General features: G+C 44.7%; 4 protein-coding genes across 7 annotated transcripts; 3 read left to right on the top strand and 1 right to left on the bottom strand.

Moving 5' to 3' along the window:
* The first annotated feature begins 22,467 nt into the window (after positions 1 to 22,467).
* On the top strand, positions 22,468 to 91,118 carry LOC131265099 (uncharacterized). The gene is made up of 2 exons (XM_058267361.1): positions 22,468 to 27,679; positions 91,048 to 91,118. Exons 1-2 carry the CDS (start codon positions 22,468 to 22,470, stop codon positions 91,116 to 91,118), a joined length of 5,283 nt encoding a protein of 1,760 aa, XP_058123344.1.
* Positions 91,119 to 95,756: 4,638 nt separating this feature from the next.
* Positions 95,757 to 97,408, top strand: LOC131265100 (ras-like GTP-binding protein RhoL). Its single transcript, XM_058267362.1, has 4 exons — positions 95,757 to 95,869; positions 96,013 to 96,127; positions 96,952 to 97,066; positions 97,182 to 97,408. Exons 1-4 carry the CDS (start codon positions 95,757 to 95,759, stop codon positions 97,406 to 97,408), a joined length of 570 nt encoding a protein of 189 aa, XP_058123345.1.
* A 353-nt stretch (positions 97,409 to 97,761) lies between these two features.
* LOC131266176 (nuclear pore membrane glycoprotein 210) lies at positions 97,762 to 111,609 on the bottom strand. The gene is made up of 8 exons (XM_058268550.1): positions 111,362 to 111,609; positions 110,019 to 111,135; positions 107,770 to 109,957; positions 105,725 to 107,694; positions 104,918 to 105,056; positions 104,702 to 104,755; positions 104,306 to 104,461; positions 97,762 to 98,726 (listed from the first exon to the last, which is right to left on the bottom strand). The coding sequence occupies exons 1-8, from the start codon at positions 111,529 to 111,531 to the stop codon at positions 98,617 to 98,619; spliced, it is 5,904 nt and encodes a 1,967-aa protein (XP_058124533.1). The 5' UTR covers positions 111,532 to 111,609; the 3' UTR covers positions 97,762 to 98,616.
* Positions 111,610 to 112,309: 700 nt separating this feature from the next.
* On the top strand, positions 112,310 to 114,928 carry LOC131266177 (angiogenic factor with G patch and FHA domains 1). 4 transcript variants are annotated; one of them, XM_058268552.1, is made up of 7 exons: positions 112,382 to 112,410; positions 112,534 to 112,698; positions 112,772 to 112,993; positions 113,058 to 113,189; positions 113,458 to 113,809; positions 113,913 to 114,419; positions 114,486 to 114,928. In XM_058268552.1, exons 2-7 carry the CDS (start codon positions 112,543 to 112,545, stop codon positions 114,884 to 114,886), a joined length of 1,770 nt encoding a protein of 589 aa, XP_058124535.1. In that variant the 5' UTR covers positions 112,382 to 112,410; positions 112,534 to 112,542; the 3' UTR covers positions 114,887 to 114,928. The 4 variants fall into 4 exon arrangements, with proteins under 4 accessions (XP_058124538.1, XP_058124534.1, XP_058124537.1 ...); XM_058268555.1 differs by lacking the exon at positions 113,458 to 113,809 and adding an exon at positions 113,261 to 113,354 and having other exon boundaries at positions 112,310 to 112,698; XM_058268551.1 differs by having other exon boundaries at positions 112,310 to 112,698.
* The last annotated feature ends 29,251 nt before the right edge of the window (positions 114,929 to 144,179 follow it).

Below are 144,179 nucleotides of genomic sequence, written 5' to 3' on the forward strand. Positions count from 1 at the left end.
ACTTTCGGTATCGTTCTCTCTCTCTCTCTCTTACTCTGTTCCTGTCACTACGTTCGTTTCTTCATTTACTTCATGCCTAGCCCATCCTTATCGTGTCTCCACATCCGCAGACACGCTGCAGCATTAGGAAAGAGTTTCAAAATCCAATTTAGTATCAACAAACATTCTCCAAATTGATCCCAAAAGTATTTCTGTTCGGTTACGCTATCGCAAGCGCCCCGGACTTCTTGGCTTCCGCCACGAGACCGGAAAGAGTTTTATCAACTTCCCAGTGGGTCCGATTCGTTACGTTTGTGTCCGTTCACAAACCGGCGCCCAAGAGTGTGGGATGTCTTTCTCGGAACCTCCAAAAAGGATGGTTTGTGCGAGAAAAAAAAACACAACCAACATTGCTCCGTGAGTCGATAAGCCTTGACCTCACGGAACGTTGTAGCAAGCGAAGAAAAAGTCGTATTACACGAGTAGTTCCGCAGGCAGTACAAGGTAGCCAGTTATTCAATTGGGTGTAATTTAAAAAAAAACCCTTTTTAATTGACTGTGATTAACTTACAAAATATAAGACTGAATTTAAAGTATGAAAATATTGCCTCATTGAAAAGTCTTTATAGAGCGTTATTCATATTGAACTTTCTTGTCTGGAAAAAAAGTTATTAAATTTACGAATGTTTACTATTATTCACTAAACTTAAGCTGTTGTCAGTTATATTTGCAAAAAATAAAACAGTTCATCAGAATCCTTGACAACTTAGTGACCACAACGACAAATAAACATGTGAATGTCAACATCTAAAGCAGTGATGTCAAACTCGGTAGACCTCGCGTGCCGCATTTCATAAAAAAAAAGTTTGCGGGCCAAAACGTAGAATTGGTTGGATTGATGAAAATATGTTCTTATCAGTGTGTTTTTATCCAAACACTCAATCATGTTTTACATTTTCACATTTTTTTACATTATATTACTTCTTATAAAGTTTACAATTTCGAATCAAAGAGTAGGTCCTTTTATCAATCGTTTACCAAATTTTAACGCATTCAAATCAAGTTTATTCAAATTTTTTATTGCAGTTCATTACTATTGTGCATTTTGGTAAATATTTTAGAAAAGTTAAGTTGGATTTTTTCTATAGCTTACTTATTGCTCCACATTTGTTATTTTATTTAGAACTAGCTTGACGCCCCGGCGTTGCTCGGTGAAGAAAAGGTTGAGAAAAGAATTATGGTTTTACTCTTTACTTAAAAATTTGAATTAATTTATTAGTTAAAATAACGGCATATTTAAATGTATGAAATATCATGAATTTCCCCGTGATGTATAAACCTTAGGGTAGCTATGTCGAATACACCTTGACATTTGTTTACATGCTTGTTTTGTTTGTGTTAGTAAAACTGAGTTTAAATTGTAAAATATAGATAATTTAATCAAAAAACATTTTGACTGCGCACTAGCGTGGTTGGCTAGCAGTGCTTCTGGCCGCATGGTGGCAGTCAAAAGGCGACGCCTACAGAAAATCGAAAACCACAGAAAACCAGGACATATGGCCTTTAGTTGCCAGTCCTAAACCAATAGAGGTCTATGTCTCCAGGTTAGCTTGCGAAGGCCCAGGAAGCTGGATTCAATAGCCGTACTGGAGTAAATCCTCGCCGAATTGAAGAAGAAGAAGAATCAAAAAACAGTGATCAAACAAACCTTCAACAACATCTGCAGTACTTAAACTTAATGTGTGAAATGTTTCAGAAGTGACGGTTCAGTATTGGTCGAGTTTTTAGTGTACACCGAACTCCATACATAAAAAAAAGCTAAAATATGTAGTAGATGCTCTTGAAGTTCATCACGTTTGTTTTCTATGAACGATAAATAGCTTGTCTAGAAAAATCTGTGCAAAAGCTTTGCTCGTGTCAACCGCCATATATCGCCGTGATGTTGATCAATGTTGAATATCACTTTCATATAGAAATTGTTTAAATTGATGTTCGTTCATTTCTCTTGCAATTCGCAGTGAAAACATTCACATTCGTGAAAACATTCACAAAAAACATTTTGCTATTCAAACGAAAGTTAATACTCAATGATCCAAACTTTCGATGCATTGTTTCAAAGGGGTCGCGGGCCCCATCTAATGTTCTTGCGGGCCGCATGTTTGACATCCATGATCTAAAGTCAATAAACATAATGTACCATTTTACACGCACAAAACACAGCAAATAGGAAAACAAAGACACCTACCAACAACATCGTTTGTAAAATCACCTTCAACGAAACATGCAAAGTATGCCCAACAAACACAATGTTGCAAACATCCAAGACCAAACAGCTTGCTCCCTTCCCTCGGGCAAACCGATGAACACCTGCTCCCCTTCCAGTTTCCATCTCTCAATCCAACAATCGCTAATGAAAACTAGGGCTCCGCACGCAATCAGCAGCCGCAACAATGCTCATCATCTGTTCCACTTCGCAACTCATCGTAAATTATAATCACCTCAGGTTTTTTACACCCCCCACCCCATCCCCGGTACGGTTGCCGTTGGCAAAGCATGCCCGTTCCGTTACAAAACTTCTCGGCAGCATCGGTTCGGGCGATAAAATCTGTACATTAGTAATTAATTTACTCAAATAACTCCCCGTCGGAGGGAGGGAAAGTCGTAGCCAAGGGGGAGAATTTCGAGCTCCATGCCGACGGACGCGTAACGGGAGGGAAACCCGCCCGGAAGGAAGGAATCAGGCCGATCCACAAAAGCCGAAATCATCAGCCGGGATTCCACAAATCCCACATCTTATTAACTTCAAATAATTCATCGAGTTGGAAATAATTCATTTAGCATCTTCCTCTGCTGTCACCGACCGCCCCCGGGGGGTTGCCCCTTCGACCAGCGTGGAAAACTAGGCAGCACACCTAGACTCTCCTCGGTTGGCCATCACGCGTTCGCTGCGTTCCGTTGCGCAGGGAAATCTTTAAACTTGAAGCGCTCAGCAGCTGCTCCACCCTAGTTCACCCGTCATCGTCAGCGGTGTGGTAGCGGTAAGCCGATTTGTGCGCTTATTTATTCATTAATTTATTTATTTCCCTACGTAATCTCCAGACGGCTTCGGTGGACAACCGCGGCCGTAGTTTAGCGTGCGTGAGTAGTTTTCCTAACGGCCCACGAGAGGCAAATTCCGGATGAATAAGTGAGCGTATGGCAGCGTAAAGATGATGCCCTCATTTCCATCAGACTTACACGGGTGACTTAGTTTGCTAATCGTTTATGCTTGATACTGTCACATCGGACACCTAAGTAGATTCAAATCGATGATATGAGTCTTTAATAAAAATAGAAGCTAATAGAAACAGCAGAGTGGAAGAAATTGAGTACAATTCTTATACGAGAAGCACTAAAATACTCGATATATTACTTTTCGTCGGTGGTAACGCTCATCTCTCTTCAATTATAAGGAAGCAGCTTCAGCGGAAGCGTATGTATAAATAACACTCAGTGCATTCTTCCTTTCAAGTGACTTCTTGATTACCCAGACAATAATATCCTGATCATGTAACAACCAATTGGCCCGCCATTGTTCGTGCCACTCGCCCACCCACCGCTATTCCAATGTCCAAGGAGCATTGCATTTCCCGTTAGAAAGGAATGATCAATTTATGAGACGTAAACATGATCGCCTTCACTTAGCTTCGTCACGAAGATACCTTTGGTTGGGAAACTGCAGGAAATAACTGTTCCACCGACCGTACGCTCTTCAAGATGCTGCACTTCAACGTTATGCTGGCGTTGCCATTTCCCAAACCATCCACCCAGGCCGCCTCATGCGAACTCCCTACAACCTCTACACTTTCACAGTGCACCCTGCCGGTTGGGGGGAGTGAGTGAATGACTTTTCAATGGACTTCAACCCGCCTGCGCATTACACACACCAAGGGATGGTGGCGTCTAGCTGGAGGGAGGGGAGCCAGAAGAGCCCTTACAAGCACGGCCGGAAGTGGCAGAAACGGATGAATTGGCAGTAAAACTAACACTTGACAGAATCTGTCCAGGTTCCGCGTCACCCCACCACTTTCCTCCATCGTCCTCCAGCACTCTGTAATCGTGCGATATTTATGAAGCTGGGACAGGTTAAGACCCATCCCGTTCGTTCGTCTGGTAAGACGGTGGAAAATTACATTTGCTGTGTAGCCGAGCAAAGGCCGAATCGATCTCACAACCTGAATCCAACGGCCATCGCATCGCACCGTTGTTGTGGCTTGACATGGTACAACATTTGCGATAGCGCACGGTGGAAAAGCAGACACCGAAATGTTACTCTTTTACAATTCATAAACTGTAAAATTCATATCTTCTGTCCAAACATTAACCAAACCGGAAACATGTTCATGAAAATGGATGGATAGCTATGAACACAAAAACTACTACGAGAATGATTATGTACCAATTTCTCTAAATAAATATGTAATCGAATAACAACAGAAAATCAAAGGTAATGTAAATTTAAGCAAATCAAAACGAAAAATTAGCTGGAACAAAACAAAAGTTTTCAACTGTTACGCTTCAGTCAAAGCTAATTTGATTTCCAGCACGAAATTGAAAATGTTATAGTGTATTCCAGGTTATCTGTTAATTGGGTATACCATTTTTTGCTGATATAAAAACACACAATAATGAAAATGGTTTATTTTTACATGTTTCGTTCGACAAATAAACAAAAACAATGTTATTGAAGCCCAAGCGAATAGCATTTTCGCTGATTGCAGCCCTAATAGGTAAACTGGTATGAAAAACAATGAGCTGAAAACAGTTCAACAGAGCGCTAAAAACCAATCCAGAGTCCTATCTATTGGCTACGAGAATAAACGCTGAATCAAATGGGCAAAGAGACCATGACGAAGAAGAAAGCAAATATTACCGTCCATGGTGCAGAAAGAAAATGATTCTGTATCCTATCAACAGTTCAACCCAAACAAAACGAGCGAACCAAACCCACCCGACGAGGTAGGGTTGGAAGGGTCGCTTGAAAAACATGATTGATATTGCCATCTGCAGGCACACATGCTGCCATCAACACGCCATCATCATAGGCCGCCACGAAGCGGTGGACCTAAAATGGGCATCAAATCTGAATCGCACCGCTTGGTACTTCGCCGCAGGGAATCATTTCAAAGGCATCTATGTCGACCGGCCCAGGGCATGGAAGAGAAACTTTAATGTCCTTCCCCTTTGGCTGCGCACACTTTGTCTATCCTCTCAGTGTAGCACATGTTTGACCAATTTTCAAAAAAAAAAAAAAAGAATACTTTATCCAACAACGAGTGTCCTTTTCTACCAACAGGCTGTGGCAAATAAAAAACTCCAATGATTTAATTTCCATCAATCTAGGTTTTATGGTATATTGCCGATGTATTGACTTAGTCTAACTGAAAAAGTTTTAACGTAAACCACTTACATTAAAGAAAAATAAAATAAGCATGTCAATTTTCTAAAAGTGTTGGAAAACCAAAACAACATTATTATAAAATATAATCATTATATCAAAAAAACCCCGCCGTTTATGTGAAGCCTAAATTTAATGTTTCTTGTTTTGTTGTGCAAATTCGTGCACAAGCGTTAGCTGTAACGCTGATGTCGATCAGCGCCCGGGAACTTCCGGCGAGTGTTTCATCGCTAAGTAGCTAATCCAAAAAATATGAGAGATTTGCATCGTCATACGTCACCCAAATCCTCACTACTCGGAAACCGTAACGGGCGAGTCAGAGGGGAAGGTAAGCGAGAAAACACTTTGTTCTTTTCGGCCCATACAATGTAAATTTGCGACCGAACGGAGGGCGTGTGAGTGTGTGTGTGTGACCGGTGTCGGTATGCGACGGGATGGTAAAAAGTTTCCAATCACATGAGGCATGCCTATAGCAAGCGCAGAAGCCCGAGCAGACAGAGGGTCGCAAAAAAGGAAGCGAACGCGGGGAAGGATATGCGACCAGCTTATTGGATGAGCCACATATCTGATGGCAGCGGCAGCGGCAGCTGTGACAGCAGGGATGGACACGGCTGGCGCATCCATTTTCAGTGACTTTCCGTTGGCTTCCGTCGTGCAGTGGAGAGATTTTTCCCGGGCCTGAGCCACCGGGCTTGGGATGGTGAGCCGGTGGGAAATATTGTCGAAATCACGACAACGTAGGCGAAAAGATATTGCTCCTCGGCCCGCCGTTGACACTGGTACGCCGGAAAACGGTTGCGCTTCAGGATGGCCGCTTTTTGCCCCACTCGGTACCGTCGGTGCCGACGCTATTTATAGCAATGATGGAAAAAGAAAATCTGCTGATAGGCCACCTGACCGGGCCGTTACGGAAAACCCAGCCGTACGATGCACCACGTGGGTTAACTAAAACGTGAAACCATTCGCCAAAACGCTGAATATATCGTTTTACGGTGAAGTCGGCGGTTCAAACGGTGCAACCCAAAAAACCGCACAGCATAACCCAGATGGAAATGCCCGCAGCCAGCTTAAAGATAAGCATCGTTGTCGATATATGTAAACGAAGCGCTTACCGGTTGGAAGCTTTTGGCACGCGGCAGCTTAAGCATGGGCGGTTGTGATTTCCAGTTTCGCGAGGGTAACGAGTATTTTATGACCCGTTTAAAGCGAACCACAGATGCAATTATATTTTTTTTAAGTTTACACTTTCAAAAATTATATTTCAGTGCGAGTAAGTCACAATCCTTCACGCAAACATGGTTACGAATTTCAAACAACTTAATTAAACATTTGTCCTACTCACATGACCTTTAATTAATTATTTCACAGTAAAACAAATACATTAAGATGAATTCAAAGACATTAAACGGTAAACCAAAGTAATGCATTCAACGGAAAACGAAGCCATATATAAAAATCATTAAAACCACGCCAGCCGAAGCACCGTTTCTAAGGGAAGGACACGACAAACAACCAGTCGATAGAAAATATCACAACACCAATCGCGCGCACGGAAGCCGAAGACTATCATGAGCTACAATACAACTGACGAGAAAGAAACGAAACAATGAATAGGTCCTTCTATTATACCGAAAGGCATTGTAAGCAACATCCCCAAAGTGAAGCATAAATATTTACCCAATCCCTAGATAAACAAAATATAAACAGGTCTCCGGTAAGGTGCTTTCGAGCAATCGTCATTGTCGTTTTTCACTGCCTGTGTCCTGCTAAGGATAAGAGAAAATAAAAAAATCGTTGATCACGCTCGACAGAGTTTTCTTCGCTGCTTGATCTCTTGTTTGGCAGTTTGTTTCTTATGTTTTTTTGCCTCATTCGTAGAATGCACTAACACGAGTTTTTCGATGTCGGACTATTTTTTTCGAACTTTCTTTTGCTCTTAGTAGCAGCTCAGATTTTTGTGCGACGGTTTAAAACAACCACCTTTAGGCACGTGAAACGATACACAAAGTGAGTAAGCATGGGTCCGACAAGAAAAACGATACAGAATGAGTGTAAGCTACTTCCGGTTGGGTGTTTTCTTTAAATTAAGCATACAAATTACCATTTAAAATGCACGCAAAGTGTTTTTACCGGTCAAAATTTCCTACATTGTTTACACAAAGAGCTGTTTATAAGTTTTAACTACTTGTTTTTATTTACCTGTCTTAACAGAACGACCCGACTCCATCCAGAAATGTTAAATGACCTTTCGTTTATGCGCATGCAGGCTTTGTTTTACCAGGGCACATCAACCAGATTATAAAATACCGATGCTTTGCTTTGGAATGATAGTTTCAATTTATTTTGCGACACAAAACTTCTTATGCCAATTTTCTTATGAGCCACTCTGCTTGAGCTTCCGACAGCCGGAGCCAAGTGATAAAGAAAAAAAAATCTCCGATGAAACCAACTTTGATTTCCCTCGATAAAACAGCGCTATATGTACACTGCCCCCCGCGAACAATGTCAAACAAGGAAATAATTTTCCGAAACTCTCGGCTTTTTGTGTGTACCCGGTTTAGATTGTAATTCGGGTGAATATTTAATATTACATTTCAAGCAGCAAGACCAAATTCTTGGGGCGCTAGCAAACACAAACAGAAATCCTTCGTAGGAATGTTTTTTTGCGCATTTTAATTTTTCTTTTCCACAGTCTGCATTGCATCGGTTTGGTCCGCACATTGTGGGCAGTAAGAACAAGCAAAACTCAGATCAAAAATTTAGAAACCATCTCGAAGGTAAACACAAGACTGATCGGAAATTTTTTTTTCCGGGGCTTTCCATTTAAATCCGTCTCACGTTTCCTTTTCTCTCGGTATCCCCCGCGCACAAACTCCGTCCCAGCGTCGCGCGGTGGGTCATAATTTTTAAAAACATTTCTTATCAGATAATCTACATCTTCGGCTACGTTGGACGGACGGACGACAACCAGCAACGCCGAACGAATTCCTCGCATTTCAAAATTTCTGAAGGCAAAACAACAGCAACAAAAAAACACCCCGTCAAAGAAAGTGCGAATTGAAATCCGTTTGTATAGTGATGGTATCATCAAGCGTCCTATTTTTGTTTGGTACGCTCTTTCTCTTTGACCGTAAGATAAACGTAAACCTTTTTTTAACGGTTTGATCCATCCCATTCCGTCCCACCGTTGACCACCACGGGGGGTGGTTGGTTACTTAACACGAAGGAGCAGGGCAGAAGGGTGGTTTGGAACACTTTTTTGATGATTCTCGTTTTTTTTTAGCTGTAACTTTGAGCTGTTTGTATTATTCTTTCTATTCAATCAACGACTTCGATTATCCATGCCAACCGCTCGGATCGGCTGCTCTGTGCGCCAATCGGCGGACCGTGGCGATTTTGCTCGCCCACCCGGGGCCGGTAGGGGGAAGGCAGTGGGTTGGGACGAGAAATACTAAGTCAACAAAATGCCATCTGCAGACGCTCACCCGTGACGAAATGCGAAGCCTTCGCAGGACGAGGGAGGAATTTTTATGATTCATTTTTATGCGCATTCGAGAACCCGGGTCGTATAACTACGGGTCAAGCACGGGGTGAGGGTTTGTTTCGTATGTGTGTGTGTGTGTGTGACAGTATGTGCCAACCTCCCTTGGATTCGAACTGATCCGAGGTTCTCCTTTCACTGTCTTTTTCCCCAGCACAATTTGAAAAGAATAGCTTTTATGTTCAATCGCGTTGGCAGTGTCCTTTAGGAGGAAGCTAGCAGCCCCAAGTAAAGGGAGGCAGTTTTACCTTTCTCTTCTCGTGAGTAGATAAAACATCGATCGATTGGATCGATTAACATGCCACTGTCGATGGTGTTCTGTATTCAAATCATCCCTTTCGCTACGGGGAACGCTATCCATTTCACCTCAGTGTGGAGCGGATAGTTCGTTTGCGATCGCTCTTCATCGCACGATCCCGCGACTCCCGGTTATTTGTTACCGGGTTGTTGACGGTTCCACCGGGACAGGCGAAGGCGAGTCAGCAATCAAAGTGGCATCGTCAGCCATTTTTGCACCGCTCCAAAACGGACCGCCCTCCCCCGGTGGAAACAAAAATTATCTCGTTGTTGTGGTACGGTTTTATTGCGAAATTTCCAAACCCCAAAAGGGCGGGGGAGGGTGGAGGGGAGGACTCAATCGGCCCGACCGGATCGGTGGTGGATGGAACGATGATTCAGTTTTACGATTACGACCACAATCTCTCCCGGCTCACGTACCCGACACTCTAACGTTTCTTACTCCAGTTTGTGGTCCACTTGCGGTTGCGGACCAGTGAAACCGTTCGAACCATCTTCGAGGGCCATCTACTGTTTTATTAATTTCACGATTTCACATCCCACGGACGGAGAGTTGAAGCACCAGAGGTGGGGAGGGAGGAAGGGGCACTTTTCGTCTACTGCTATTAAACTGTCATTTTCATCCTTTTCTTTGGCTACTCAACGCGTCGCTTTTTGGAGTCGTTAAAACGCAATGGAGTTCTTATCAATGGACGCTTGTCAATGGTTTGCTGGAAAGTTCTAAATGTATATCTATATTTATAATTTGACAAATCAAATTGCTGGAAACAGTTCGGACACATAAGTTCGCAACCAACGAGAATAAAGAGTAAATATTTGGCTTTTCTTTGCCACATTAGAAATTCCAAAGAATTCGTTTAATTTCCGCGACGTAGAAAGTGTTTGCAACACAGATCAATGGAGATTTTTTAAACCTATCAGTTACCAAGTTTTACATTTTCTGATACACAGAAGAAAAACAAAAATAAGAAAGCAAATGGAAAATCGTGATAAAACAAGCGTTGATTACTCCAACTAACTCGATAAAAGTAGCTTCGAGCATCCTCTTCGTTAACGCCCTGCAATACCAATTAATTACTGCGATTGATTAAAAGTTCGCTGATGCGGACATTTGCCACTTATTGCCATCTTCACTAACACTTCTGTCGGGTTTCTGCAAAGCGGTAAACTAGTTTTGAGTAACGCTCGGGGAAGGGGTGAGAAGCGCGCATCGAGGTCGAGCACCGATGGAACAGAGTGTGGCATAAATCATAAAAGTAATTTATTGCACCACTTTAGCGTTCACCTCCCACCCACGAACGGACCGGTTAGGGGGAGATCGTCACAACCGGACGCCGCCGGTCAGGAGGGTGGAGAGAGTCATTAGGGAACGCCCTGATGCTCGCCAACAAAGCGTGACAGCAAGTCAGATGTCACCAAGGGCAGACAACCGGGCAGTTCCTGCCGGTGCGTCGGGACAATAATCCACCCATCGGAGCTTAATAACCGACGTGGAGTCGGCAGCGAGGTGAAAAATGAGTCTTCCGGCGAACCGGCCGATCGTTTTCCCTTCGCTCCCTAGCGACAGGTCAATGCCGGTGACGCAAGAATGTTGCTGGTTGCTGCTCCCCCCTCCTTACCATCCCTGTCACTGTCAAGGACACGTTCGGGCATGGTAAAAAGCAGACGCAATGCTTGCATACCCCTACTCACGACTCCACGGCTTGGCAAGTAAGATTCCCCCTTCCTCCCTTCAAACAACACCTTCGCTCTCGGAAACACTCTTTGCCGAAAAATAATGGATGAGAAATCAATTAACCGGTTGCAAGCAAGGGCTTTCCCGTAGGGGTGAACAGGACGGAACACAAACTCAGCCGGTCTCCATCAATAACCAGGATTTGCAGCATGCTTCACTTGAAGGACGAGCCATTATTTAGCATGCTCAAGGGGCTGGATCATGGCACGACGCACCAAGAACGCGCGCAGGTGTGGTCTAGAGCCAATAATGATAAGCAGCTAATAATGACACCCTCGAACGCAGCTGGCGAGTTTGGCTAAAGGTTGAGTAATGGCCAACCGGTTACCACCCTTTGGAAACATGGTTCCACTGCCTCTCAACTCGGTGGGGACACATCTTGCTGCGTTCTAAATCTTACACTGTTAATGGGCTTTTAGTTTAGTATATCCTAATCTTTCAATTGATTCATTTTCTCAAAGCAAAACTGTTCATCTTCTGCGAAACTGGGTTTAACCGGTGCTTGAGATGTTAGCATCTTAAAAAAAAGAAAATTCTAATGTTCAACAAAATGTTTGAAAAGTGTAATTTTATAAGAAAAATGTAAACTTCAATCGAATATTAAGATCCATTTTCTTGAAATGAAACAATTAGAAAGGCACCAAAAAAACAAAATAATATTTTACAAGATTTATTATTTCAAGAAAACGCAAGAGCATCAGAACTTCAGTTCGATTCCTCAGAAATAAAAGTAAGTCTAGAAAATCGTCCTTATTTGATTGTACAGTAGTCTTTTCAGCAGACAAGCATAAGATTTTATTACTCTTTTCATTCCTTTTCATGATAACGATGAATCTCTCCGAGCAGCGTGTAGGTTTGAAAAAACAAACGAAAACATTTTGACAAATTAAAGGTTTTTTTTCCATTTTTATCAATCTGAACGTAAATATTTGCATACTTTTTATAATGATTTACGAGAAAGCAACAACTGGGAAAATCATTCCCTGTTGCTTGTGACAGATAGGAAGCACTTGAAACTTGATCCTATTCCGAGAACGGACCAGAGCGATGTTGTCCAAAAACCAGACACTCCATAGGCTATCTTTTCCACCTCGCATCTTTTCTCGCGCTTGATTAAACCCGAACTTTCCCATATCGATTGTTTGCGAGTGATTTTTGAAAGTTTCCTAGAAAGGTTGCAATAGGCTCGTGGTACATTACCTCCGAAAACCCAACGCTCTGAAAGACCGGACAGGCGTGGACATTTGGTTGATTGGTAGTATTCAGGGAATTCGCTGCCCTTGGTAGCATCATCTCGGACTGAAACGAACCAAAGGTCACACAGCATCACCATCCCCGATGAAGAAAGGGCCCGAGTGAAGGGCAGAAAAATAAAACCCACCAAAAACTTTACCACTTGGAAGCAAACTCGGCAAAAACGAGATTATTTTTCCTCCCACTGGGGGGAAAAAGGCTTTCTCCGATTTATTTGACTTTAATTTAGAAGGGTTACAAGGGGGTCGAAATGAATAATGATGAGTGGCGTGCCGAAGCGATTGCGAGGGCGAGCGAGGATCCGATCCGGGGGGATGTTATTCGACGCGAAAGCTTCTCCCAAAAACACCCGGTTCAAATGATTTTGATTTAAAATTCAATTAAATATGCTGCAAACTAACCCTCAGTATCCTACACCGACGGTTGCTCGGGGGCGAAGAAAAACAATTATTTTGATCGTCATGAATATTTTATTTCCCGATCGGTTGGCTCTTCGGGCTGTGTAAAACTTTCACTCTCTTTAAGTGATCGAAAAACAAAAGGCCCTCGCGGCCCTCATCTTGGCTGTTTCCAGGGCTCTTTCCCTTGCCAGTGGCTTTCGTCCCCTATCTGTCTCCGTGGTGCGTTTCTGCGTAAATCCCAAACTTGCCGCTCACCCACGGAGACCATGGTTCTTCACGCGAATCGCCAACCAGATTAAAACCGGATTTTCACCAGATTGCCCCACGACCCATTCGGTGGATGCGTGCGGTATTCAATTATGCATTGTCGGATTTGCAGCGGCGATACATACTCGCCCCGGTTCCGTTGGTGTGGAGACTGCGTTTAATCAAATTTATTCACTTAATCACGATTACCCGCGGAAGTGCCGACCGTGGGTGGCCCGGACCGGACGAGAAATGTAAGGGCAGCACGGGTGCTGCACACATATATATATATATATATATATATATATATTTGCCCCGGAGAAACGATGGAAGCGGTGTAAAAGGGATCGGCAGCATACAGCAGCATGCATAAAATATGCATCAGACCAGATGACGCAGTATTGCCACAGAAGCTGGTGGTGAATACGATGATTGACCTTATTCTGGCACACTGCCAGCGCCACTCGTTGGCTCAATTGCCGGCCCCAGCTGGATGTGAAAACTACAATGGCGCTTTCACTGGGGCTTACCAGAGAAACGGAGCAAAAATAACACGCGAAAGCGGTAAAAATTGAGTCCGATTACTGTACGGATCCGTTTCATGCTAGTTTGATTGTACCGTCTAAAACGGCAACCAATACTTTTCCGGAAAAACTATATTGGTTCAGTTGAAATATGTTAAACTAGTTCCGCAGAATTGTTAAAAAACATGGATAACATTTTGCAACTGATTGATTGATTGATAGATTATGGTGTGCATTACGTTTTTAACAATATTGTTTCCAAAGTAAAACAATTCGTTAGAAATTGACGGTTGTACTACGTAATACTGTAAACTTGCCCGAGCATATATCGAATCTAGGATAGATTGCAATAGTTAATTAGAATACATTATTACGTTGACTGCCATGTCACCCATAAGTGGGTAAACGCAGAAATCAGTTCTAAAAAGGTTTTAACCCATAAATAAACTAAAATGCAACATAATAGTTATAGTAATATGTTATATCAATTCTTCGGGAAGCTAAGTTTTTGCTAAGTCTTCAAAAATCGTTCGTTTAATACATGCTATAAACAAATTATATTAAAAAAGATTGTCCTAAAAAAGTTTCGCTTGGCAGTCAACGTGTTAAAAGTAATGAAAACATCGAAAGCGAACAGAAGAACAACAGAAAATTCTGATTTGCTCACAAAACTAGTGTAGTAGTGAATTAATCTATTAGTAGGCAAAAATTTGCTCAAATTTGGTCAGTTTTTTATGTTTCTATACTCAAGCTTTAGTATTTGTCTTCTTCTTCTTCTTGGCGTAACGACCTTGTTGGTCATGCCTGCCCTTTAAGGGCTTACGAGACTTTTTTACCCTATTGCACGTGGATACTCAGGCCTCTCGTACAGGGGAGGGTCCGGTCTCGGTTGGGATTCGAACCCACGCCGTCGAGGTGGTGAGCCCCGGCGCTCATGGGCCGATTTTCTAACCGGCGCTACCGCTCGGCTGTCGCGGACCCCCATTTAGTATTTGTATTATAAACAAATTGTAGAAAAATGATTGTTCTAAAGCAACGTACTAAAATCAGCTTGTCAGTCAAAGTGTCACCAAAGTGTTGAACAGAAAAAAAGGCTTCATTTCCTTCCCCATTTCCCCACCAGACAGCCACAGTCGGACTACTTTTACTCGGTCAACACGACAACCTCGAAACGAATCTGTATGTCACATCCTCCGACATAACCCGTCCCGACGATTAACTTTGACAGCAGTCCCTTCATCCGCACGGACGAGAGTCCAATACACTGCACAACGGGGCCAGTTGTTGCGCCCGGTAAGCTGGACTCTCGAGCCACCAGGCAATCCCCGGAAGGCAGTCGACCGCAACCTCGATATTGTGTGGTTTTCTTCTTTTGGATTTCTCCTGTTGCGAGGCCAGGCTGTACCGAATGCGCAGCATAATTTGAGGCGACAGTTATTTATTATACAGCGTTCAATGTTCATTAGTGCAGCAGAAATGAACAACTAACGGATGGCGAAGGTTTCGCCCAGGCAAAACAAAAAAAAAGTGACCGTTTCGATCAGTAAATCAGCAAAAAAAACAAGTGATTGGATGTTTTTAATTCACGGAGAGTAATAAACATATGATTGACTAGTCGAAAATTAAAAAAAAAACGTACGCATTCCAACGTACCAATCGGTCATCTATTTTATCGGTTTTTACAAGTTTTTTAACAAATGGAAATGTTTCAACTCTGTACCAAACTCGTTATCGATATCTATGGGTCGTCCATTAAAAGCAGAATGTGAAATTGCACTGGTCACCCCGCAGAGACACTCCTGCGGTTTAACTCCTGGGTCTCAATTGTACTTTGCAACATTCTCCAAAATGCAATCCCCCACCGATCGGCTGCCATTGCAGTGAATTCCATTTTTCTCCGTCGATCAAATTTGTCTCGACCGCATTTCGTTGCTTCAATGCAGGCGTACGGACATAAGGTTCAAAAATCGAAACACCCAGCGTTCTCTCCGGGAGCGCTGAAACTTACGTTTTGGTTATAAATTCATGAGCTTTCGGTTTCACGACTCAATACACGAAAGCTCGAACGCATAAATGGGTGCTGATGGCATCGCCAGTTGGGTTGGGGTGATTTTTACCGAGACACCCCCGATGGGTTTCAGGAGAGATGAGGCAAATCCCCGCAAAGGACCTTACCGGGACGTGCTAGAACATACTTAATAATCCTCCGATTGTCCATCGGTACCTTCAGAGTTTCTGTCTCGGTATATGTATGTTGCTTGCCAGCACAAGATGTCTCCTGCCAATCACTTGCCTGCTGGCCCAATGAAGGGAATTAAGAACCGATACTGGGGGGCGGGGGGGATGGGACGAATCGTGCAACGCAAAGTTATGCCTTTCTTCGGTTTCGAGAACAAGTAATGGATTAAGGTTATGTGCCTTTACGCTTCCCTTCCCCACCTCCGCCGTACATTCCCTTCGATTTGGTCAATGTGTTGCGCACTGCAGCTGCATCATACAAAACTGTCCGGTTGAACCGTCGTCGGAAAAAGTCTTGCCAGTGTTCGGACACCCAGCATCATCCCGTTGGTGATAACCCAACCTCGGTCCAGTGGAAACGTGCACCGGAATCTGCACCGCATAAAATAACAACAACAAACGAACCTGTGTCCTTTGAAATTGTGGAAAGCGCCTTTCCCTGAAGTAGGTGGTTTGCGGGCGGGTGGAAAGCAAGAGAAGAAAACACACGACAGGACAAAGTTCTAATCAAGGCACAAATTCAGCAACATACAGCTCGGTTTTCCGAGAGACAAAGCAGACAACAGAATGGCAAAGCTGTATAACCACGAGGGAACCGAAATGATGGAAAGTATTTGCAGCCACAGGACGATCAGTTTCCATGGATCGCAAAGAAAAGAGAGAGCGAGATAGGTGGAGAGAGAGCAAAATGGGCAAAATACAAGAATAGGAATAAGTATAGAAGAAAGGGACAAAAAGGTACCGTTTCACATTTCATCAACATTTTGTTTATCTTTCCCTTTTCAATATCACCCCATATCGCTGTCTTCCTCGAACATCGATGATAGTGATGCTTAGGAGGAAATAACAAAAAAAAAGCGAAATGAATCGAATCGAATTTCATTGAGAAAATCACTGGATATTATTTAAATCATCGTCTCCCCTCCGGGGGAATCCGTTTCAATTGCACCGAGAGAAAAGGGTCGGCATTTCCAACCGTGGGAGGGGGTGGGAGGGGGGGGGGGGTGTGTCCGGCCGGGGTCATTCGGGTCACCAAAAGAAGGGTTTTTGTAGCTCCCGTACACTTGTGTTTCACCTACTGTGTCCTGAGTCCTCCCCAATCACCCCTCCCTGCCCAGCAGTGGAAGGGACAACGCGCATACCACATTGTCATCGACACAATGCCGACCGAAAGGCAGCATGATCAATGGCAACATTCCGACTCGAAGCATATCGATATTCAGTCGTGGCATCATGATGCTTCATGCCGACCGTAGAACACATCTCTACTTTGCCCTCCCCTCACCACGTGCCGCAACCGATTTTCTCGTCACCGAAATGGTCCGAACGGGTTGGGTCCGTTTTTCTGCTCCGCTTTTTCGGTGATGCTTTTGAGCTGAAACCCCACCGACCTCGTGGCGAGATCGACAGCCGGATGGGCCGGCCTAATAGGTGCATGATACATGAAGACCGTAGATGTAGTTTTTTTTTGGGGGACAGTGCAGAACACGATGCCACGTTTGCGTCCCCAAAGGGGTAGTTTTGGTTTGCTCTCGTTTTCGTTATAGAAAATGGAAAATTTGTTCCAACGTTCGGAAAGAAAACATGCACGCGGACACATACACACACGGGGGGCATATCATCACGTTATTGCCGTTGCAGAATTGATCATTGGATCAAGTAAAAACAAAAAAAAGGGGGGGAAAGCTCGTTTTGTAAGTGCCCTTTTGTTTCGCTCAACAAATGAACGCTGGTCGCAGTAAACGAGATCGGTTTAGCAATGGAATAGCCGGTCGGAATCAAACCGGAGGGGATGGGCTCGATTCGTATGATAATGTCAACGTAAATACAAAATGGAATAATTTCTTCATAAATGAAACCAATTCTGAATTGAGTTCATCATACAATTACCGTATTTTTCCGTGTATAACAACCCACCGTGTGTAACGAACCCCTTACAATTTTACTTCTTCTTTGTTTATGATATCAAAAATGTTTTCTAATTTTCGCTTTTGCGTATTCAACCACTTGTAACTAGTGTTGCGCTTAATGACGCTTTAGCGAGATTCGTTCATGCGACCAAAAAAAGGGGTCCCTCTACCCATTTTTGGCTGGTCATTTTCCATTCCATTTTCATGAATTCCTCAAACGGCATAGATTCATTCAGATTCATGAATCAGAATCAGATTTACACAACTCTGCTTTTAACTTGAAACTGGATATATACGAACGTCTTTGTTGGAGGCATGTCGCTTAAATTGCGCGATTTTGAAGACAAATACCCAAAATCTATAAAAAAAATTAACCAGTTGTCAACAAATCTGTCATTCAAAAAGGAGCCAAAAAAAGTCTCGAAACATGTAAATTAAAATCGACAGGTAATCCTTATGGATTGGAGCGATAATTTAAAAGTTACCTCCCATGTATAACGGCCCCCTTAAGCTGACTTAAGTAATTTTTTAACTAAAAGGGGGTCACTATACACGAAAAAACAAGGTATATTGAAAGTATTCTTTACATCGAACCTGAATGATTTCGAGACAAAGTTAAACAGGTTTCATAGGATTCAGATTCTAATCAAGCTGTTCATCTGATGCTCATAAAGTACGTGGTTTGTTTTATCTGTTCTTTTTTCACTTTTTCATTTCTTCTTGAAATGAGTTATACCGTATTATTCTTGAAACCTTATATTTCCTACTAAAAATATGAAAAGGCATGGAAGAAAATTAATAGTCACTCTCCCCACAGCTACAGCAGGAGCTTTGTACACTTCGTGACATCGAGTGTCAGATAAAATACGCACCGAAGTGTCATGCTCATCGCAACGCAATAAAACGCCAATAAGTCAACCGGCACCGGGTGCCGCCAATCGTGCGCCCCACCAAATGAGCCAACGAGGATGTCAGAAAAGGAAATGAGGTTCTTTCACTAACCGAGTGCTGCGAAATTGCGCAGCTTATTGCACTGCGGGAGCCACCAATGCCGGGTTTTCCCGTTCGCAGGGACTTTTCCCAACCCCCACACAAAACACTGTTTCAATAGTGCACTTCAACACTAGCGCCATCACCACCACCACCACCATCACCGCAAAACCGGATACCGATGATGGTTTTCTCGTCGCCTCCAGCGTATCCACACGCCGCGCCGTCTCGAGGGCTCATGATTATGTCAGGATCCTGTGATGTTTCATCACGACGCTTGATTGCACCGGAAATGGAACTGTATTCTCCTCCTCCCCCCCCCCCCCCCCCCTCTTTCCCCCCTTTTTTGCCACAATCCCAGCGACAGGGGTAGCGAATTGAGTCCAGTGTGTTGACCCCACCTCGAATCGCTCGATATTACTGCGCGTCTGATGGTTTCTATAAATTTTAATTAACTCCCAATCCTCCCGGGGTTCGCGTCCCGGTGCCGAACCTTGGGAAGCATGTCTTTGCCGATGCCCTTTCGAAGACCCCCTCCTTTTTTGGACGTCCCCGGTGCGGGAAGATTTAGTGCTCAAACTCTCGAAATCATGGCGAATCATTCCGTTTTTCGCTCGTTAAGCAGTTCTCGCAGTGTGAGGAACGGAGCGGGAAGTGGTGCCCGATTAGTGGAGTCACTTTTAGCTTTCCGGGAGGGACGCGGAACAAACGGCGCTCACGAACGGAACCCCCAGCCATTTCGGGTGCCCGATTCGATCGGATCGAATCGATCGTTTGAAAACAATTTGTCAAAAGCTCATTAGCTGATGACACTTTTACGGCGGCATTTTATCGATGGCCCTTCGGGGGGATTCTTTACGCCGACTTTTCGCGGCACAAGTTTAACGGTAAACATCGCTCAAATACAGCCCGTTTTGGGAAGTGTCCGATGATCCAGATGCGAGCGAAAAAATCCTTCAAAAGAGAGAGAGGAAAGCCTATTGCTTAGGATACGCAATAAAAGAAACTCCCTACACGATCTCCTTTTCCAGCGTGTCTGGTTTTTCTCTGCAGTCAACCCAAAAACCGAGAGGACGGGGAGGACGAAACAAAGGATACATACTTCGCTTACGGAGCTGACCGGCGATTCGACGTGACACATGGGCATAATCACTGTATATATTTTCCGCCCAACCAAAAACCCTCGCTCCGTAACCGAAAACCCATCGGTTTCGGTCAAACTGATCGAATAAATTAGATTATGCAAAGAAAAACACAAAAAACAAACAGTTGGCAAATCGACCGTTCGACTGCTGCTTTCCGGGTTGTTTCCGGTCAGGTCGGGCTGTTCCGCCCGAGACAGCTGGATTTTCGATTCGATTTAGTTGGCTTTTTGATGAATATTCATCCGCAACGACGACATCCCAGAGCCAGACGGCAGAAATCAGCACGGCCGGCGATCGATTCCCACCGACCCGGGTCCGGGAAAGCGAAAATTAGCGACCCATCGCGATAATAATGCCAACTGTGGCCGCAGGTGCTGGCGAGCGTCCCATTACGCGTGCAAATCATGGCTGGAACCATTCTGTTCGGTGTGTCATCTGGTTTCATCCTGGTTGACCAGCGGACTCCTTCGGTGTACCTATGGTGGTTCTCGGATGAACGAACCACCGGTCATTATCATCATAAACATTATGTAACGACCCGATTCGGGTGGTTGAGGGCTGATGGGCAAAAGGTAACCCGAGAGTTTCGATCGGGAAAAGTTGGTTACGACGTCGTCCCGGCATTCCGGTTACGGTCAATGGGCTAATTGGTCATGTAAGCCGAACTGGGTTATCTGCGGGAAATTTGAAATGGCGGTCGGGTTGTCGGGCCGATAAATCATGCCCGCGTCCGTTGACGAGATTAGTCAGCAATCGGGTCACGGCGGGCGGGCGCTGCCAGATTAAATGACCGATAACCCGAAATCCGTGGAAGCAAACAACAGGCGCGTGATTCTTTTCACCACACCACGGGCAGATTAAAAGAACGCATGATGGGAGCGTAAAGTGGGAAAATAACACGCATGACAAATTTTCCGATAACTGCTAATCCGTTAACTTTAGCCGCGACAAATCGCGTCAATCAATTTTAATAAATATTTGGACTTCAGCTTATGGCAGCATAGTTATATAAAAGATATTTTACCAATTGATCAGAGGATAAAACATGGATCAAGTGCGTTTATGTTTCGTAAGTAGGGAAGATAATGATATTCATCATCCTTATAAAAATATCCTTAAAAAAGAACTAAATCATACATGAAGTCTTTACCACCTTCAGGAAGTTATGCTACAGCCATCCCGGAAGCCACAGAAAATCCCGAAAGTATCGCATTTGTTTTATACAACTTTTTCCAAGCTTCTTACCCTCAACCAGTCAGCCAACGCTAGGAACGCTGGATCAAAAACCTCGGAAAGCGGTCGATCCGAATGGGAAAAGAACTCGATGGGGGGAAAAGTTACGCAAAGGTTATCTTAATTGAAAGAAAGGTTAACGTTAAAATCCATTCTCCGTTGCCAGGAATGACGTCTTAAGTAAAGCGGAAGCTTTCTCTCACCTCACCGAATGTGGTTAAGGAGAGGGGGGGAACAAAAATTGTAAGATAAAGAAAAGAACGAACCGAACGAACGAACAAACCGACCTCGTGACTTTGCGGAATTCCTTGCCCTCTTGTTTCGGATTGAGCGTCGGTTTGCGAAGACGACGTCAGAACTAAGGGATTAAAAGGAGATACGGAACCGAAAAAGGACCTGTGTTTGCCTGCTAATTCGATGAGAGATTTTAATGCTACCGCAAAACTTTGTCCCGTCCATTAAACCCTTCACCTGTGTGCTGGAAGAACTAGATCAAGAAAAGCTAAGCTTTAATGGAAAGGGGTGAAGTTTTGAAGTGAAATACCACTTTCATCTTTTCTTTATTTTCTCCTTTCAATGTTTCAGTAAAAAAACTGTGTACGATATTGCGACGCCTAAAGGTAGGCCACAGAACTCTACAAGGTTCTGAACAGTTAGGAATTTTGAATTTAACGAAACCCCACAAGTACCAGTTTATGATAACCTGCTGTTCAAAAATAACGGTTAATTGATAACAGTGTCACCGGTCTTAGACATCGCTAGCACAACATTTGTGACGTAACTAAAGGCGTTCAGAAAACCAAATAAACCCAACTTGAGAAAAAACCACTGGTGTTTGTTAGGCTCTGTCCCCAACATACTTAGCATTATAATCCACAGAAAGTCCCTGGCGGGTAGCGATCTGTGGACACTATATTGCGTTCTCTGGTACCGTTGGACAAACTCAGATTTTTGAAACCATTTTCTTCTTTTCTCTATCCACCTGTTGAGTAACAAGTTCCGGAGTAGGCCGTACCCTACATTTTGGTCCTTCGAACCGGATCGGCGCAACGAACCTATCGTGCGCAGATTATTTCATACATTCGTCGTCGGAAGAGGAACTTTCGTCAACCGGACGGGTTGATTGAACATCGGTGGCAGACCACGGACACCACACGAGGCCGATCCAGTGCGCATCGGTGCCTCAAGGGGAGAGAACCCAAGTCGGGAGTTCTCTTCAGTGGATCAGTCCAGCGCTTCGTGCCCAGCGTTTGTTCAACCCAGCGTCTACAGGAATCGTGTATCAACCGGACGGGTTGATTTTCCATCGGTGACAGACCACGGACACCACACGAGGCCGATCCAGTGCGCATCGGGGCCTCACGGGAAGATAACTCAAGGTGTGAGTTTCCTTCGGTGGTACCGTCCAGCGTCTCATCGCCACGAGAAGTTTATTCAACGTGATTGTGAGTACCAGTCCAGAGTGTCGTAGCAGTCGACGCTGACAAAACAGTGAAGTGAAAAAGTGAAAAGTGCAACAGACTAACTAATAGTCACAATGAACACTCGCAGTAAAGTGATGCATACCCCGCCACCAGGGAGTGACAATTCAGACGAAGCGGCTACGGAAGCCACGGTGGAACAGTGCGCGAGTGACCACGTGACGGAAACAACCCCACAGCACGTGTCACCAAAACCGTCGACGTCATCGCCAGGTAAACGTGAGTTGGCCGTGTTGCGGGCAAAAATGAAGCTGGCATATCGTCAACTTATGCAGCTTCAGCCGGACATCACCAACAAAAAACTCCCTCCGGCCACTGCGCGGGTGCACTTACGCACATTACGGGAACTTCAAGGCACCCACGGCAGGATTATGCAGCACATCATAGATCTCCTGCCAGATGACCTCGAAGTCGACATGGACGCCGACGATGCCTTCCGGAAGATCCACACCACCTGCACAGCCATTCTGGAGGCACAGCTGGACGAAACGCCAACAACGTCAGCAGCTCCGGCAACTTCGGCAGCGCATCACCTCAGTGTCCCGATGCCAACCTTTGACGGACGCTACGAAGAGTGGCCCAAATTCAAGGCCATGTTCCTCGACATCATGGGAAGGACACCTGTTTCGGATGCAGCAAAGTTACACCACCTGAACAAGGCACTCACCGGAAAGGCAGCAGGGATAATTAACGCAGCAATGGTGAGCAGCAACAACTACAAGAGTGCCTGGGAGGTGCTAGAAAGGCGGTTCGCGAACCCGAGAGCAATCGTCGACAAGCACATTGCTGGGTTACTGCAACTTAAACCCGTGCAACGCGAATCAGCCAGCGAACTTCGATCACTAGTAGAAACGTGTAAGGGTCACGTTGATGGGTTGCAGTTCTTAGAGAAGAACATCGATGAAACCAGCAACCTCATCATCACCCACATCCTCGCGTCGTGTATGGACTCCAGCACTCGTAAGGCATGGGAGCTTACATTGCAGCACGGCGAGTTTCCGGATTTGTTCCGTACGTTCGACTACATCACGCGACAATGTGAAGTGTTGGAGAGCTGCGCAGCAGGCAATACGGACAAACCATCTCGTCCAAAGCCGGCTCCTACTAAAGCGTTCACGTCGACCGTTACTCCATCACCGACCGCAACGTGTGTGATGTGCCTGGGTCACCATATGCTCAGCAAGTGCGCGGATTTCATAGCACTATCGCTACCAGACAAACGGGACAAGCTCCGAAGTTGGAAACGTTGTTTCAACTGTTTCGGAGCTGGTCATCTCAACAAAGGGTGCCCATCGAAGTGGACGTGTCGTCGGTGCCAGCAGAAACATCACACCTTGCTCCACGACGAAGGGACTAGTGCCGCCAGCAAGATCCGTCACGAACAGCCAACATCTGCAGCAGAACACCGTACAGCTACAATATCGCTTCACACGGCGATACCATCGACAGTGTTGCTGTCAACCGTCATGTTGTACATCACTGACAGCGCAGGGAAGAACCATGCTGCAAGGGCTCTCTTGGACAGTGGAGCACAGTCCAACTTCATTACGGGAAGGTTGGCGCAATTCTTAAACCTACCTCGGAAGTCGGTGAGCATTCCGCTGTCGGGGATTGGTGGCAGCCAAGCGACGAACGTAAAGTCATCAGTACGAGCCACCATCCAGTCACGCTGTTCATCATTTTCGACGTCGCTGGAGATGCTGGTACTGCCCAAGCTGTCAGCAGATGTGCCGGCCCATCGTATAAACCACAGCCAGTGGACGATTCCAGCAACCTGCGTCTTGGCTGACCCAACATTCCACAAGCCTGGTGGAATCGATATCATCCTGGGTGCGGCGTGCTTCTACGACCTTTTAAAAACCGGACGCATCTCACTTGGAGAAGGTATGCCGTCACTCCAAGAAACAGCAGTTGGGTGGGTTGTAAGTGGCACAGCCCAGATAGCAGAGCAGTCGCTGCCAGTGGTGTGTTCAGTCGCCGTACACACCAACGAGCTGACTACGATGATGCGGAAATTCTTCGCAATAGAAGACGTAGGCAGTCTCCCTAGTTGGAGTATCGAGGAGAGAGCCTGTGAGGACCACTACGCGGCCACTACAAGCAGAGACGAAGCCGGCCGATATGTCGTCCGACTTCCGAGAAAGTCTGACATGATCGGGAAACTAGGTGACTCGCGGACGATCGCCCTCCATCGGTTTCTGGCTATCGAGAGACGTATGCAGCGAGAACCCGAAACAAAAAAGGCATACGTGGAGTTCATGGCCGAATACCTCCGCTTAGGCCACATGACAAAGGTGGCAGCAGCAGTTGATAGTCGGGAAACATTCTACCTCCCACACCATCCTGTTTTTAAGGCCGACAGCACCACCACGAAGTGTCGGGTTGTGTTCGACGCATCCAGCAAGTCATCGACAGGAGTGTCGTTGAATGATACGCTGATGATCGGACCAACAATTCAACAAGATGCTACATCGATTCTGATGCGATTCAGAACTCATCAAATTGCACTGACAGGAGATGTGGCAAAAATGTACCGCCAAGTATGGGTACATCCCAGCGATCGCGCCCTACAGCGCATTCTGTGGCGAGCTTCGCCCCATGATCCCATCGAAGAATATGAGCTGAATACTGTAACTTATGGCACCGCATCTGCACCATTCCTTGCGGTGAGATCTCTGCAACAAACAGTATTGGATCATGGAAGGGACTTTCCAATAGCAGCAGCTCGGTTCGCTGACTTTTACGTGGATGACTTTGTGTCTGGAGCTGATTCACCCGAGGCTGCTCAAACCTTGCAACAGCAAACCGAACAACTGTTTGCCAAAGGTGGATTTGAGCTGCGGAAATGGGCATCAAACGAGGAAGCGGTGTTGCATCATGTGGACCAACAAAGCCGAGCATCCAGCCCATATCCCACCGACGATGACGACGGATCGTTGGCAACACTTGGAATCATATGGGATACGTCAGCGGACACTCTGCGCTTCAAAGTCCAAGCCCCGGAGGTCATCGAAGATGCGACCAAACGCAAGGTATTGTCCACCATTGGGAAGATCTACGATCCGGTGGGGTTTGTTGACCCAGTGAAGGCGGTTGCCAAGCAACTTCTTCAACGTGTATGGACTCTGAAACACGTCAACCAACAACCCTGGGGATGGGATGCTGAACTTCCGCTGCAGCTACGAACAGAATGGCTCAACTTTCTTGAGCAAATGCATTACCTTCACAACATCAGCATTCCGCGAGTCGCCATTAGATCTTCAGTGACCACCATCCAATACCATGTCTTCTGCGACGCTTCGGAGAAAGGATATGGAGCATGCTGCTACATCCGTAGTTGCGATGCCCAGGGCCATGGCACAATGGAGCTCTTCGCCTCAAAAACCAAAGTGACGCCCCTCAATAGCAAGCACTCTATCGCTCGGCTTGAACTGTGCGCAGCACAGTTGGCCAGCTTGCTATTCGACCGAGTAAGGACTGCGGTCAACCCAGGATCTCTGGCAGTCTTCTGGACAGACTCCATGACTGTGGTACATTGGCTGCGAGCATCACCAAACTCCTGGAAGCCATATGTTGCAAACCGGGTATCGCAGGTGCAACAATTAACAGAAGGTTGCACGTGGCGTCACATCGCAGGAGTCGACAACCCGGCTGACCTTGCTTCGAGAGGATGTTTGGGCAAAGATCTCCTCTCCAGTACCCTATGGTGGCAGGGTCCTTCCTGGATGAGCCTGCCAGAAGATCAATGGCCTCCACCATTGCTTGCGACACCAGATCCTTCAGTGCAAGCAGAGCAGCGAGTAGCAGTTGTGGCATGCGCTGCCATTGAGCTGCCAGCTCATCGCATCTTTACGCTTTTCTCATCGTACTCGAAGCTGAGACGGATGACGGCGTACTGGGTTCAGTATTGGAACCGATGCACCAAACGCCGGGCGTACGAGAACCCCGGCCTGACGACGAAGGACTTGACGGATGCAGAAGAAGTGCTGTGCCGCTTGGCTCAACGAGACCACCTGCAGCAAGAAATCAAGGCCTTGCAGCAAAACAAACCCGTTCCTGCGTCGTCCCCGCTCAAATGGTTACATCCGCAACTGGGAGCTGACGGAATCATCCGAGTTGGAGGACGTTTATCCAACTCATCGCTAGCGGAGGATGTGAAGCATCCACTAGTTGTTCCGGCCAGCCATCCATTCGCTCGTCTGCTGATGGAACATTTTCATAAACAGTTACTTCACGCGGGACCGACTCTGATGCTAAACACGTGCAGACAACGCTTCTGGATTACAAGTGGCCGAAATCTCGCCCGGAAGGTATTTCACCAGTGCCACACCTGCTTCCGCGCCCGACCATCATCGTCAGCAACTATCATGGCTGACCTGCCGGCTGTCCGAGTAACACCGGCCCCTCCTTTTTCGATCACCGGTGTTGACTACTGTGGTCCAGTGTTCCTGAAAGGTGGCCACCGACGGGCGGCGCCCGTGAAGGCATACGTCGCCATATTTGTATGCTTCACCACCCGTGCCGTACACATCGAGCTGGTGTCAAACCTGACAACGGAAGCATTTATAGCAGCATTACGACGGTTTGTGTCTCGTCGTGGTTTGCCATTGGAGTTACACTCGGACAACGCGACGAACTTCAAGGGAGCAGCAAACAAGCTGAACGAGTTGTACAAGCTGTTGCGTACAACTGAACACCAGCAGAGCGTTCAAGCTTGGACACTAGAACGCAAAATTTCATGGAAGTTCATCCCACCAAGAGCTCCTCACTTCGGTGGACTGTGGGAAGCCGCCGTCAAAACCATGAAGTACCACCTAGTGCGCGTTTTAGGAACGACATCACTTTCGTATGAGGACATGTCTACGCTGCTGGACGAGATAGAATGCTGTGTCAACTCCCGACCTATAACATCGATGTCAGATGACCCACACGATATGACAGCCCTCACTCCTGGACATTTCCTGGTTGGAACGAACCTACAGCTTGTTCCGGACCACTGCTTGCTGTACGAAGCCGAAAACCGGTTGAACCACTGGCGTCATGTTCAACAACTTCGCCAGCACTTTTGGAACCGTTGGCAGAAGGAGTATTTACAACAACTGCAGGCGCGTTCTAAATGGACAAAGGAAGGTACAACCACAGTAACGCCAGGAACGTTAGTTATAATTAAGGAAGATAATGTGCCTTCGGCGTGTTGGCCATTAGCACGCGTAACCGAGGAGCATCCTGGAAAGGATGGCAAAGCGCGTGTCTTTACATTGCGTACAAGTAAGGGAAGTACAGTGACTAGGCCATTGGTAAAGCTGTGTGTATTACCAAAAGCAAACAGTTAAAATTATTCAATTTTAAGGTGGCAGAATGTACGATATTGCGACGCCTAAAGGTAGGCCACAGAACTCTACAAGGTTCTGAACAGTTAGGAATTTTGAATTTAACGAAACCCTACAAGTACCAGTTTATGATAACCTGCTGTTCAAAAATAACGGTTAATTGATAACAGTGTCACCGGTCTTAGACATCGCTAGCACAACATTTGTGACGTAACTAAAGGCGTTCAGAAAACCAAATAAACCCAACTTGAGAAAAAACCACTGGTGTTTGTTAGGCTCTGTCCCCAACATACTTAGCATTATAATCCACAGAAAGTCCCTGGCGGGTAGCGATCTGTGGACACTATATTGCGTTCTCTGGTACCGTTGGACAAACTCAGATTTTTGAAACCATTTTCTTCTTTTCTCTATCCACCTGTTGAGTAACAAGTTCCGGAGTAGGCCGTACCCTACAAACTGAATTGACTAAAGCATTATTGAAAGATGTAGATGCTCACTGTTCTTAATTTATTGCAAATTTCGAAGATGATGAAAGCTTTTTTCTTTATCTTTCATTGTCAATGATGGGCCAATGCTGTACATAACATCCATGCAATCTGGAGTTTTTTTTAAACCTTATTATTTACACCCACCGCCAGTTGAAAGCTAACGAAACTTTAACTGGAGTGAAAAATTGTGTTGTAGAAATGATGAAAAACAGCGTAAAATAAGGCGAGAAAAAACTTTAAGACTCCAGGTTGAACTGCTTTTTGCAGCTGATTGCATGTGCAACGTTGTGCTACTCAACCCTCTAGTCCAACTGCTCTAGTCAAAAAAAGGTGTCAGAGTTGAATAATAAAAAAAAACCCAGCACCAGCCGAGAAAACCGAATAATGAGCAAACGAGTTGCAATAACGAAGTAGAATGAGAAAAAATGAAACCATATCATAAATCATGCTGTAATTTGACAATCACTTTAGAAAGCTGAGAGAAACATTCCAAAACGGTACCAGCAAAACGAAGAAATGGCGAGCTACAAAAAAAAGGGAGAGAAGAGCTGAAGAAAACTGCAACTATTCAAAGTGGTTTTGGAGAAAGCAAAAAAAAAGATAACCACAGGAAATAAAACGTTCGTGCCATTCAAAAACCTGAAGTTTATATGCATGATAGTGCCACTGGCATCAACGTACGTTTTGGTTTTTGATTTGAAGCAGAGACCTTTTTTTTCTTCGACTTTCCGACCCGGGCCAGCCTTTCCACGGTCCGGCTCGTGTTGGGCAAAAGGACATCATACTCGAAAGAAAGCAAAAAAAAAAACCTAACCGGTTCTTCAACTATTTTCCCATTCATTATCATACCGCTTTTGAATGTTAATTTAAATTCTTTCCAAACGGAGCCGGAAGCTCCGCATGGAAGAGCGCGTGGGCCACTTTTCCGGCATTTCAATTAATTCAATCAACTTTTAATCACGAGTTCGGTTGCCTGAAGATAAAACGAACGATCGGTCGTGGCGGTCAGCGATGATATCGCTACGCAGTTTGCTAGTCGACTGAAAACCTAATTGTGATTCCTCTCTCGCCGTACTCCCGGGCGATAAAGACGAATTTGAATTCACTGAAGGCGCACCGTAATCAGTTCGCTTCGTGCAGGATAACCGCACGTCATAAATAATGGACTACCCGCTGCATAAACGCTTCCTTTTAGCGATTGCCTTTTTTACGATTATTTCAATCGATAAAAAATGACGATAAAAGTGTACCGCGTATTCGAAGTTACGTCCCAGTCGTGAGGAACGGTGGTCAAGGAAATTTGAGTTCCTACCCGGAAAGGCATCAGCGCGATCAACCAAAAGGCACGATAGCGCTGCCGGGTTTTGTTTTACGCCGTGTTCACTGCGAAAGCATTTTTTAAAACACCATAAAGATTAGGATGTGACAAAAATGTCACGTTTAGAGTAATTGTGCGCGAAACTCGGCGTATCGCAACTGGGGTCGGGAATAATCGGTGGTGATTGAATAAAACTGTTTTGGGAAACTAATAAGGTCGAAAAATATTCCCCTCAGAACACTCAAAATAAATCATTTAAGCACACCAATCGGCAAACACTAGAATACATTGCTTTGGAAACTTACCCGAATGTTTTTTAGGGGTCATTTTGACCCCTATTTGGAAAACGCTAAAACTTCACTATTTTTGAAGATTTTTCAAATCCGTAAAGTGTTACGTTTTGATATATTAATTGACTATCTTTTGACGTTTTTTTATGTACCTCTTCAAAATTCCGCTAGCTCGGTGTATAGCAAAAAAGATCGATATGAGTCGAATTTTCATCCTTTTCAACTTTTATTCTTTCAAAAAGTATCATGTAAATTCAGGGAAAAAGTGTGCGCTATGATGTTGATATATTAGGCCACATTTGAAAAATAGTTTCATATTTTTAAATTAACTTTGTTCCGTTATTCTGGACGTAAGCGTTTCGAAGCGTTATGCGCGATGCGTTACAATGGCAATTGGCGTTATTTTTAATCTTTGAGGCCAACTTATGGAGTCATTTGTAATGGCAAAAATATGATTTTAGTTTTTAAATGTTGCTCAACATACTAACTATCTAGCGCACACATCTTTTTTTTCTAGATTTACATTATAGATTTTGAATGAATAAAAGCTGAAAAAACGCAATTTCGACAGTTTTTGCTATAAACCGACCTAGTGGAATTATGAAGGAATGCATCGAAAAACCAAAAACGTCAAAAGATAGTCAACAAATATACAAAAAAGTAACAGTTTACGGATTTGAACATTTTTCAAAAATAGTGAAGTTATAGCGTTTTACAAGTAGGGGTCAAAATGACCCCCAAAAAGCATTTTGGGTATAGTCAAGTTGTTTCTCGGAAGTGTTCGAACAGAAAAATCTGAAATTTTTGTTTTAGATATAGATTTGGATTTTAAGAAAAACCTGATTTTATTTTCTGTAAAAATATTCAGCCGTTTTCGAGATACCAAATCGAAAACTACGTTAGGGTCAAAATGACCCCAATTTGGATTCTAGGGTTAAAAAAAATCCTTGCACAACTTTATTATTCCTTCACTAAATCGGTGTTCCTTCCTTCTGCCAAACTCTTCTTTGTTGTGTTCCTCGGGGAGCATTCCCAAGAACAAGTTTTATCAACCACTTTCACACAACTCCACGAATCCCGGCGAACCCGATCCCGTGCGCTTCGAACTCATAAAGAAACGTGTTCACTTCAACGGAAACAATTTGAGGGCAAGTAAAACGCATCCGTAACCTCTCCCGGGCACACCTTTGCATCCTCTTTCGGGTGAGTTGCTGCTCAAATTGGAATTTATTTCAACGTCTAATGAACGAAACAAACCATCGTTAGGCTGCAGGAATCGATACCAAGTAAAGAAGGCACGAAAGGAAGGGGGAGAGAAAAAATGACCACAGCGTAAGAAATATTCCATAAAATTTCGATTGCAACAGTGTCGCACCGGAACGGAGCGCACAGACACTGGCGGGTTTTTCGAAACGGCTTCTGCCGAACAGGGTAAGAAGAACGTCGACCACAATCATTTACCCAGGGCGGAAATAACGATTGCCGTGTCTTGTGAACCGGAAGCACCCACCCTGGCGTAAGGGAAAAGTTCTCCCCCGAACCCAAACGCGCTGCAACTGTGCCACGCAAAGCACGGACCCGGGGAGAAACTTCATCTTCCGAAAGTTCCGAACGCCACGATTTCCACCCGGTTCCGTAACGAGCAGACAAGTTCCAGGTAGGTGCCGGGTTTTTCGGTCGGATTCGACAACAATCGTTGGTTTGAGGTAGGAGACTTGCTTGGAGGCTTGGGCGGAGTTAGTTTCGGCTGGGGGGAACCAAAACACCAGCTGGAAGGTCGAAGCAGGCGACCAAAAACGACCTCACGACAACCGGACCATCACGACCCTCCCCATTGCTCACTTCTTTACCAATAAATGTATTCATTTGATTTATTTGCTAAACTTTTTCCAATACTCGCTTGAGCGTCCCGCTCAACCGAAACGGTCACACCAAACAAACCTGGAGGGGTCGATTTGGTTGGTTCCTTTCACGTACCGGTCCTTTTGGCCGGACCGCTTTTTCCATTTCCCTAGCACTCACACAAACGAGGGAAAAACAACCAGAAATGTCCATGTAACGATAGATGTTGATCCGTTTCCTTTTTTTGGTTTTTGTCTACCAGAGTCCCACACTTTGTTCGTGGTCGTGTTCATGTGCCCATGAAAAATGTACACTTCACCTCCGTACCTTCATTCTATTCTATTCCCTTCCCCACTTCCGGTTTTTTATCCCTCAACACCCCCAGCGATCCAAGGCTCTCGGATGTGGAACAATTTGCACCGCTTGAACCGGCTAAAAGAAAAGTAAAATGTACTCCCCAAACCAAAGGCTTCGATGCTTTGAGGTCCTCCGAAAGCAGGTAAGGGGTAAAAACAAACCCGATCAAACACCAACAACGAATCCTTCAGAACTTTTTTTTATCGTTCCCCCCCCTCCCAAAACGAATACCAAATGGATTCATTTCCCATCAACCCCTCCGTTACAGAAGTTTATTTGCAGCCGGGTGAAAAATCACACAGGGAAAAACGGTACATGCATAAGCATATCTCCTACATTCTGCCGAAGAAACTTACGAGTGTTCGATTTCCCGGTAATAAGTTTTTTTTTCATTCACCGCGCAAAAATAACGAGGGCAGAAGATCCCGAAGCGTGAACACGTGATTTATGGGCGGGAATAGTGTATTGAAATGTTGATTTCTCCGATTCTTCAGTCATCGTCAATCGAAAGATACGTACAATATTTTTTCAACTTCAACACATATTTTGACCTACTGCTTGGTGAGAAGTTCTCTAAAAGAAGGAGCCCCCGATAAAATAGAAAGTAAAACAATAATATGTTGATAATAATTAGATGGGAAACTGCGAATATCTGTAATATGTAATAACTAGTTCAAATAAATTCATCGATTGTGCACGAATCTGAGTTCAAAAGTTGTTCATAAACTTTTTTAAATCAGACATCACTGCTGAAAGACAGAAACCTTTCAACAACAATGTTCGTTCAGCGTTACCTTTCCAACGAGAAATCTGTAGTTAATAATTACACAGACATTAAATTGTAGCTTTACAATTATTTTACATTTCCGGCTGCTGGCTCCACGCTGTTGCTATCGCCCGGAAGCTTCCAGCTTTCCAGTTCTTTGTTCAAGCTGGTGCAGGATTATTTACTCGGGTTATTCCGTAGCATCCGGAACAAGGCAGCTTATGGGCAGACCGGACGAGGTAATACCGAGTGTTCCGGTCACCGGGCAATTCATGTTAATCGATCTCCAGTGCGCTCTTTCCCATCTTGTAACAGTTTTTCAACCATCATGACCATAGACTCGGAAGCGAAGGAAATGTACATTTGATGAAAATTTTCCAAGAACGTACGAATGTATTCCAGCTGATGGCGTGCAAAAGGGCAAAATTTGGGCCCGTAGTGAGTGGCAGAGGCACATTCGTCAAAAGCGAGTTCTTCCGAGCCAGGCAAATCTTCCCGTATGTTTAATTATTCCTAGTGTTTTATTTGATATCCCAGAGGGAGCAGATCTGCGTACCGTTTGAGCTGTTGCAGCAAGGAAAACGGCCGGAAGGGATGAAAAATGTGGTATCAAATAAAAAACCTGGTGAATTAATTAATCTGCGAGCCCTTTTAAACACTACTTACACTCTGCTGATTATTTTCGGAGAAACAGCACGAACGTAATAACTATTCAGTACGGGAATTGCACGGGAAAACCTATTTCATATCTAGAATAATAGCCATATTTTTTGAAAGTTTTTGTAAAATAACAAAAACGGCAAAAAAGGCTGTCCAAACCAAAAATAGAAGCAAAAACGACCATCAAAAGAGTAAGTTGCAACTCGTAAATGCATTGAATAAAGTAAGTTCAGATCAAATACGTTCATTGCAGTGCACAGTTTACAATAAATCGTTCCCAGTTGAAATTTCTTTAGTATCATGGTGAAACGAATAAAAAGACTCGATCGAAACCGTGCCCAAAAGCAACATAACTCGCGTTCCCGAAAAAGGGGTAACGGAATTTACCTTCCAGCAACCCACTCCCCCTTTGAAACAAACACTATCAGTCGGATCTTTGCCAATCGCTGGTACGCCATAATCGGGCTATTTGATCTTCCGTGCGCGGGGAGATCACGGTAAAAACGTGGCCTCTGTTTGCCGGCGCTTGCTGGGTTGCATTCGTGCGATGAATACTAAATATGCAAACCGATTTGCCGGCGCAAACCCGGTCGGAAGGACGGGAGTGCATGGCCGATGCGGTGCAAAAGCAAAACACAAAAAAAGAGGAAACCCAAATAAGTATACACCACAAGCGTGCAGGCTCGGGCTATCATGGTCCGACTTCATTTAGCTGCGGCCCCACCAGAGGCCAATTCGTTTTCGAAACCGGACCTCCCGGCACGGGCCGGGACAAGTGGACCGAACCAACGACCACGCGGCGGGAGCACGCGGCAAAGCCGACCGTGGGTTCAGCCCAAACGCTGGACCGGGCGCACGTTTTGGGATAGAGTGCGAAATTAAAACACGAAATGTAAACAAGCGTACTCAATTTATTTTATTCCCAATTGATTTTATTTGTCCAAACGTGACATAATTTATTCCGCCCGATATGACCAATTTGCGTGCCGGAGGGAGAGGGGGAACCGGGGGAGAACGGGGTGAATGTTGGGATGAGCAGTTTGTGAGGGGGGAAATGGATTACAATGGTTACCAGAAGCGAACAACTGGCCGGTCAACGTGCAATATGTAAATTGCAGTGTTGATGTTGATCCGAAACAGATTTTTATTATTTAAATTATTGTATTAATATTCGTGCTTTGTAGTTGAACATTTCAAACGAAACCCCGGAATGATCAAAACATAAATTGGAAATTTGTTGTGTACCAAATGATTTTTGATTTTTTAAGTGAATAAATATTTGAATACAACAAATGATAGAAACAATGAAAAACTATACACAACTAGTCTTATCCATTGATTTTCAACATCAAATCACAAGCTTCAATACCAATTAAAATCGAAAAACAAACTTGTAAATGAATCATGACCATGGTGTGAAGTGCGTAAATAAACATTTCTACAGAAACTCGTTGACTCATGTGGGAACCCGGTTCCAACTCTCCCGCAAAAAAGGGGTTTTCCCTCGATACTAACGACCGTAATGGTGCCTCAAATTACCTTTAATTCGACATTAATGCTTCCCGCAAGCATCAAGTGATAATTGCCGGGAGCACACAACACAACCGAAAGCCATTCGGGTGGGAGGGAAGAAAGACGAATTCAAATGTCACACATAATTTTAATCCTTCATAAATCGCCCGTGACGCTCCCATCGGAGTCGTATTAGTAAACGTATACTCGTACTTTTTTTCTGCCGTTCGTGTAAGCAATCTTTTCCACCGGCCGGTGATAAGGGTGTCATTTTATGCATACTTATTTGGACCCACCTCCATCCCCCGGTATGAGCTGACCCCCTCCGTTTCTACCCTTCGGGCAAATGGATAAAGCTTTGCTAAACGTTGCTCATAGCAGGGTAAAAGGGACGGTACCGGAACCTACCATCGGAGGTTCTTTTCATGACCCGCCTAACGGAAACTAAGCCCCCCCCCCCCTCCCCCTCCTCCCGTTCGTCGCCTCGTTGGGTGCATTGCTTAGCCGGAACAGATGAAATTAATTTTGTGTATGTTTATTTTATCACGATTACCGGGTGCGTTCCGGGGTTCAGGTTGGCGCTTATCGCGTATAGAATCGTTTCCGGGAGGCACTGATTTAACACACTGACCGTTACACGCGTTGCAGGTTGGTGTGGAAAACTCACAGACCGGGGTTTACTTCTTGGATGGCCTTTTTGGTTTTCTGTACCCTTGTCCCGTCAACCATCCGAAAGGGTGTTAGTCAACGATTTATCATCCTCCAGTACAGCTTGTGAGAGTGGAGAGGGGCGGGAGAGGGATGTGGGTAAGGGGGAGGGGGGGGGGTGCTGAATGAAAAGAGGATACGTTACACATCTTTCTCTAACGATTTTGGTGAGAAGTCAGAACTCTAGAAACACAGACTCACACGCACACATTTTTCCTTTCAGGTACCATTTGAAGTTCTTTCTTTCTACTCTAACTTCCCCTTGATATTTCTTCTTCCTCGTTTCGCGCTTTTAAGTTCTTCCGCTGGGCCGTTACTGCCCGCCACCATTTCCGAGCCTGACGTGATTAATTTGCATACCTTTTAGCGGACCGCAATTAATTTATTTTAATTATTTTTATGCAAGGCAATAAATTCCCGGCAAGTCTTACAACTTTGCTTTACGGCGAAACTGGGAATAAGGGAGAGGTAAATTTTATTTTTTCTTCATTTTTTGACACCATCTAATAAAACCACGGATGACCCAAACACACACACACACACACACACAGACCGCGCTTCGTGTAGTGAGAAAAATTAACTTACTTCCTCAGCGCATTGTCGCGCTTGATAAAGGGTAGATTAAGAGAAGAAACAAAAAACACGGCACCCCTGTCTTCACGCTTATAAGCGCTAACAGACACGGGATCGCTGCTGGCTAGTAAGGGGAATTTGTTAATTAGTCCCGGGAGAAAAGGATTTCGCTGAATTAGCGCTTTTGTAGCGCACGTGTCATGCACTAGCGCCTTATCGACGGTCGGACAGCCCGGGATGGAAAATGGAATGGAAATTCTTCGATCTGCGACAAGTAAATGGTGCGCATCTCATAAGTGCGGCCTTGAGGTGACATGGTTTCCCCCCTCCGACTTTTCTTTACGTTGTATTAAAAAAAAACAATTAAAAACCGGATTTGTTTTGTGACAAAAATCTACAGCAAAATCGCGTTTAAAATATTTAATTCATCCTTCTAGTTCCGTACGCAATCGCCTATCAAACAACTTCAAGGCCGAACATATTTTCTTCCTGCCTAATAGTGAATTTATCTCATGTTCTACCTCGCTACTGTTTGATGATTCCGTTTTCCACTTTGCTTACGGAATGCGGAAGTCACTCCCGAAAGGAACAGCCGGACGAAAGGCTAAACGAAGTCTTCGAATTCCACCCACACCCGAGGGGTGGCGAACCTTCGCTCCCGGTTGGCGTTTCCCTTATCTTATCCCTTTTGGAAGCTGTTTGTACGCCCACCACCGGAACACAATGGAATGTAATGCCGGTGCGACGCGTAAAGCGAAAGATGAAACCATCAAAAGGGACGGTATGCCTGGGTTGTGTGATAAGGGATGGTGATGGGGGAGGGGGAGGGTAGTGCACATGGTTATCCTTTACGTCTTACGAGCACCCGCGCGGCACGCTGGCAATACCTTTCCAGGGCGGAAGGAATTTTCCGGAATTGGCGTTGGCAGAAACCTAATCTATTTTCACTTCTTTACAAGCTCGTTATCGAGGGGCTGGGAAGCGTATAAACACACCCACATACAGAGATACATTCACATGCTAAGCTGAAGGGACCTCTACAAAGGCAGGCCACGGTGGCGTACGGTGGGTTTTCCCTTCTCCCAGCCACGTAATATCGCACACTGGTAAACCAGAACCGCCGGAAAGCTAAAAATGGAAATAGCATCTTGAAGAACGCCGAACGGTTTGGTATGGGGTCGAGCCACTATCGGTTCACTCGCTACACGCTCCGAGAAAATGGCAGCGCATAAAAGTCCGATCGTACCGAGCATGTGATTGACCAAATAGCCGGGACTAGCGATCGCCCGTGTGTGTTCGTTTCTGAAAGGAAAAGCCAAAATTGTTCTCAAAGACCGCACGCCGGCTATCCGAGCCCTAACGGCACTTGCAAAGTATCAACCTGAAATCTACCGTCAATCGAGAACGATGTGTCCTTTACCAAAATCCATACACTAGGTACGAGTGCATCTTGCGCGTCACCCCACCCAAAATGGTGAAATGGACCGTAATTGGCTGCATCAATGAAGGTGAGTGTGAGACTTTGGTAGACGACTTAAGGCGAAAGGATTTCCCATGCGGTTCTGTTTACTCTGCAAGCGATGGTAATTTTATCTCTACGCTGGTGATAGTATGTGACAAAAATGTTAAGTATTCGACTGATCATCTGCAATGGAATGCTTTGGTTAAAGGGGATGCGATTTAGGGAGTATCCACAAAAGACGTTTCAAATCCACGCACATAGATGACAAGCCATATTAACACGTTGACTGCCATGTCACCCAAAAGTGGGTGACAGCAGAAATCACCCCCAAAAAGTTTTGGACCCATAAATAAATAAAAATCCAACATACAAATTATAGTAATATTTAATATCAATTCTTTGGGAAGCTAAGTTTTTGCTTAACCTTCAAAAATTGTTGGTTTATTAAATGTTAGAAACATATTTTATTGAAAAAGATTGAACTAAAAAGGTGTGCTAAAAACGTTTGGCAGTCAACGTGTTAAATCATTTTTTAATACATCCTTACAAAAAGTCAAAAATGATCAATGTTTATCTCTACATTGAGAAAGTGTATAGCAAAATTCTGATTTCAATTGATCGAGTGCAATGTACCAATCGACGAGTAAAAATGAAAGTAAACAACAATAAACTGTATGAAATTATGATTTCAACATTACAAAAATATCCTTTTTTGTATGTGTCCATTTCATGATCACTTTTTATTTTTTATTATGTTTTTTACCAGTGATTAACAGTGACAAAAGTAATCCGGTAGTACGTTAAAATCAAGCTATGTCATTACAAGTGATAAACAAAAAAAACTAACAGGTAGCATTTGAGATTTTTTGTTCCAATAATAGTAGCCGAACATCTGATATGTCAAAATCAGCCCCCAATCAAAAGCCAATCAGATTCGATAGCTATTTTCCGAAATATTTGATCATGCATTTCCAGGTCATATTAATTTTTCCAATTCACTGGAATAAGTGGCCTAAAGCCAACTACAAAGGGCATAGGAAACGCAATCCGTCCTTATCGAGACACGATTCCGGTAATGCTATTACCAGCTCCAATGTGCTCCAAACATTACCATGTCAACCGAAAATGTTTCCACGAAAACCAACTCAAAACTGTCATTCAACCGCACAGAGTAGATATTTTTCGCCACTACCCCCTTCCCAGCCTCGGCACAAACAGCCCCAAACTAAGCCTCTCTGTCTCCCTCTCTCGACATCTATAATCAAATATTCATTAGCCGAACGTTGCGCGTGCGAAAGGGGGGATTCCCAGGGATGGACTCGAACGGTTCCAGCATCCACCAGCACCTTTCCGGGCGATTTTGCAATATGTGCCGCCACCCGCAAAAGCGCAACAAAAGCCCTAAAAACCTAATAGCCACAGCACACTGAATGAAATATGGATATGTTCCCGGTAACGCAAACGAGTTCCGTGGAAGGGTTTAAAACGTTAGTTTTAGGGACACATCGATGTCGAATATTCATATTGCAAAAAAGTGGCATTTGATTGACCGTTTGATGGTTTTATCAAAAGAAGCGAATTGGAAAAAAAAGCTTTGGAAATATCAGCACTCAAATGACTAAACGGGGAAGCATTGAAGTGATAAGCCGAAAATTGAGCTTTATTTACAGATAGTGATGATGAATGTACATGAATTCGTAATGGAGTGCATTCGTAGAAAATTGAAGCTTATTAATTACTGTTCATATTATTATCCCTATTTTTATAGAAATCTAACCGTTAAAGTGTTGACATGCAGGTATAAAACCACTACCAATGCAACCATTGCACACGACAAACATCACACTCATCCTGAGTTCATATGTCCGTCGTTTGGTCAATTTTTAATTTTCATATTTCACCTACTGTCGATGCGTTTCGGCCGTTTGTTTCCACTCGCGCAGCGTTTCCGGTGGCTCGAATCTTGACCCCTCCAGGTTAAAACCGATTGAACCCAGGTCGGGGCCGTCCTCGGTCACTTGGTGGCGGGGACATGGGTTTAAATAAATAAATGATCAACCGTGCTGCTGCATCCGAAATGAATCCGAAATGGTTGACTTTCCCGGCCAGTTCAACTCTCTCTCTCTCGCTCTCTTTCGCCACACTCGTGCGTTGTGACCGTGCATCGATGTACCTCACCCGAGGCCCCGAGCCCCCCGGGGAAGAAACGAGTTGGACGAGGTCACAGCCCACAACAATGCAGCCTGCATTGAATTAGATGACGTCTGCTGTGAACGTGGTGCGGCACCATATTTTCTGCATCGCAAATGCACCCACTGCTTCACCGAAAAGCGAACACCGGCTGGGGAGGGGGAAGGGGGGTAGCGAATTCGAATGCATTCCGGATGCCGTGCCGAATAAATGCTGCGTTGGGTGCGAGCCGCTGCGCTGAGTGGGGCAGTTTTAATTGCTTTCATCAAATTATTGATCAACGATAACTACTGACATTCAGGGAACACGGAAGGCTATCGGTGCGGCGCGACATGCCATTGAAATTATCATATATATGCGGGGACAACAGAAGGGATGATGTTGGGGATCGGTTACATTTCCATTTATTCGTTGGCAGAATGACTTTAATCCATCCCGGAGATTCACCTGTTAATTATGAGCAAACGAGCAAACGGGGTTTGAAAACAATTTTGGAAATTTTGTAGGTCGCTCATTTGAGGCAAACAATTATTTTGAGCCTCTAAACCAATAATGGAAAATGTACGATTCATTTGTGATGGCAAAAAGGTTCATATAGGAAAATTTAAAATAGTTTAGTTTAAACTTTTGCCAGTTCTAAACTACTTCTTGCTAAAGTTTGTTCGAAGGGAATGAACAGAGTGGGTTGCATGGCCAAGGCGCACACGGCACAATAAAGCTAAAGTACCCAATCAAACTGGATTAGATGGGTGATTTAAGCATCCGCAGCGTACGACGCACAACGAAACTGGGCCAAAAGCGGGACCGAAAGCCGAAAACGACGATGCCAGGCCATTTATTAGACTGCTGCGAGTGAGAGCTCGATTAAATCCCCAACGATTACAACGTCCCGGGAAAGCATTCTCCTCCCACTCCAACTCCGGGACTAACGATGTAACCGGTAATGTATCCTTCAAGGATTCCTGTAGTCGTCTTAAGCGCACCAGAACCACCCTTTCCACCCTGCGTAACGCATCCTCCTCATCCTCCTTGCTATCCCGCCGCACTGCAAACGATCAGCGTTAGTGTTGGGAAAACTTTCTCCAACACCACTTCCCTTTTTGGCCCGGAACGGTTGATGGAGAGCGTGTGAAACCGAAAGACGAAGGTGGTTAGAATCTGGGTCGAGGTCTTTGCTAGCGGGTACATTCCTGTGGGAATGGAACTGATTTTTTCTTCTTCTCTTTCTCTCTCGCTCTATGTTTGTATCCCAAACAACCTTCACTACAGCGCTCCTGTACTCCCGGTGCGGAGTAGATTGGCCCACCCACCACCCTGTCGGGTGACAGCCGGGTGTCAACGCCGGCTTCGGCACAGGAAAACTTTAACCCCTTTGGACCATCTTTGCACATAAAACCTAACTTGATGTTCATCCTTGCGGGGAGGGTGGTTAGTGTCGATTCCGTACCATCGATGACACCCGGGGATCCGGCCCCCTCTCTCCCCTCCCGGTGTGGTAGAGGCAGAAGGCTAGAGGCTGGCTGAAAATGTACTAAACCCTCCCAATACCTAAAACCGGCGTGGTTGTTGTACCGAAAGTTGCAAAGAAGTGGCGTTAATTACTCTATCTCGTCACCGCAAAATTGCTTCGGTTTGCAGCAATGTGTCGCACTTCCGGCACTCGAATCTTGGGGCTCAGCAAACACACTCGATACGTAAAATTTACGGGCAGCGGCTGAGGTTTAGCTCACTACATGGAAGACCGATTGCAGCCATTCTTTACCAAGGTAGTGGGGAAAAACTACTTATTCAAAGACACGAAACAATTGCGTTTGTTTGAATAGTTTATACAAAGGATAAACTTTTTTTTTCTATTTTCATGAACTCGATATGTTTGAAACATGTTCTTTAACACATAGACACATAGAATCTTTTAGTTTATGAAAAGTAACTTTGAAAACATATACTTTGAACTAAGTTTGATACTAAAACAGAAGGGGTAAAGATTATTTTAAAATATTCAAAAATAAACTAAACATCATAAGAAACGGTAGCTAAACTAAATGTCTCATAGACTAACTGATGAGTTCTTATGTTATAACAATATGATACTTTTGGTTTAAAATACTCAAGAGTAGTTTTAGACATCTAATAAGCCCCATAATGAAGGTAATATTGCTTTTACTACTGCTTCCTCTATCAACTCACGAAGAAGATCGATTGTAAGCCAAGATTGTAAGACGTCGGCAGGCATCGAGATCCTCATTGTGATGCGCAAGCTGCTAATTAGTTGAAACGCTTTCATGCTCTCGAAAAATGTTCTCGAACCGAGGAGGAACGCCTTCCTGGTAAGGCTATCGGCTTCCGAGCATTATTTGTAAGACCCTATTAGTGATGCAGTTAATACTCTTCCCATTATGCTCACGGAAAAACGCGTCCGAGCAGTTCAGGTACACGAACCTCCGACTAATGCGCTTTCGTTTAATTAAAGGCACGTCAAACTTACACCTTCGGTATCGCCAACCAGAATTGAGTTTCTTACTTGAAACCAACCGAAGAATACTGGTGGAGGAAACCAATAGCATGCCAGATTCTCACTTCGCTCGAGCCAACAACACTGCAACTTGACGGTTGTTTGAGAGCCGATCGAAAAGGGTCCCTACACCAAGTCACTCCCGGGAATGGGTTTCGTACACGATTCCGGGAACCGTGCGACAAGTGTGCGCAATGTTGAGCGAAAATTGAACACCACCTACTTGAATATTGTTCGGCCGGAATCGTGGCTGTACGTTGCCAAAAACATGGTGCACGGCAACACTTGCAACGGTACTTACCCTTGTTTCCCATTGTCGTCCTGTGGTAGAGTATTATTCTTTGGGTCGCGCTGCCAAAACCGTGAACCTGGCCCCAAAAATTCAACACAGAAAAAGGAAACACAGTCCCCCGTCGCATCGGTCTGACAGCTTTGCGGTTAATTTGGTCAATGCTTTCTAATACCCAGCTGCAGCAGCCGTGTTAGTTGGATGTATTTGCCGCCGGTTCGGGTTCCCGTTTTCACTATCGCGAGGAACAATGTGCAGGTTGTTCATAGCGAACACTGAAACCAAAGTCGGAAGAAACCAATTTTGAAAAGTCAGTTCGAGGCCAGATGAAGGGTTTTCACGACACATTTTCTTCCATGTGACACATACTATCGTGAAATTTGGTTTGGCATTTTCCTTAAAACGTTGTAATTTTTCAGGTGAGATTTCTACTAAATTGTATTGTACATAGCATAATTTACATCACTGCCCATTTCAAAGAAGAGAGCAGCAATTAGCTTTAACACGTTGACTGCCACGGCTATCATTTTTGATAGCCAGCTGTCATTAGTTCTAAAAAGTTTTTACCCCATAAATAAATGAAAATGCAACATAAAAATTCTAGTAATATTTAATATCTATTCTTTAGGAAGCTAATTTTTTGCTTAGCCTACAAAAATCGCTAGTTTAATAAATGTTATAAGAGAATTTTATTTAAAAAGATTGTACTAAAAAGGTGTGCAAAAAACGCTTGGCAGTCAACGTGTTAAACAAGTTTTTTTACATTTTCACGGATATTTTTATAAACTGCATTGAATATGATTCGACTTGACATTGCCAAAATCGCTTTCTGTGAAAATTGTTGATACATTAACACGTTCCGTACCGCGTCACCCAAATATGGGTGACAGCAGTTCTAGTTCTAAAAAGTTTTTGACCCATAAATAAATGAAAATGCAACATAAACATTATTGTAATATTTTATATAAATTTTTGAGAAGCTGAGTTTTGCTTGGCCTTCGAAAACAATCGGTTTAACAAATATTATAAACAAATTGTGATTTGAAAAATTGTACTAAAAATTGTGCTAAAACGCTTGGTACGCAACGTGTTAAATATTAAAGTACAATAAAACATGTTCTACATATACTCTGAAATAAAACAGTTCAAAAACACATTTCAGCCACAAGGAAGCTTTACATTCCAACTGGCAAGACGTTTCAGTCGAGACTGTTTGCTGGAAGACTGTGAAAATCGGAAACAAACCCGTACCGGAAGCAAAAGGACACGAAACATCGAGCAGCGAGCGACTAGCGTACGACTTTATTGCAGTGCTTAAATTAGCACAATTCCTGAACTTCAACTGTCCTACGCTCCCGATCCAACGGGCATTAGTTAGTTCGTGCAGGCCGAGAGGAGGGCCAAAGCAGAACCGGTGCGACGACTCCGGGGCCACTTCAGCACTTCTTCAGCAGGCACTTCCTTCCGGAAGCCGGTGCCGTCGGAACGTCGGTACTATCATAACAAAATCTTGTTATGTACGGTATCGAGATTTGTTAACGAGATACGTTTTGGAGCTAATTTAGGGAAATCGGGTCAAGCCGAGGCGCAGGCACAAGGCAGGGTTGCGGAAGGCTCGGCCGGGGATTCGGATGCGATCCGGAAGGCCGGAAACGTTTGCTGCACGAACACTAAGCGCCCGGGGGTATTATGTGCGAAGTGTGAGAACATTTAGCCGTCGGAGCTTTTCCTATTATCGGTCCCCGGAAGTTCCGGACGAACGGGGTTGGAAGGCCGGAGGATCGGCAGCTTAGCCTGCAGGCTGCCCGGAAAGCTCCCAGTGGGTAGGTGCCAGCGTCGAGAAGAAGGGGTTTATGTGGAGATGTTGCCTTCCAGCGAAGGTGTCTTCGAAATGGCATGCACCGGTCGGCTGCTTCGAATGTGCAATCGATGATGCTTGATGGTTGCTGACGAGACATAAGTAGCATTATGTGTGATTTTGCAATCGCTGCATAATGAACGGCATTCGGAACGGATTCGAAAGGCAGCCGACTACACAATTTACGGTGATTTGATATTTGAAGTATCACAGTGAAGATCGGGAGACGAGTTTGATTCATGCATTTTGTGACGCATTGAACTGACGGCCCCAATGTGCATTCATTATAAATCGCATTCAAAGAAGATTAATAGAGCAATTTTCATTGATTTGAAAGACAAAAGATTGTTGAAAAGGTATGAAAACAGCATCACTTCATATTTATATCATATTATTCATATTGAAGTAACTTACAATAAGCATTTTATTTCGTTTGAACGAGCTTCACTTAACATTTATCCCTGTTGGTATTTAATTAAACGTTGCTCTTTCCACTCCAATGCGATGCAAACTAGTTCAACCGTCTGTCGGCCCATAAAACGCACCATAAAACAGCGTCTGGCTGCACATATGGTTCAAGCATCTGCTGCTGTTCCGCGTAAACCAAAGTTAGAAGCTCTTCGGTGCAGAATCTCAAGTACGGTTACTGTTTTGCCATCCTGACCACTCAGCACTGGACGTGGGGTTCGTCTTCCAACGCCAGGGTGTCAATCAATTAACAGTTTACTATCACTCGTTTGCAGGATTTGACCCATTACTGAACCCCCGACGCCACTGCTGCTCGTGGTCAGCAAGCATAACGCTGGCAGGCAGGAAGGGAATCTTGCCCAACGACTTGCTGCGTGCGCTGCATTCTCGTACTAAAATGGCGGTCGAGATGTGGTAAGGTGAAACGGAAACCCAGCCCCTTCCACTGCACGGGGAGTATGCATAAATGGAGAATAATGGGCAGCGCAGGAAATTACAAACCCAGCTTTCTCGTGCCGTGAATGCCCTGCCCCAAGACACATACGGTACGTCCGAGAGCAACAGAGTGGCTCATCATTTCTCGCCATTTCAAGTGAAGCAAGTAACCCTAGCATTCGCAATTAATGTTTGCGAGTGCCAACATCGAGGGACAGGGATGAGGAACGAGAGATACAGCACGATACAAAGCACTACACATAGCACAAGGGTGATTAAAACCGAAAACCGAAACGGAACTACATCCCACCGTCACTGTCTAGCATTGTCATCATAATTAATATTATCACCGTCGCTCGTTCACCGACCGCGGTGGCTAATTATACCATTTCGGGCCATGCTGGCCAGTGTTACACTCATGATTGCTCACAACACGCTACGTGCCGTATGCACTTCGCCTGATGAACGCCAGAAAACGAGCTTCCATGTGCAAACATTGTGATTTGTTTGGATTTGCCTTGGGCACACACACGCGAACTCGCGATCGGGACGAACGCTGGCAAGCGGACATGCGATGTACCAACAAACGGGCCAATGCACCGCACAAGTGAAACTTGGTGCGCCTCGAAACGCTACAAATTAACTACAAATATATGACAATAGATGCGCCTTAAACGTTTAATTAGTTTTCAATGTTGCTCTAGTGCTGCGGGCTGTTTGATAATAAATCAACACATTTTATCATCCAACGACTTGAATTTAAACCACTGTACCACATCTTAATATTGGAATTCCAAAAAAGTCTCATAAGGAGGCACCGTCAGCCATTCAAAATTTTTAACCTTAAAGCAATCCTTGTTAAAGAGATAAATATTAAATGACGGTATTGCGGGGACGAAATACTTTTAAAAATATTTCTTATTTTTCCATGCGCATGGTTGTATCTCTTATTTATTTATTGTCGTCTACCAGAAACTTCTTCATCTGGTGATCTTGTAGTCTTGGTTCTGAGAAAGAGTTGTCGAGTAAATAGACATTTTCCTCTCATTTTTCCACCATTTCAAACTTTTTTCTTTCATCATAATTAGTTCAATACGTAAATAATAGTTTTTTTTTTAAAACCAGGTTCAAATTTCCGAATGAGAAATTGATTCCACAAGTTCGCCAAACGACAGATCAAAGGGTTGAATTCATTCCTTAGAGTTGAGTCCACGATGGAGACGCCTAATACTTCAAGTGCTTAATGTTTTGGACAAAAACTAATAGCTCATGTTCAAAAAAACTTCATCTGTTCGTGTTTATGTTCAAAAATACATTTTTTGCGGGGACGAAATACTTTTAAATATATTTCTAGATTTCCCTCAAATCCTCATGTTCATGTGCATGCTTATATCTCACATTCATTTATTGTCCTCCACCAGACATTTTTTCTTCTGGTGATCTCGTAGTCTTGGTTCTGAGAAAGAGTTGTCGAGTATATCTTCTCCAGATTTTCCCAGCATTTCAAACTTCTTTCATCATGTAATAATTAAATCTGCATAGAGCTAATAGTTTCCATTCAAAACAGGTTCAAATTTCTGAGTGAGAAATTAATTCCACTAGTTCGCCAAACGACAGGTCAAAGGATTGAATTCAGTCCCTAGAGGTGAATCCACGATGGAGACGCCTAGTACTTCAAGCACTTAATATTTCGGTCAAAAACTAATAGCTCCTGTTCAAAAAAACTTTATCTGTTCGTGTTCAAAACAATATTTTTTAAACATATAAGACATTCTGATTCTTTGCAATTGGCAAAAACAATTTTTTTTTATTGTTTCATTTGCTCCGTGCTATAGAAGTAGTCTAGATAGATCCATATAAAAGAAGCACACCCCGAATACGTTAGTTAGTTGTTGAGCAACCAGTCAACCCGAAACATTTATAATAAACCTGATTCCTTAATTACAAGACTCCTTAAGTAATATTTTTCATCTAACTCAAACAGAAACATTAACAACATGTAGCACTACTGCCGCTGGAAGCTGTTAGCTAAAATGCAATCCTTTATTTATCACTTCTTACCTCATTTAATATGCCGTTCTGTCTGCTGCAAATGAAAAGTGACAGCGAATCTTCCCTGGGTACTTCATATTGAGAGTGATTTAATTAAATCTACCTTTCCAGCTGCCACCGACAAAATGTTTGGCTCGGCATGTTCACATGGATGCGTGTATGTGTATGAGAACCCCGCATAAGGAAAATGAGAGTGGTGTGTGTCAAATAAAAATAGCTTTTATAACGCCAGTGGAGTCCTATGGGAGTTACTTACGCTCGTCACAGGCTCGGCTAAAAATAAGATTACCGCCGGCAAGTAATGAGAAGCCGGGCCTGATGTGCATGTGGCAACGTTTACATTCCTTTGATCGTCTTACATTCCACCCCGTCGGGACCCGTGGAGCTGTAAGCCGTTGACTGCTGCGTCGGTGCGACGCAACCCACAGCAAACAACCTTACGTCACTTGCTGTCAAGTGTCGCTGCGTGCAAAGAACTCGCCGAGGATGCGGGGAAAGGTCGCGGAATGATGAGTTTCTAGCCATGCGAAAGCAGCGGAATTTCACCGAGATTAAAGAGACAACATTTTCGATGGAAAAGCATCTGTCAAGCTATTCCACGTGGTTCCATTGATGTTCCACTGATCAGTGGCATCAACAAAGGGTTCACCTGACGCCATAAATTCATGCTCCAACTTGTCTACATGCTCTCTCTCTCTTTGTCTCTCTTTTTCTTTCTCTCTTTCATACACTATCATTTTCACTCTTTGACTTTCTTTTCGCCTAGCGTCGTCCTCTTTTCACAACCTTTCACCATTCCTCCCGGGATGGTAAGAAACCGTACACGGGCGCTGGTTAATGCACCCGACGCTTCTGGTGCTTCGCTCGTCCCTTTGCCGGAAAAATGTATGCCCGCTCACCGAGCGCAGCCAAGCACAACCCGGCACCCCGGGAAGCGGAATGAATAATTAATCCCGAAAGGAAAATGTTAATTAATTCATAGCTTGAAGAACATGCGCTAATTAAATTTATATCACAATTATCATCTCATTAGATGTGAAATTTATTTAATTTCCCTCCCACCCAATCAAGACAAGAGAGGGGCGTAAGAAAGGAGGGGAAAACAAGAAAACGAACGAAGAGTCACGAAACCACGGTGGTTTCTTCGCGTACATGTTGGGTTTCCATCATTTCGCGGCAAGCGAAACCACACTCGAGCCACACGAGAAACACGCACCAGCTGGTTCGATGATGCCACCGAAAGGAACTTTCAGACACCCGGTAAGGACACTCCCGAAGGGTGGGTTTCCACGACACGGTGCCGCATCAGGCGACTCTTCGTAATTCTTTACGATTGCCGTGAGTTTCCCTTTTGCAGTAACTTCCCTATCAACACTGACGAACTTATTTTTGACTGAAATCTATTTATATCTTTATGCCTTATGAACCATCTATTTGTCACATGCAAAAAAGAAACAAATTAAAACAAATTAGCACAAAACAAGGTAAAAATTAAACCAGTAAAAGCAAATGGATCAACGCAGTAAAATATGGGCTGTTTCCGAAGATGCAAAAGTGTTTGCAACGGGGACAAAGTTACTGCCTGGTACGCCCGCGGTAAATTCGGTCGGGATCTTTATGGCAACGGAAGTGTTCGCACAAGAGTCACTTTGTGGTAAACTTTTCACACCCAACGAAAGCGATAAGCACTCGAATTAGGTGGATGCACCGCATCAGATACGCATACCCGTCGGGGAAAACTCTCGCGGAGGTTACGCTGGACCGGTTGGTGGGGTTGGGTGGGGTGTGGGGGGGAGGGGGGGGAGGTCCTGGTGGAGGGCAGGCAAAACAACGCCTACAACAAACACGACAACAGCACGGAACGTCCTTTCGGATGTGAGTGTTTGGAGTTTATGTGCTGCTTTGGAAGCCGGCTCCGGGTTTGGTGCGAAAAAGTTCCCACAGAAAGCTTCGCAAAAGATGACAAATGGAGCTAAGTTTGGGCGAGGGGGGGAAAAAGTTAAAGTAACAAACTTTTACCTGCCTTTTTAGCAGCACTACCGGAATGCAAGTTTTCCCCTCTTGTTGCTCCCTCGTTCAAAAATAGCGCAGAAAAGTGTTCGGCTTGCGAACTTTTGCAGGATGGTAATTGCAACCGAACCGAACGTGGCACCTTTTCCCATTCACTGGGCAGGTGCTTAGTGTGTGGGTGCTAAACTTTTGCATTTGTTTCGAAAAAGATTACCCTCATTACCTGCCCCCCTCGGCAGGCAGTACCTACTCCGGGCACCCGTTTCTTGCTCATTTATGTGCAAAGTGGTCGGCAACCTTTCAGGACCGATAACTATGGCGGAACTATTCGCGGGCTAAGATGAACGCCCGGAGCTTTTTTTCTTGGTAATAATGTATTTAAAGATAAATTCTGTTTCGTAAGATCGCAGCTCAGGCACCGTGTAACTGTGAGCGAAAAAAAAAGAAACAATGTCAACGCAATCCAACAAGGATGCTTTACGATCGCGTTTGCATCGAAAAGTAAAAAAAAATCAGCTAAAAGCAGCGAAACTTTTCCGAGTGCATTCTGAAGAGCCCTAGAAAACCGCTCTCAAAAAGTAAATCTTCGAAAGGAGGAAAATTGTAGCAGAATGAAAAACAAAATTCGCAAAGTTAGAAGTAATAAAAGAAACGCCATGATTGGAAACACCAAAACCACATTAGCCAGAAAAATAACCTTAAATCACATTTCTACCATCCCCGCGCAAGAGGGAGAGAGAGAGCGCGACGGTAAAAGCCAAACCACTACCGAAGCGGGGATAGTTAGAAAAATTTATCGATTGCATTGCACCAAAACGACAAACCGGTCGGTTCGGTTCAACTTGAAAGAAACTATCGTCGAAAATGAACCCTCAACGATCGCAGAAAGTTTTCTGCAATTTTTGCCCGATGCTGCAGAGCTTCGCTGCACACTTTTACCTCCCTTCCTTCCACTCCCTTCTTCCCCGGCAAGTTTGCAGAAAGGAAAGCAATTCGTTTTTACTGCACCGAGCGAAACATTTGCCCGTTACGTTCGATTCATTGAATTTTCTAATTTAGAAATCAAAAACGGATTCTCGTCTGTGCGAAATGTGGAGTGGGTGTTTCCACCCCCCTCCTTCACAATCTCAAGGACTTTTTTTCAGGCGTAAGGGAAAATGTCTTGCTTGCAGCCTTACACCATTCTCCGAACACACAGTCATTGCGGTCATTATTGTAGCAACAACGTTATGCAATCATAATCGTGAAACTTGGAACGTGATGTAATTAAAGCTATTTCGTGCAGCGAACCATTTGGGAGGGTATTCCCATTCCAAACCTGTGTGTGTGTATGTCGTATGCCGACGTGTTTTAAGTGTGTCGCGAAAGTGGCACCGAAAGGCACTTTACATGAAAACTTGCCTTTGTTTCGGTTGGTTTGTGCAATTGCTTCATCCAACTTTGTTGGTTTTTTTCGTTTTGTCTTCACTTCTTAGCAAAGCCGTTAGTGAAGGAAATTAAACAATTAGTTCCTGTAAGGAAAAGATAACCGCATCATACCGAAAATGCCCCGACGAATGAAAGAAAAATCCCATGCACAATGCTTCCATTTCGGTGCCCGAAACACCTTTCGACAGGCATTTCTCCGTTGACATGCGACCCATTTTCCGATACTTTCACCGGCGCGGAACGGTACTACAAGCACTCTTTCTTAAACGTGCATCTAAGATGTTTTCGCCCGATGTAGCGGCAGTAGTTTTACACGCCAACAGACAACACTTTCCACTTACCGAAAGCATCTGCATCCGAACCAGCAAGCTCGGGGACTGGAATAAATGGAAGGAAAATGGTAGCTCGCCCTTTTGCGACAATAAAATGTGGACGGGCGAGGGTAAGAAATTGCACACCATTGAGCTAGTCCAAGTCCGAGTTTGGAAAAAAGGCTACTAGAAGTAGAGCTACAGGTTTTTTTCCCTCCTCCTTATCTCCAGCCTTCATTAGCAAAAAATAAACACACAAGAGAAAAGCACACGACTCGCAAACCCAAAAGTAACGACGTCGTTTTTCTTCAACTCGCCAACTGTCTTCTCGGCGCTGTAGGTCGATTCTGCTGCACTTCACGGGACACTTACAATGCACAAGCCCCTTAAGACGGTGGACGAGTCGGCCGTGAAAGCGGCAAAAAGCGTAAATCTGATAGGAAATGTTTCTCGCCACTCTTCGACGTAGTTTGTTCCCGGTTTTTTTTTGTCTCCTCCCAGTTCGTGCTAGTTGTTCGTTCGTCGGTAGTTTGCGAGTCCCGGAAGCAAGCAAACAAAAACTCCACCACACTGTAACTCCCGGGGGATTGTCGACATCCAGGCACCAGCAAGCCACGGGTGGACTGAAATGATCCGTCCCTCACGCGGACGAATTCTTTGTCTCTTGTTTGCCGAAGGAGTGTCCTGTAAAGAATCACACACACACACTCAGTAAACGGCACCGCGTTCACCCACGCCAAAGACCGAAAAGTTTCGCTTCCGATTTTTAAGGTTTCCTTCCCTTTTCTTGGCGCGTGTGGTGTTTGGATGTTTTGCCAACACCCTGTGGGAGTTTGCTGGAGCGCGAGTTGTCATGCGAGTGTCGCACACATCGAGCACAAGGTCGCCCGGTTCCGTTCGGCAATGTCAATGCCGGCGCTCGAAATGAAAGTAGATTCAATTTGTGTGCCAACCCGTTCACAACGACGCTGTGGCAAACGATGAAATGCACGGACTTGAAAGCCAACTTCAACTCCAACCTATCCCGGCTCGGTTTCGGTGAGTGGAAAGAATAAAATCCAGACGGGTTCGCATTATCTTTTTCCCGAGCTATGTCTTTGTAGTTTGTCGTTGGCAGAGTCGCATGCTGCACTCGTTTGTCCCGTGCTTTCCGCCTCGCTGCTCAAGTGCTACCGGCGTGTATGTTACATCCTTTTGAAGATAATGCAACAAAATTGCATGAAATATTTATTGACTCACGAAGCGTCTTCCACGTTTGCCGGATGCGCACAATGGTTGCAAATGGTGCCATGTTTGCAAGTGATATTAAAATTGACATCGTTGTGAGAAAAACAGAGCATGAAGTAATATCATTTTTATTGCATTCAAACCATGTTAAAATCTACAACAAATATCACTACAAAAGTCTGTTAAACTTCATTCAGAGACATAAAGCTAATTCAATGATGAAAATTGACGAAACTATATCTTTACATGAAATTTAATATGTTGCCGACTAAAGATGAAAAAAAAAATAAATGAAATAATTCCTGTTCATGTTTTCATCCTAAACAAATCACAAAAATATCGTAAATGAAAAGTTTGTAAAAAAAACGGACAAAATTCTAAACTCCAGATCATATTCCTCGATCGACAAGCAACTGCAGTTTTCAAAAAAAAAAACACGCTACCATAACAACCAGTTGAAACCAGAGACACACTCTTCTGCCTCTGTTCATTGGCCCCCGGAGGCAGCGGTGGATCCTTGCAAGGAAAACCAGCAGCTTCAAGTGTCGGGTAATGTTTTTCTTTGATTTACCCCCGGGCCGGTTTGGATAAATCATTGACCAATCGTTTTCGCAACGTGGTCGAACGAGTCGAGCTCCTCGCAGGGAAAGCGACGGGTTTCCGTTCCACCATCGATTCCGCCCCACCAGCGGTCGTCCCGGTCCCGGATAAACAGACAGTGAAGCTGGGCTCTTGCAGGTCTTGTCCACAGCACCGCCGAACCTGGATGCACTTACACTGGGGTGGATGAAAATATCTTATTTATTTTGAAGGAGGACGAAAAAAGAGACAGTACACTCAGGGTACGATTCTGGTACCAGGCTCCCCCTGGCAGAAGTATTTTCAGCTGCCGCCCGAGGCACATTTTCTCGCAATCCTATCGTTGGGATTCCCCCCCCCCCCCCACTCCCTTTGAATCCCCCTTTTTTCCGATTCGATTTCCACCACATCCACACAGGATTGTTGCTGTTCCGGTTCCAAATCATCGATTACGGAAAGGGCTGGGCCTTTGGTTTTCTTTTATCTTTTTCCCTCACAAGATCCAACCCGATTCGAACCGACGCCAATCATTGGGCGCGCTGGGTGGAAAAGAATAAAGTAGTATAAAAATGAAAAGCAAAGCAAAGGAGGGAACTTTGAACGCCAGAGTCCTAGGAAAACGCTCCTCCGGATTCGATAACGTTGCGCGTGGAGGCAGCTCATTGAATCTGTTCCGGCGTTCGGAGTAATCCGGGTCCCGGGTGGGAACATGTTGCTCATAATGTAAGTGTATAATAGAAAAATAAGTACTCCCCGTTGGCTGCAGCCCGTCGGCGCACGCTGCACCTTACATAAGTCGGCACTCGGTGCTTCCATTCTCGGGGAGAAAATGTGGCATTCGGGGTTGCTTCGCTTCGATAGGACTATCTTTCTGTAACGACTCTCCTCCCGCACTCCCGAGAAGAACAACACAAAACGTGAATCGAATGACGCTCGGCGCTGCGCTTTGGAATTGTCGCTGTTGGACGAGGGAAAACAGATAACGGAATCAGAAAGAACTACCAGAACTTGCCGCTACATGCTGCGGGGAAAGGCGATCCAATGCCAACGCCACGGGCGGGTCAAAAAGTAAGAACGTCGGACCCTACGGGGGGTTGCAGCTGTACTCAGCATGCGAACCACCAGGAAGTCACCCACAAAAGGCCAGCCGTGGTGAGGAACAACAACAAAAAAATGCGAGTCCTCTCCTAGGAAGCTTATTACCGAGACCAATGTCCCGCTCCAAGTCGTGTGTATCGGGCATTGTTTGCCAGGCTTTTCCTTTTTTTTTTTACATAAAAGCCGTCATTTAAGGGTGCACTTCATGAACTCGAGAAAAAATACGGACACATTCTCCATTGTCAGTGCGAGGGATTGTGATACCAAAATCACCACTGGTTAGTGTTACCTCCCCCTAACCCCAGGAGACTCAGCAAGTTTTCCCTGCGACGCACAAGAGCTCCTGCTCAACACACATCCTGTCTATTGCTGTGCTTCTAAACAAATACGCTTGACATGCGAGATGACGCAGACGTCGTTCGCAACTGGACTGGCAAATCGTTGCGGTTTTGTAGCTGCAGCCCTACGACGCTAGTGGCAAGTGGTGTGTGTCCTTCTCAACCGATGGCCCGGACAATAAGCCAGACGGTACGCTCGGATAAGGCTTGTTAGGTTCGCATGAAGGAGGTGCCTTTATCCGGTTTCTTTTCTTTATTGGTCCTTGTCGAGTCACTTCCCAAACGGGGGGTAGACACATGAAATGTTGAAGGTGAATAAACAATGCCCCGGTCGGGGCGGTGAGAAATAGTGGAACTCTGCTGCGGAGTCGGGCACGGGATCCCGTATGCACCATAGCTGGTATTTGCACAGATAACACCACAGTGAAACATGTTGACTTTATCGTAGGCATCCAATGGATCAAAAACTGCTGCTGGGAATCGGAAAACTTTTTCTGCCCTCGTTTTGGGGCAAGGGTTGGGTTTTGTGGTTGCAGTATAAAATTTGCTAGAACTGTTGACCGCTTTGCTCCAGCGTGAGGTTTCCCTCCCCGGAGTCGAGTTCCGCAGAAAAAAGCCACTGAAACCCTCATCATACGGGGCACGCATACCGCCGGGCTCGCCGATGCACAGGGCTTTTAATTAACAATATTCTCTAACGTGTGTCGATAAAATCTCTACCCGACACTTTCCCAACCCGTGCGCGGAGGGGCGTACGTAGAGGCTCGTAAAATCCGACAACCGAACGTCAATCTACCGAGCCCGATCGACTAATGAATGTAATGCTGGGCAGCCGAACCCGCCGGCAGTAACGAGCTCGTAAAACCGCAACCACCATCGCATCGCCACGGATGCAACAGTTCGCCCGCCGGCGGAACGCACTATCGGCAAAAATGTGCGCCGGGTCCTTCCAGATGACCGTGTGTGTGTGTGTCGAGGGAAACTCCAGGGAAACGCCACACTCCAGTGAAGTACCGGGGCGAATTATTCCGTTCGATGGTCGTGCGATGCGATGCGGATCAGGAGTGTTTTCCCCCCACCCCAACACGACCATCGGGGGAGCGCGTCCTGCTCGAGTGTCCTAAACCAACATCGTTTCGGTACTGCACTTGATGGGCCGATAATGATTATAGTTGTTTGGATAGTCCGGTCCATAAGGAGGATATTATTTTGCCCCGGGACAAAAAAAAACGGCGGGGAAACACAAAAATCACGACCATGTTTTATTGAAATCATGTGAACATTACCCTGATCGCTATCGAGTAATTAGTTTGCTCGAGCTATCGGGTTGAGGTATCACACATTAGATGGAAATAAACGTCCGAATAGCTTCCGAGTAATGCGTTTAATTCCATCAGTTTATGGGAGGCAAACTATTCCCAGTTTTGTGATAGTGGGAAATGCCAAAAGGGTATTTATTACATATCAATTCGATAACGACATAAAAACTGGACAGTCATTATCAACTATCAATCAATATTTCACAAATAGGGTTTCTTTTTCAATGAACAAAGGTGTTCGTATTACTTACGAAAAACTACTTGTTGTGAAAACGTAACTCGATACTCTTATTAATAGTTTATGTCAGGGGTCGGCAAAGTCCAGCCCGTGGGCCAAATAGTCCGGCCCACAAGAAAATATTAGTGCTTTATTAAAAAAACCCATCTCAATTTTTATCTGACTTGTTCACGATGTCAGGTTTGTGTTTTTACCCAAAAAGAAGATTAAAACTGTTGAACGAAGTATTCAATAACAGGTGACTTTTCCTCGTATACTTGTTGTTAAATTTTTTCTGACATACTTGCATTAATGATCGTTCTAAAATCTTCTAGTCTCGATACTCGCGAGGCCAAATCCGGCAGCAATCACTCATTTATTTTGTATCTAAAATACCAAAATTTTAGGAAAAACATGTCCTTGCGAAATAAAATAATGCTCGAAATATTGTAAACTTCTCAAAGCTGATTTATTTTAATCACTGAGAGTGCGTCAGTAAAAGATATTTAAAAATAATTTAAGAACGTGATACATCTCATGTTTTCAATTGAAGAAATTTTATAACAGTACAAGAAACTAACCAATTCATAAGTTGAAAAAGATCAAAATTCAACAAAAACAAGTCTGAAAATGTTTGAAACTTTGTACAACAGTACCTTTAATACTACTTTGAAAACAATCAAAAATCGTTTAACACATTGACTACCATGGCTTGCTTAGCCCTCAAAAATCGTAGGTATAATAAATGTTATAAACTAATTTTATTTAAAAAGATTGTACTAAAAAAGTGTACTAAAAACGCTTGGCAGTCAACGTGTTCAGGCATTCGGCTCGCGCTTTTAGTTTCTTTTTAATCATCTGGCCCATTTAAGAAAATGTATGCCGACATCTATTGATCATCTCATGTAATTTGCTAGGGAATTTTTGTATTACATTAGTTTTGCATTGAAAAGATAAAATATTCACATCTATTTCATGTGGATACCATCAAAATTGAATCTCTTAGATGAGCTTTTCGGTAGAATTCACCGACCATAAGTAGAGAGTCGCATGTTGACTGCAGTTCTATCAACACTCATGCGGTAAAGTAACCTCCCCAGAGAACATCACCTGATAAGAACATAAAACCAAAATAGGAATGACCGGATTGATTTGCATCACATGCCAAACGCTTTGAAGCAAAGGACGATGATGCCATGCCGGTTCCGTACCGATGGCCGGATGTGGTTAAACAATTTGAGCAAATTCGCTATTTGTTTAAAATTTTATCAAATTTAGATACGACCGGGACACGTTAGGGGAACTTTGGTAAAGTTCATTAGCATGCCGGGGGGTTGGGGCGTTCGACTTGGGTGCGGGGAACCCAATTGGAGTTCGAACCCGTGCAATGAGTGAGCCCGTAACGCACGCTTGCGTTTCCTTGTGCCAGAATGGCTGGCCGATCGACCGGTCCGATGCACCGGACGTTACACAAATGGGGAGCGGAGTTACTGGAGCGGTTGAGTTTTAAATTATGATCTTCTCTCTGTTGAATAATTCATCTGCTGGAAAAGTTGGTCCCTGCAGTGCCGTATTCTCATGTCACGCAGCTCCACACGAAGCAGTTCGTAAGGAAAGCATCGCCTTCTTCGGGGAAGACGTTCTCAACAATCCGACGTCGATAGCGACTCTGTAGGGTTCGGGTGTGCAAAAGGCGTCCGAAAAAAGAGATACGTACGTTGAGGTAAGGGGACACAAGACTCCAGGTCGGTCCAGGTATGACAGACTTCTTAATTGCCTTTTCTTGCACCGATCCGTTCCCGAAGAGCCGGGTACTCGGTCCATACCTGGATTGAGTTCGGGTTCGGGCGGGTTCGAATGTGTGCAAAAAGCGCGCCCTCGCATTTCCAGGGGGAGAAATTAAATTATATGTTTATTTCTCCCCAAGAATATGCACTCGTTCTATCTCCACACATACACGCGCATACCTGACCTGAGGTCCTCGGTATGTCGTGTTTCTTGGCCATGGTTTACACAGCATCCGACGTTGGTGTGTCAGCTGCCAGCCTTCCACACCCGATTCGAACCGAGTGAAACGACGACAAAATTCATTAATTCCGAACCAGAATTCATTGCACATAAGCGGTTCCACACCAGCGACCATTATCGATTCGTTAATTTCAGACAGAAAACGAGCTCCAACGAGCAGACCATTTCAAATCAGTGACCAGAATCGGTAAAATCTTTCCCATCCACCGTTTGTATCGGGACCGAGTGGACACGGTGGGGGTGCGGTAATTGACGACAAAGTTTTCCACCGTCTTCTTGGAAAAAGGACAAGAAATTCCGTTCACAGCCACCATACCATGCATGCGAGTTTCATTGCAAGTCTTTTCCAACTTATCCACTTATGGAGCAAACCGTTCAACCTGCCAGAGCGTGGTATGAGTTCAGGGAGACGAAGGATACACATCAGGTTGGGTGGTCAAGGAGACCGAGTCAGCTGTTAGTAAAACCGAAATCGTTTGTTTACGAAGAGCCGGTTCCATTGATGTACCCCCTGGGGGGTGGATTGTGGTAAGCAAAGATTTGACACCTTTGTTCTCCGCATGGTTGTTTGCTGGAATGCGAACGACGATTGACGGTGGGAAAACACCGGTGAGCGGTGAAACGGTAAAACAAGCTGGCAAAGTGGTTTACAAACACCTAGAAGGAATCACACTTCAAACGGAGCTAAACAAATGACGTCTGGAACGACCATGCAGGTAAATTGTTTAATTGGATTTGAACTTTTTGAAAAGCGTGAGAAATATTGTCTAAGCTTATCGCAAAATTGCTTAATTACTTAATGATGATCATTATCCACGAAAAAAACATGTTTGAGAATAAAAATGGAATAAACTTGTAATATGTAACTGAGCAATAGCGAGAAAATGAGAAACATAAACCAAATTGTGTGGAATTCAAGGCAGAACGTTGAAAAGATAATGAATGTTTAATATAATTAAGCATATCTTTGAACGCATCAGATTACGAACATTCTTTAAGGAGTGGATTCTATCTCGACGCTGGTCGTAAATATTAGAACGCAGGATTAATTAAATGGAAAATATTGCTTCCCATCGTGCCTTTTATCGCCGCTCGTTTCGGACGTAATGCCTCCGAGTAAATATGAAAATACTTTCTCCACTGCATTTTCTACGCCGTTAGCATAGGCCGAATCCTTGTCCGAAGGAAGCTGCAGAGAACCTCATCAACGCACCTCGTGAACGCACGTTACTACATGGCCATAAAACATTATCGCAGCAGTGCGATCGGGCGAGGTGATTTCCTCCCCACCCCTCCCCTCGCTCACCTGAGCCGGGGCGTCCCGTTTCCACAAACCCTCGGTAGAAACAATTCTTCGACTCAATTGTCGATCCTCGCCCGGGCCGACAACATCAATACAAATTGCGGGTTGTTACAGGCATACGGCAAACCGAGAACGACAGCAACGATTTCACCCGCACCGACACATATACCGGGGCTCACACCCGGTCGCCAACTGACCCCCGGACGTGAAGTAATTGAACATTAATGCTGCTTGAATATTTACGATTACAAAATCTGACGCGTTTATTTTACTCCACGGTGCGATTACTTGGATTTATATTCATTTGAAGCGGGGCGCGCGGAACGGAAATCGAGATGGGGGATGGCGGAACGATGATGTTACGATGATGTTCTTCCAGCCCGAGGTCCGGGCCCAAGACCAACAACACCAGAGCCAACGATGTAAAGAGACGAACTGCGGGTGAGAAAATCGGAAATTCTGCCGAAAGCTAACTTGCAGTGACGTCTTTGCAGGCAGGATAAATTCTTCGCCCAAAATTGTTCAAACGGATAAATACGGCAGCCGCACACGAAAGACACACTGTTGCGGACGGACCATATGTTCGTTCGTAACCAAGACAAAAAGATACAATATTTAAAGTTGAACTTGAAAACGAAAAGAAAGAACTGGCGACAATGTAGGGAGAGGCCAGATAAAAAAAAATCAATCTAAACAACGGAAGCAAGTTAGGAGGCAAACCATAAAATATCACGTTCAATCGCGAGCAGGCGCGACGTAACAATGTATTCACGAATACCGAAATCCAGAAAACCAAATTAACGCACAACATTGTAGAACGAACAATCGAACGAAGTGAGAGCGCGTTGACGGACGTTGCGCTGCGACCGACCTCGTAAACAATCTTCAATTGTTTACGCGATCGACATAAGGGTTCAAGTGCACGGCCAGCATAAGATCCGAATACGTGACATTGAATCAAGGGCTAAACGCAACATTGAAGCCTATACCGAAATAACTAAATTCAGATTAGAACATAGTAACGCATGTATCGGAAACAGGCCGAAACAGAAAGACACAACAATGTAACCAAGCATAGAACAGTTCCACATTAAGTTTAACGGAACTTGCAAAAAACCGCGAACATGAATGTAATTAGCGAACGCGGATGTTGGAACGAGATCCTCTATCTCGCCCACGCTTCTTAGTTGATAGGAACAACCTAGCTATATAAGCCGAAGAAATTTTTGAATAAAGCATCATCTTAACCTCGACGTTTTAGAGGAAAGGAAGTCCGGTCTAATTATTTTCTTACCCTTTCAGCAACCTTACCCTAAGAACTTAGGAAATCTTGAGAGCGTCCCCTCCGGCGTCGGCATAGTCACGGCACGGACCAAACTCCCAGGAAATCCACAAGTTCAATTCCCTCCTTACCCAAGGGCTTAGGAAATTTCGAGAGCGTCCCCTCCGGCGTCGGCGTAGTCACGGCACGGACCAAACTCCCGAAAAATCCGCGAGTCCCATCCCAATCCGGTTACGATTTCTCCGTTGTCGGCGTAGTCACGGCGCGGACCGATCGTACCGAAAGCCAACTTCCTAACCCTATCCGAAAGACTTAACGATAATTGGCTCTCTCCGTTGGCGGCGTAGTCACGTCGCGGACCGAATTCTCGGTTATCGTCAAGTCAAGGTTTTAGTATCACACGTTGTTTTCTCCGGTGTCGGCATAGTCACGGCCCGGACCGAACACGTTGATACTAAAGCCGAAGGAGTCGAGCGCATTAAAAGGTGTTCGCGTTGGAGACGACCAACGCACACGGTCAAGCTACCTTCGCGCTTGATCGGACAATTCCACGTCGTTACACACACAGTCCGGGGACCCTGCGGCTTGCCCCACCCATCCCTCTGTCCGCACCGTCCGACCGGAGACGTTGGTAACTCAATTGAAACAAGAGTAACCCAAAGCTCTCGCTAGATAAAACATATTTACCCTGCAGCACAAAACCACGACCCATACGCCGCCACCGGTTCGTGTCCGTGCCAGGACTAACCCCGGGCAGCGCTTCACGCGTGGCCACAGTCTCGAGAGTCCTGGCACTCGCTCGCGTTGCAGCCAGGCCCCATTAGAAGGATGGAGATTACCGCTCGTATAAATTCCGTTCACAATCTAGCAGCAAATCTGATTTCTTATCGGAACCCAACCCTCAACCGTCCCGGTTTGGAGCGCACATCCACCGGGAAAATGGTCGGCACCTCCAGCTTTCTTTCCCACCAACCCCTTTCCTTTGCCTTTCCTTTCCGGCATTCAGCACCAGCCGAAACACTAAAAAGGCAGGCTGTATTTATGCTCACATTCGAATTCGGTGTGCTGATACTTCCACAGCGTAGTCATTGTTCAAAAGACGTCTTTATGTAAAAGCAAGTGCATGTGTGCGTGCGTGGGTGCTAGTGTAGTTCTTGTACGTGTGCGCAAAAGAATTTTGGGGTGGATGTTGTAGGCGGGGGAAAATTCGTGCTCACCGAAAGTGGTTGGCGTATGCAGCTCGCGTTCGGAATCGCTTGCGAACGGCAAGATCCAGTCTGATTAACGACATGGTTGAGGTAGCGAATTTTTGGTTGCTGCAATTGAAATCAACCGTGAGCTTAACTTCAGTTTGAATAAGTTTGTATCAGAAAGTTTAACGAGGGTGAATTTTTTTTTTTTTAATTTTCAAGGACATCAACTCACAATTTATGCCTTTATAAAAGGTTAATCTATTTTTGTTTCTAATTTCATCGTTTGAAACTCTAGTTGGTCTGTATGACGAACTTAATATTCTAAATGATACATAGATTAAACAAATATATAAAAGCATATGTTCATCGATTTCTCCACTTTGTTTTGGGACTCTATTTCACCATGTTACTTTTACATAATTTAAAAAAAAGTAACCTTATGCTCGCTTCGTTCCACATTGTTTCAGTAGCCCATAAAGCTTGACACAAGCGTGCGGCTGGCAACGAGCGAGCTTTTATCTTCCACATGCCACGGAAGCCACGGCACGAAGAGTGCAGCATTACTGGCGCACATTATGCAAAAGACAGATTAATGTATAATGCATGTGCCACCGACAGTAACCGCCGTTCCTGCTACACCCGTATGGCCCGGAAGGTGGATCGTCGTGATCCGAGGCCTGTTACGGCCAGGCGGCTACTTCATAATATTAATATATAAGCCTTTCCTGCGCACACTTGATTTCCGCCGGGAGGCAAGCACGAGACGAGAGTGTGCTGTGAGAGCATTTAATGGCGACAATAATGGTTCGGTCTTGTGCCGTCCGGCGACGTCATACACTTGACGAGGTGGAGTCGAAACCGAACATCGGAAGGCATCGCTTCGTGTGCTGCAATCTGTGCCAAGAAGGAATAAAATACAAACACAACCGGGCAAACTTTGTCGAATGTTACAAATTAGTAAAATGGATTAGCTTTTGGCCTTTGGGGGAGGGGGAGGAAAGGCACGTGGGATAGGGTTCGATCGGCCGCTTCGGTTGGATCGAAAATAAAGTCACGGAGACGAAATGGAAAGACTTTCCATCCCCTGCTCAAGCGACGTGGGCGTTAGAAACAAGACAATCGGACACGGGGTGTACCGGTCAGCATATGGGAAAAGCAAAAGGAAACTTTCTGACCCGCAGTGCGACCTGCCCCCACCACTTCCCCACCCTTCCGAGCAAACGTTTACTTTGCTAGACGGTGCTTGATCGAGTTTGAGTTTCGATATGTTGTTTGTTCGTCGTACGTTCTTTCTAGCATTTTCTCCATTTGCCGCTCTCGGTCGTAGGTTTTCGGGCAACGATTCTCAATCGGGAGTGATTCCGCCTTCCCTCGTCAGGTCAACATACATAATTGAGGCAAAGGAGGAAACAAATCGCGACCCTGTAGAGGCACGAGCACACGGTCTGCGTCGCTTCTTGTATCACAGTTTAATTGGATGGGTTTGGACCGTTCGAAGCGATAATCGAATTGAGTACTATCTTGGATGAACGTTTGATAGAATCTTGCTGGATGAAATGAATTGGACACACAAGTTCTACCTCGGGTGTAAAAAAAAGATAGATTTGAATCACAAAAAAGCAAAAGACAGTACGAAAACTTTGATTATGAATTATGTAAAATACTTTCGATATGGAAAATTGAATCATCATGACAAAAAATTACAATAAAATATAAGCAGATCAGGGTGATGCATTTTTCCATTGACGTCTTAAGTGGTTTTCTCGTTGATGGATCAATTTTTTCTCAAAATTATCCTTATTTTATATCTGTGTCCGACAATATTTTTGCCTTCTATTTTTTTGTAGTTCACGTAATTTTACCTTTTCATTCACTGTAGAAAGTATTTTAACGGTCACCGGAGATGAATTAATCTGTAAAAACATTCAATCAATCAATCGAAATAACAGCATGTTGATTAACATATTTTATTTTACTGATAACCAAAACTTATTAATTTACTTTGGTCCGTAATAACCTTGCCGTATTGTTGATGACTAGAATTACAAGCAGTAATAAATTTGCCTCCCTTTTTAAATCCTGATTGCTCATTTACATGTACACTCATTGCATGTTATTCAAGTAAAGAGGACTGAAAATATTCCAATGTCTGAAGCACTCCGGTTCAATTTCAAACAACTCGCATCCCAAAAAAAAAGTTGTCTCCAAATTCCGTTCATCTGATCGCATGGGTCCCTAATGAAATTTGATAGTTTTTCCAATAACGGTGGTACCCCATCGACAGAGAAAAACAATAACGAGAGCTTCACCTCCTGCTGTCGATCGACCCCCTGCGTCAGGACCGTTCGAAAAAGGATCCCCCGTCGTACAGGAGGGCTTTTTATTACAAATGTGTTTCCGTTCCCAGGGACATCCAAGCTTCCGTCGCAACGTGGCACATGAATTAAAAACAAACGAAAAAGAAACAATAGGAACAACAGTGAGCGCTGGTGGATTCGAACTGTATTCTTTTTTTTCTCTCCCTCTCTCTTCCGCGCTTTATCCAATATTGGTTCTCTCAACTGACCAGCGCGGTTCGGAGACGCCATCTCGAGGCCCGCGAACAATGATAAATATTTTCCCGGTAAACTTTTCGATTATGTACCCGGTCATGCCGCATGGATTTCCACGGAGGCCATGTTTGCTTTGGCTCGGCAGCAACGTCGAAACAATGGCCATCTTCCACACCGCACCACTTCACCACCGGCGCCCGAAAGCCCCGGGAAATTTACTGTGCATTTTCGGGCGACCACACGAGAACGCGTTTCGGTCAACTTTACTTTCGGTTCCAGCCGCCAGCTTTCCATCGCCACGTGGGGTGGCGGCAAAGAGAAAAACAAGACCAGACCTCTCCACCGTTTGATTAAAAGCAAACACATATCAGCAATAAATAATTCCTACTGCTCTCGCCGGTTGCTGATGCTTTTGGTGCTTGCTGTTTTGAACCCCCAACTCTCCCCACCCCTCCGTGCCTATGCTAAGTGGTGGGAGAGGGGGGTGGAGAGGAGTTGTAACAAATTTGAGCACTAAATGGTGCTCAAACGAGAGCGCTTTGCTCCAACCGCCGGAGGCCTTCAATTGCTTTTCTATTTGCTTTCGCGCACCTGCAAGTGCTGTCCATTCGCGAGCGAAATCAATTGACCTGATGTAGTTTTTGATGTAATTACACCATCTGTTTTGTTTAGCACGTTTTAAACATAATAGAACTATCCACCCATTTTATTTTTATTTAACTTTGTCTTTTTTTGGTGTCGCTTCATTTTCATTGCCCAAAAATTATTACAAGCAGCTTTGATGGCTTAAACACGATAAAACATCGATACATGTTTATCAAAACAGAAACGTATAACTTATTAAAAACAAGTTTAACAAAAAAAGTAACTGATGAATACAAATGATGTTGTATGATGCTACATTTTGACTCTAAAAACACAACGGAAAAGATGGAAAGCTCAAGCATGGATAAATTTGTAGGCATGAAGCGAATTTGGCCGAGAATTTGAATTTTCGAATGAGAAGATTCTTTCAACGTGCCGCCGGGCGCATCAGGCCAGCATCATCATCTGCTTTTTCCTCCGAAACGATGCGATTCAATAATCAGCCGAAAATAGATTATTCAGATCGCTTAGCACCGAGTTCCGCCTCCCTCCCCCGAGACGCTGAGCACGATTAGCATTGGAAATGTAGGCGGAAGTGTTTGTGAACCGCACCGAAGAAGCGTGCATGACAAAGTATAAGCATATCATCAGATTCGGGGAAGGATATGTTTGCGAATGGATTTCTTCACGCTTGGAAGCTAGCTCGAGTCAACGCGCTCGGCCTAGCGCCCGACGGCTGCTGGGCAAATCGCGCCAAAGGTTTTCCCGGGAAACGGCAGAACGACGGCACTTAACTTCTCACGCTTTCTAGGGCGCACGTACGAAATGAATCCACGGAAAGTCCGAACCTGCAGATACCGATACTGGCCAATAGAGAAGGAGACTCGCCGCCTCCCGGCAACTCTGACAGTTCCGGTGAATGGTTTTCGCTTTTCCGGCTTTCCCCGGATCTTGACGATCGCAGTGAAATTGGCCGCAAACGAACCGAACCGGAAACGATACACGAATGTCACATTTGACGTTTCGATGCACCGATAAGCCGTCGGCCAGCGTGTGGGTTGCAATTTTCCGCTGCCCGGAAAAGGTACGGGCAGCTCCGGCGACGACGGTGAAAGATGATACTGAGTTGTGCTGTGCCTAGAATGCTGTTGGGTGGAGCGGCCAAGTCGGGAATTATCGGGAAAACGGATATGCCAACGGCCACCGGCGTCGTGCTCTTGAGAGTGGATTCAACGGATGCAATCGATTAACATTAAATTGACACATTTAGACAGATAAAGCTCTTATCTCGCAGCAATGGACGTACTTAAAATCGTTGAAGATTGCTTTCTGCTTTGAAGAAATATTCTTGTCTTTGAAGTGTCGATAAATAGTCACATCTGACTATTCAATATAAATCTTGAGAGCATTTGTATTCGAATTTCTACCTTTAAAGTAGGGTAACGGTACCAATAGTGGTGCCCTTAGTAATGTAACTAACAATATGATTTAATTCATAAGTGTTAAGAACACAATATTATACATATTTGTACCAATTATGATCGAAACACGACTTTTCTTCTGGAAAACATGTATTTTTACCGTCAAACATTAAAAATAGACGAAAAAAAGTCTATATTTCTTCCGAGTTGGTTGCTCCTGTAATGGTGGTATGGTTCCTATAGTTTTGGTATCGTGTTCCTATAGTGGTGGTAGTGCTTGGAAATAACTCAATACAATTTGGCTGTGATATATTTTTGAGGCAAATTTAAAACAGAATGGCCAAAATACTCAAAGGCCAATGCATTGGCTTGGTCATAGACCAATGCATTGGCCTCATAGCCCTCTTACAAACCAATGTATTTTACAGCGATTTATAGCCTTAAGAAGATCATGGCATACCTTAAAAATTCTTCAGAAATCCAGCATATTAGTATAACCTGTTCGGAAATATTAACGTTTGAGCCTTAATTTGTTACGCAATGAGAAGGTTTATCGTTTGAACACTTTGCAGAAGATCAAAGAACATTTAACAGAAGAACAAATATTTCCATTGTATTTATTTCGTCGTAGATCTGGAATTTTCTTCCACTACAACCACTATTGGTACTAGCACCACTATAGGTTCACTTACCCCATTGACGCAATAACAATCATACATGTAAACCCACACCAGTTAAACATTTAACTTTTAATTAACTTGAGTGGCGTATAATCACTAATGGAAACTAACATGTGTGGTAAAAAATATCCTTACACAAATGTAGTCAACTGAACTGTGGATAAATCGCACACAAACTAAACTCGGCCTTTTGCTATGGTTTATGCTTCCCGCCATTCCCTGGCCGGCATTCTCGTTCCCCCCCCCCCACCCCTTCCCCCCGCCAGGTGAACGCTATATAAATGCAGGCAAAAAGGAAATCATTATTTGCCCATGTTATCATTTCTTTCCGCCAGCATATTTTACGATCAATATTTACCGCTTTATCATACCAATTGTGCAAACATGTTTCGAGTAATCATTGCACCACAACTGCGCAAATGGTACCACAAGTCCGTCCGGGTCCCACAGATTTGCAACAATGGCCGTACCATTCCGACCTGTCCGGGGGGAGGGAAAAGAACAGACGTGTATAAAAATCTGCATCACACGGCTGGGAACACAGGGCGGCACGTGTACACATCTGTTCCCCATCGCAAGCGGTGGCATAATATTGAACTATTTTGCTTAATTAGGGGCAATATCTATCACCATTAGAATTGATAGTACCGTTCTGGCTGGAAGCTGGCACTGCCGCAGCCCACCTCCGAGGCATACAAAAAAAAGAGAAAGAATTTTTCACCAACCAACCGCCTGAGGGTAAGGTTATTTTTACGTCACGTAATTTTGACCAAGAATACAGCGGTAAGTAAGTTAAATAAGTATCGTACAAAGTTTTACCTTTACAAATGTTGTTCTAAAGACACATCCAATGTCCACTGAAATGTATTAATCCCATTTATACGTTTAATTAATTTATTGGTATTACCTGCAATGATTTTCTTTTAACCATTTTTTAATATTCTCTGTTTCAACGGATTGGGATTAAAATATTAATAATTTCAATATTTTCCATTTCCATTTTCCAAGTCGCACTCTCGATGATGGCAACTATGCACCAACAATGCATGGCAACATTACCATTCTACAAAGCCACATTCCGCCAGGAAAGCCGGAAAACCCTATCGAAAAGACCAGCAAAACCCGAAAATCAACCTTATCGGTATCAGATAATCTGTCGTTGATGGAGAAAATGATATTGGAAACCCACAAAAAAAATAGGAACAACGAGAAAAGATAAAAGATCCTGATCGACAAAAAATGTCCTTTCATCTATTGGTCCAGCTTGATTTCGGAGAAAGAAAAAAAACCCGTTGGTTGTAATGAACTGGGATGTAGATGAACCGGTTGGGTTTCCTGGAGTAGGGGGTAGGGTCGTTATCATGGAATGATAAATTTTTCCCCATTTTTCCTCTTCCCACCGCTCGGGGAGACGCGACCTCGGACTGGACGCCCGCTGTAACATCTGCCGGCAGTTCTTGACCGCTTGACTCGTTGATCCTAGCTATTTCCTACTCCCCTCCCCTAGGTTTAGGCGTGTTTCACCCATCTCTTTCCCCCCGAGGGGAAGGAGTACATTCTGCTTCACCGCACGTTCCACGATTGTCGCGGTTCATCAAAATTAGTCATTTGTATGCAACCCAGCTCCGGCCGGACGGTTGCAGGCAGGGATGAAAGAATTTCGCCTTATCGCTGCTCTAATGACCGCCGTTTGCCGCGCGCTTCGCACCGTTCCGTTCCCCGTTCCCAGCAGGCAAGCTTCCAGCAGGGACGGTGGGAGAGAAAGTGAAAAGGCGAACCATAACTAAAAGCAAAAAGGATCCGTTCCACCACGAGCACCAGCATCAACGGCGGCACGTGCGACGAACATTAGGGCAAGAGATCAGCAGAGCAATCTGTGCCAAAGGGCGTCGTCAGCTTGCAGTCAAAATGGGGTTTTCCTACTTTCTTTCGGCCCCGGTTGACCATCGGTACCGGTTTACCCTAATGAATGGGGTTTCCCTGATGGATGGTTTGAAAGTTTCATAAATTGTGTGCGTGGGCTCGATACTAAATAAAACGCTTCCGCTTTGCTTTGAACAGAAAATCGGTCCGGTGTTTCTAGCTAATGGCGTTTGGAATAAGACCCAAATTAGGGTATTATCTTCTCTGCATACCGCAAACCATGTGGCTGCACGTTTGTAAAACAATATTTTTATCAACCGTAACGCGCACTGATTTGATGCTTGCATATTCGTAACTCATTGCTGTCTCTATTTATTATATCCAAAGCAATTATCCTTCCACGAAAAGCCATCCATTAAGTGAAACAGTACGGAGAACCCATCAGCTGGCATTACCACAAACCCATCAATCAAACGAGCGGATCGATGTTGTGTAGCATGTTGAGTTGGCCTAACCTTTTATCCATCGATACGTTAATTAAACGCTATGTGACCTTTCGGAATATTAAATATCTTCGATTTTTTTTATATGACACGAAATCCCTTAAGCCTCTCTTCGAAAAGAGTTTCTGTGACCGAAAAAGACGGTATATTATGGATTGAAAGGTGACCCCGTTTAATAATACCGGAGAGTGGACAGACTCGAGATTCGATCCCAAAGCTGTGGCGTGGTGTTTCCTCGCGCGACCGCTGCGTCATAGACACCCATATAAATAGCCTCTAATATAGTGGATGAAAAAGCTTTGATAAAAAAGTAAAAACACAAATAAATACCGGTTATGCCGCCGATGGGCAAACGAGTGTTTAAAGAACATTCGGCAATTTAACACCTAAGTTACTATGGATAGGACTAGTTATTGAGCATTTTTTTATATTTATTAGCTAATCGAAAAACACGTGAGTTTTTTCTATCCAAACAGAGTTGATTGGATTACGGGGCTTAACCAAATTGGGTATTCCCAGTCTTCAACGAACCGAACCATATCCGGTTGTATGAACGAAGGCAAAAATTGGCGTATTCCACATAATTTTTCTAATAAAAAGAGGAAACGAAAAATTTTGAGATAAAGCCTGTCTCATAGTAAATTGAGCCAAAGAAAGCGCGCTACTGTGGCGCCTCTAGTGGCGTCAGCCGGAAATTAATATTTTTAGTAGTATTAGTAACTAGTAACAATGAAGATGTGAAAGTTTCAGACCTGTACTATTGTTTTTCGCTAAATGCCGTATTTTGAAAATTGAACGACCAAAAATAAATCCGCACAAATAACTGGAGCGCCGGTGGAAAGATTGACAAGGCCTGGAATCCATAATAAAAGCAAAGAAAAATTAAAAGTATTTTTCTTTTGTACAGTTATACATAAGGTTTGTTATAAAAATAGGTTTTTACTTTTTGCGTGTTCCCTGTTCTTATAAATTCACATACTTTTTTTGCCGATTTTTCGACCTGCCATTATTCTACGGTTGTCTTAGAGTGGTACAGGGCCAATAAGATTCACTTTGTACCAAAACCAAATTTCCCAGAGTTTCGCCTCATCGAAAAACACTGGGCAGTCTCAAAACTTCGTCTTAGACAAACTGGTGAAATAGTTACAGATGTTCTTGTCAAGAGGAAATGAACGGAGGCTGCGAAAACGGTGTCCCATTCCACGACATGGGCGTTAATGCAGGAAACAAAAACAAAATACGTGAATTTAAAAAAACAGGGAACACGTAAATAGTAAAACCCTATTTTTATAACAAACTTTATGTAAAACTGTACCAGAGAAAAATACTTTTCATTTTTTTGTTTTTTGTTTTAATGGGTTCCCGGTCTTTTCAATTTGCTCAGTTGCCTCGGTGCTATAGTTATTTGTGCGGATTTATTTTTGGTCGTTCAATTTCCAAAATACGGCATTTAGCGAAAAACAATAGTACAGGTCTGAAACTTTCACAACATCATTGTTACTAGTTACTAATACTACTAAAAATATTAGTTTCCGGCTGACGCTACTAGAGGCGGCACAGTAGCGCGCTTTCTTTGGCTCAATTTACTATGAGACAGGCTTTATGTACGTTATACTACTGTGTCCAAAAAGTAAGGTGACATTGGATGTTAAATTTTGCGCGCCAAAAATAGCCCCTTGTTTTTATTTTTCGTATGTCACTATGCATGTTTTTGACAGCTGTGCCAAGTTTCAAGTCAAAATATCAACCCGGCTAAGAGCAGCAATTTTTTAAATTTGGTGCTACCTGTGTAATCCTCGTTGGGTAAAGATGTCTAGCACGAGCAACTTTGTTGAGCAGCGCTCGTGTATCAAATTCTGTTTGAGAAACGACATTACCGCTGCAGAGACGTTGAGAATGTTGGTAAAAGCATTCGGTGACAAAACAATGTCAAAAAAACAAGTGTACAAGTGGTACAGTGCATTTAAGGCTTTCTAGTATATTTTAGCATTTATTTATAATTTGAATAGTTTACAGTTACAGTTGAGCCAAACGCCTTGCTTCGATACGAATCAGTCGGCATAATTTTCTACGATATGGAAATCCACTAGAATATTTTCTGTGGCATGAATTAGTGGCAGAAGATTTACTTTGCATTAATTCCCGTTGTAAAATTTCCCACCTCTTGTACACAAACCAAAGCAAATGGCAGAATGGCCAATGTTTTTACGAATTACACAAAAGATTTCACAGTTTTGTGTTTTTCATATCGTGTTGTTATTTGTGCATTTTTAGTTAATAAAAATGTATCAATTCTAAGAAAATAACTAGTAAAAATTTTAAACATTAAAGAAAAACGAAGAAGGTTCAAAATTGTTTTGAAAACGTTCAAAATAACATTTCAAATTGTTTGTAATCAAAGCGTCAAAGTAGGCTTTGTGTCAAAATTGCATCCAATGGTTTAACATTTAACCATGGTCAAGTTTTATGAAGTATGATACTTTGAACATTGGATAACCTGATTTCATTTTCAAATCTATTAGTCAAATGCACGATTAATGCACGGAAAATGAATGTAGAAACTTTTCGATAAGCAAACCATAGAGGATATCCAAATTGGACAGCCAAACCAGAACCAGAACAGCCTTTACGAAACCTCGAAATATCCTCATGCCATTCCCAGTACGGCAATGTACTCATACTCCTCCCGTAACAACGCGCGAACGTGCAGCAGACTTACAGCAAACTTTTTCTCCGGCCGGTGAAAGCAATCAAACATTCAACACCCATCCCGTTTGAAAGCCGTAAACGATTTGCAAAACGTGTTCGAAAGCCCCGCAATAGCTCCACATCGCACCTCCCCCTTCGGATCCGGCTCGGGAGGTTCTTAAAAGTGACGCTCCGAAGGAAAGCACACGTGAACCACGGGACGACCACGGGGGTGCGGGCGGCACTGCAAACCCACGAACAAACAACCAACCGGCAGCCAACAGCATGCCGGAAAATGGAAAGTGGAGCGTGGTTGAAGCTCGGTCAAAACAACGCCGCTTCGCTTAAGGGGTTTGGGAATAGGGTGTCGGCAAAAACCCGTCGGAGGTTCGAGCTGAGCCTTGGTGGTCTCACGGGAACTCGCTGCTGATCGCGCGCATGCTGAAGCCCCGCTGAGACGTCAAGCACCGACGGTTTCGCTGGCTGGCTTGTGGATTTGATAAGCACTCTGATCGGCTTGATTGAAAGCTGCTTTTCGATTCCGAATCCATCCATCCGCCCGTCCGCTCCAAAATTTGCCAATGGAAAGCCAGACGAGAAGGCAACAGAGGCGTTGTGTGGAAAAGTTCAGCCTCAAAATCAACACCCACACCACCGACTGGCTGGAAGCAAATAGAATATGTGACGGGGAAGGATGCCGAAAGTTCCACGGTCTCGCACGGTACCGAAAATATGCAGATATGCTACAGATGACTGTAACCGCCAGCACGTAGCGATGCAGGAAGGCCAAGTCGGGCCAAGTATCACTCCGACGACGGACGATGCGGTCCTGTCTGGTTCTCTGGGTTAAATAATCGAAACAGGCGTGCACGTCAATTACGGACGCTCGGTGAAGCCGCACTCGTCGATCCAGAGCGGTCGATTGATCTGATCATTTGGACAGTTTGACTTAATCTGACCAATGCACGATTCACAATCAGGTTGATTTGCGTCAACACACCCAAAACAGCGGTCGCTGCAAAAATTGGGCATAATATTTTTATGCAACATTTCGAAAATGGATTCTCACGTTCCCAATTGTCCCACTGAACTTCGTACTCTAAAATCGTGCTGCACCTGATTTCGGGCCCCTGGGAAAAACGGCCCCGTACGTGTGCGTGCCAGCCGTGCCCATGGAAAGGGTGTTCCTTTCTGGGAAATGCGGCCGATTGCGAGAGTAGACACGTACGCAGGCACGGGATGCGTTAAACATTCAGCCAACGGTTACAGCTCTTTTCATTTTTACTGTCATCATACATCAATCTCAACCAACATCAATCCGGGCACCGGGTGTCGGCCGAGCCCTCAGATTTACCCCACCCGCTACCGAACCGAACCCTCACGTCGACGACGCCGAATAGGGGTTGTAAATTTCGCATATAATACGCAAAATGGTGCGCTCTCTCGGGCGGTAAGATAAACGATCCCATCCGCACGGTAAATCGGTACATCCGGCTTTTTTGTTGATCCCCTCTCACCGTCCCGATACCAACCGACCCCCCAAAAACAAAGCGTGCGTCTATTAGGATAGTGAAATATTTTGACGTTTAACAACGACTTGATTGACTAATGACCGACAGTTGTGCGAATTGAATTATGATACAAAGGAAACCGGGTTCAACCATGTCGGGACTGTCAGGGAATGGACAGCCGGTTTACTCCTGCGGACGAGAGAAATAAATCAAGGTAACAAGGTATCGAACGGCCGGACGACGGGTGAACGGGTGGATTAGCTCGAGTTTAGGAGAGTTAATTTTGTGTTGATTTGCTTGTTAATTTCTGCCAATAATTCACATGCATCCTCCACTCCCGGGCAGTTTTGTTTGCGCTTCTCGTACAAAAGTTTCCTTTCACTCATGGTTTGAGAATGCCCCCGGGAGAATCTAATTAATAGCATTGACACGATGCTAGATGGTTGTGATTTCTCGGTGTCAAGAGAAACATCCTTAGGCCGATTTCGATCGACACGTTACAGTTGACAGAACCATTTACCCAATCAACATATCTATTAGTCTGTTACCTAGTAAATGATGAAAGAGATAGTTACGTTGTTTCACCCATTTACACTTCTTTTCAATACACATTTTTCTTAGGTAATATAACAATTAAGTATGCAACAGTTAAAGCTATCTTCGTAGCATGATGAGGGTTGCCTTTGATGTTTCGGGATTTAGAAAAATTGGTGATGCAATCTGTTAAATTACAATTTTATCTTAAAGTTTGACGTTTTTGAGGTTATACGTTTTCAGAACGTTTTTAGTTACGAACGCTATTTGTGTTTTTAAAAATTGTGTCCCCCATATGGTGGCCCATGGAATCGGGCCAATTCCGTGGGTTCCAACGCGGACAAATTTTTTTTACAGTTAAATGTTCATGCAATATTAAGTATATGCTGGTCCCTGTAATACCTAAGGTTGTCTCTATCTCACAATAAGTCACATGCCGATCTTGCAATAACCGTTCACGCACAGCATCAATGTTTTTCGGAACAACAACTGATTTTGGACGACCTTCACGAAATTCATTTTGGAGTGAACTCCGTCCACGATTTAATTCTCCAAACCATCGATAAATACTGATCCTTGATGGAGCTTCATCGCCAAAAGTTGAATTAAGTTCATTGATGCACTACTGCTATGTTAATCCACGTCGAAAGTCGCAAAAAACAAACGCACGAAAATGTTCACGACCCAATTCCACAATTTGGCGGACATTGACACTTTTAACATTTTTTTAACAACACAAATAGCGCTCGTATGTCAAAACGTTCTGAGAACGGATAACCTCAAAAACGTCAAACTTTACGATAAAATTGTTAGTTAACAGATTGCATCACCAGTTTTTTCAAATCCAGAAACTTAAAAGGCACCCTTTGTAGTATTCTTCTCGTTGATACGCCTTGTAGCAAAACAAAACATGAGTTAATTTGTAGAACCGAATTTATTCTAATGTTAGTTGGATTAATGACACAATCCTAGTGTTTAATGTGCCCATTACTTCGGGAGGTACAAGCAAACATTAGTTCTACCAACCGGTAGGAGGATCTTTAAATTAAACATGCACCATAGAGACCACCACCAAATTGCCACCGAAAGCATAGCAGAACAATAAAAAAAACCCCTCAAATGAGTACAAGAAAAATGCTTTGCCTCTAGTCTCCACTCTATGCGACAATTTGTATTCCCTCCCCTCGGGCACCCCCTAAAGTTGGACCAAAACTTTCGCATTTAGTTCACCCCTCCCAAAGAAAACCTCGGGACCCACGACAAGTCACTCGATGCTCGCTGGGAAACCGCAATCGTGAAACAAAAGTGCATTATCGTTGCACCCACAGAACCCACAAAGTCGTTGAAAACCCACACAACAATGGCACGCTGCAGCTTGGAAACAATAACAAACGACAACGACAAGTTCCCGGTTCCGGGTCTTTCTGGGGCTTGCAGGCAGGGGGCAGCACATGGCGTGGTGTAGTTAAAATAAATAATTACAGTTTAATTATGTGGGGTTTCTTGTGCAGCGACATGTTCGGTAAAGGCATGGCACAAAACATGTACTTCCGTTTCACCAAAAATGCGAACACAAATACTGCCGGTTTGCCCGAAATTAAGCAATCACCATAACATTCAATGGGCGAAAATATGGCTCATTTAAAGTAAAAGAAATTTAATAACTCTCTTCCAACGCAGCAGAAGCAAACCGGTTGGTTTAACTCGTGAAAAAACACACGTTTAATATGTTTGCAAAACAATATTGGATTGCTGATGGCGGAAGGAAACTTCATTAAAATATAACGTACGGTCGGAACGGTCTCAATTGCACCGAAAACATTCGATGATGTGGAAATGGTTTCCTTTTTTTCAGAAAACAACCGTACCAGTGTACCGTGTGCAGCGATTCGAGAAACTCAAGACAAACGCGGTCATTACATCCACATTTAATTACTAACGAGCATCGTTTTGCCTTCGGGCACTCCGTTCTTCGAAAACCTCGGGCTTCCAAATGCTGTGGATCATATTCATCATGTTGCTTCGTTTTGCTTATCCTCGCATGTATGAATTCTTTAACAACGGACTAAGAGCACGTTAATAATTGAGATTGTATTTCGTGAAGTACTGCATGATGAATTCTCAGAAAACAATAGTGATGAATTATTAATCCGAACAGAGAAGGTAACATTCGTTTGATTTCTAACTAAATACACCTATCGTTCCAACATGTGTCATTCTACGAATATTTAAATTTGGTTTTCTCTATGCTATGACAGAAGTATGTTATTTGCGAACAAGTTTTAAGAAAAACTATAAACATTTACTGTAACATACACAATTGAATGCCTCAGTACTAAAAAGTGATTGTCAATAAAAAGCTGGGAAGCATCTTCATTTGATCGTCGGTATGTGTCAACAGGGAAGTAATAGCCATGTAAACTATTCCTCGCAAAAGCAAATAAACTATGCATAGTGTCTTCTCCGCAAATATTTGCATTTTTATTCATCATCACCGGCACGACGTGTCGCTGACTCTCTGTTATACGCCTCTGGTAAGCCGGGAACACAGTGTTCGGTGTGCGAGAAAAAAAAACAAGCATCGTCGATCACCGGCAGAACATTCAACTGCACCGAAGCATGGATGATGCACCACCTGACGAAAACGCAAAGCAGATGCGAGGGTGTGAATTTGGTGAGCGATTCAGTAAAACAGCGTTTCCAAAGTTGCCCGAAGCGAACAACACCGTTTTGCGCCAACTTTTCTACTGTTGCAGAACCATCATCCCCTTCGAGATTTACACAGCCGTACATCTCTGGCTGCGGATGGTGGTGAGTTCCTTCACTTTCACACTCGCACTCGTCAACAAAGTAAAGCTCCGATCTCTGATAGGGGATGAGCTTTGGCGACGTGTTTCAACCGGGGGGGTTCCAGGAAATCCTCGTTTTGTCTAAGGCTCATATGACGGTGCTCGGGAAAGGGAGAGGAAGGAATCCGGATCTGGTATGCAAAATGTATGCACCACAACCCACGGGCTAGCAGGCGGAGCAGCTGTGCAGCTGCTAAACAATGGACAAAACTACACCCGAAAGTGATGCTTGTCAAGCAATCCGACCGTGAAACGAGTCCTTACTGCCTCGGCACAGTTGACGCTGGAAACGGACTGTATCCTGCCAGAACCGAGTTGCGCCGCTTCCGGTCCGCTCGGCACAGGGGAGGGGAGGAGAGGGAAGGATTGGGCTGCCAGCACCGGAAACAGCATAAGCCATGCTGATATTTCACTAGCCACTCCTTCTTCCTGGGTGCCTACAAAGAAGTTTCCTCGTCGTCTAAGCACAAGGCACAAGGCTGGTGGAAAGCACGTGAAAATATCCCACACTCGTGCTGCTGCTGTCCAGTGACAAATCCTTCCTCGGCTTGGGGAAGAAAACCCATTTTCCACTGTAACGAAAACACTTACCATCTGGGAAGGGGGAAATATATGCCCGAGCTGCGGTATAGTTGATCCTGTATGCACTTTCAATCTAGCGCCAGTATTTTTCCGGGAATGTCTTCGCTTTTCCTGTTTCCAGCACGATGATGTAAACCACGTATTCGCTACATGTTTAGCGTAGGGGATTTTCTAATGACAATCATTATCTCGATGCAAATTGATTGATTTACAGTCATGTGACGTGCATTTTTGCTTGAACTCTTAGATTTCCTAACACCTTATGATTCAATTTCAAAATAGCTTCAAGAAATTCAACAACATTGAAAACAAAAACTTTCTATACTTCGACATGGCAACACGTGATTATGAACAGACTTAGATTGCTCTGTTCCTTCCACGCCGGTAAACAATCCAACTCCGCAATATCCCGAACGAACAACCAGCCCGCGCAGGATTTCCCCACACCTTTCCCCGGCCATTACCGATCTCATGTTATCGGCAATGAGGGCCAGGCAAACTTTGTCCTGCATACCGAAATCGCATATGTGCCCCACGAAACTCCGCTGAAGCTGATCCGGAGACAGGACAGCGGTCTTAGAGAAACCGGCCCTAGCCCCAGTCCTAGTCCGTCCGTCAGTCAGTCACTCGACAATCCCGGAACCACGTGCACGGAAGTGCAGCGTTAGTTTGTGTTCCATAAATTAAAAACATTTCCAGCGAACGGACCCCCCGGGGGGTGGTGGATACGTTGCACCGTGCACTCCGAAGCCCTCACGAGTCACGTGGAGTCCCCGTTCGGTTTGGCAACGGCACGTTGCATGGCAATGTGTAAATGAACACTTTCGCTGGCGGGTTGGAAAAGTTGCACCATTCTGGCGTGGCTCTGGAAGCGTTGGAAAGCGTCTAGGCATCGGAATGGAGTACACCAAGAAGTCGAAGAACGCCCGGGCATCCATTAGGACTTGTCCGTCGAGAGTAGGAAGTACAAGTGTCATGTGAAGCGAGTTTTTCATTTGCTCCGCCACGCGGAAACATACCCGTTGAAACAGCGGAAAATCCATGATCGGTTAATTTGTAGCGTTAGGATAGATGTTCAAAAAAAAGTCTCTATGATGTTCTTAAGTAGATTTCTAAGCAAGACACGCAATACTTTTGAAGGGTTGTTTGTTTTCAAACTTTAACACTACGACTACCGCGGTTTTTACGCTTAAAACTTTAGCGCAAATTATTTTCAATATTAACACGTTAAGCGCTACGTCGGCCCGTGGGGCCGACAGTGTTCTTCCCCGTACGCCGGCGTCGGTCTGCTCGGGCCGACAGAGCCCGTTGGGTAGGCCGGCTTTTCTACGAATCGCTCGCAGAACGGAAAGCAGTGAAATTTGGGCATAGCGCTTAACGTGTTAAAAAGAAAATTTTACTTTCCACATTCCATTGGATATGTAAAAGTTATGCATTAACATTTGGTAGAATTGTTCAGCCTTAAGAAATAAATGTGATTGAAAAGTACCTGACCAGTCAAAATGACTGGTCCGGTAGTTCTAGTGTTAACCCTTTGCGCTCGAGAGCGTTTCCGCCTAAGCGAACCAGCAACTCGAGGCGAAATTGACCAAATTTCGGCGGACTTAACGGTACGCGGACTGACCGGCCGCGGTGGGCCCCGATCTAGCAACGGGGCCTGAATCTTCAAGGTTTCCCTTCATATTTAAACACAAATTCTATAGACTTCATCAATTTTCCTAAAAGATCAACAAGTACTCAATTGTAACCGGACAATAACGGATAATTTTACTGAATCCTATAAAAAATATTGCCAAAAACCATGACGAATTAATCGAAGGATGCTGCAATATATAATCAGAATTGAAGAGTATCAATTGTAAAGAAGCATGCATTCGCATAAAACCCAAAGAATTTTGGAATTTATCAGGCATAGGCAGTTTCAATGCAAGCAATGCGTTTTTGACATGTCCTATTAGATGTTGCCATACATTTGAAAAAGCTGCAAATAGCGTAGAAAAAGTTTACAGTTATGTAGTTTATTCATGACTTAATCGTAAGTATAAAAATGTCACTTTTAACGTTGAAGCGCATGCATCAAAAACGGCAAATTGAGTAAGACTTGATTGGCTCACCAGCTTTAACCGGCTTGGCGCCGTAGCAGCGCCGCTCGAGTGGAAAGGGTTAATTATCTTGACTTTATCTTGCATCGGTCATAAATTAAAACATTTAAAAAAACTCCTAAATTTAAGAATTTATGTGGCCAATTTAGGGGGCCCGCGACAGCCGAGCGGTAGCGCCGGTTAGAACATCGGCCCATAAGCGCCGTGGCTCACAACCTCGACGGCGTGGGTTCGAATCCCAACCGAGACCGGACCCTCCCCTGTACGAGAGGACTGACTATCCACGTACACATAGGGTAAAAAGTCTCCTAAGACCTTTACAGGGCAGGCATGACCAACAAGGTCGTTACGCCAAGAAGAAGAAGAAGAAGATGTGGCCAATTATCATGAAAACTTAGGTTATCTCTCAATAATATATAATAATGAAGCCATCAAGCCATCTTTTATTGACGATTTTTCAATTTTCGTTATCCAATATCTCAAAAACGGTTTAATAGTTCCTCAAAAAAATGAAAAGGCTTTTGTTAAAAATCCACAATTCTGAGGGTTAATTTCATATAACTGTTCTAGGAGACTCCTGGAAATGAGATTGTGACCGAATGCTCCAACGGTACGTGCACTTTACATACTTCGGAAAGCACTTAAAACAACTCAATCCTTTTCCACGGCTTCTTATCGAGATGCACGTTTGTTGTCCCGGTGTCCATCCTGCCATTGGAATAAAACATAAACCCATCGGTTGGCCATTCATTCAACATTCCAGCTGGCCGCAGCAAAGTGGGCACTTAATTTCCACATCGCCAATTTATTGCTTCCCCTCGATGGCCATCCATTAATCAAAGGCGCGTATCATTTAAATGAGCACGAGGACGGCCGCGCTATCTTCCGAGAAGGAACCGACGGAAGGGGGAGGGTGGGTTGGTTGGGAAAAAGGAGAAAGAAAACTATCGAACCCAGATCCACCCACCCGTCCCAGCTAGTGGGCGGTAGGTATTGTTCAATGGATTTTCAAGTGGTCACTTAAGCGCACAACATCATCGTTAAAGTGCGAACAACCGATCTCCGGCCGATGGCGAGGGGGCGAGAGGCACTGGACGTTGAGAGCTCCGTCCGGCTCAAACAACTGTAAAACAATAACGCAGTCGAACCGCAATCGCAATATCGCCCTGTTCACGCGCACGCACGCGTCCTCTTTTCCGACGGAAATGGAAATGAAAGCATTGGGATTCCTGAATTATCCTATTAATTACCGTTATTATCTGCATTAATCACGATGACAGTTTAAAATTGATTATTTTTCAAACAGTACAACCACACCCGGTGTCCGGCCGTGTTTTTTTTTCTTTCGTCCCTCGCCCTCAATCACCTTTCGCCCGACCGGAACGGAAATCCAACGGCACTACCGCATACCGAAACCCGGTGTCCAACTCCATTCGACGGATTCCGCGCGACTATAATGAATTGATGCTGGCCCCACGCAACCCTTAGATAACTCATCATGCCACACGGCCCATTTGCTTTCTTTTTCCTCCCACCGCAACGAAAGCAGAGGATTTCGGTCCTTCCGCATTTCCGGGTGGTCGGCTTTTCCGGGAGTGGGTGGGTCGGCGGGCGTGATGGTGCAAAAGCGTCCGGGTTGCAGCCTCGGTTGCCACAGATTGCCCGGCCAGATAATGTTGTCCGGGGCGTCGGACGATGTGCTGCGAGATGGTATTAAAAGCCCATTTCACGTCGAAGCCCATCGTCGCGGAAGGTGAAATTCGCTGCGTCAGCGACAGCTGGATCGGCCGACGCGGAAGCACCTGACGGTTGCACTTACCGATAGGGCCGATGCGAATTATTTTAAACAAGTGGAAACATTAATTTTCAATCACATAATTTTTGGGCTAAAAACGAAACCCCAATAGAATTATGCAAATAATAAAATAAAGAGAGGAAAAGCTCACTTTACGTAAGTTTATATTATAAACCTATATTCGATTGGTGGAAACAGGAGATAATCCTCTTTTTTTAAGTCCAAACTAATATAATTCGATTGCACTAATGGAAATACAAGCGCATGACCGCTTTTTTTCTGTCCCGACCTGTAATACAGTTCACCTGAGAGCTCCCACAAATTTAGTCCACTCTAAAGCAGGGCAATGAAATCTAGTTGATGCTCCAGTGCTTCCTATCGGCCACTTATCGATAACTATCCGCCAACCAATGTTCCGTTCGCAGGATAAACTATTCGAAAAATCTTCTCCGTCCACCTAATCATATCCACTTTTCCCGGGCCTGGCCATACTTTTCGGGCACGCCCCTACTTCACTGCGAAATGGAGGCGCCCGGTACATAGGTAACAGGGTGGGGGGCGAGAGAGGAAATGCACCAGCCCAGCGCGGGTGGTGCCCACTTTTGGAAATTGGTCCAAAGGCTGCCGAACGAACCAGTGCCCGGCGCGGTCGGCCGTAATTATGATGATAATGTTAATGATATTTAAAACTGACCGACCCATTCGTACCCTTGGACGAAACGATTGGACCGGTTCGAACAGAGGGCTTCCGGATGCGGCACTGGTGTCCGTTGATAGAGGGTTGCATTCAGCACTCGAGAGGCCAGCAGCTGTCCACTCTGCCGAACTGGCTCATGGAAAACGTTCCGAAGGCCTACTAAATGACCGCATTGACAGGCTCGAGCTAGGCACAACGTGGAGAGGAGGGCGTGCAAAATATGACGGGATTCCGCAAGCTTATGAAACGATAATAGTGCAAACCGTTGAGTACGTTGCGGAAGGAAAGCCCACCTTCAAAAGAGCCGTTTGGCACGGTTTTTTCTACCAACCGAGTGAAGCTCTCGCTATGATGAGGTGTAATTGATCGTATAAATTTTTTTATCAATTACGCTTCGCGCTCAAACCGCATCGTATTTCCCCGAACGGATGCGCACCGCGCGCTCGTAACAGGTGGTTATGGTAGTTTATTTTAAGCATGCCACTCAGGGCATCCCGGTTTTTTATTCAGTTTGTCTGCTCATCACTAGGGACTGCGGAACGGGCAAAACAGGCATGTAAAAACTGGTAAAATAACTACAGTTTGATGTGCTGAAAAGTGGAATGAAGTATACTTTTCCGTTGGTGCTTAATGCACCGTCGATGTTCGTGAGTAGTGATTCACATTAACGGAATTGGTATGAAGCACTTCGTAGCTAGGATGCCTTTTTACATAACGTTCCATTTGGAAAATGTTTCAATTTACACTTTAAAATTCCCTAGAGCTTCTGTGTGTGTAATTAAAAAAGGGAGTCACATAACATCGCTCTTTTTATGAAAAAAACGTCATTTAGCAATCAGGTCGAGAGGATCATGTTCGAAAAAAAAATAAAAAGGATTGAAATAACAAATTAGAAAATTAAATACATTTAACTAACATCTAAACCAAATAAAAACATAAGTATATTAAACCAGATAAAATATCCACAAGGGAGTATCTTAGGCCCCACACTATACAATATCTTTACTCCGATATTCCCACCCCAAAAGGATGTGTCATTGCGACTTACGAAGATGACACCGCCTTAATCTCAACCAGCAAAGTAACGAAAACTGTGATCCGCCATCTTCAAGTCTATTTAGATAAGTTTTACAATTACTTCAAGAGTTGGAAAATTAAAATTAGCCCCTCGAAAACTGAAACCATATTTTTTCCATACAAATTAAATAAACCCGTTATTCCAAAATCTCACCAAAACTTACATATGGATGGGAGAAACATAAACTGGAGTGCAACAGTCGTATACATTGGCCTAACATTAGACAATAAATTAATATATAGCCCTCACCTAGACAAACAACAAACGAACAAACAACAAACTGGATAAACTCATAAGATTATTATATTCACTGATCAAAAGAAAATCAAAGCTCAATTCTAAGAACAAATTACTGATATATAAAACAACAATACTTCCAATGATACTTTATGTATCTCCAGTATGGTCACAGTGTGCGAGCACACACAAAAAGAAGTTGCAAATTAGAGCAAACAAGATACTAAAAATGATGTTGAACCTTCACTGGAGGACCCCTACAAATCGTGTTCTGGAGCTTGCTAGAGTGGAACGAATCAACATTCAGCTGATCAATACAAATATATCAACAAGAGCTAAATGTTTCCTATCAATACATGAATTGATTCGCAACTTAGTTTCATAAGTAAATATACTAGTTTAAGATTAATATAAGTAGCAATAAATTAGTATGTAAAATGTTTTAAGCTTTAAAGCAACAACCAGTCCATTACACCATCTTTAAACATCTCCTCAAGTGATGTAAGTAAATTCTTAGTAGCTGCCATCCTGTCAACGAGAATCTCCACACATGTAAATATTTTTAACATAATAAAGCTTCAATTTCCTTTAAAAAAAAATAAACAGATAAAATATAGCAGAAGCGAAGAGTCCGAATAACGATATGTATAATAACATAAAAAAAGAACATTAACACAATCGCAGTGAAAGCAATCGTCACTATAATAATCACATCCAGCATTTAAAAAAACAAAACCTGGACAATAAAACATGATAAATGTTTTATAATTTACACACAAAACGCAACCCATACGAGGTGCCCATTAGAGCAAAGTTGCACGATAAATGATGCCACAACTCGGTGGTAAACTACACGCGTTGCTGTCAAAATTGGAATTCGTTTGAAAGTACGTAAATTAATTGCCTAAGTGTGTTGATTATGAGCGTGTTTTTTTTTTTTTTTGGTTAACTTACTCCGAGGAAAAACCGCTGATGTTTGCGTCCGGGGGATTGCCACCAACCCTCTTCCCGATTCCCCTTCGGTTGACATTGAAAAAGCACCACACAGGTTCGTTGTGCGAAATGGCCCAACAATCAATTATCGGACAAAACCATGGGATAATAATCGTTAAAACAAGGAATTCTCCCGATGGAATCGACCTAACCAGTCCGATGCGACGGGCAAACGGGGTGGTTGGAGGTCGGGAGGCCAAACACACTCGCACTCGAAATCGCAAATCAGCACTAATAAAAAAAGATTAATCAAGCTTACAGCAGCCAATCCCGGTTTCCCATTCCCCCCCCCCCCCCCCGGTACCCGCAAAGGTGAGAGCAAAGCCACACCCCGGAGTGGGACGTATTTTTGCGGCCAAATAAAGTGCAACACAAATCGTTCGTCGGTTTTTGTCGTGCCACCTTTCCTCGGTTACAATGGCGTGTTTCTCCCTTCTTTTCCGTGGCTCCCCCATTGGTGCGTTTGTTCGGGTCATTTCGTTCGGTAAACTAGCAGATATTTATTAACCATTAGCTGGAGCGTAAAACAATCCACAAAACCGGCAGTTCGACAAACGGTGGTTGATTTTTTATTGCTTCTACGGTATAATTGAAACCACTCCGGTTTCCTCGTTTTTTTACTTTTTTTGAGGGTCTAGTTGAAACACTCTGGAGTGTACTGCAGTTGTTCATTTATTCAGAAAGGATGGGTGGGGAAGAGAAAGAGTTTTGTTTACACCGATCCCCAATTAGCCATGCAATCGGCCGATCGATCAAAGACCGACGGAAGTAGGCGTATTGGCGTATCCTTCACTGGACATGGAAAAAAACTGCTCCCCACGCGTGCGGGTACGTGCATACGTGTGTGTGCGTGGGTGTGGGTGCCATGTTTGCGCCCCGTTTTGTGCGTCTACCGTGTGGTCAACCATTTGTTAGCACGTTAATTCATGTCACCCACGGGTTTGCGAAAACCGTTCGAGAACGAGAGCCCAGCAGCTTCAGCGTGTGCGGTCGGAACTCCGGGCGGTCGCCTCGCGGGCTGCAGGCGCTTTGGCCACAAGCTAACACAACACCGCACCCCGTGCCAAACCCACCCCCGTCCCTCCCGAGCCTTCGAAAGTACCGGATGTGAACCGGTGCACCAAAAATCCGACCGACGGCCGACAGGGAGCATAAACGCATGCACGAACCCGAAAACCGCGAGACCCGGGCGAACGGCATATACGAATGCGGTTTCCGTCAGTGCCGTCCGTGGCGCAGATACTTTCCCGCTTCACTTTCACCCTGTCTGCGCGAATGAGTGCGTAGGCCGTTGGTACGGTTCCGTGTTTGCTTTTAATCAAATTGTTTCCCCTACCCCAAAAGAGGACACAACCCCAGGGGGGGGCGTGGTCCGGGTGAAAGGGGAAAATTGTATGCCAACATTTCGACATGCCGAAAAACCCGTGCGTGTTCGCTTCTTTCTTTTGTGTTTGAAATAAATAAAATCAAATTTAAAAAGAAAACCTCACAAGCTAATGAACGCAAACAGTTAACAGTAAAAACCTAACGAAAAAATTAAATGAAAATCTATCCATTTTCGTTACATTTGCGGTAACAAAACCATTACTTGAGTACTTCTTCGAACTGTCTGTATGGTCACATTAAAACAAACCCAAGTCTGTACTAAATTTGCCATACCCAACCAAACAACTATTGGGATGACATTTGCATTGAAAAAAGCAGACAAATTTTAACGACTTTTCATGCAAAAACGGAAAACGATAGCAACTTTCTGTTGAAAACAAAATATAGATTTTTAGCATTTCTTTAAAATTCAAAACAAGTTAGACAGCTTTATCATTTACATTGAATACGCAGTGGTAAAAACATTAAACCAACTACATTTGATTATATGTGAGAGCTTACAGCTTTATTGCGGAACGAACTTGTTTGAAGTTGTGAGACAATTCCTGTTTGCCGAAATCAGCTGATTTGGATTTTTGACTATTTGGTCACTTATGGAGAAAGGTTAAGAAACCATTTGGAAGCCAGAAAAAAGGGCTTAACCATTCCATGGTTTGGGCCAGAAGATCGCTTCAACTAGCCTTATACTTGATAAGAACTTGTAAAAGATGGACGTTTGTTATACAGATGAGTCGATCGAAGCCAGTTACTCAAACAAAACGGCTCGAAGCTCCTGTCAAACATGCTTTTGTAAATCGTGGATAAAAATCAGTGAGAGTATGCTGAGCACAAAGTATGATGTGAAAAATCTTCAGGAATTAAGCAACTTTATAAGGAAACATCATAAAGAGTACGATTAAAGGTTTGGACATACCTGACCACAGTAAATCATGCTCAAAGATCATCGAAGGAGTTGAACCAGCAGCGGCCCTCACGGTAAGCGAACTAAGCGGCCGCCGGGGCCCCCGAGGGCAATGTGGATCACATAAGTAATAGCAGCATTCAAAGCTGGATTTCAGCAAATCAAGGAAGCGTTGAAAAAAATAGTTACTGCTGAAAATGAAAAACAAGGGACAATTTAGGAAGCAAAAATCATTGTTAATAAAAATGTCTAAATTTGAAATTTATTTAATTTACATTATCTGGAATAGAATTTTGCAAAGAATGAATGCGACCAATAAGTCACTACAATCAGTAGAATGCGAAATAATGAAAGGGTCAATTTTATTTCGATCTCTCACACATTTTGTAAATAATTTCACTATTCCTCGAATTGTAAAAAAACATAATTTTTTGAGTAAAAGAAACAATGAAACGAAACTAAATCCTGCATACACACCTCAATCTTGAATAAATGAACAAAACATTTGCAAAACTTACAAGGACTAGGCTGATGATGCAACGCTTCAATATAATATTTTTAAAAATCAAAACCTAAAGATTGATCAAAGGGGGCTCCGTTTGACTTCCCGCGTGGGGCCAATTAATTCAATAATCTCGAAAGTAGGCCCCAAAGTATAACTTTACTCGAACTACTGGAATTCTTTGGAATATGCAATTTTGCTCTGTCTGCCTACAACTGTAAACATCAGCTCCTAGTTTAAATAAGTCTGAAACTCCTTTCCTCAATACCCAGCTTGCGAAGAATAACAAAACCAAACTCATTCCGATATTTAAAAAAACATTCCACTCCTCCTCTCCTCCTCCTGAGCTTGCGCCAATTTGCTCATCCCGAGCTGCGATTTACCGTGCTCATCCCGAGCTGCCTTCAACCATGCTCGTCCCGAGCTGGCCTAAACGATATTCGTCCATCAGCTGCCCTCAACCAGAACTCGCCCGAGCAGCCCTAAACCAGAACTCGTCCGAGCTGCCCTCAACCATGCTCATCCCGAGCTGCGCTTTACCGTGCTCGCCACGAGCTGCCCTCAACCGTACTCGCCTGAGCTGCGCTTTACCGTGCTCGCCACGAGCTGCCCTCAACCGTACTCGCCCGAGCAGCCCTCAACCGTACTCGCCCGAGCTGCCCTACAGAACTCGCCCGGCCAGCCCAGAACCAGAACTCGCCCGAGTATCCCTGAACCAGAACTAGCCCAAGTATCTATGAACTCGAATCCCAGAACTCGCCCAAGTATCCCTGAACCAAAACTCGCCCGAGTATCCCTGAACCAAAACTCGCCCGAATATCCCTGAATCAAAACTCGCCCGAGCAGCCCGGAACCAGAACTCGCCCGAGCAGCCCTGAACTAGAATTAGTCCGAGTATCCCTGAACTCGAATCCCAGAACTCGCCCGAGTATCCCTGAACCAAAACTCGCCCGAGCATCCCGATACCAGAACTCGCCCGAGTCCTTATATATGTACGATTTACTGTATGAGTATGTACGATTTACTGCCCTTACTGCTCCTCCTGAGCTTGCGCCAGTGTGCTCGTCCCGTGCTGCGCTTTTTCGTCCCGAGCTGGCCAACTTGCTCATACCGAGCTGTCGTCAACCGTGCTCATCCCGAGCTGCGCTTTTTCGTATTCGTCCCGAGCAGCCCTCAACCGTACTCGCCCGAGCTGCCCTACAGAACTCGCCCGGCCAGCCCTGAACCAGAACTCGTCCGAGTATTCCTGAACCAGAACTAGCACGAATATCCCTGAACTCGAATCCCAGAACTCGCCCGAGTATCCCTGAACCAAAACTCGCCTGAGTATCCCTGAACCAAAACTCGCCCGAGTATCCCTGAACCAAAACTCGCCCGAGTATCCCGGAACCAACACTCGTCCGAGTATTCCTAAACCAAAACTCGCCCGAGTATCCCTGAATCAAAACTCGCCCGACCAGCCCGGAACCAGAACTCGCCCGAGCAGCCCTGAACCAGAACTCGCCCGAGCTGTCCTCAACTGAGCTGCGTTTTTGCGTACTCGTCCCGAGCTGCGCTTTACCGTACTCGTCCCGAGCTGCACTTTTCCGTACTCGTCCCGACACTACCACTCTATTTTCGCGCGTCCGTCCGCTACACTGCTCGGGGTAGAAAATATTTTTTTTGTCTTGTGTACTGTTTGTTGTGTCTTGTGAATTCGCCCGAGTATCCGCCCGAGCTGCCCTACAGAACTCGCCCGAGTATCCCTGTACCAGAACTCGCCCGTGTATCCCTGAACTCGAATCCCAGAACTCGCCCGAGTATCCCTGAACCAAAACTCGCCCGAGTATCCCGGAACCAAAACTCGCCGAGTATTCCGGAACCAAAACTCGTCCGAGTATTCCTAAACCAAAACTCGCCCGAGTATCCCTGAATCAAAACTCGCCCGACCAGCCCGGAACCAGAACTCGCCCGAGCAGCCCTGTACCAGAACTCGCCCGAGCTGCCCTCAACTGAGCTGCGTTTTTGCGTACTCGTCCCGAGCTGCGCTTTTCCGTACTCGTCCCAACACTACCACTCTATTCTCGCTCGTCCATACTCTACACTCTACACACAGAAAATATTTTTTGTCTTGTGTACTGTTTGTTGTGTCTTGTGAACTCGCCCGAGTATCCCAGAACTAAAACTCGCTCGAGTATCCCAAAACCAGCTGCGCTTTTCCGAGCTCATTCCGAGCTGCCTTCAACCAGAACTCGCCCGAGCAGCCCTGAACTAGAACCCTCAACCGTGCTCATCCCGAACGGTCCTCAACCGTACTCGTCCCGAGGTGTCCTCAACCGTGCTCGTCCCGAGCTGCCCTCAACAGAACTCGTCCGAGCAGCCCTAAACCAGAACTCGCCCAAGCAGCCCTCAACCATGCTCGTCACGAGCTGCCCTCAACCATGCTCATCCCGAGCTGCGCTTTACCGTGCTCGCCACGAGCTGCCCTCAACCATACTCGCCCGAGCAGCCCTCAACCGAACTCGCCCGAGCAGCCCTCAACCGTACTCGCCCGAGCTGCCCTACAGAACTCGCCCGGCCAGCCCTGAACCAGAACTCGCCCGAGTATCCCCGAACCAGAACTAGCCCGAGTATCCCTGAACTCGAATCCCAGAACTCGCCCGAGTATCCCTGAACCAAAACTCGCCCGAGCAGCCCGGTACCAGAACTCGCCCGAGTATCCCTGAACCAAAACTCGCCCGGGCAGCCCGATACCAGAACTCGCCCGAGTATCTCTAAACCAAAACTCGCCTGAGTATCCCTGAACCAAAACTCGCCTGAATATCCCTGAACCAAAACTCGCCCGAGTATCCCCGAACCAAAACTCGCCCGAGTATCCCTGAACCAAAACTCGCCCGAGTATCCCCGAACCAAAACTCGCCCGAGTATCCCTGAACCAAAACTCGCCCGGGCAGCCCGATACCAGAACTCGCCTGAGTATCCCTAAACCAAAACTCGCCTGAGTATCCCAGAACCAAAACTCGCCCGAGCAGCCCGATACCAGAACTTGCCCGAGTATCCCTGAACCAAAACTCGCCCGAGTATCCCCGAACCAAAACTCGCCCGAGTATCCCTGAACCAAAACTCGCCCGAGCAGCCCGGTACCAGAACTCGCCCGAGTATCCCGGAACCAAAACTCGTCCGAGTATTCCTGAATCAAAACTCGCCCGGTATCCCTGAACTCGATCAAAAGTATCCCTGAACTCGAATCCCAGAACTCGTCCGAGTATCCCTGAAACAAAATTCGCCCGAGCAGCCCGATACCAGAACTCGCCCGAGTATTCCTGAACCAAAACTCGCCCGAGTATCCCCGAACCAAAACTCGCCCGAGTATCCCTGAACCAAAACTCGCCCGAGCAGCCCGGAACCAGAACTCGCCCGAGCAGCCCTGAACCAGAACTTGCCCGAGCTGTTCTCAATCGTGCTCATCCCGAGCTGCGCTTTTCCGTGCTCGTCCCGAGCTGCGCTTTACCGTACTCGTCCCGACACTACCACTCTATTCTCGCGCGTCCGTCCTCTACACACCACTACGCATGCACAGCCAACCCTGAAAGAGGCAAACTAGCGGAGCGCTAGCGCTCCGCAAACTTCAGCATGCACGTGCTCTTTGTCACTTCTCTTTCACTGAGACATACTTCGAGTGTTTCCCACAGGCCGAAAATAAAGAAAAAGCAATGCGATACATTATTTTGCTGGGAAAATCAAAAACCTGGCAGGATCGCCAATGCGTAACTTGGCCGTACTGTGGGAAACACCCGACGTGTGGGCTGCTACCGCGCACGGCTAACGTTCACCCCGATTCCCGGCACAATGTGCTTAGAAGCGTACTGTTGAACCACCGTGCACCACTATGCCACGCACAGTAGGCCAGCTCATTAACTCATAGCACACAGTACACTTATGTTTTTCTCTTTTAGAAATGGACAGCGAACGAGATCATACAAATTTTAGTATACTTAGAAATTGGCTAATTATTGTTGATTTTCATAGTCAAGACTTTGGTAGAAAAGTATAGTATAAACAAGTTCTATGGTATAGGAATATGTAGGGCAATAGAAATATCTGTAGAGCCCCGATTACCCTACCGCTTGGGGCCCCGGGGAATAGATTGATCCGCCTCTGAGTTGAACCGGATAAATATAATGTATACATATACCCTACTCTGGTAACCCTCCTTATGCCTCTCAACTACAAACATTTGAAAAAACATTCGCTACTCTGAAAGGTACTATTCCAACATTTTAAACCCCAAACGGAGTAGCATTTGAACATAAAGACCACACAACAACTGTCAAACATGACTGGTTTTGTCGGCTATGGCTAAAGTTTCGGCCAACGGAGCGTCCTTTCTGGCCGTCGGAATATTTGTTGAAAGTACTTAAAATATATCACGTTACAACCAAATTTATTTCATTTAGTAAGCTTGATTAACTTTTTTGTTATCGCCGACGGAAATATGTCTATTTTTTTTTTTTATGCAAACGTTATTCAAAATGTGCCACACACTCGTTCCAAGAATCCGCTAGCTAGGGTTTCTGATAGGAAGAGAGTATCCGGTATTTCCCACAAGTAGCCCCAGCTCAACAGAGCTTCTCAGCAAAAGCGCCCTCCGGGGCAGTAAAACGCACCGTCGAACCCGGGAGTCGTCAATTGCCAGACGAAATAAACCACCGATCAGCCTCGTCATCCCGAACCGGAAAAGCTCCGTCCCCATCTGGCCCGGTTCGCATTTGCATCTGACGCAACAACAAAGCGCTCCTGGCGACCTGGCCAGGATTCGATGGAAGGGAGATGTGAACGGACGAGAGGTGTTCGCTGGAAAGTGCCCCGGGTTCGGCTCGGGTCTTGGTCTACGCGGAAAAGCCTCTTGCCAAATTATCGGAAGTGATATTCACTCGCCGCGGCTCCGGCGCTGACGATGGCAACGAGGACGCTGGGACAGCATCCAGCTCCTGTTGATGTGCTCTCGGTTCGATTGTTGATTGTCGCCGACCACCTCCCCTTCACTGTGGCAAATTGCATCCGCGAGAGTCAATGTACCGTATCCGATTGGATGCAACACAGTGTCACACGGTAGCCGGCGGAGCCCGAGAAGGAAATCTTTTTCCCGTCAGGTAAATCTCGCCACTCGCGGTCGATGTGTCGATTCCCGGAACACGCGAACCACCCGGGAGCTTTATATCCGCATGCTCTTATGGGGTACTTTGCCGTTCGTGCACCGAGTTCGTAAGTAGACGATGCGCTGTCAGGATCGTTCCTACCTCGGGACGTGTCCTCTACCCTCCGTAGTGTGTCTCTGATAGATTTTAAACCCCTCACAGCGTTTTAGTTCTCGGCCGAAATCGGTCCGGACAGCGTTCCCCGGCTGACGGAAGGATTGTAGGTCACCATGCCGACTTCAAAGTGCCTCCAACTTTTCCAACGCCGAACGCACGCACGCACGCACGCACCGGTAGTAGGGCACACTTTTCCACTCGTCAAAACCGGTGATCCTTCGGCGAGACGAAAATGTAAAGGGACAGACACCGGATACGAGCACGGGAAAACCACTCGGTATCCCCGGGTTTGCAGAATGACAGGCCTTGGATGGAGCCTAATTCCACTCGGTGTCTACTCGGCGCACAACATCACCATCACCACCACCACCACCTCTAACCAAGGATGAGCACATGGACGAGTAATGGATGGCCATTCTAATGCGATTAGCTGCCCCCGGGCACGGACCGTCTCTTCGGAGTGCTGCGCCTCCTCGCGTTGCTCGAGACCGACCCACAAAAGGACATAAACACACGGAGCCAAAAGCGAACGCCCCCGGAACGCGGAAGGTTGCTTGCCGAGCGCGATAAGGCACACTCATTACTATGCACCTTGCCATAATTCTTCACCCGTGGATCCACCCACCTCCTCCTCTAGCCGAGTGGAATACACTGACGCAACGACTAATTCTAGCTGCGACTCGAGCTCGAGCAAAGGATAACGCACAAAGGTTTACTGCCGACAGTTAGGCGCTGCCTGCCCCGGTGGTCCCGGGTCCGGTGCGAGCATTTTAGGCCGGCCAAAGGTACGTACGAGTGCCGCAGTGGAGCGATAATCAGGACCCGATGGGATCGAATTGATGGTTTTGGCCGATTGAAAGCAGCGGTTGCTGAATTCGAAATGCCGGGCAAGTTTGTGGTGTTAAACGATGTCGGCCGAATGATGTCGGCTAGGCTGAGGTGGTTTCGGAGTGACCGCAACAACCGACCCGAAACCGCCTTAATGCAGGATGACGTTGAGCCACTGGGCGTCTCCATCGGCGCAGGGTTGCGCATTACTGTGGACATATCGGGTAATTTTATATTTTTAAAGAGTAAAAATAAAAAGTGCATAAATAAAAAAATATAATATAAGTTATATTAGCAGTAACATAACAGCCGATTCTTTTTCGTTTTGAATAACCAAAGAGTCTAATAAACAACCTGATGCCCTCCCTCGGCTTTGTGGTGGTTGAAAGCAACGAATATGTAATTGAAGATGGCTTTAAAAATTTACGAGTTCTTCTACAACCCTTCATAAGAACGAAAAAGTATTAAGGGTACGGGAAACAAAGCGTAATCGTGTAATTCCGCTACTCGATCTTTAAAAAAGAATTTTGACTTTCGTACCCTATAATCGCATGCGTAATTTTGTCAGAACGTAAACAAACGTTTATTCTATCGCTTTTTAACAGTATATTTCTCGAAATTCTGTGATTATTTAGCATAGATTTTGTATGTTCAACAATACACAACAAAATAATAGCTGTAGCTTAAAAAACTGCAACTTACAATTACAAAATTGCAAAACATAAACAAAGTACAGTTGACGCTTTGCCCGAATATTGACGATACACGAGAGTCCAGCGACTTCGCTTCGTTTACCGTGCCCTTTACAAAAGTTGGAAAATGTATCTCCAAGAAAGATTTCTAACTGGGACCGTTTAAGAGAACAGCTGTGAACTTAATTCACATAGAAATCAGTTAAACAAGCCACCAAGAAATCGAATTAAACGAACCTAAAGTCACATCGGACACCATATATTTGTACGAGTATTATTTGGAGTGTCACGTTAGTTTAACGACAAACGATCCATCGCTTTTGGCACCAAGTTTACAAAACAGTGTTTGTCGTTGATGACGTTGATAAGTTGTTGATAAGATTAGTACAGTGCTTTTGGTGACATTAAAAACATGTTCTAACTACATTCGAAATCCATTAAAAAATGTTTTAAATATTCTCCACTAGAAAATAATCACACAAAAAATGATTTAAGAACCTCCTAATAAAGATAAGTTTGAGTTAACAGTCAGAAAAGGTAATGGAAGAAATGTTGGGTAATTTAAATCGCCATTAATTAATTCAATGTGATTCAATCTTTTTTTTTACCATTATCAGACCGAATGAACACAAGCTAAAGATGTGATTGGCTCGAGATTCACTATTCGATGTTCGTCCATTATAATGGAGTATCTTCCTTCCGAGAACCACTTTGTTCCATATCACCGTTAGCCGATATCAAAGCAAATGGACAGCACAACAGTGGTGGGTACAACTAATTTTCACCCATCGGCAGCGCACTCACCTTAAGCCACCACCTCCCCTCTTTCAGGGATCGTATGTGTGCGTCGTGAGCTCCCACCCCGTTGCACGAGGGGATGCGGTGTTTGTTGTCACTGTTTCCTTCGTTCGCTTATCAGCAACTTCCCCCCCCCTGTCCGATAGCGACAATCGATGGTGGTGTGCGGGATATGGCTCCACAAGTTAGCGTCCGCAAGCATTAGTCACGGCCAGCAGGGCAAGAGACTACGAGAAGACTTCGAAGCGAACCGTCAGCCGGCCCGGTTTGGCACCGGTGTGTGTTGGTCGTGTACCGGTTCATTTCCTTAAACTGGCCTCACACAGAGAGCTAACAAGCGGTACGGAGGTTAACGAACACCACCGCAAAGCCGACAAGATAACGGAGCACGGGGCCCAGCGCCACCAGCGTAGGGCGGCTGTATCGGTCAAGTCAGTGTTTAGCTGCCATTGATAACGGGCCAATGGGCAAATTTCCGTACATTACCGTAAAGTTTCGGCCCGTGTGTCGTTGCATCGTTGCGTGAAAGTTAGTTGCATTGCACGCACGCCGTCCGTGTGTGGTGGTGGCTCGAAAAGGAACTCGGTTCCGATCGGCCGGAAGAAGCGCTTAGGCACGACGCGATAACACCGTCCTCGGCCGGTCCTGGGCGTGCTTCAATAAATAATGCTGCCGGACTTTCGTGCGTCCAACACGAAGGAAAGCGAGAACTGGCGAGCGGAAGCAGGCGGTTGCGGACTAACGGGGGGGGACTAACTAGTTGTCAGTGATTAACGCACGGTACGGTGTGCTGTGTATTAAGACGACATCGGACAAAATAACCTCCGAAAGATGACCACACGGATATTCAACATCGTGGTGGTGGGGGACGGTGCGGTTGGGAAAACTTGCCTTTTGCACGCGTACACCGACAAGTCGTTTAAAAACTTCTACGAACCAACGATGTGAGTAGACACGGCTGTGACATTCCCCTCGCTATTGTTCATACATGTTTGTCTTTTTACTTTAAAAAAATCCCCCGTCAACCACTTCACGAATCTGCATCACACACGAACTGACTACCCCGTGATGGTTTTGCGTGGGGCAGATATGATAAGGAATCGATTGAAATGATACTCGATGGGCAGAAGTATACCATTCAGCTGCACGATACGGCCGGCCAGGAAGAGTATGACAAAATACGGCAGCAGTTTTACAAAAGGGTAAGATGAAATGTATAATTTCTTGGAATGGCACGATTCTGCAGAACCTCAAACACTCACTCGATAAGATAATTTATTATTTAATTTCATTTATCGCGAACATTTTATGACCGCAGCCAATCGTCACTTATGCTCAATATAAATCAACAAAAAAACAGGCCAACTGGAGGTAGATAAACAAGAGTTGTGTAAATCAGATTCAGATTCATGAGTCTGAATGAGTCTTTACGTTTTAGGGATTCAAAAACGGTTAATGAGAGGTTCATGAATTCCAAAAATGAAATCCCCAATGAAAAGCGATCAGCCAAAAATGAATGAAAGAATCGTGGAGATTCGTGACAGATCCATGGAAGATTCATGAAGATTCATTAAGGTTTCGAAAGATTAATTAAGCTTCGAAGATTCAAATCCGCAAAGATTCATGAATCCATCTGAATGAATCTTAGGGGAAAGATTCATAGGAACAAATCTCGTCACAAGATTCATTAAGAACAACACTAAGATAAACAAAACAAAAAAGGACAGATAATTCTAAACATCGCTACCAACAGTACGTTCTTTTTAAGAATTGAAAATTATTCATCCGGGTTTTTCGTAAGAGTAATGCGAGGCTAAGTTAGTTTATTTACATGTTTCCATAATGCCAATATGACATTGGTCATATTTGTTTCTTGAAAGCATCTGATCAAAATCCGTTTGGATCGCAAAAATAGCCTTTATAAATTGCAACAAATTGCGACCTAAAAGATGCAACAAAGAAGTTGTAAACCAATTATTTACAATGATTTATTTGACGTTAAAATCCTTTTCCATCCTCCATCTAGGCGGACTGCTTTTTGCTCTGCTACAGCGTCGACAACAAAGTATCCCTCGAGAATGCCGTAACGAAATGGATTCCAGAAATCAAGACTGACCCACCGATACCGATCGTTCTTGTCGGTAAGACCCAAAGCCTGGCCGCCGGATGAAGGGGTTTTTCGAAAATGTGCACTTCAAATACCCGGTACTCACCAACGTAAACGTCCGGTTTGTTTTTTTTTTTCCTCTTCGCAAGGCACTAAACTGGACACGCGCCGTGGAAAGAGCGACGAGGTCACGACGGCCGACGGTGAGCGGCTGAAGCGCTCCGTAAACGCTAACTCGTTCGTCGAGTGCTCGGCAAAGGCGAACATTAACGTGGAGCTGGCCGTCGAGGAAGGTGTGCGGGCGTGTCTGATGGGTGTACCCGAGCCGGAACCCGATGACCCTTGGGCGTGCTGCAGCTCCTGTTTGCCGTCCTAGGCCGTCCACAACGAACGCACCACCACCACCACCACCACCACCACGAGCCTAGGAACTATTTCTTTCGAGCGGTGCCACTTTTAACAACTTCATCGACGACGAGGTTGCCCGCTACCGATCAATCTACCAACGTTCCGCCAATAATAACGACACTATCGAAGCACAACAAAAACAGTTTACTCTTTTTTTTAATTGGAAGTTAATTTAATTGAATTTATTTCCTAGCCTACCCATTGGAGCGGTCTCTCCGTGCGGAAGTAGTATGTACATACGGGAAAACTTGAGATGTTTGTTATTTATGGTCTCGCGGTTAGGTACGGCGCTTTTTCCATGCCTGGTGCCCCGCAAGCGATCGGGCGACGTCCGGGAGCAGAACAAAGCAAAAACAAAATAAACCCTCCTTACAAAATCAAATTCAAATGCAAATAGAATCTAACCGGAAAACTCGAGGAGCACCGAGAAAACAGGCGAGTAGAGATTTTCTTCGCAACGGAAACGATAAATACGTCTAAGAAAAGTGAATTAAGGCTAAAAAAACAACTGCCCGTTACAACACTGGTTCGTCACAGCGTAGAAACAGAAGGGGCAATAAGTCAGTTTAGGGTAAGAAAAACAGTACTTAAGTGGGGAAAGAAGAAAACAAAGCAGGATTCAGACTTTGCAAACTAAGTTCATACAGAATAAAGTTTCTCGGCATTCCTCACGGGGGGAGGAGAGGCCGTATTTTATGAAGTGAAAATAAATCATTCGAACATGTTTTTGTCCTGATTGAGAGTTCATGTCACTAAAGCGATTAAGGCAGAAAAACATATTTGCAAAAATGGAAGGGAGGGAAAAACAAGATAAACTACTTCTAAGTGAACTAAGTATAAAGTGACCCATATAAATCGAGACCCTGTCAAAGAATATTCCGGTTTTTTTCAAAACACACTCGTAGAGAGAAAGAGAAAAATAAAAATCCTACTTATCTTAAGATGCATGCAATAGTTCATCTACAAGTTCATATGGTCTAGTTTGAAAAAACGAACAAAAAACCCCCCGGTGGTGGGGGAAAGGTTTTGACCTTTCCATTTACGTTCTGCGTTCAGTTATGAAAATCTCATCGTCTTGCGAAGGCTGCCTACGGTTACAATCTATTACTACATTCAGTTCCTTTAGGGCGCTTCCCTTGACGCCCGTCCATTCTAAACCGTACTTCGTCGAGGTATTTACAGGTAACGTCTATTGACTCGTTTCTGTGGCGAAACGATTGTCGCATCGCCGTAGATGGGTGAACCGAGTGAGCCTCCGCTCGAGTTGAAATCGTGACTTAGATTGCCTAGTTGAAGAGTATAGATAGAAAAAAAAATTGGGAAGATTAATTGATGTGAAGCGTGAATTATGCATACAATAAAGCTTATCTACAGTTTAATTTATATACGCTAAGTTGTACATGTCCGTTGTATTATCACTTCCAACTCAACAAGAAAATCCACATTCGTATGAAATCAGGAGATATTCCTGCAGGCATAAGAATATAGTTTACAAGTAAACTAGTAAAAATTTCCATTACCAACTCAGATTACAAATTACCCACCCTGCAACGGACGTAGTGTTCTAGAGAAATAAATAGTCCGGAGCCACATCAACCGCTTGACGATTATGTTTGCATGATATTTGAACTGCAGCACCCATTAGGTGCTCATTTACACCGATTTTCAAGCGATCTCGTCGTCTCCTTCGAGTGCGGTTGAACAACATGTGAAACAATCCCTTCGCCCACCCGTACTACGCTCCCCGTTTCCCAACCTGGACTAATAAAAAATGCACACGACATAAGCTGTGCCTTGCCAGGCACACACACACACGGGGGGGAAGGCAATGTTTTTCACTACCGTGCCATGTAAAATCCGACACCGCGTGTACAAACGACTCTCGGGGACGCTAGCTCCAGGCCGGTTGTTTGCCAAGCGCGCACGCGGAGTGAGTATGTGTCGGTGCTCTTGTACAGATTTCCATACGCCGTTCGCTGGAAAGGAGGAGCAAGTTGTGCGCGAGATTCCACGCTATACTATACACACGAAAGCGCGTCAAGCGTTCGTTTGATTTTAAGTAACCGACAACAAAAACTACGGTGGAGGCGCCCGGTCGGTTGTACACCGCACGAAAGCCCTCTTTATCGAGTGTGTTTGGTTTGTGAAAATAAATTGAACCGAACAAATATTTCCCACCCACCGGTGCCCGCCCCTTACACCTCTACCCCGGGTGGCGCTCGCAAACACACATTGCGTGCCGGGGAGTGCTTCACACGCTGGAAAGCGTGACACTAACCTTTGTCGGGAGCCCCGGGATTGAACATGTAAGTGTATCCGATAGCCGAGCAAATCTTTCATTGCGTCCCGTTAACCTTTCCTTCGGGCCCGTGTGCCGGGGAAATCGTATCCCTTTAGCCTTTCGCCTGTTCAAACAAAGACACACACACTAGACGACAATCGGTGTGTTGCCCTTGATTTAAACTCTAACGGCGGGAAAAAGAAATCTCCGGCACGTGGCCGGAGAAGAAGAAAAACCAATCGTTGAACTCAAGACAACAAACAAACACTACCTTCACGGATAGCATGGCTGTTTGTTGGCTCGTAGAACTTTAAGTATTCCACGCGAGTACGAAGTTTAAATCTTGTTTACTGCCTTCACAATAGAGCACGTAGTGTGAAGTTAGTAGCCGGAGTATGATATGAAAGAGGGCTAGGGTTTTGACCAGCCTAGAGTACGCAGCGTTCGCACCATGTCCAACAAGAAGCACCACCATTTTATTATGAGAAGGAAAATTATTACACCATTTCCAACGCACTTAACGATAACGGAGGGGGGTGGCAATTGAATGTGGTCCCGAAAGGGCCATGAAAAAAGGGGGCCATAAGTGTGCCCATTTTATTTTCCTTTCCATGGGCCGAAAACAAAACTACATATTCATTGCAGTGGGTAGCAGAGTTTAGATTGCTATTCGTTTTTTTATGTACCATATTAGCTCCCATTGAAGAAAATCGTTGAATTGCTAAAAAAGTTTTTCCATTTACAATGAGTCGCATTGCAATGGCGAGCACACAGTCCCGGGGAATTGGAAGGTTTCAAAGATTCCGGGCACAAGCAAATGCGAAAGAGAAGCAATTGAATTAAACGGCACATCCTGTCGGCCACATACGAAGACGCGCTCCATCCGGAGTATCCCGGATATCGGAAAAAGTCAACTCCATCGGGCAGGGAGACACGCACCATTCCGAAGGGGGAATGGATGGAGGATCCGGCTGGTACACATACGATCGTGACACAAGCCGCTTTCATGCTTCCCGGAAGGTGTAACCGAATGTCATCAAAATCCAATCAATCAAATTTTACCGCAAACTACACGAACGGAATGCGTTTGTTAGCTTTTGGTATGGGGCGCTGTAAATCACGACACGAAACCCGTGCGACACTTTGCCCCCGCCCCATCCCTACCATTCCAACCTACAACAATCGATGACAACGTACCGTCTGTCAGGACACACAGCCCATCGCCAGGCCCAGACCAGCAGTCAGTCCACCCGGCAGCACCATTCGGTAGCATTCCATTTTCCGCTTCGGCACGGGAAAAGTTCTTATTCACGTTCGAATGCCAATCGAGTCGGAGGAGAATCCATCCAGGCGGTTCAGTTCGCAGCGCGACTACTTAATCATTCTCGGCAACCAAACATGCGTTCATGCTGAAGCGCGCACTTGTCAAAAAAAAAAACGACACACATGCACACAGGAACTGCCCCACCCCGACTCCAGCAGCCACACAACAATTTAAGTCGCTTATTTGGTTTTCGGGGCCGGATTGTTGTTACTTTTATTTATTTTTTTGATTTTTGTTATTGCTCTCCTAGTGAGTGACATGTCTCACCCTCCCCTCCTTCGAGTGTTCCTTTCTCCCTCCTTCAAGGTGCCACAAATCCTAGAAACCCGGTACCGAGTAGGGGGGAGGTGGGAAGTGGCGAGAAACTTCCGATTGCGCGACCGCATATCAGCGAAATGTCAACAAACAAAATGAAATATGTAGATTCCGAACTGAAGCGAACGGGGGGAGAAGAAAAAAAGAACTACAGCGAGAATTTCCACACCACGGCGACAAAAACTTCGCCCCCCACTCCTCCCCCCACCCCCTACACGGAAGAGGCACAACAAAAACCAAATTTAAAAGGACGAAAACGTATCCCCCACACAACACTCGTGCGCGATTGGTGCCGCATTTGGACGGAATTTTACGAAGGCCTCGGAAGTGGCTCTGAATGCTAAATATATCTCAAACACAGACACACACACGTAGTGTGTCACGTAAGGAAGGTAAAAGTTATTTCCTTTTCGCGAAAGGAGCACTCTCGGTACGTGAAGTGTACGCGCGTATTGTGAGAAACACCCAAAGCCCTACCACGCCCCGCAGGGGGGAAGTGTACCCACCACACACGGCAAGGCCTCTTCTTTCATGCGGGTGCTACTCAGGGGTATCGGGAGTAAAAAGTTCGACAAAAGTAAGGGCGGACACGCATGGGTAAGCACGCACGCACGGACCGGGCCGAGTACAGGACGCCACACAACGCACACGCATGTTTGAAATTCAAATGTAAACGGAACATAAACGACAAAAATCAGCGCGCCCTAAAAAAGTACCATTGCTGCACTCCATCATCCCCCCCTCTCCCATCGTGTGGTTCCACCCACCCAACGCTATTGGGAACGCTTTGAGGCAACGTCCTTTCTTCCTCCCCAGGAGAGGCTCGGCGTTTTATTTTATTTTCCTCTTAACGTAGGTATACGCTTCAAACGTACGTGTAATAAACAAACAACAAAACGAAGCCCAAAAACGGAGCGAATTCAATTGCCCACTGGCCAATTCCCGGCTCACACAAACCAATTACCGAACCGAAATCAAGATCCTCGACTTACTAATTGCTGCAAGTTCATAACCATTTCAACGACTTTTAGCATTTGATTTTGTCTCTTTCATCATGGTTCTAAACCCGTTTTCCCTCAACTAAACAGGTCGTTTAATCATCGTGGGAAAATGTAATAATTTTACTACCGCTAGAGAGAGGTTTTCACCATCGGCAATAAACTTGTTTCCCATCCGGGAAATGAATACCTTTTTTTTACAGATCGTATCAAAAAGCCACTTCTTGTTGATGGATTTGTTAAACATCCACAGTCATTAGGGTTCCTCTAAGGGTGATCGGACTCAGGAGGCATGAAACCAGGGGTTGATCAAATCTCCCCACTTTCTCTCCCACTCTCTCACACTACTTTAAAGTCACGTGAACCCCCGAAAGGATCAATTACTGGGCACTAACGATTCGGATGGGGTGTATGTGTGTGTGTGTACCCTTGTCTGCTGCGGCGCGAACGTGGGCTGGGAAACATTTTAATTTATATCCACTTTTATTTTACAACCACTGTAATGTACCGGACAGCAAACCATAGGCGAACCGACAAGACAAGGGAGGTGTGAACAGAAAATATTGCATCCATTTTTCACGTCCACTCCGTGCCTTTGTACTGCACTGTTGTTTTATTTTTCCTCTCTTCAACTCCTTTTTTTGTTTGGTTACGCCGGCGCCCTTTGCCCTTTGGGTCACCGGAATCTGTTTTGTGGTAAGCGTTTTTCGGCCGACGTCAGCAGCTCCTAACGCTTATCGCGGTCGCCCTGCCCTGCCCTGCCGCAATAATTCCGATCGTGTACAACCGGTGGCCCGGTGGGAAAGGAAAACACCACCCCGAAAACGAGGAAAAGCTCCATTTCAAATAGGAGTTCCAGCGGAAAAACAGCACAAAAACGACGTTTCCCGTTTTGTCGATCGGACAAACTCAAAAAGACCGCACGATGGATGGAATGAGGGTGCTGAGAAGTTGGGTTGAGGGTGTGGTGAAATTTTTTATGGAAAATTCACCAGGTCCGGGTCCGAGCAGGAAGTGCACCACCACCAGTGCCCCACGCGGGTGGCAACGAAATATGGCTTGGCCCACTTATTTAAATGCTCGTTTTGGACATATTTTCTCGTTTGTTGGCTTTGTTTAACAGGACTTTCTTTTCGGGGGTTTCCCTTTGTTTTTGATCTCTTTTTCCCCCTCTTAAAGATTCATTACCAGCCGGGGTTTTGTTTTTTTTGTATCCACAGGATGTAAAACCGTACCTTCTCCCTTCCACTCCCTACTTCGGTATATTTCATTTACGGTAATAATTTCTATATTCAATTTCCAGCACCCTTGGCGCGGAGGCTTATCATGAATAATTGAATGAAAATGGGAGCCAGCTAGCGCCAAAAAAATAAAACCAACGCTTTAAAACCATAAGTAACCGGGTGGGAATTTTTTTACCTTTGATTCTTTCAGCCGGTGTATTAATAAAGAGTACAGCGATAACTCAGCTGCACCAGGGTGGCCCAACACTGAGGCATGACCAGCAACAACAAAAAAAACTGTCTAGTAGGAAAGTGTGTGCCCGGTAAATTATTTTTTATGCCGTTTTGTGCGAAAAAAAAAACCATCGTACTAAATGTCCAGTTTATCTCAACGATGGACACCCACCACAAGGAGTCTAATAAATCTTTGTCCTCCCTTTCCCTCTACGCCTTTGTCCTTCCAGCGTAAAGTGGGCGCTGTTAAACCGAATAAATCCGAACAATCAGACACACCGGTACCACACTCACAGACATTAAAAAAGGAAACCCTTTCCTTCGTTTTCCGCATTTTGCATTTCGCGCCAAAGAAAAGGCGGAAAAATCCGAAGGTAGCATAAAACAATGTTTCACTTTAAAAAAAAAAAAACTTCTCTCCAGCGTGAATGAAGCGTAAACGGAGGTGGAGCCGGAACACGCGGCACGGTGATAATCTAGCGCCACTTACCTTGCGATCCACCGAAACTGTGCTGGCTGCTGCCGGCGAACGGTGACGATGGCTGCAGATTACTGCCGCGCTCTCCTAATGGACTAGCAAATGGACTGCTGCTTATCCTATTATCATAGGATGATAAATTGTGCTCATTTTTAAACGGTGACGGCACTGCGAAATCCATCCACAGCAGGGAAAGGTGTGCGTGCAGCCGAACACGCGGGGGGTGGTGCAGCAAAGGGGAGAAAAGAGAAAAAGTTTTGTAGAATCCTTCGAGTGGAGTGTAAAAGATGGTATCGTGTAAAAGGAGAGAGGCAGCCGAAAGCCGTGGAAGGAAAATGTGATCCCTCTTTCAACTGGAAGATGCAGATGTGCATGGAGAATATGCCGACTGGGTCAGTTGAAACTTACCACTTCCATTAGCTGAATGCGGCTGTCGCTGCTGCGGGAAGCAAAACACGACCACTAAAAAAAAGGGGGGACGAGAGAGAATAAAATAATAAATTAACACGAAACAGATACAAATTACGTTGAAGGTTAATTTTCTATCCCCGCGCGCGAATAACAAGCTCGGACTGGAAAACGATACTGCGATGATAGTAATTATGATTTTAAGACGGTACATACCCCAAACCGTAGCTGCTAGAACTGTGACGGCCGATATAACCAAACCGAAGTTGCTCACGTAGCTCAGCAGTAGATCGGGCGTACTGTGGAAGGGTTGCGTGCCACATTTCCGTGGAACCATCGGCGAGTGGATAGGTATCTGTGGAGAGAAAAGAGAAAGAATTGAATTTGAATTAAATCAATTAGATCTGTTACCATGGAAAGATTAAAATCCCAAGCACAAATTTAAATCCCAAGTAGGTATTGGAATCCCATATGGAAGTTATCCAGTAATCGAAACCCAATTCGGGATTTAAATCTTTACCAGGAACGGAAATGCAGAATGCATTCTGAATAAGTGCATTATTATACTTTGTGTACGGATCCGAATCGTTCGCAACCATCTCTTTTACTGACTCATTCACTCTTTATGATTCGTTAAAGATTTAAATTAAAACAGAAGGTACATAAACTGTTCATGAGGATTAAATCAATCAATGATAATATTCTACTCACTCATTCATTCCTACTAAGTACCGTATTTTTCCGTACATAACGACCCCCTTTTTTAGTTCGAAAATGTTCAACGTCCGATTAAGGGGGTCGTTATACACGGGTAGTAACTTTTCGATTCGATTATAGAGTGGAGGTTAAAACACGTGTAACATTGTTGCAACTGATGAAAATTAGAAAAAAAAAATCTTTTTTTCGTAAACCTTCAATTATTTTTTTTTTTGTGGTCCGGGTATCCCCGAAATATTCAAAAGTTTGGAGAATTGATCCCCAAATATTTCTTATTTTAAACAAAACCCAGAATGTAATACTTACCCTCACATTCTGCATGGTGAGCGGGGAGGACACAATGACGGCCAATGAGTCGGCCCACTCCTCCCGGTACGTGTCGAGCAGCTCCAGCCGGTACTCGAGCGAACCGGGTTGCTTCTCCTGCAGCCGAATGGCCAGCGCCGCTCCATTGGACGATGTTACCTCCACCTTCTGTAGCACCTTGTCCAAGCCGGCAATCGTGACGGTTTGCTTGCCGATCTGATCGACGGAGATGGCTTCCGGTTCGATGCGTACCGCGGGGACAATTTTCAGCGTCGAAGTATCGACGAGTCCGGACGATGAGGAGGATGAGGTGCTGCCACCGTTGCCTCCATTCAAGCGCACCTCAAGCTCCAGGTTGTACTCGTTCGATTTGATCGCATTCGCAACATCATCGATGGTGGTGAGGAGATCAATGTTGCAGCTATACGCACCGATGGACGCGTCGTACCCAGCGTAGGTCTTGAAGTGCCGCAATAGCTCCGCTGTTCCGACCTGCTTAGCGAGCAACCGACAGGTGAAGAGACCCATAAAGGAGCGCTCGACCTGCTCCTGGCACGTGGATGCATTCAGCGCGATCACATTCGTCAGCTTATCCACCTGCTGGTGGTTTTTGATCACCAAATGTCCCCGGTACGATTGTCCGTTGAAGATGTCGTAGCTCTTGAAAAATTCGATCCGATCGGCCGCCAGTACATCGATGGCGAACGAAATTCCACCGTGCCGCCGTACACCATGACTGATCGTCACCTTTTCCTCCGCACCCGGACCCACGCTACCTCCGGCGACGTCTCTGGCAGCCAGTATCTGCGCCACGCCACTCTTCGGGTCGATCTTTACCAGCTTCTCGTCCGAGCTGCTCCAGCGCACCTCGGAGCTGAGCAGCGGCGAATCGAAGCACACGACGTCCCCGACGGAGAAAACACTCTTGCCCGGGAACACCATACCGCCCGGTTCGCCCACAACCAGCTTGACGAAGTCCTCGCCGAACTTCACGCCGGTTTGATCGCGCAGCGCCACCACCAGCATGTCGGACGTTTCGCGAATCAACTCCAATCCCATGGTATAGTTTCCACCCGTGCTGATCAACACGTTGCCCCGCTTGGAAAGTTTGTGACGAAGCGCGGACACATCCTCCAGGCCGTGAGAGAACTCGTTCCCGAGGGCGTCATGGAGCGACACCTTCAGCGTGAGGGTGAACCCTTGCGGGACACTGTGCTCAACCTGCCGCAACATGACCGTACCCGGTTGCAACGAAACCATGATGTAGTGGACGTTCTTCACCTCCACCGGAACGGTGAGCGATTGATCCTGCGAGGACGCTACCACTTGCACCCGGCCGGTTGACTCACTGCTCCGTACCAACCCTTCCCGGGTGACCTGCACAACTCCGGTTGAAGCGTCACTATCTAGCTGATAGACAGCGTCATCCAGATTGGCCTTGAGCTGGATCGCCGATTTCGGTGGTATAAGAATGGAATCATACCGGATGGCTTTCGGGGACATCAACTCCAGCAGGCGGAACACAGTTATGTCCGATCGTGCGGTCAACGTTCGACCTTCGGCCGTTACCAGCGTAACGTGCAGTGTGGCCTTACCGGGGGCGAGGGCCTTGACGCGCACCGCAATCGCATCCCGCTCCAGGTACTCCACGCCAATGTCCTGAAACACTCCGCGAACGTCCAGCACGTCAGTGTGGTCGGTTGACCAGCGGATCTTTACACCCTCTACCGTGCCGAGAACGAGCGGCGATACACCCGGGACGGCCCACAGGTGGGCTGGCATCGTAGCACCGACCTGGATGCGTCGCAAGGGCGTCTTCAACTCGATTACGTCCAGTGGAATAACGTTGATGTGGATGGTATCCTCGGAGAACACAAATTGCGCACCGGTACTCGGATTGACGCCAACGCACCGACCCGTCACCTTCGAGCGGCCAATCTTCAATCCCGTCGCAACTCCGGATTCGATGTCTGAAACCAAAAACACGCAAAAAATGTTAATACACTGAGAGTTGCTCGTTTTTTTGTGTCTTCTCTCTTCCTTACCAATAACATCCAAGCTCTGTACACTATAGACAATGTTCGTGTCCGGCGTGGGGCCACCCTTTGAGTAGATCTGCAGCGTACTTCCAACGACGATCGTCGCGTTCCGTGGCAAAAGCATCAGTGGTGGAAACACTTGCACCGTCGCCGGAGCACTCGTGACCATCTCCTTGCCACTTCCAGAGCTGATACTAAACTTCGTCTCACCCAGCTCCATACCGGTGGCCGTGTACCGTACCTCTCCGACGCCCAGGTTCGCTTGATTGGCGAGTGCAAGACTCAGCACGGCCGGGTTGAACACTTCCGTGCGCAAGACGTACAGCTCCAGCTGATCGCGCTTGATGTCCAGCAACCGATCATTGCTATCGTAAAGGCGTGCGATCGCCTCGATCGACTTCGTTTTCTCTACCCGATCCGGGGCGAGGATTGTAACACGCCCGACCGTCACCACCGACACGTACAGGAAGCTCGTCTCGGTGCTGAGGCACTGATCGCTGACCTCCAGCTTCACCTCTCCGACCTTCCGTGGGCTGATGAGTAGCTGGCGTGTGGCGCCGTCGAACTTTACTGTCACGATGCCTGCCTCCGATGCTTTGATGTCATAGAAACCGCTACCCTGGGCGACCTTGATGCGCTCGACCGTGTCCGCGGTGAGGAAGATCGTTAGCCGATCGTACGGCAGCAGTGTACGGTTGACGGACACAAAGTTGAGCTCATTTTCGATCACCGGCTTTACCAGTGCCGAACCCGGTTGCTTTTGCACACCGAACGGAGGACTTTCCGGTTTGATCGAGTGCCGTTTCAGCACTTCCGCCCGGTAGTCCGTCACAATCGTCTTCACCTTTAGGCTCGCCTCAAGCTCTCGGGGGAGATTTAGCAGCAAATAATCACGGCCAGGTATTTCCAACCCTTCCAGATGGTCAACCTCCGTCTTTTGTTCGAATGCCAAAGAAAGAGCCGCCTCATTAGCCTCCACCATTGCCGATGATCCGCCGCTCGACGGTTGTTGATCTGGCATCGAGAAAAACTTCCACTCCAGCAGCAACGAGGATATATTTGCCAGCTTCCGATTGTGCACATCCAGCACCTCGATGTCGATCAGCATGTGCTCGCTGGCGTCCGCCGTCTTTACGTGCATCATCGAGTGGCGCCGCTCCAGTGGACAGCCCGTCTTCACCTTGTCGGTGGTGATGAGATTTACGAACCGTGGCTTCACGCAGTGTACCATCGTTAGGAACTCCGTCACGTACGGGACCACGTTCGGCATGTTGAGCGTGTTGTACACCGCTAGCTTTAACTCGAAGTCACCCAACTTCTTACAGAGCACCCGGAAGATGTGTTTGTCCTTCGCAAACCCACTGCCCACCTCGGTTACGTCGAGCGCTTTGCGATCGTACACGAGTTGTCGCTGCAGTTCCGCCTCCGAGTTGTAGATTCGCTCCGGACCATTGAAGTAGAACAGGTTCCGTGAGGCCCCGAGTGGCAGCACCACCACATTCTCGAGCGGATTTTCAATCGCCAGCTTCTCAAACACGTTCAGATTGACCTGATCGGTAAGCAACTTATCGAAGTACCGGTAGCTGATCTTGAGCTGCGTCTGTCCGATCATCGTAGACTTGAGGTACAACACCCTGCAGGCTCCACTTGCCAACGTTTCCTCCGCTTCGCCACTCGAGAGGGGGGGACTTTCCAGCATGAAAATAGGATTGCTAAACTCGAGCTCAAAGTGTAGGTTCTCGCATGACGTGAAAGGCTTCATCGTTCCGTTAAGCTGTGCCCAAAGGCCGATGTGCAGCTTCACGTAATCCTTGAGGGAGGTTTCAAAGTTGTACCGGACGGCTTCCAGCTTGATCGGCGGTAGGAACATCACCTGCGCGGTGACAAACACACGCACGTTTCGTGCCATCGCCACCCGAACCTGGGTCACCTTGGCGAGTTCGTTGTCATCGGTGGCTGTCGTCGAGTCGTAACCCGCTCCTCCCTTGATCTGATCGAGCCGCGCCTCGGCAAGTCCCGTTTGCGATATGGCCACCACGTTTGCATCCTGCGACGACCAGCTGTACGAACCGTCGCCCCCGGTGGCGGTGAATTGAAGTTTCTGCCGACGAAGATTGGGATCGAAGGGAAGGATGACTTCCGGAGGATTGATGGCAAGCCGCTTGAACACAACCAATTCCGCCTTTGCCGAAAGCTGCAAGGAAAAATATACGATTAGCAAACAAAAATCGAGTGGACACGATAAATTGCTTTACCTTTTCGAACTTGCCCGTAACGGGACTGCTACCGGTGGCAATAGTTTCACCGAAAATGCTGCTACCATTGGCCGTCACCTGGAGCGGGTAAAACAGCGCTTCGTCGAACGTCGACTGGATCTTGTACTTTGGACCGAGCGTTATCTGATGATCGTCGTGGGTGAATAAATTCAACGCAATTTCATGGTTCTCGCCCTCCACCGTGATCCAGTTGTAGTGCGGAAGCAAATTTATCGTCAGTTTCCTCGGATCCACCACCGTAAGGGAGGCCTTCGGTAGGGTTGCCTTCGAGTTTGCCTCTTCGCTCGCCGAGTTGGCATCGTGCGGGACGTTACGATCGCGCAACAGCACAAACGTTCTGCCCAGCTTCAAACCCTTCGCCTCATTTCCGGTGATGCTGGCGTACGAACCGTCCTCGATCTCCAGATAGTACTGGCTGTTTAGGGAGATTTCGTGCAGCTTTCCTTGCTTCAGTTGTAGTACCTTAAACTCGATCGTATCACCGGGCAGCATGTACACGTCGCTCGGGTTGAGGATCAGGTTGGCCAGCACCATAATGTTTACGTCTACCGGTTGCACGTGCGCGTATTCGGGATGCAGAAGTCTAGCGGTTACTCTTGCCGAGCCGGTGTTGATGCCCTCGAGCAGCACCATATAGCCTTGGACGCCGGCCAATTCGAGTTTTTCGATCGCCCGCGGTACGACGTGAAATTTACTTTCCGAAAAGGAGAGAAACCGTAACACCTGACTCCAGCTGCTATCACCACCCGGTGTCCCACTGCCCGACCGATGGGAGGCGATTTGCCACTGGAACTCAATTCCTTCGAGCGTGGTGAATGCATTACCCTGCGAATCCTGAGCCCACAGCTCGAACGTTTCCGGTGCTTCCTCGAGGTAGAGTTCACGGGTCGTCGTCAGTACGCCCAGCTGGTCGATAAGATCTAGGATTACGTCGCAACGGAGTACCTCGCCGGTAACTAGATCTTCCGCCAGTACGATGGCGGTATTTCTCCGTTTTTCCTTGTTGATAACCGTGACCACAACGCGATAAGAACAGTCTTCGTCGGTATCGTCGTAGGAGGGTGTTATTTGGATCAAGTCCAACCGTGACGAAGTCCTAAAAATAGAACCAAGCGATATCATAAGCCGATGACCACACCGTAGACTCGTTCGAAATGCTAATTTCAATATCGGTGACATCATACAAAAGACGCCCGAACATTCAAGGATAACCTGATTGATGGAGTGCTTTGTTTACGCGTATGATGTCACTATTGCGGTGCCGGCTTTCGTCATTTCAGAGGTTAGGTACTCGTAATACCCGAACAGCCGGTCAAACTTACCACTTGAAGCACCCTTTTTCGACCACCTCGAGCGTGAAGTTCACGGAAATGTGATCGAATATGGGCAATAAAACACGCGGATAGTTCAACTTGGTGGCGGCACTCGAGCGCGTGGTTGCAAGCAGAACCACCGCCACGGTTAGCGTTACCCACATCCAAGAGGGCCGCATTTTGCGCGCACTCTTTCCGCTACTACGCGTCGTTTTCAATTATTTCACTTTTGTAGCTCGTTTTTGCTGATCCGTCGTTTCCGGTATGAATCCTTCTGCACAAGAACTGCTGCAGCGTGACTCTGCGGTTGGTAAAAAAAGAAGCTTCTTCTTGATATTCACATCCGCTTTTTTGGCGTGCTACTGTCGCAAGATCCAAACTTCAACTGACCGTTGTTTGTTTACCCGCTTCAAGAGTTGTAGCTACGAGGTAGGCCTACCATTAAGTTTGACTTTTCACAGCAAAAATAAAATTAGAATTTCATCAGTTTGTGGTAGTTTGTTGTGCTTTGATAAGCGTATTTTACGTGTTAAATAGCCTGATTTACTTTGAAACACAGTCAAGATAAAAAATCTGTAACTTACTTCATATTTTTCACATATACAATATAACCTACCTAACCTCACTATTCATCGCCTTGGGAAGTTCCCGCGCTCTGGATTGCGTTAATTTATTGGCTCCTGTGTTAAAAACAGTCAATTTAATTTGATTTAATGTACGTACTTTAATACAATTGATACAATTGCAGCTTATTTCCCTTGTAAAAACTTCGTATGAACTAGAATTCACATGTTATTCATGCATTTCCAAAGAGCACCGTTTCAAACGAAACTCAATCGGGATTGAAGCAACAGATGAGTTGTAGAACTGCACCAAGTGCTATAAACGTTTAAATTTATTGTCAAAGGTTGTAAACATTGAAAAGGGATCTCGCATGCAAAAGCTTTGCGTTTTTCACTGAAAAAGAATGTTAAATTATTAATACTCGCAATTATCGGAAAAGTTCCGTCTTCATTTACCAAATTCGGAGTTTGATAGTGTTTTCGTGTTAGGAGTTGGTATGGTGGAGGCTTATTTAACTGCATTCAATTTGCTAAACAAACTATAACCACGCAGAGATAGTGCAAAAAAGCGGTAGAACGGATGTTTAAGGTTCTGATGAAAAGTTTTCGATTTTCCAGTGATTCGCTATGAAGAAAAGATCTCCTCAGATTAAATTATTCAAAATAACCAACCTTTACGATGTCACTGCGAACCAGCTGTGCCACTACGTACAAGCGTTGCACAAGCACATCCGGAAACAAAATGCCCGCATTGAAAGACTCAAGAAGAAGGTGAAATCATTGGTAAGTCCATGCTACAACATGTTGGATGTGGTCAACATGATCCTATTTTGTTTTCCTATTTCATGCGTATTAGCGGTCAATCAGGAAACAATCGTACCGTAGCAATGGCGTTGAAACAGAACAAACATCGCACCAGGTGCAGGAAGAAACTCCCTCTATCGAGCCTCTGGACATAAAAGCATTTGTAGATGATATTAAGAAAACCGCCCAGGATGTCGACATCAAGAATCGATACATTTTCGAGCCTACCTCTGGACTGTACTATGATCCCGAAACGGGATACTACTATAATTCTGTAAGAGTTGACTTTATTCTTCTGTTGATCATATGAATTACGATGATGTCTTCTTTGCTTGCAGATTTACGGTCTACATTATGACGGGCATAGGGGCTGTTATCTGAAGTACAACGAAGACACCAAAGAGTACGACTTTTACTCGCAGGTCGTCCCCGAAACTATGCTTGAAACGGAGCCCAAAGCCAAACAAAAGGTATTTCGTGCAGCCCCCGAGCGTCCTTCTGTCGGCAAGCATATTATGACTATGTTGTACCATTCTTGCAGGTTCCTAACTCTTCACCTTCCCCTTCACTAGACGACAGTCTAATTGCTCGATTCTCCTCGCTGGAGATCGATCGCATGCGTCACAACGCATTAGGTAGGTGGCCAGTGCGGCTTTGTTAACAGCGGCCCCCCTTTTTCTTTCTTTTCTTTGTCTTCCTTACTCGCTCCGGGTTGACTGTACCGTGAATGCTTACCAGAAGCAGAAACGTACCGAGCCAAAAGATGCTAAAAAGTCGCCCGATAGTGAGGACAGTGAACGTGCCGTCCGGCGCCACCGGAAGCGTAGCCGTAAGCATAAGAAACGGCATCGAAAAACGCGTCACCGGTCGCGGTCGTCGAGTGAAAGCGATAGCAGCTCGTCGTCGTCTAGGCGGTCCCGGAAGAGACGTAAATTGAAACGCCGGCGTCGTAGGGCTAGCTCCGTTGAGGTAAAGGAAGAGGGTGAGCTAGAAAGCAGCGATGGGAGCGATTCCGAGTCGATTGTTGTGGTCAAATCTAGCGGAGCTGAAAGTGAGGACTCGGCGGAACATTTCAACACAAACTATAAAGGTATCGAGCAACACAAGGGGCCGTTTCGTTTGAATCCATTTTTATGGTTCATTATTTAAAAACAACACAAATTTCAATTTCAATTTCCGTTTATCCTTTCCAGATGTAGCAAAACGTTATCCTCCATCCCTGCGCATAATAGTGAAGGAAACCAACGTGAAAGACCTAAAGATCGGTTCGCTTTTCATCGTAACTTGCAAAGGTGGTTCGCTCGGTCGAGAAGGCAACCACGACGTCATCATTCCTGACATCAACGTGTCCAAGAAACACCTCCAGTTCGAGTATAACGCGAAAAAAGGCACGTACCAGTTCGTCGACCTTGGGTCGCGTAATGGCACCCTCTACAATGGGATGAGGGTGAAAATAGAGGACAAGCTGGCCCAAAGTGAACCCCAGACGCTGGTCCACGGAAGTGTGCTGCAGCTCAATCAAACGAAGCTGCTCTGCCATGTGCACGAGGGAAATTCAACCTGTGGAAAGTGCGAACCGGGACTGCTCGTAACTGCCGAGGTGCCTGAACCGGTCGAGAACGTGTCGAAGATCACAAAACCCGTCTCGCACAAGGAGGGACTAAAGCTGATCCAGAAACGCTTCGGTTTGGAGAATGAAAGTAAGCGTAAACACCACGCGATCCATGCAATGGATCCTTATGCTATATTTCTTGTTATTTCCACAGAATATGTCGGTTCCGGTGAAGCGGGAAATAATGCGCCCGACTATCAGGATCGCGCCGCGTACCGGCGTAAGGTTAAGGGCAGCTCGAACGAACATGAGAAAACACAGGTAGCGTCCTTGGACCAATCGATCAGCAGCAACAATAAAGGCTTCCAGATGCTATCGAAGCTCGGCTGGAACGAAGGCAAATCTTTGGGCAAAAATGACGATGGCCTAACGGAACCGATACCGCTCAAGTCGAACGTGGGCACGTCCGGGTTGGGCAGTTTGCAGCAGGTAGCCATCGGATCGGCCAACGCCAATCCGGTGGACCCGAGGCGACACACCATCTGGCGCAAGACTCAGGAACGCTTCAAACAGTCGACGGTTTTCAAAGCCGAAAGCAGTGACGAGTCGGAGTAAGCTTGTACTATTGTAAGAATATACTTTCATTTGAAGTTTTGAAGAATATCTATGGGTGTTTTTTTACTAATCAATTGTAAAGAATCATAGTTACAGAATTACCTTCCAATCCATATATTTTTGTGGTAAAAAATATTTTCAATATTGTTCGTTTTTTCCTCATTGGAATAAATATTTAAATGTTAGTTAACATGTTTTATGTTAATTCTTTCTTTTTAAAATAATGCAATAGTTTAAAAAGCATAATCTTATAAATAATTGTTTTGATTGACCAACGTAAGTATTATTGTATAACAAAATATCTCGTTTGTTTGTTGCTTGATTTCGGTTCTTTTTATGATGAACTTTTAAAAAAAACTAAAATATACTAAATACTTTAAACAGACCTTTAACAGGTTTAGAGCCATGGCACCCAGACACGACCTTAAAGTTCCCCCCTTCAGCAAGGCTTGGGGGATCGATTATAATCACAATTGCATGAACCAGTTTGCCCATGAAATAATCCTCATTATCAACGGGCGGATCTTCTTCGGTTGCCGCGAAATTTGATTACAAGGTCCTGTTATCGTATTTGCGCCCTCGCGATATTCAACACAGCGAGTTTCGTGTTTTTCCCATGTTGTTTACCATCCATCCGGCAGTGATTTTCCCATTTTCTCCTATTTAGCGGAATGAATGAGCCAAACGGGAGAATAAAATGTTCAACAGCGCTAAAAAGGATAATAGAATTACCGCGTAACGATATCCTAGCCACGCGACACGGACCCAGACAGCCGCCGGTCCAGACGACTCGTCAGGATCGTGGGAAAATTGTCCGCTCCCAACACCCCACCCTTCCCGTCTTACAAACAGCCACCCAACTCTTGGGAGTGAAAGTACACCTTCGCAGAAAACCGATGACGACGAACCGTGCTCTTTGGGAAGTCATCCCAACTTCTGGGATGTAAACGATGGACGATAGGAGAAGGATGGGGGGGGGGGGAGGAAAAGTTTATTAAATAACTACACAACATGCCAAAAATATGACGAAAATTGAACTTGAACTCCAAGCCGAAAGACGACCCTGAGAGATGACGACGACCACACGACAACGGCGACGACGACGACGGATCGTCGACTGTCGACAGTCTCGAGTTTTCTTTTTCTTCTTTTACGGTTTTTTTTTTCAAGAAAACTTGCTTAGTCAAACTCTTGACATCGTTTGGGGAACGCTGCGATGCTGGGCGAGTTTCATTTTTCTGGCCACTTTCCTTGCCGTCGGTGGTTTTAACTTTTGTTTTACTTTTTACTCCATGTCATTTTCCACGCTCGTTCGAGAGGCTGCCTCCCAAACCACCTCCCCTCCCCATCCCTTTCTCTTTCCCTACGCCATGTGTGTCGCTGCGGTTTGTGGGAGAATTGGGCAGGAATGTTTTGTCTGCCGCGGTTCGTCCTTTGCCGCCCCAAAAAACCAGCCCGAAACGAAAAGGGAAGGTACGGGATGGGAAGAGGTTCAGATGGGTTATTTTTGGGTTCATGTCAAGAGAGAGAGCGAGGGGTCGAGGATGATTTTGAGCAGCGCGAAGGTGAAGCACATCGGCCAGGATCGGTGTTTCCGAAATGCAAATTAATCGTTTCGTCTTGAGCAATAAATATGATTTTTGCAAAAGTTTATTACTCATTTTCAACCATGATCCGACCGTCAAATGAGGTGCATTTGAACTTGAAAAATTATCAAAACCTCTTATGGATTATTTTTATATCAAGTAGTCAGTTAAATATGTCTCGTCCTGTTGTCAGAAAGTAATGAAATCGTATTTTCAATATGTTTATACACTACTTGTATAGAAGCTCTAGCGGTTGTTATACCTATACATATTGTATAATATCGATGGTTTATTTAGAATAACGGATTTAATTTTGAATTATATTCTGTTTAATTAAATTCAATTTTAGCTTATTTTCAAAGAAATGATATTTATTTATTGGCTATAATTCGTATGATACAGCATTGTATGGATTTCTTTATAACTATGTTTCTCTCACAACTAAAATATCAGATAAATATAAAAAAATGCAAAGCTTAATATTTTTATCAATCAAAATACAATAAAGATGAAAATCTGCAAAATTCTTTCTTGGATTAAATGGATATAGTTGTCTTTAAAACTGTACATTCGTGAACTGAGACATCGTGGCTATGTTTACAGCATAAGATGAAAAACTAGTCATTTTTTTCCCTCCGACACGTTGATAAAAAAAATATTCAAAATGTGACTTCACAAAAACCTGTAACCCGTTTCGCCAATATAAGACGTATGTGCGGGAGGGAACTAAGGCGGAGAGCCGCAGAGAACAAGGATAAATACGCATCTGCACCTTGCATCCGTCCCAGATATCGGCCTTGCGTTTTGCTCCTTTTCTTTTGCAGCGTGTTACGTTTTCATCTCCCCAAAACCGTGGCCCCACAATATTTGCTTCCATTTTCATTTTCATTTGTCCAAATATACACCCCGTCAGCTAATGCTCATCGTTCGTCCAGCGGCCACACTTTATTTGCTCCTTCAAAACACGATTTTCACTTGCTGCCCTCCAGCTGCCTTTTACTGGGCCCAACACGGGGGACTTCGAGGTTCATTAGTGCTTGCGGTTTTCGCTTTTTCCTTTCGTATGTTTTCCCCCACAGGCCAGATCCTCAGACATTTCGACGGATCTGCACAGCGCGACGCATCATTCCGCTTCATCCTTGCGGATGCAAGACTTCCCTTCGATTCGTTCCTATAGCTGCTCTGTTGTTGTCTTTTCTTCGTGCTGGCACGGAGAACATCCTTTGGTTTGCTTCTACACTCGCACTGCCGGACGCCACGCGTCGTCCACCACCGGCAAAGGATCCTTGCAGCACGATGATGTTTACTTTTGACAACTAAGACCGGGCCCCGACCCGAAGAACCGTCTGTCTGGGTTTGGGGAATGCTGCCAATGTGGTGGTCGTTGTGGTTGTGGCACTTGAACTTGAACTTGACGGGCCGGGAAATAAATGACGTAAGATTGTTACCGAGAGCATAAATTGAATAATGATATTTAATGGACGGAAAGTCGAACACACACACGCTCACACAACAAACACCGGTCCGTTTCGTTTCGTTCTCCTTCGTCGGCACGCACTTCAACTGCTGACATATCGTTTCCCGTTCCTGGTGCACCGTGACATCACACACTTGTCCCCCTTCCGGAGACAGTTGCTCGCCGAATGCTATCAATTTTGATCGCTTCAAAACTGTCCCCGAGCCTGGTGTCATGTTTGGTGTCTGCCTCTCTTTTGTGGTTCTAGCAGGGAAGGAGGCATGTTTTTGGACAGGGGGTCTGTTTTTTTTGCCTGCCCCCAGAGTGGATGGAGCAATTAATTCAGCCACGTGGCACGCCATGCTGCACGATGCATCCTGCAAGTGCAAAGTATGCGAAACGAAACGAAACGAAAAAAAAACTGCAGTCGGCTGCAGGAGTGTGTGGTTTTGGGACGATTTAGGCAGACACGACGATAAGTCGGCTGGCGTGACCAAGTGCACACACGGTTATTTTCCTGTGCGTGGAGTTGAGCTAAATTGAATTTCTGGAAGGTGATCGTTAGCGTATGCAAAGCGGAAGAAATGAGCACGGGCAGTATGAATTAGAACGTCATAATTCGTGAATTTTAATACATCCATGGAAAGGACCAATCTAATTAATATGCTGAATCCTCTTTCGAGATGTGGTGAGGTGATATTGGCAATAAACTGATCACGGGTTTGAATGTGCGGTAAAAATAATAAAACCATTTGCGGTAGTTAGATACAGTCACGTATTACTAAAGTTTACGCAATAAAGAAAATGAAAATTTACACATTAAAAAATCTATGGAAAGAACCAAACAAATTAATATTCCGATGCATCTTTGGAGATGTGATGGGGTGATGTTGGCAATAAACTGATCATTCCTCTACAAACAACTGATTTCAAAAGGGTTGAAAGTGTGGTAAAAATAATAAAACCAGTTGCGGTAGTTAGATACAGTCACGTTTTACTAAAGTTTACACAATCAAGTAAATTAAAATTTATGCAAAAAAGGATATCATTATAAAATGAACCAACCAAACAATCTTCTTAGTTTTACAGTCTATTCAGGTCAGGTCTATTTTTTCAAATATCAAAAGTCAAACACACACATACTCACACACATACACAAATGGTAAAAATGCAACAGTCCAACAATATAAAATCATGTTCAACATACTTCGCTTAATACCGTCCGCTGAATGCGCACCATCGGTATGCTGTAACCTTTCCAGGCTGTAAACAATAAAATTTTAGTTTACTTCTCCCCGAACCCCTCTCCCACCGCTTCTCGGTGGGGTTGGAAATAGTCCAAATGAAATAGTCCTGCTCCCAGCCAAACAAGGGCAGGACACGTAACAAAGAAGAATGGCTCCACCGGCGGGCGACGCGTGGACGCAAGCATGCAACAATCTTATCAATAAATATTTATGGTAAAAATGTTGCCTGTTGCAACAATTCCCGGGGCCCTGAAGTTCGTTTCATCCGCCCGATGTCGATCGGTTGCAAAGGGCCGCAAGGGCCGTGACCGGGTGCATTCGGTTTGCCGCCGGTACAATTGCACAAACATTCACGTACGGATGGCGATCCGATCGGTGATGTTCAATGGAACGGGGTGGCCGAAGGGGTGGTCGTACCGATGCATCCAACGCGTACCTTAGTGAATCAATAAATTTTTAGAATTTATTCAAACCCTTATGCTGCCCGTTCCTCGATCGCTGAGAGGTTGGCGGGGATATGCCGGGATAGGCCGAGGCGTAACTAGCAGTAACGCAAAAACAACATTCCGAAGCGGGGCACGGTCCCATACCCACGGGCTTCTTCTTTAATCGAGAGCATAAAACCTAATGGCTCGATGGAGGAGATAAATCTTTATAAATTCTGTCGCCGCTTGCGGAAGCTCTTCGGCTGGACCAGTGCGGAGGGTGTGTTTTGCAGAAAGGATACCTAAGACAGTTTTCTTTCTAGGCTAACGAGGTGCCTACCGGCTAGTTGGGTTGAGAGCAGTTGCAAAATATGTGCAAGTGGTTACGAAATGTATCAATCGCTCAATATCTTTATCGTTTTGAACTAATTTTTAAGCATATAGTGGATGATAGCAGTTTTATCATCAAGATTGTGAAAAACCATAAAAATGGGTTGGCCATAAAAAAATCTAAAAAAAGAGATTGCTTTTATAAATGAAAACAATTACAAACAAAATTTTATCTATGAGATAAACAACATTGTAGTTGTGTAAAATACCCTACAACAATTTAGACCATCTTCTATAAAAGAGCCCAATTTAAACAATTTCTTTTTTTAAAGATTATTTTGGGTAGTACATGGAGTCTTCAATAACCAAAAGAAGTACAATTGTCTTATCAGTGTTAGATGCACGCGGAATTGGTACAATTACTGCTTATATGCTCATAAAACATTCATCTTAATTTTTTTATGTTTTTATTGTCTATGTTATGATAATTTTTGTTATGAGAAGATAACTTTCTATCGATACGAAATGTTTCAAAAATATTACTGTCGAGTTGATGTAGTGTAACACCAGATATGGATGAAAATACAATAAACTTCTATTTCAATGTTTAATTGTTAGTTTTTTTTAATTACTGGAACATAAACTATGGTATCACAACGCACGCCTGCATTCACCCATCATGATATGACCACCTAAACACTAAACCCAGCTGCAAAGATCAACAAGATCAAATCGAGAGTCATCATTAGCGTTTCCACAATGGTCAACCATTAGGAAGGAAAAACCTGTGGCTAATAATCATAGTAATAGTAGTGCCGCAATCTAGTCCACCTTCGCGCCACCGATCGTTCGGTGGCGGTAGCTAGACATGGACACAAACTGTTGATACCGAGCCTTCCCCTCGACGGTAGGTGGCAGCATCTCCCGCAGCATAACTAAACAACCACTCTTTGCTTGACCCTTCGGTGCGCGGGAACTTCGGCCAGGGAAAGAAGGGAATGTACATATTTATTAGGATCAAAGGGCTTTTCTTTCTCTCTCGCTGAGGGGCTGAGGAGGGCACCGAGAAGAAATAATAAAGAATGGGAAGATTTATCGAGCACCCGCACCCCCAATTGGCCGCGTGCGTTGGTCGTTTGGCTCCGGAATGGGCGTTTTGTTACGGGCCTTTTGTATTAGTTTACGGGCTAGCAGGGAGAGATTTATTTGCTCGCGATCGTGCCGCGACGTGGCGTGGCGATTTACACATGCGGAAAATGGTCGTCTAGTTTTTCTTCATTCATGGAAGCGAGCCTAGGGAGGGCCGGCGAGCGAAAAGGAAAGCCAGAGGGAGGCCCGCTAAATGGCGGAGAAGGGGGAAAGTACGACGGGGTTAAGTACCGATGCCGTTCGGATTGCACCGGGGTGAAACCATGAAGTACACCACACTTTCCCGAAAATTGCATCCCACAAACCCATCGGGACGGCAGGAAAGGCCCCGGGACAGATCCCGAGCGCCGAGCGTTGCTTTGTATGTGCGCGATAACACATAATGAAGTGTTGTCTGTCGTCGAGGGGCGCACATCAACGGTGCACATCCCTTTCCCGAGTCAAAAACCAAGGAGAAAAAAAAATTACGAAAAAAGGGATAACTTGTTGAATTCACGTGGCCGGCGGGTTGCTTCACCGGTCACCGGCATCTGGTTGGAAAGGTTTGGCTGTTTCTTCGCTTTGTTCGCTGGCGTTCGTCCTTCCATCCGTGCCGATCTCGCTTGGTCGCCCTACGGCCCTTAGGAAATCTTGGCTCCGCTCGTCTGGCGTTCGCGCATTATGAAAGGGTCACGACCGCACGTCAGCTTCATCATCGCCAACATCATCAGCGTCATCGCCGTTGTCATCGTCATCATCATTTTGGAGTTTGAAGCAACGAGCGAATGAAGCAACAACTTGCTGTCGGGTTTTGGGATTGCTGAAGCAACAGTATAAATCTTCAACCAGCAGTTTTGCCAGAGCTGGAGCCCGATCAAATTCGCTTGAATACCTGTGAGGAATTACACTGCTTTTCATAAATGTAGGCCATCATGGCAAGGGATTTTTTAGATTTCATAATAAACATCATTAAATCTACGCTCCAATTATTTTAATTAAATTTGTTTCTTTCCAATTGTGTTCCAAGAATTTTTACCTAATCGGACCCTTACTACAGATGTGATGTAAAATAGTTTTAATCTGTACTTAATTCCACAGAAACTTACCTTTCACCTCTCATTTTACGAAAGACGGGTTTTTACTTCAAATTTGTCATTAGCATGAGGCATCGTTTGAGCCCCAAAAAGGGGCACGAGGCAGATGGTGAAGTACGAGTAAAACTTGAACCATTCGCCAGACGGTCGATGTAAAATAGCTCACAGAAAAAACCACCCACATCAGAGAGTTTGAGGCCAAAGTAGGGGGACACCGACTGATGTGCCCCTCCACCGACTCTCACCCCTACCCCCGGGGTGACATGGTGAAATTGGACTTTTCTGCAAATTTTCGTGAAGATGTGCTTGTACCGGCGCGTGCTCCCGCGTCCACATCCCACGGGCGAAGTTTGCCGTCGAGTGGCGGCAACTCGTGCCACGGCCCGGACGAATGTAATATCCGTTAAAATACCTGTTAAAGGTAAACCACTTCGAAAGGAGAGGGTCATCCCGGTCTCGGGAGAGAGCGCAGGTCCTGGAGTTGGCTGAGGGGGGTGGGGATCGGGGCAGGTGCGCTTTCTTCGGCCCAGACGAGATCATGCCACAAGTGGTCGTCTCAATACTGGGGCAATTACGTTACTTGTTCGTCGTAAATCAGGCAAACCAGGAGGGGTTGATGCGTTGATAGGGAACAAACCAACAAGGGACGTTCTTTGGGATTATGGAATAGTGCATATTCTTTGAAGTCATGACAAATAGTGCAAATTGTAAAACTAGCTCTTCGTTTTTGCTTACATTTGAAGATTTATTAAAAAACGAAGGAAACTAATCTGAGAAAAATCAGCTAGAAAAAAACAGTGCTTACGGAAATATTAAACAACAGCACTAAACCTTAATGCATGTATGGTTTAATAAAACACCTACTGTTTCACGAGAAGTATGTCTAATTTTATTTTATAACGTTTGCTGTGTGCAATACAAAGTTTTCCAAACAATCTTCTGCAAACGAGATGAGCATTTCGCGAAAGAATGCGATATTTCGGAAAGGCAACATAAAATTCAACAACAAGAGGCTTTCAAAATAAAAACAAGATTATTCCCTCACATTGTAACAAACATGACTTTTTTGGAATATCAAGAGAGAGGGCAGAAGGGAAAGGAGAAGTTTCCATGATGCTTGGAGGACCGAATGGAACGAAGTTTGGAAAAAATGTAATCACCTGAAACGATTACAGCAGAAGACGCAAAAGTTCATTGAACCTTTTCTAAATATAGACTGGGCTGGTATACGGGGGAACCTTTCGGAGCAGTGCGTATGTAATATGGTTATGCTTTTTGCCGTGGAAACTTCTTCTAACCATTGCCTGTTGGTAAGCAAATTTGAATGCTTTCCATTTAGGATTTGTATACTTTCAAACTATACGTCTTCTGTAAAAAAATATATAATCTACCAATATTTATATTTTAGTTCAACATCAATACTCTAATGTTGTAAAAATTTAAACCGAACAAAAATTTTCTAACAGGACAGTCACAAACGGAAACAAAATTCCCAAAAGCGAAACTACGGTCCGAAAACGAAAGTGTCCAAGGGTAGACCATTCGTTTTTTTCCTCCCCACAATTTTAACTTTCAATTTTTCGGGTCTGACGGCCAGAATAAGTAATACGAACACCTTTCCACGCGGTTCGCGCACAAACCGATCGCTATCACCACATGCAATTGCACTTGGCCGAATGCATTTGCAGCCGGCTGCTCTCTCTCTCTCTCTTGAGCCGAATTTCGAATTATAAAAGAAAAAACACAGCAAGGGCGAAACGGAACGAGGGCAGTCATGCAATATTCATAAAATAAGTACCAAAATCGAGAGCAAAGCCGGAGGGGAGCAAAAAAACTTTACGTACGGTATGATTGTGGCGGAAAGCTTTACACAAAAAAAAAATTATAAAGGAAAAGCAAATTCGAGCCGACCGAAACAAGTTGCTCCATTAACGTCTGTGGAAAGAGCAAAAGCAAAACCGACGAAAAGTTGACACCGTCAAATAAACACACCGTTCCTGCCGGTGAGCCCCGCCATTTGTGGCTTCATTGTGCTTTTAAAAGCCGCAGCCTCGGAGTGGCCCATCGGCATCGTGGAAATTCCCCCGAACGGAGGACTATCGTCAACAAGTGTGACCGTCAAACATCACGAAAAACAATAAACATTGTAAAAGATGATCGTTGCATTGCAACTGTCAAGTAGCGTGTGCTTGTTTTAAAACGGTGTATCGAAACAGCATAATGATATAACACAAATGGAAAACAAGTACGGTGGTAAGTGAAAGGCCAAACCAGCCGTCGGGAGGAAATCATGATAAAAGATATCAATTGACGCTGTGGTGAATCGGTTTTTGGGATAATAAACAACCGAGAAATATAAACCATTAAATGACAATTTCTTGTGTTAAATTTATTAATTAAAAAATGAAAACAGCTAAACATTTTGACTCAATCTGGATTCAATCCAGTTTCATAATATGGATTGTAACTTGAGCTCTTGCAATTTAAATTAAAATTACTTTGAACGTGATGTAAACTGTAGCAACGAACGGTCAACATACTTTTCAACCATCTGTTGATATCGGCCTCCACTATGCATTCCCTGTAGACGGGGCTTAATCTTAAGCAGCTCATCGGAGACCCAGCATACCGTGCATCCGTGCACCAAGTCTCCTGGGAGTGTCTTGTCCTTTCCTTTCCCCCCATAACCGGGAAGATCTACCAATCTTGCCCCCTACACATCGGATGCTCATGCCTTTCGTTCCGGGCAAGGGGTTTGACCACGGAAAAGAAGCGTCCTCATACCGAGCGGCGAACGCAACGGGACGGAAACGACCTCGGCCCATGGCCACGCTCTGCGACCATGGCGCAGCAACTGTCAGCTGCAGGCAAATTTTTCGGATATTATCTCGTCGTGGTCGTCACCGCGGTTGGATCCTTCCTTGTTCGCTTTGCGTCTTCCATCGCAAGTGCTGGGGCCTGCCGGTAAACGGACCGTGTCTGACCGGCGTACCCAAACACGGGACCGGGCGCATGTGCAAGAGGCTGGGTCCACGCAGGAGCCGGTGGGTAATTTACGTTTATTCCATACGTTCTCTAACAGCTGTTTCGAAACATTATGCGTAAAAAAACCGAGAAATATTATCTACAGTACAGTTCGGAAAACAGAGTGGTTTACTTGTTACGCCATATTTAAATTACTTGACAGTGTTTTGGCTGCTAATCCATTACATCGTCTAATATGGCGACAAGCATTGTAAAAGTAGACAAAACAAAAACTTGATAACAGATTTTTAGGTACAGATCGAACCAGCGTGTAAGTATCACTAAAAACCGCTCACATGGTTTCATCAGTGTAAGGAAGAGACTACGGTAAATCTATGTGGCACTGGTACTAGGACATGCACACTTTTAGTTGCAAACAAAAAAGCTGCAGATAAGACTGAATATTTATGTTTTTTTTTTGTAAATGTTGATACCGAAAATTGGCTGTGTAGTCCACGTAGAACATTTTCAGAAAATTGTACAGAAAACCTCGAATTCGCAAATTTTCTGTCAAGCTCCAAGAACGAAGTTCCCATTAGAAAGGATATGTTGTGCTATTTTTCAATGAAAGAGTCCTGTGTAATACAGAGAGGAAAGAAATGAACGTCAAATGGAAGTTAGAGCATGAGATTTTAGTAAAAGTTTAACCCAAGTGTCCTTTGACGGAACAGTTCCTTCTCATTACCCGGACCCTGTTTGTTAAAAATTATGGTTTGCATTTTATATCTAACGCTCGGTGATATCATACCAAATTTTCTATGGTACCCAAACACACGATTTTCGGGAGAAAGGACTTGTGGGAAAATTTTGGGAAGGTTTCCATTGTACATTTTCATTTAGTTTATTTGTGTTGTGTTTAAAAGCTTAATTAGAAAAGTGTAGGATTCAAGTAGTACTAAACAATATCTTAACAGAAAAAATTAAAGAATTAAAAAGCTTGTAGATAATTAGAGCAACGAGTTGAAATTAATTTGCAGTAATATTTTTCAAAATAATGCAGCTTCATGTTTTCTGTGCATCTACTTCGAGCCCCTCTCATGTAATCCCCAGCATAGCAATTCTTTTAAAACCATTATCAGTCGCAAACATTGATCTTTTGGGATAAAAAAGAGCAGCGATTTGAAATATACTCACACACTAAAGTTACGCATACTCCAGCAGCATGCTATCTGTCGTCGGTTGCCGTAGGCTTTTGCATTCAGTCAGTCTCATTGCATCGCTTTTTGCGCAATTGCAGCGTAATGCACCCCTCTTCGCCCGGGCCGCGTCTTAAGTTTTTGGTTGTTTTCTTCTCCAGTGTACACATCCTTTCGCCTTGAAAAACGTCGCTTTGGCAGAGTAATGTGCAGGTTCAGGGTTGCCGTGTTTTTTTTTCTCTCTCTTGACTTCACTTTTTGTCTGCATTTGCTGCATCGTTGCACCGTGTTGCACTTTTACCGCGGATTGCGTGCACTGCCACAACTGACAGCGTTGCCTAACGGATTTACGGTCAACATCGAAAACCAAGCACCGAATAAAAGAAGTCAAACCACCAGCCGAGAAACCGACGTCCGTAAAACCCCGGAAGAAAAGTTCTTCCCCTTTCTCAGCGGTGCACGTGCGTCAGCATGGGTATGCGTTTGCGTAATTATCTGTGTTGTTGTTGTGTTTTTTTTTGTTTTTCCCAGGATCAACCGGGCCCGGTCCGATGGCCGCCGAAGGATCTATCCTTGCGTGCTGTTGCGCAAGCGAAAGTACCAAGTACCGAGTAGGGCTTGGTGTGCAACTGCAGCATGCAACTGAACCGAGCACATTTTGCGGTCGCACTAGTTTTCTTTCCGTCTTTCTTTTTCGACCCGTCGTCGCACCAAGGGGTGGCGAGGGATGTGGGGCGGGAAAATGGCCAAAACAGCCAACCTGAAACACTTTCCTTCAGGAACGTGTAATTAGAGCGGACAGGAGGATGTGGACGTCGTTTTGGCATTTTTCGACCATTTTCATGCTGCGAACGGGTGGCTTTTACCCCATTCTTGGCTTGTTTGGCAGCTAACGTGTAGCAAAAAGCAACAAAAAAAAAAATAACAAAAAATGAATTGCATCAGCTTCAGCTGCACGCCTGCAGATTGAAAGCACTGACGATGGCAAAGTAATGCGGGATTCGGTGCACAGGGTGATTGGGCACCAATCGATGTAAATCGTTTGTTTTGACACCTTCCTATTGAACCATTTTAATTCTTTGAATCTTATTTTTATCCTCGCAGAAGGATTTTTTAAAAATTTTCAAAAGAAATCGAATAACTATCGTTTTCGAACGATTTTAGCATTGACATCAGCATTTTTAGCAACATTCAGGTATATATTTATAAGGATTGGTGGCTGATACACTACAATTGCTTCAAATGTTAACTATTTCCTTGATGAAATTACAAATTAAACATTGGGGGTTTCATTCCATGGATGAATCTGCATTTTATGTATCTGAAAGACATGACGATCTGAAAAGCATGAAAGTGAGGTCACGAAATAAACTTAATTAGCTTAATTTCTAGTCAATCATTTTATTCTATCCTTAACTTCATTATTGTATCAGTTGTCTCCAATGCCTTTATTATAGCCTATATGCTATCAATTTTCATTCATTTTAATTTGTTATCACCTAGGCTTCAATGTTCCTAAAAGTTCCACATTCCGTCACTTCATTGACGGCGCGCTACTTTAAACAATTTATACACACTACTATAATCGAATTTAATCAAATTTTCATGACAATCACAAACGAATGCGTTAAAACGAGAAGGTAATTTTGGGAGCTTGGGTGGTAAAATTTTGGCAAAGTGAGTTTACCACTGATAGATGAAAATACAGGAAGCGTTTGACAGTTTGCTCGCTCATGTATGCAATGGTACAATTTAATCAAAAATAAGTAACTAAATACGACAAGTAATGCTCCTTTTTTATGATTGTTTGATGGGTTTAAGCTGATTTTTTTTAGTTAACTTTATATATTTCTTTAGACACCCTGTACTGACGGGTTATTCTTGGCAGCAGAACAACATACACGCCAAAAATCGTCACAGTAATAAAAAGATATGCACCGAACCGGAAAGCTACGCAGTCACCCGTTCACGTTCGCTCGGTCTGCGAAAGCATGTGCTCAGGACGACGATAAAGCGACATGGCATGTCCGTGATCTTGATCATGAAATTTTTCGCTCTCCTCTCCCCCCCTTGCCAAACTCCACGGACGTCCCGGTTGCATTTTCCAGGCAGCATAGGCAGACAAACACACTTACACATTCCTCGGTTCCTGCCCGTGCGTGAGGCGAATCCTTCGGCGTCCGGTTTTTTTTGCGTGTCGCGCCGAGGGGAAACTGACCGGGCGAAGCGTGGACAACAGTACAAAACCCTTCCAATCGGGTGAAACAACGAGCGAACAGTGCTTACAGGGCGTATGGAACAGACAGACGACTTTTTGTCACTCGATATCTTACCGCAGGTGCAGAATCCTGTCACCTTCCCGCCCGGCCCCGTGTTCCCGAACGCTCCAGTCGAAAACATTAAAATCGACTGCCTGGCTGGCCCTGACAATTTTAATCAATGAAATTCTCCACGTTCTCCCCAAAACCCCCTTTTGAACCCCCGCCGACCCGGAGGGCGGCTGCAACGCTGCAGAAATTATGTCTGCAAAACCGGTCAGCGTATGGATGCAGCCCGTTGCCTGCCATCCTCGTGCATCCTCCACGTCCCGGCGAGGCTTCCGTCCCGGGTTAAGGAAAAACTGGACATGGTCTGCTCGTCTTCGCTGTCGGCACCGAAGAGCGTCCGACAAAAAAGGGAAAGCAGGTGAATGGCGTTCTTTCTCGGCCTCCGGAACGGAAACGGTTTGGTTGGGCCACGTGTTGCCAAATATGGCCACTCGGGTTCCGAAGCATGGCCGGGGACGGTGGCTGCCGGAAAGAAGGCGTCGCACGCACGAAGGGTGGTACAATTACTCATCGTCGTATGGGCAATTGATGGTTTCCTGTTTGAGGTTTGTTCTCGGATGGTTGTAGCCGTTTTTGGCATTAGCTCCGCCGGTTTCCTTCACGGTTCTGGGCGCTTGAACGGGGTAAACGGGTTGCCTTTCGCCAGAACCAGTTGCTGGCCTGTGCCGTTCTGTGCTTCTTTGAAATGGTCGTTCATTCATAAAAGCTTGCTGCAGGGAGTTGTAGGGATCACTTTAAGCGACGCTATACGCAATATTTCTGGATTTCTTCCACCTTCTGCCTATCTTGTACAGACCGCTTTATTTACCTTCAAAAATGTTGGTATTACCATCAAACCTGGATCAAGGCGAATCACCAACCAGCCCATATTCTTGTCTTATAGAAGGTTCAAAATAAGAACACTAGTTTACATAGTTGTAAATCACTAAGTGCGTATTTGAAAAGGGGGAAAAATGTCGGAAAAGCTTCAAACGACAGCCATTTCATAGCCCAAATCTTACAAATAAAATTCATCTGGTAATCGAAGATTATATGAAGAAGTTATACTCGCTTAATTCCGGCAAATATTGTTTCGTTTGTTTGAAGTTTGTTCGTCTGTTCTGCTAGAATGCTTAACGATTCCTTGTTTGGTAGAAATAGTCTGTTGTATTTTCGATCGATAATTTTTATCCTCCTGAGACGCTGTGATATGAGACATATGAATAGTTTTTACAACTATTTGTGTATTTTTCGATTACACATTATTTCGATTCAAAACACGCTAGTGTTTTATGTTTTTATTAGGACAGCTGTTGTGTGAAGAAGGTATTTATTTAATTTTTCTCACCACTTATCTTTAGATAAAAACCAAATGCTTGTGCGTGTTAACATATCAACACGCTTGAGCTATTATTTTCATAATATAAAAAGGGTAAATGAATATCAGTATAAATGTACTGAAAAAATGAACAATTATCCACGCGTATTAGAAACGTTCGTTAGCGCACAAAAACACAATCATTAATAATCTGCACGAGCCAAATCCAGAAATGGGCAAAATGGAGATAAATGGTTCAATTAAAGCACAATTTCCGATAAAAACGAGATGTTTTTAGTACGAGGATAGAATACGGCATTGCAGGCTTATCTAGAAGGGGGGCTCTGTAAGTGCCTATCCTTAATCGTGCGGCTCGAGCGGTGCGAATTTTATTCCAATCGCACACGCCAAGCCAAGCTTTGATAGTCGCAACACGTCCGTGCGATTAAAATTGACGTTCGCGAGAAACGCGTGTGGTGCGAGATGAATTTAAAAAAAGGAAAGGAAATAACTTAAGTAAACTAGAGCGCATCTAGGTACCGCTAGATAAAGCATCCCGTCCGAATCTACGAAGCAATCTCCGAGCCGCCGGTGATGGCATGCCGAAGGCTCCAGAGGTCATGCAATTGCGTTCACACGATGCTTTCGCATGCTCCGAACTAATGCTCACTAGCGACGCTGACTTGCTTGCGCAGGTCGATCGATTACTTTAATCCGCGGTTCGCGACAGTTGATCGCCTCGGCTTCGGCTCTGCCGGTGCCCCGGTGAGGGTTTCCCGATCCAATCGATTTCCTCGGACGAGGCGCTCATCGAGATGTATTTAATTTTTTTACTTTTTTTATTGCTTTTAATAGCCCGGATTCCACATCGCTAATCAGCATCGGCAATCCTCTGTGGCGCCCGCTTGGCCCGGCACTTATCTTCCAGAAAAGGGAAGGTGAAAACACACATTATCATATCTGCTTTTAATTAATTACTTCACCGCGCCACCGCCAATAATTACTGTCACGTACTTGCCCCGGGGGTTTCTCCGCCTGCCGGTGGGATTACCTTTTTTATGCTTTAATTAGCGGTGACCGTATGTATGCTGCACTGCATTTATGTTGGATTTTGCAGTAAAAAGAAGCCATGCATTTATTGTTCATCCGATGTTAAGCATGAAAAGTGTTATGAAAAGTATTAAGACTTATCCTATGTTACGCATAATTCACATTGTATGCATTATCATGTCAAGTTTTTGTCAAAAAATGCCTCTTTTTGGCTGATATCAAGAGCGTATACCCAGAAGTGAATCAATCCGTTCGGGGGCCCCAGGTGGTTGGACAATCGGGCCCCTCCATATATTTCCATTGCTCTAAATGTTTCTATACCAGCGGCCAAAGTTGGACTTATTTTTTACAACAGCTTGCAATCGTTTATATATATTTTCAGCATATAATCTCCATGATTGTGAAAGGTATAAATTCTACACATCTTTTCGTTACTATCCATAACTACGTCACATATCTTATAGTAAATATTAATTCAAGAATCTAAAATAAATAAATAAAATCAACAATATAATGTATAGCTAACTTACATTTCCTTTCGCATAGTTTGCTTATTTTATGAAACCAGATATTAGATCTTCATTATCTGAAAATAATAACTCTGAACTAAGACCTATTGAAAACTAATCATTTCAATATTTTTCTGCGATAAATGTCATGTTTTTCTTTTTTAAAGTAATTGCAAATGTAAATTACTGTTCACAGATGTTTTTTTATGTGTGCTAAATCGCAATTGGGTTTTTTAAAAATCAAATTATCAAATCTTTTAAATCAATTTGGACAGCGATGACGAAAACAATTTAAAACGGTTACAATGCAGTCTTTTGCCGGTGGTTCGTAAATTGAGAGCATTTTAAGTTAAATGGACATTATTAGATGAGCAAGAAGCTTCATGAAAACATATTCTGGCAAGGTTTTAGGTGAAAATTAACAATGGTTAAGCAATATCAAAATACATCTGTAATAACTTTGATCAAAGTATGTATATCACTGCGAGAATAAATAAAATCGGTAGTTACTTTTGCGATCTGGGGTTTTCATCATGGGGCCTCCTTAAGCTCGGGGCCCCCCGTGGCCGCTCAGTCCGCTCATAAGAAGATCCGCCTTTGAGTATAGCAAACTGAAAAAATGGATGGCTTGTAAGCAGTGCTGGATTGTTTGTTCTCGTGTTTTATATTGTTAGAAAAAAACTTATCTTCGTTATAAACATAATTTCACTCGGAAAGGAACAAATAATTATGGGAACCTAGACGAAATACTTATTATAATGATGCTATAATTACCTAAATCCTCATTGTAGTCATTAAGACGAAAATAATACAGCCACAAACTGTTTCAACCAAGTCTTGTTTGCTCTAACCTTATATTTGTATATCGTTGAACCATTTCTTTGATCACCTGATCGATTAACTAGCCAATTTGTCTTGCACAGCTTACCTACCTCGGTCTTCTGCACACACTCTAATTACCAGGGTGAGAATTTATTGAAATTAATGACATCGTCCACCATAGCGCCTTAATTGAGTCAATTTCGTCTGCCTCAGCCCCAAGACATGCGACCATTCTTTCCCTCCTCGAAAATGTCTTTCTTAGCGTTGTTAAAAGATCACCGATGCAGCAGCAGCAGCGCATCATCGAATTTGGTGCCTTTCCAACAATGTTGTTCCGATGAGAGTGCAGTTTTTAATTAAAACAAATTAAACATTTGTTCGCCACTTTCTAACTAACGTGCGGAGCCAAGTGCAGTTTTAGACTCACCGGCGGCATGCGGGGAGTGTGACTCCTGCCAAGCCCCCTAGTGCATTGTTCACGGTTTCACGCTTCCGGGAAAATGAGTACCGTTCGCAACGCTGCCACTAAAAAGGCGCTCGTCCGCCGAACGAGTTCTCAAAAGAAGGCATAAATTTCTAAAAAACATGGACATACAAACTCAATCCGGATTGCGTTAGATAAATGGAAGAAGAAGCGAAACAAAAAGCAAACACAATCCTCTGGCAAGAAAGGAAAAACCCATTGTAGACCATCGTGCTGGAGAAGAAAAAAAGCTGGAAGTGATAAAAGGAGGAGAAAAAAGGAGAACTTCCTCTAAGGCCACTCTACTATCTTGGCGTTTGCAATAATCAGCTAGACCAGCGTCTAGTATGTACGTCGCGTTGCTGCACATCTCATGGCTCGGTTTAGCGTGTCAGACAATTTATCGCCTGCAATTAGGTGTCGTAGCTCGAGAAGTTTTGCTAACATGAAAAGCGGCCGTTTGTTTGGCCGCCGGGACGGCTCGTTCCATTATTCGAAACTTTGGTTTTTATGATAACGAAATTTCCTTTTATTTTAGTTGTTACCAAAAGCCGGTGCAGCCGCCGGGCTGTTCATTGTGTCGATGAAAAATGTGGTTCGCTTTCCGCCGGGAAACCATCGATTGTGGAAAATCACCAACACCAGGAAACACAAAGTTGCGCGCTGATCTATTGCTAGGTGGTTTTTCTTTTCCGTGCCGGCTTAATGCGTGATCCTGCTAATGCTCAGTGACCGCCCCTTCGCCGGCTCGATCATTATTTTCCATTAGAAACCGGGCGGCCGAGATGTTCGAGAAAGTCACGCAGCAAAATGCATTCATTTGCTGTTGCAACAAACGGCATTTGTCTGTGGAATGGAAATTGTGTCCGCCGCATTCGAGGTATGCCCGGGCACATTGAGTTAGTTTTATGCAGCCTGGTAGCAATGGGTTTTTATTGAAATGCTTGTCATTCTTGAAACCGAAACCTATCATGAGCGTTGCATTGCGATAATTCCGTGCGGGAATCTATTAAGAAGGAGGTTGGCTCGCTTCGGCGAGCAATTATGAGACAACCACGGTATGGAATTTGGAGTGATCAGAACACATTGGTCAAATGTTTCAATAACTGCAGCCTGCGTTTGCATCGATATTTACCAACAGTTGTCGGTGAGGTATGTCATTTGAGCGGCGGAGGTAATAATTAAGCCATTAATCCAGTTTTGCGGTACTTGCCTTTTTTTATTATTTCTAATTAATAGCTAGATGAAGCTTACCCTACAAACCGTGATGCTTTAATCATACATTGAGCACCAAAAACACCACAATTTAGACAATCATCACTCATAACGTTGCACAATACGCTTTCGATGGGAATGCAAGGCTGCATATTTTACCACAAAAACTGGGCTGTATTTGTTTTTCCATGGGTTGTAACTTAGGGCGATAACCCTTCACACTGCTTGACTTTCTCAACTCTCTAACCTTTCCTAAGTCCTACCCTTGTTGGGTGTTCCTTAAGCGGTTTATCCGGTATCTTGATATGCTTCAGTTTATTGTTTCAGTATCGTTCGCTGCACCACGACGTTCTGCAACCGCTCTGAGGGCGCAACGGGTGTACGCCGTTGTCAGCAAATCCGACGACCATGCCCTTGCGCAACGTTTCGAGCCACGTCTCGACCGCGTAGTGTTTGTTGATTCTAGCAGACTAAATAAAAGATTACGAGCTGCAACGGCATGGGCTGTAAGAATGCAAAGTGGCATCGGAAAAAGAAAGACGTATACGGGTCGTAAAAACAAGCAGCCAGCTCGAAGCCACCGCGCGAGAGCGTGGAAGATCTGGAAGAATGGTTCCAAAGAAATGGTACCTAAGGTAGCGCGTTTAAGATTTCCCTCCAGACGATCCGGCGAACGATGGTCGGGGTAAGGAAGCTGCGAGCGGGCCGAGAATGCAAGTACGGTCTTTTGGAGCAAAGCCCTCGACTAAATCCTCTGCTGCAATCAACACAGAAAAGGCCAACGGATGCAAGGCGAGTTGGGCGAAGGAAAAGCTTCAACTTCTGTGCGATCGTGCTTCGATCGGAGGAAATATCTCATCCACCCTCCACTGGCTGACGGTCATCGGTATGGGGAGTCGTTCACCGGAGGTCGTCATATTACTTCGGCTCGCTCCGTCTGAAGAACGGGATGCAACCACCACCCTCGCCCCAGCCAGGGGCGAGTTCTGTTGTCTAGCAGCTCCAGGTGGGAGGGGAAGAAAATCCGTGCCAAAGCAAACGTCGCGCAAATAAAAACCCATCGCCTTGGAGGGTCGAGCCCCCGAGCTCTGGCGAAGGATGCCACTCAACCCGCGGGCCAATGCGGTGAAAGATCGTCGACCACCTCGAAGGCGTCTGATCGGTCAGGTGATCGGGCGTTTCTAGTTAAAGTGCAACCTCGCTGGCAGGAAATGCATCCCTCTTGGGGTGATGACGAGTCGACGAGGAAATGTTGAAATGACTATGAAGACGCGCTATTTTTCTAGCGTTAGCCGAATAGAGTTCCCATCTGCGAGGTCGGTGAGTTGAAATATCCGGAAAATTGTCAACCATGCAAAACTCACGAGCAAAATAGTAGTCTGGTATTATTAAAATGTAAAGCCTACGGTTGGATTGGCAGTTTTATCGAGAAGAAAATAAACTTTGGTCTGCACACACATTTAGAAGTAAACAATCATTTCTCTAGACAAAATAGAGATTTTATCTAAGTGAATCATCAGGCCACGATGGTTGAATAAGATGGTTTCTTAATAAATAAGGCAGTCAATGGTAGTCTTCATCAGTTTTGAAACATCGTGTTCTGGAGCTTGGTGGAGTGGAACGAATCAACATTCAGCTGATCGATACAAATATATCAACAAGAGCTTAATGTCTCCTATCAATACATGAATTGAATCGTAACTTAGTCTCATAAGTAAGTATACTAGTTTAAGATTAATATAAGTAGCAATAAATTAGTATGTAAAGTGTTTCAAGTTTTAAAACAACAACCAGTCCATAACACAATCTTGAAACATCTTTTCAAGAGATGTAAGTAAATTCTTAGTAGCTACCATCCTTTCAAGGAAAAACTGTACACATGTAAATATTTTTTATTTAATAAAGCTTCAATTTCCTTTCAAAAAACAAAAAAAAACTGTTTTGAAACTAACCCGCTTTGCGTAACATCTCAATTAACGAATTCCCTTCATGAGGCCCGCGGTGTTAAATATTTAAATAACAGTTCAACCAAATCGTTTGTCAAATGTGTTAATTTGAGATCAATATTTTTTATTTTCCAATGAATTGGCGCTAATTTTCTCGTAAAACAATATTTTTGAGCACCTGTTTTTTGTTTCGTTTCTACTTTAATACAGTGATTGTACTTTATCTTCGGTACACCCTCAGCATAAAGTAAGTAACACTTCAATTATCCGGTTGCGAACCTGACCTCCTCGGACTCAGTCGCGAACCACCAAAAGTACCGTTACTGGTTGTCCGGTGTCTGCATTCCCGGCCACAGCATCCACCCTTACGAGGCCACGGCGATGTCACGCGGGATGCACTTCCACCATGAGGTCGCATAATCGCCGTCCCTGGCCAAACATTCCGTTACCACCCATTCGCGCGTCAAATTCGCCATCATCGTCCGACGTTTCGCAGCGGGAGAAAAGTCTTCGGCAAAGAAACAGTAAAAACAGAACCTGTGTAGAGCCGCGCGTTAGGGATGAGGCATAGTGTTTTCAAATGCGAATTCAATGCATCTTTTCAGCGTCTTGCTTCGGCTTCGACTTGGGTGACGTTCGAAAATGACTGATCACCCGGTCCCGGTGTGGCACAGAAACTAACGTTCCAGGAATGAGGTTTGGGGAGGCCCCCCTTCCGCGGGTCTAAAAATACTCACCACATCCATCGAAAGACGAGGACGGTTCGCGCCTTGACGGTTTATTTATTTATCTAACCATTTTTTAATTACGCTAACCATTACGCGTCATTCAAAAACATCGCACATTGGACGGGCCCGGTCGCACGCGGGAGGTCGTGCTTAGTTTTGCATCTTTCCTCGACCAGAGTCTTACGTAACTGGTTGAAAGGTAAGCCAGAGAAGAAGAAAAATCTATTTGAAACCGTGACCAAAAAACCAGTAACGCTTTCGCCAATTTTTCGCAAGCATACCAGCGATAGGGTTTCGCGCAAAAAGTGGAGACAAACGTAAGCCCCGCTTGATGGAAGTTTAAACATTCACGGTTCAAAGCGTTAGAAATAACATTGCGCTGCTAATGACTTTTCTTCTGCATGTCCAAGGGGATCTTGGAAACTCCTAACGCGCCAGTAAACGGCATTTTCAAAGCTCTGGATTTACTTTCCTCTCATGGCATTACGATGCATGCAAGTCAAAGCTGTTGCAAGCTGTTTTATCCCGATCGAAGTGAGCAATTCGCTCGTGTAAGCGAATGCGATCTTGCGCCGAACCTAGTGGTTGTCGCACGACAGACAGGCTCCTGGCGTGCAGCAGCTTGATGCACCTCGATGCAGTGGCCGGTGCATCGTTGCAACCGTCACGAAGGCGACTTCCGTCGGCTCCTAACGAAGTAAATACGAGGAACTCACGTCGTACAACGAGGGCAGTCGGGTTTTGGAAAGTCTCTCATTCTCTCGATTGGGTTCTCGAGCTTTTCGATATGTTGGTCGGGAGGGATGATAAGCTTGCTCCGTTGTTTCCGTCACCATGAAGGATACGTTTTTTATTGTCTACTACAAAGCGTGATAAATGGAAATTATTCTTATTCTTAACGTCTTTGTGATTGTGATCACTTACATTTCCTCGTTATCATATAGTTGATCTTACAATTGAAACAACTATCTAATACTTGGTTCATAAACTTTTTACAAACTTTTACAAAAATTCCTTATTTTCATGTACTAGCAAAAGGTGTGAAAAAGTCTTTAGAAGTTTGTACAGTTAATAGAATATAATAAATATACAGTTAATAGAAGATAAATAGAAAATCAAAACTAAATCAAAAAAATAAAACAATGCTCTACACTGCATGTGTCCGGCCTATTATAGCGTATGCAGCGCCAATATTAAACTCAATATCAAGAACTCACATAATGAAACTACAAAGTTAAGCAACAGCTATTCCTCTAGATGTGCATATACTACAAATGGTCTTATTAACGAATTTGCACCGATATGATTGATAGCCTATAATTCTGAAATTTCCTAAACATATAAAAAGGGATTAACAAAATTTATAATAAGTCACTAACTTATCATTTCCAAATGGCTAAGCAATTTGTGTAGCCACTTATAGAGTAAGGTTAGGTTAGGTTAGATATATAATAGATTAGATTGTAAGGTATCATAATGATTTTTTTTGTCTGTTATGGGGTTTATAGCCAAATTTCCCACGACACTCCAGTATTCAATCATACTTCAAGTAAATATTAATCAATAGCCAGTCTAGCAATTCGGTTAGCAACAATGAGGAGAGGTGTAACCAAACCCATTAAACAAGCAGAAATTATAGTAAACTTCCTTTGTAAAGCTATAGAATTTATGATAAAATAAAACTACTACTGCTACTACTTATTTTCGTGTCGTCTTCAGATAGACAAGTAACAAGTCCTGCGATCAAAAAACATCCAATCATATGAAAACAGGTTATAACACTGATAGCAAACAAGTTTTTTTAGAAGCATTTCATCGCAAAACATTTGATTCGTTCAACCTCGAATCAAATTTCGGCTTGCGTGGAATAAATTATCTCTGCTATTTGCATTCCGGCAAACTTTGAACTTTTTATTTGTGAAAATAATGACCTCAAGGTTCGATGCTAAAATTAGCCATCATCAAGGAATCCGGATGATGCCGTTTCCGAAAATGTAGAGAAAAAAATTACGATCTTCTACGCCTTCCTTCTGCCGCTGGCACATTTCCTAGCGAACCCGGTCCGGTTTCGTAATGGGCCTTTAAACGCGCCCACCAATCTCCATAGTCCACACACGCGAGGGCTCCCGGGACCGGCGCGGACGCCCAAATTGACGATTGGGCACGCTTCGAGCGGACGCAGAAGTGCTAGAAAACAGGTTTGGGGCTTCACGTCTATCGGGCTAACGTTCGTTAACACTAGGAAGGCGTTATCGCGTGGTGATGCTGAGGGTGCTTAACCTTGTTCGCAACCTGTTTGCCTATCCACTATTGGGGAGCGCTTTACATATTCCCGGTAGTTGTACTCGTGCCCCGGGCGGGGAGTGGGGAGGGGGAGTGACAGTGCGAATGCCTATATGGTAGCAGGTTCTACGATAGGGGTATAGCCTTGAGATATTTTGGGATTCCCTCTCGAATCGGTTGAAAGATGAACATGATGATACAGCGCTTCCTAAAGTGATACGATCTCTGGCGATCTCAACGTATGAAACGAGGTGGAATTGTCATTTTCTACTGATCAATAGGTTTCTGTGCTCCATATGCCGTTGAAATAATGAAGCAGGTTTATTTATTTTTAAAATGAATTTTAAGTACCCTAATATTTTTTTTATTTTTCCATTTAAAATAGTTAATTTAGGGAGGAAATGCCCTAAGAACAAAAAAGTCTGTTAGAGCATGTTGGCTTTAACAATACGGCAGCGTCCGTCATACCCCAATAAATAAATAAGTAAAATAAAATAAAATAGTTAATTTTTTTATATTATTTTATTGAGAAATTTGATATGAACATCCCCTTGAAGCATCAGACTTTTCAAGTTCAGCCAATGCGTCGGTTTTTGTTGTATTTCTATTTTTACGATGTGTTCCGTATTGCAATACAACGTTATTTGTTTATTTATATATTTTCGTTTCATTTTCAATTCATTTCTAAAGCGTAACATTTAAAAGTTGAAGTCTAATTATTTATAGTAATAATTAAAGTTTCGCATCATCACTAGCAAAGGTTTGTTACGTTGTTCAGGAGCTAAAACTTGCCTATTTCTTATCGTTCGTGCTGGAGCATATATTTTTAATTTAGCTACCAACCAGGAGTGTAAATTTCTTCTACCAAAAGCTTACCTATAAATACGATTATGGTGATCGGAAATGCTATAGAAGGATCAGATTTCAATTGTCGCAGGTCACGTTATATGCAAACCGCATTCACCATTCCAGGAAGAGTATAAGTTTTGACAACAGTTTATAGTGTTCTTATATTTTCTTGTGTATAAGTTGTGTTCAATTGAATTTCTTGTGATTTTGCTCTAAATAGTTTTTTCTCGTTTGTTTTCGGTGTAATCTATAAATATTAAATTTATTCAATAAAATAAAAATTAAAATCATTTCCTCGTATAACAATTTTTTTAAATAGTTTCCTGATAAAACTTATAAATTTATAAATTTAATTCCCATCTCTTGCAAACTTTATGCTAGCATCGAGAACAATTCCTAGATCACGGGTTTGATCGTTTATGGTTAAAAGAGTTAGTGAAAAAAAAACAACCAAGGAGCTTTCCTTTCCCCAGCATCCGAAGCTCCCCAGCAGGACTCAGCACTCAGCAGAACTGTTGCATTCCGCGAGAGTACGATAAGCCCGACGGGACGCCGCATGCTCTCGCGTGAGTACCGCGAAACATCGATGTTCGGTTCGCGAATATTACTTCATGCTGTCTCTGTCGGTCGCGGCAAACCCCCCGGGGGGTGACGTCTCGCGCATAGAGTCACCCTCCGAGAGGGTCGAAGGGAATGGCGAAAACTCGCCCCGGATGCACGTTGGAGCGAGAGAAAGAGAGCAGCATGGATGTCAAGATACGGCAGACACCGGGAAGATTCCCCCCCTGACGTTGCCCCACAACAGGGTTGGGAATGGCGGTCGAAAGGGGGCTGGTTGGTTTGGGGCGGGACGTTGGACTGTTGATTCTTTTAACGTGCTGCCCGTCGGTAATCGCGCAGTTTTTCCTCGACCGTCGGTGGGTTAATCTCGCGAGATTCTGTGGCTCCGAGAGCCGGTGTCTTCTGCTTCCCGCGCCGCCGACGACGCCGCCGTCATATAAAGCGTTCATATTCGCACGCTTCCGAGCGCACTCGTGACACTTTGGGGGGTTTGATTCTCTCGCGCGCGTCCGTTCTATATATTTCGCCGCCAGACGTTGGCCAAGTCGCGAGTCAACAGCGTCGAGTCAGTGTTGTCGGTTGCTTTGGCGCGTACGTACGCATCAAACTCGGTGGGAAACGGTGTGGACACGGTCGCGATATCCCGTACAAGCGTGCATTCCGCGTGTTTCGTGAACGAAGAAGAAAGCGCATCAGCGGATAGGTGATTGTTTGGCAGAGTGTTTGCCTACCGAGAGATGTTACTTTGAGTGCCAGAATTTACTGTTCGATTGTGAATGTTGAAAGTGAAGCCCAACAATCAAACTACAACGTAACAGTTTGACATTTGAGGTCCGTGTGTCGAAATGTTTAGTTTTCCGCAGTGAACCGGTGTATCAGTTTGGATTCTTGGTAGAAAACCAACGACGAATTGTTTGCTTTAGGTAGACTGGAACAGACAGGAGGGAGAAAAGCCGATACAAGCGGAAGGAAAAGTGATCGATAGATACAGGTTGGTGATAGTTTTTCCGTGCATATTACTACCGTTTTTTTTCTGGGTTGGGCTGGGCTCATTTCCCACACCCAAATGGACGCTTTTTGAAACCATTACGGTAACAACACCAGCACCCGACACAAGCGCATGGTTGTAGGTCAACTTGTTGATAGGCCGTTTCGGTAGCCGTGCCAAACAATCCCTGACATCGATAATGATGGATTTAAGAAAAAACGAAGAAGAAAATAAAACATGGTGCTGGTGAATTATTTTTAAAACATTAAAAAAAAGTAACCACATTCAACCACCAATTTTAAGTAGAACGAAAAACAACATATTCCGTAAAAGCCAACAACCGTGCAGGAAAATGTGCTGGTGGCAGAATGTGCGGTTCAGGTTTTTCCGCCATTCCGATGTCGCGGCCGTTCTTCTCCCGGGGTGCGTTTTTCTGTGTGGGATATTTTTTTTTATTTTCGAGTTTGCTAGTCATTTGTTTTGTTTGCTCCCTTGTTGCCAATGAATCAAATTTTGCTGCAGTTTCGTGCTTTAATTTTTCGGCAATGTGGCACGCAACGAATTCCCTTTCGTCCAGAAGGGTTGAAGGTGGGGAACCTGTGTAGGTCCTACCACAACCAGAACCTGTGGTCGTTTTATTGTTTTCTGGTGACATTTTTTCAATATTGTTTTATTTTCTGCGCAAGAAGTATAACCAAACCACCTTCTTCGAGACGGTGATGCTTTACTCAGCGCATTCGCCGGGCGCGTTGCATCGGCCAAGGGTTGTTCTTCGCGGCGGCGGCCGAGACGCCGAAGGAGGAGGAACAGCAGATCCAACATTGCAACGCTGACGTGCCGGCATGCATATACGCTCCACGCCGCCTTGGGGGTCGGCTGAGTTGGTTCGGCGTGCGTTTTCCCTTACGTACGCGCAAAACTGACATGCGGTGACATTTGTTCGATTTTTTGGGACTGTTTTTGTCAATTTTAATTTTTCTCAAATTTTTTTCCCGCCTTTATGGTTTTGCGATTCTTCGCGTTCTTCTTCCCGGCCAGCACCCGTTAATGAGTACGTTGGAACGGGTGAAAAAAAAATCCCTTACTCTATCAGTTAACGAAAAGACAAACATGAAAAACCCGACTGACAAGGGGGAGGAAAAAATAAAAAATTTACAAGAAGAACAATGTTTGTTCCTCTTCTAATGTAAAAGAGTAAACCGAGCAAAACATATGAAAAGAAAAAATAGTAAAAAAAGGGTAATGATGCACCGCTAGCATTCAAGTAGCATGTGATGAAAAATGTGGCATTAAAGCAGGTTGCTTAGGCAACCAAAAAACTACCTTTGGAAACGAATGTTTTATGCATGCTTACAAGTGTAGATTTGTTTGGGTGCTGATTCGTTTACCTTATGTTAACTTTTTTGTCGTTAACTTTAAGTTTCACTTTTAAGCTAAGAGCTGTTTGTGGCGATCTTCAATTTCAATTAATAAATATGTTCCAATATTAAGTGAACGATCATACCAGGATTATTAGACATTGCGTAGGTTAGGGAATGTGAAGTCGTTTGCGCTGGCTAACATCTGGGCAAACACGGTGTAGATCAGCAGGTCCACGGGTGTATGCCTTTATTTATAAACACGGGAATGGTATAACCCCCATCCCATTCCATCTATTCACTTCGGTCTGACTTTGTGTTTTGTTTTTATTGCGACAAACTCCCATCAACCTCCTTCTGTTTCCAATTGCTGTTTGCTGACGCGGGTTTAAACTCTTCACCCAACAGCTCACGAGAGGAAATTCTTTCGCCTAGAATCACACGCGAATGGGATGTGCAACGGAATTCTACAAATTCCAAGGTGACAAACCGACAAAAAATAAACCCAACGCTTAAGATCTTAATGAGATTTAGGACATATTCGCGAGAAACAGGAATTCCGAGTGGGATTTATGGTGGATTGTTTTATTTCGGTTTGATGTGTATGTTTTTTCAACCGATATAATTATTTTTGAAGCAGGTGCCATTTTGTGGGCATTTCAGTATGATAAAAACTGGTCGTAAAGCGTTATGATTTTCTTAACAGGGCTCTATAATTGTTTTATGTTCTAGTGTACGTAACAATCATAAATTTATTTTAATCAAATCACTCGCTCGATTCTGTATCGTATTTTACTCCACTTCGGTCGGTTTGAAATCTCAATTAATTCCGCTCGTAAATTTTCCACCTCAAACGCCCAACCGTTGCTGGTGCTAACGAACTCTGTTTACGAACTGACATAACAGAAAATTCCCGACGCAAACTACTCTCTAGGGTCTCAATAAATTCAGCCCACCAGAAGGCATCGGAAATTACAAAGTGCTTCAATAAATTAAAATCCTAAAAGGCTATCTGCCCCGTTACTGTAACGCTGCACTCAGCACTATCTGCTCGCCTAAAACAACATATTTAACATGGCGATAAAAATGCAGTGTGTCCACCGGCTGCCAGGCAGCCGAAAAGCAAGTGTGGCCTCCGTGGGGCGACGGCAAGATCGCCGGCGGGTCGTCCCCGGACTCGGTCAGCAGTGCCAGCAAATGCAAGTGGTTCAAATGCCCTGCCCTCGCAACACCGACCGGTAGCACAGCGTGGGGCCGGCGCACTCCGGCTGGGAACAAGGACAGCGCACGCGACCCGATCTTGTCAAAAATGCATTCAGTTTGATTGAAGTTTTTAATTGAATTGCAAGTTGCAGTTGCTAGTGGTCGACGGTGGCAACGAAGAGATACTGCCGTTTCCTTTCGTTCGTACAGCTGCTGGTCGTTGTACCGGTTACTGGCTGCAGGGCGAGGTTTTTGCTGGTTTTTTACT

Source organism: Anopheles coustani, chromosome 2 (genome assembly GCF_943734705.1).
Source record: "Anopheles coustani chromosome 2, idAnoCousDA_361_x.2, whole genome shotgun sequence".
In the NCBI taxonomy this organism is placed as follows: Eukaryota; Metazoa; Arthropoda; class Insecta; order Diptera; family Culicidae; genus Anopheles; species Anopheles coustani.

What these genes read in the sequence shown, in the direction of transcription:
- LOC131265099 (XM_058267361.1), top strand. Translation starts at nt 22,468, where the DNA reads ATGAACACTCGCAGTAAAGTGATGCATACCCCGCCACCAGGGAGTGAC. An exon ending in TGTCTTTACATTGCGTACAA is followed by an intron (nt 27,680 to 91,047) that starts GTAAGGGAAGTA and finishes AAAACCTGGCAG; the next exon opens with GATCGCCAATGCGTAACTTG.
- LOC131265100 (XM_058267362.1), top strand. Translation starts at nt 95,757, where the DNA reads ATGACCACACGGATATTCAACATCGTGGTGGTGGGGGACGGTGCGGTT. An exon ending in AACTTCTACGAACCAACGAT is followed by an intron (nt 95,870 to 96,012) that starts GTGAGTAGACAC and finishes TGCGTGGGGCAG; the next exon opens with ATATGATAAGGAATCGATTG. An exon ending in GATACCGATCGTTCTTGTCG is followed by an intron (nt 97,067 to 97,181) that starts GTAAGACCCAAA and finishes CCTCTTCGCAAG; the next exon opens with GCACTAAACTGGACACGCGC.
- LOC131266176 (XM_058268550.1), bottom strand. Translation starts at nt 111,531, where the DNA reads ATGCGGCCCTCTTGGATGTGGGTAACGCTAACCGTGGCGGTGGTTCTG. An exon ending in GAAAAAGGGTGCTTCAAGTG is followed by an intron (nt 111,136 to 111,361) that starts GTAAGTTTGACC and finishes TTCTATTTTTAG; the next exon opens with GACTTCGTCACGGTTGGACT. An exon ending in TTACGGGCAAGTTCGAAAAG is followed by an intron (nt 109,958 to 110,018) that starts GTAAAGCAATTT and finishes TTTTCCTTGCAG; the next exon opens with CTTTCGGCAAAGGCGGAATT.
- LOC131266177 (XM_058268551.1), top strand. Translation starts at nt 112,543, where the DNA reads ATGAAGAAAAGATCTCCTCAGATTAAATTATTCAAAATAACCAACCTT. An exon ending in CGGGATACTACTATAATTCT is followed by an intron (nt 112,994 to 113,057) that starts GTAAGAGTTGAC and finishes CTTTGCTTGCAG; the next exon opens with ATTTACGGTCTACATTATGA. An exon ending in CTTCGGTTTGGAGAATGAAA is followed by an intron (nt 114,420 to 114,485) that starts GTAAGCGTAAAC and finishes TTATTTCCACAG; the next exon opens with AATATGTCGGTTCCGGTGAA.